At 43.6% G+C, this 102,883-nt stretch overlaps 1 protein-coding gene across 1 annotated transcript; it reads right to left on the bottom strand.

Moving 5' to 3' along the window:
* Positions 1-8,265: 8,265 nt before the first annotated feature.
* On the bottom strand, positions 8,266-75,691 carry LOC310783201 (platelet-derived growth factor receptor beta-like). Its single transcript, XM_083644004.1, has 28 exons — positions 75,647-75,691; positions 74,458-74,543; positions 70,676-70,756; positions 68,377-68,471; positions 65,061-65,256; positions 61,857-62,123; positions 61,443-61,573; positions 61,199-61,280; positions 59,325-59,399; positions 49,646-49,826; positions 48,431-48,546; positions 45,766-45,877; positions 40,284-40,386; positions 39,709-39,817; positions 39,014-39,108; positions 35,479-35,611; positions 35,121-35,225; positions 31,716-31,826; positions 30,503-30,608; positions 29,719-29,840; positions 26,921-27,033; positions 26,344-26,466; positions 23,630-23,741; positions 23,144-23,243; positions 22,671-22,776; positions 16,743-16,884; positions 13,613-13,757; positions 8,266-12,474 (listed from the first exon to the last, which is right to left on the bottom strand). The coding sequence occupies exons 3-28, from the start codon at positions 70,743-70,745 to the stop codon at positions 12,345-12,347; spliced, it is 3,180 nt and encodes a 1,059-aa protein (XP_083500130.1). The 5' UTR covers positions 70,746-70,756; positions 74,458-74,543; positions 75,647-75,691; the 3' UTR covers positions 8,266-12,344.
* Positions 75,692-102,883: the final 27,192 nt, after the last annotated feature.

Raw genomic sequence — 102,883 nt, 5'->3', positions numbered from 1 at the left:
GACCTTTGTGAATGCAAGGCAGCGCCAGCCTAAAGAGCCTCTGGAAGTGTATGCAGCTGAAATCACAAGGCTTGTGCTGGAGGCGTTCCCAAACTATGGCAGACCGGCCATTGCCATGGAACGTTTCAGACGCTTCATAGCTGGGTTGGATCCAGTTATTCAAGCCAAATGTCATGAGCATGGAGCTGCTACATTGGAGGAAGCCTTGTCTATAGCATGCAAGTGGGAGCGTGCTCAGGAAGCGTTGCGGCTTCTTCCCCCACCTGCTCACATGCCAGCCTACACACAAGGTGCAACTTCCTCTGTCCCACAAGGTGAGCCACTCTCTGCTATGGTGTCCACAAAGCATAGCATGTCACAATCAGAACAATCCCCTGACCTTACAAATGTAGTCAAGCAGCTATCAGATGATGTCCGTGCGCTCAGACTGGAAGTTACTCATCTACGCCAGCACCGTGACCAGTCTGCCAATCGCAGTTCTCACTATACAGACTCTTACAGGGGCAGGTCTGACTCATCTGACTCTAGATATGAGCGTGGCAGAGACAGACAACGCTACTCTCCACATGCATCACCTGCACGTTATTCCCCCTCTTCTGCTTCCAACCCTCATGGATCTACCAGGCCAGGTGGGGATTACCCACACCGCAGCTACTCGCCTGGCTATCATGGGAGACACGGATCGCCTGCACGTCCATCTTCTCCACCTCCTCGTCGTGAGTATCATCCTACTGGCAGCCATGATCGCTACTCACACGCCAGCCCAGATCGGAGGCGATACTCCGACAGCTATCCAGACCGCCATGGCTCGCACAGACACTCCAGCTATCCTACACCAGAGCCAGCCAGGTCGCATGGCTCACACAGCACCTACCCTTCACGGGAGAGGCGGCCCATGTCCAGAGAACGTGATCATCATGTGAGCTTTGATGAGGACCATTCCCGTCGGGGAAACGCTTGGTAGCAGGTACTACGGGCCGAGTGTCTGCTACTCCTGAAGATGAGGCCCCACAACCTCGTGACCTGCCCACATCGTATGTATTTGCAGTCATTGAGAACATTGCCACCACAATTTTGATAGACTCAGGTTCAAAAATATCGCTGATCAGTGAAGCCCAGAGAATGTCTATCCCCTCCCTGAGAACAAAGCCCCTTCAAAAGTCTTATTTGTCTGCAACATCAGTGACTGGTGACTATTTAGACACATTAGGCATGCTTTCAATTACCATCAGGTTAGGTGAGGAGATTTTCATTCATAATGTGCATGTAGTTAGGAATGCTACACAGTCAGTGATCTTAGGATTTGACTTTCTTCACAAACATTATGCCATTCTTGATTTGAGTGCAGCCCAGCTGAAAGTAGGGAATCGCTCCATCGTCCCTCTGCTACATGCTACCCAAACTGCTCCCCTCAGTTGCAGCGCTGTCACTTTAGCTCCCATAGTGATCCCTGCTATGTCACAGATGAACATAATAGCTAAAGTCCAGTCCATCACCGGTGAGCCTGAGGATATGTCCAACTACACTGGCATCTTAGAGCCAGGACCCCCTAACTTACCCGGTTTGTTAGTAGCACGCACACTGGCTCCTGTACAAACAGGCATCACTTATGTTAGAGTAATGAACCCCACCAATAGTGATTGCCATGTGCCATGTGACACAAGACTAGGAGATTTTCACTCACTAGGCAGTCAGGAATGGGGAGAATTCTCCATAGAAGAGGTCACAACAGCCACAGTAGCTGAAGTAGGAATCCAATCCCCATGTCAGTCACTGCCCAAAGTTGACCTTAGCCAGTCTGCAGTTAATGATGAACAGCGCCAGCAGTTAGAGGCCTTACTTCTCAGTTACTCTGATGTTTTCAGTGCACATGATCAGGATTATGGTCGCACTAATATAGTCCAACACAGTATCAGAACAGGAGATGCTTCGCCCTGCAGACAACGAGCATATAGGACTTCACCCCCCACTCGAGCTGAGATAGACAGGCAGGTTCAACAGCTCCTTTCTCAAAACATTATTGAAGAGAGTTGTAGCCCTTGGGCTTCCCCTGTCGTTTTAGTAAAGAAAAAAGACGGCACATACCGGTTCTGCATTGATTTCCGAAAATTAAATGCAGTCACCATCAAAGACTCATACCCATTGCCACGTCCTGCAGATGCCCTAGATAGTCTGTCTGGTGCATGCTGGTTCAGTACCATGGACCTCTCAAGCGGGTACTGGCAGGTTGAGCTTGACCCACTCGACAAAGAGAAAACAGCTTTCAGTACTGGAAGTGCGCTGTACCAATTCAACGTCATGCCAATGGGTTTAACAAATGCTCCACCTACATTCCAGAGACTGATGGAGCTCGTGCTCCGTGGCCTTCACTGGAAAGAATGTTTGATCTATCTAGATGATGTTTTGGTGTTCAGCCGCTCCTTCACAGATCACCTGAAAAGCCTTGGAGAAGTCTTCAGCCGCTTCCGCTCAGCTGGCCTTAAGCTGAAAGCCAGGAAGTGTCAGTTTGGATGCTCCCAAGTATCCTTCCTCGGACATGTCGTGTCCAGCCAAGGTCTGCAGCCAGACGCGAGAAACTTGAATAAGGTCAGAGAATGGCCTACACCCAGAACAACCACGGAGGTGAGAGCATTTCATGGATTATGTTCTTACTACCGTAGGTTTGTCAGGAACTTTTCAGCCATTGCTTCTCCACTCAACGCCCTCACCCAGAAGGGTGCCCTCTTCAGATGGACTGGTGAATGTGAGGATGCTTTTCAGTCACTGAAACACGCCCTGACCAATCCCCCAATCGTTGCACATCCCGATTTCACGCAGCCCTTCCTGTTATACACAGATGCTTCACAGGACTGTATTGGATCGGTGCTTGCTCAACGTCATGACAAGAAAGAACGTGTGGTCGCCTATGCAAGCCACACACTCAGCTCGTCTGAGAGGAAATGGTCTACCTATGACCGTGAGCTCTATGCAATCTTTTGGTCTGTGAGACATTTCAAACATTTTCTGTCCGGTACCTCCTTCACAGTCATAACAGACCACAAGCCTCTGCTCAGCCTCAGGAGAAACCCAGTGGATAATGATCCTACAGGAAGACGGAGTCGCTGGGTCCTTGAGTTGGATGTTTATGACTACAACATCATTCATAGAGAAGGAAAACAACATGCAAACGCGGATGCCATGTCCAGACGGCCGAGTACAGAGACGGACACTAAAGCTGTGCAGTGTATCATCACCTCTCACAGTGCCGGTGAAACGGTGCCCTCCTCTGGCAGGAACGAGAATGACGCTTCCACATCAGTCATTCCTGACATCAGCCCCACACTGTCAATTGACTTGGATGAGCTCTGCCGAAAGCAAAGTGCAGATGAATGTCTCAGCAAAGTCATGGCATGGTTGGAGAGAAGCAACCACAGGCCACCACTTGGCCGTTTCAAACACTCTCCCCCTACACTGAGGAAACTCTGGCATGAGTGGCCTAAACTGACACTGCAAAATGGAATACTCTGCCGAAAAGTCAAAACAGGGCCGCACACGTCACCAAGCTTCCAAGTTGTTCTGCCCGAGATTCTCATTCCAACAGCTTTGAAAGGCATGCATGGAGACCAGTTCAGTGGACATTTGAGTGCAGAGCGCACTTTGCAAAGAGCTAGACGCATCTGTTACTGGCCATACATGTCCCGTGACATTCACAAGTTCTGTGTGGAGTGCTTGCCATGTCAATCACGAGGTTCCCCTACCCCACACGAAAGAGCTCCACTACAATCGATTCAAGCGAGCCGACCATTCCAGAAAATCGCAGCAGATATAACAGAGCTACCCATCACGGCACAAGGAAATAGGTACGTGTTAGTGATAATGGACTATTTCACACGCTATGTCAACCTGTTTCCTCTAAAAGATCAACGTGCCACAACAGTCGCTAAATGTATTTTCGAGGACTATATCCGACAGCATGGCATTCCAGAGTCAGTCCACACAGACCAAGGCAGACAGTTTGAGTCAGACCTGATCAAACATCTCTGCAGCTCGCTGGGCATCAAAAAGACTCGGACAACTCCCTACCATGCCCAATCGGATGGTATGGTAGAGAGACTGAATAGGACACTCAAAGACCAACTTGCTAAGTACATGTATCAGAGTGGTGGTGAATGGGACCAGTATTTGCCACAGGTGGAACTCGCATATAATTCCAGCATCCACTCGAGTACTGGATTTTCACCTTTCTTTCTGGCACATGGAAGAGAGCCAAATCTACCAGTGGATATAATGTTGAACTGTGATCCTGGGTTGACGTCTTCTACACCAGGTACACCAGCAGCATATGTTAAGGATCTCACAGTGCGTCTGTCACATGCTTTCAAGGACGCAGCTCAGACATCTGCTACATCCAAACTACACCAGAAGCACCAGTATGACAAAAAGGTGGTGTTTCACCCTCATAAGGCGGGTGATCTTGTGCTCTTGGATGATCCAGCTCAACGGATGCACAAGCTCGCTCCCAGATGGAAGGGGCCATTTGTGGTCCTGCAGAGGATGAGCAGAGATGGCAGCCCTGGTGTGACCTATGAGATCACAGATCCAAGAACTGAACATTCAAGGAAATGGATTGTTCATCACAATAGACTCAAAGTCTACAAGGGGCCCTTGCCGGCCTCACCTGTCAACAGGCCTGTGCCGCCACGAGTTAGTACAGCTCTAACACTGGCCCCTCTCACTGCTTTGTCAGGAGCCCTGCCCTTTCGCCCTCCCACCCCTCCCCATGTACCTACAAGGACTGCACCTGACACTGCTGTGGGTGCCCCACAATGCCGACCACAGCCCCTCTCAGTCCCCCCTGCTGTGCCTCGCCCACCCCCTCCCCCACCCCTTCCCCCTTGCCCTCCTCCCCCGGATGGCACTGTTCCCACTGACTCCAGCGGGGTCCCCTCATCTGCCAATGCACCCCTCCCCTCATCTGCCAACGCACCCCTCCCCTCACCGCTTGCGTCCCGCAGTGGCCGCACGCTTCGACCGAACTCGAAGTACAGGGACTTTGTCACTTAATGGGTGACGTTGTGACTCTGAGACTTTTTCCAACAGTAAAAAAAAAAAAAAAAAAAAAAAAAAAAAAAAACACACTGTTAGAAAGAAAAGAAAACACTGTAAAAAGAACACACACACAAAAAAAGAGATAATGGAAAGAACATAGGAAAATGTTGCACTTGTTTTCTCTGTTGTATTGTGTTATGGTGTTATGTTGCTGAGCATATGTTTAATTGATGGGAGGATATAAAGAAAAATGGTTGGGGATGGTGCCTTATTGCTATGGGTTGTTTTGTGAATTCTGAATGCCTTGCCTTATTGTTGCCTTGAGCATAATGTTTGCCATGTTCTGGTCGGTTTATGGTAGTCTATGCATTCTTGACAGTGATGATTCCTATGCAGTACCTATTGCTTTTGTTTGAAATGTGGCCATTTCTTTTGTAGCAAGGGAAGACTGTAATCTATGTTATTGTGTTGCATTTATTTTGTACGTTTTATGTCTAGTAATTATTAATGCACTTTAATTTGTTATATTGATTATAATGTAGTTGTCGCTGCTACTGTTAATTGTGCTATTATTTCTTATTGGGTCGTAGTGGTTTATGTTAATGATTAATGTTGGTTCCGCCTGGTGTTGTATCCCAGGGGAACGTTGTAGGTGTAGAACAACTCGCAGAGTTCCTGTTGTCAACACACATGTGAAAGCTGAGTTAGCCTGTTAGCTTGCTACTGCCCTTGCCGTTTGGCTATATGTGAAAATAAAAAGAAGTGAACCCAACAGTAACTGTAGCCCGATTGATTGAACCCACAGCCTGAAGCGACGGGGAGCACACGTCCAAAACTTAGGGTTACAATATCATGACATGACAGCTGTCAATCAATCTTCATGGCTAGGAGAACATTCCAAGCAGGCAACATGGCAGACTTTGCTAGCCCATAAATGTCAAATGTAACATAAAAGATAAAACCGTCTTCATTTAATGTCATGCAGGCCCGGCTCTCCCCTTCGGGGAGCGGGAGGCTGTCTGCCCGGAGGGAGCGAGCCGCCTGGTCTTCTGCTCTGCGGCTGGGCGCAGTGAACCAGCCAGCGAGAACGCAGTACATGGTGCTGTATTTACATTATATTGTGTTTGTACTGTTATTGAAACGTGAGCGGCAGGTTTCAGATTTGTCTGGTAAAATAGATTGTTTAGCGGATTGCTGTCTTCCTCCGCTCAGAGGTAGCAGGCAGGGCAGCAGTCGAGTCGCCTCCTCACATTCAGTCAGTCCAGTCCCTCACCCCAGACATGCCCACTTTCCAACGGTCAAATCAAACTCCCCCACACGCTATGTCCGGCCTCTCTACCCTGTTTCGCTCGGAATATGTCATGATAAGGAATCACGGCCCCTATCGTTGCATCGGCGCAGTTTCTAGGCCGAGCGGCAGGCGCAGATCAAAGCAGTGGGCGTGGAAAGGCGCACTTGATATCGTCGTGCTGGCGCTAGATGCAGCCCAAAGCATTACAACCACGCCTTTTAGGCGTAAAATTATGCACCGTCATGCTCATTGGATAAGTGCAATAAACGAATCGCACGCTTGCCTTTTTAGCTCCAATTCCAGTGATCCCGCAAAACCAGACGAAAGCCAAACGCTCTGCCCCCCCCCCCCCCCTCCCTTCATCCAGCCTGTCTGTCTGCATTATAGGCTATTATTCCATATTATTATGCTTCTCAAACCAATCTAACTGCAGTTTCAATACTGCAAGCATGTAAATACGCTACACTATAGCAAGATCAAAGTGAAAATAATGTTCTATGCATCAGCTAGAAAAATATAGCCTATTAGATTGGTGAAAGTTTGTCCAGAAAGATATCATTTTCTCTCGCCTGCTGCAGGAAGGATGATGCACATAAATATACCCTACATTATGTGAAGTCATTGCATAAATGTGTTTTTATTGTAAAACTAAATGTGAAATAGGGCCAAGTTATTGGACGGACATCACAGTATAGCAGATGCCATTAGAAGCGCGTTCCGAAGCGCGTTCCGCTGTTACTTCTCTAAATCACGTTAACTCGACAAGGGGTATATATATGCCCAGGAGGACATATATGTTTCACATAGGGTGGTGTTTTCATTTCGAGGTTTTATTTGGTCCAATATTGAAATGTTGACAATGGCAGGCTGTGTTACCATTACACATTAATTTAGAACTACCTTTTATATCTATTTTGGCTCATTTGGTGGCTATTTAGTAGCGAAATGAAGAAACACAATGCATGCTGGGAACTCAGAGAGAGAGAGAGAGAAGGGTGACAGAGAAGAAGCAGTGAAGGCAAAGAATAGGCCTGCTTTTGAAAAGCGCAAAGCGCTAAATGTAGGCCAGCTCCCAAGATATGACTAGGCTGGTATTTAGCGCCGACACGCCCACTTTGGGACTGCGCCACGCCCATTCGGCCTAAAGCGCATTTGGCAGCCTAAAGCCTATTGCTATCTTGCCGAAACAGGCGCAAGGCACGTTTTTTTGCGGTTAAGGCCCGTAATAGCGCCGATGGCCTGTGGGAGAATAGAGCCCCACATACCCTGGAAATGTAATTTCAGCTCGACTTTAACAGTTTGATATTTTTAAGGCGTGGCCGAGGCCGATTATATTTCTATGTCCCCACAAAAGAAAGAAAGTGGTGATGAAGTGTCAAACTGTTGAAATGGTGACGATGTCATCAGTGATGTCACCTGCGCAGTGACATCATATATTATATATATGGTTCGCACCATTGATATATACAGTAGCTATATATACTGTATATATATACATTATATCCACCTTATTTCTAGCTGCCATGAGGCCTTATGTGAAATATAGGTTCTTCCGGTGTCATCCTCCCAGACCCCTCCCACTGTTGCATTGTTGACGCGGACACAACATAGCCCGTCGACGATGTTTCAAAGCTGCAGGCAGGCGAACCGCGAACGGAGCAAATCACATCCAGCTTGGCCAAAGATCTTGCAGATAAATATCCCGAGTTGTTCAAAGAGCAACAGAAATAGCGGATGTGATAGATAACATTACATTCCCTTAAATAAGTCGTCAAACGAGTGTTGTGACAAGCAACTTTTTTCCCAGCGTGTTTCCCATTATGACTTTGGTTTCTCTTGTTAGTGTGCCGCCAATTTGTTGTTATAGTTGTTATGTTTGGTGTGTTCTATTGTTGTTGTGTCTTGTATCTTTTTTATTAAAAAAAAATGTTGATCACACAAAAAAATCAATGAGAAAATAAACTTTATTTTCTTCATTTGTGGAAAACAGAATGTTTACAGATACATGTTTTTCCTGCTGCAACCTTTATATGCAATCGCCAAGATAATGGTAAATATAGATATTTATTTTGACATCATATACAGACTGACTACATTACTGCTGTGTCCACTTCAAAATGTGTCAGGTCAATGACACTGATCAGATGCAGATCAACAGAGTGCCAAAGTCATGCCCCCCTTGGTTCGTTATACATACGAACCAAGGGATTTCATCTGCCATTTATTTTCCCATAGACATTTGGTAAAATGCTTATAATTACTTGGTCAAACCAAGCGATTCATCATTCAACCATATAACATTAAGCTCGGACCAAATCAAAAACAAAGCAAAACACCAAAAAAATACTAAATAAAATAAAAACATCTTCTTGGTCCAAGTAAAATGTTCTGATTCAGATGAAATCCCTTACTTTGTATGCCTAAACCCGAAAGAGAACGTGAATTTGGCTCTCTATAACATTGATCAGATATCAGATCAATAACAACACAGATGAAGCTCTGTCCACTGTCACATTTTAGTCCAAAATTTGATTTCTCTCTTTTTTTTATATGTATATTTGAGAGTTCTTTTTTAGCTGCTGGTGGAAATAGAGTGCCACCGATATTTTTGTAGACCAACCCAAGATTTAGCATCGCACCAAATCTCAAAGTCAATGGGATTTTTGAATGGGTTTTTGGTTATATAATGGTTATATTATAACCTACCTGAAATAAGCTCACTCTGTGGTTAACAAGTTTATGATATTTAGAGGTCTTGTTCAGTGTGATAGTCTTCACAAATGAGGACCACTTTGATGATTTTAGAAGTGAGAGCTCAGATGATCACAGCACTTCCCACATAGCCCGCCTCTCTCCGCTGCGAGCGGGACTGTAGGTTATATAGGCTATTGATATACAAATTAGCATGTCATCTGGCGACTTTTTCAGCAGACAACTACTCTCCTTGGAAAGTTGACAACACTGGCAGCAGTTATCGAGCGCTGGCAGATTGGACAGTTTCGTGTGCGCAGTTCATAGAAAACTTTGTATTTATTTTACTTTGTAACTAAAGCAATGTAAAATGTAACAAACTACATTACTTGAAACTAAATATACTTAGTAAATGTAAAATTACTGATTTAAAAAATTACTCAAAAAAGTACAAGTACACAAAAAGCTACTAAATTACAGTCATTTGACACATTTTAATTAGTTACTTTCCACCTCTGCCCCCATGTTACCTCCAGCTTGGTCAGACAAGTCGGTGGAGTATGAGTCCTGGTTGCTGCACTAGCGCCACCTTTCAGCTTTCCCGGGGCCCGGGACAAGATGAACTTCACAAAATGTTTAACAAATTATAAAAGTGGTCTTCATTTGTGAAGATTATCTCACTGAACAAAAACTCAAAGTTTCATAAACTTTTGTTAACCACAAGCCTTATTTCAAGGATCTAACCAAGAACCCATTCAAAAATCACATTTCCGCATGTTAGGACAAATTCCTGCGGCACTCTATGAGATCAAAGGAGCAAACGTCAAGCAAACAATAAAACGACTTCACTTCAAACCACAGAAGAGTTCTGTCAGAGGTGAGAGCATGTCCGCTTTACTCCAGTCCCAAGTAACACATCTTAAGGCTCAATTCTAAAGTCAAGTCCCAAGTCTAAATGTGGATCACCAAGTGCAGTCAGAACAAATCAAGAGTCCAGTATAAATTTAAATATCTTAAAGGAACAGTTCAGCCAAAAATGAAAATTCAGTCATTATCAACACCCCCATACTGATGGAAGGACAGGTGAAGTTTTTTAGTCCACAAAGTTTCACAGCAACAGTAGAGTTTCCTAGACAATTGAAGTGTAACAGTAGCTGCACCTGGTATTCCTACCCCCCCATGGCTAACAGTGCAGATTTAAGCTAAAAACAGGGTGTAAAAGACGTCTGCTCAAGTCAACTTGGCATCTCAGGGCTTGTGGAGACTTGGATTATGCTTTATGTTTAGGATAATTGTAGGTTTTGTGGACTAAAAAACTTCACTGGCCCTTCCATCGGCATGGGGGTGAGTAGAATGACTGAATTAAAATGTTTGGGTGAAGTTACGGTTAGGGTCCTTTAAAGAAAACTAAATATCTAGGACTTTTCAATGCAACATGGTTTTAATATGAGTAGGCATCTCGCATGCTCGATTAGCTCACCCGCTGCGTGGCCTAGCCCGCCCTGCAACTCGCCGAGCTGGCCCTGCAGCTCCCGTACGCAGCTCGGCTGCTGCGTGGCCTCGCCTGCTCTATAGATACAGTCGGTCTGTGTGCACACGCCCACAAAATGTTATACGGCTGGTGCACGAGTGGGGTAAAACCCCCCATCTCAATGGGCTGACTCACCAAAGGACGGTGCTGGAGCTCAACACTACAGGATTGGGGATTCTAGAGCAGGTACATATAATAGACGTCTGTTCAGATTTACGTGCGGTGGTTGAATCTCTGATCGTGTCTGCCTGGGCTGGGCTAGCAGCTAAATGCTAACTATGCTGAATGGGGAGAACATCAGAGGGATTTACCCCACCCTGACCACACCCCTGGCCAGCTACCCCAGCATCTATGACGAGACACAGACCGTCTCTATTGGCATGTGCAGCACACAATTGCTCTGCATCACTGATGACATGACAATGATGACATCATCAATGATGGCACAATTGCTTGAGTGACATCACTGATGATGTCACAATGCCTATGACAGCAGTGCCTATGACATCAGTGATGTCATAAGATGATATCGCTCTTATGACATCACTATGACATCATCAGTGGGACAAAAATGGAAACAGAACAGACAGAGATTGCCCACTTGCCCCTTTTATAGATAGATATATAGATAGAGATAGATAGATAAAAAACTTGGTAAGAGCATCATGAGTTTGATTTCTAATCAGTTTCAACTACAATAAATTCAATCATTCCATCCAAATTCAGAAAACAGACAGCTAATATTCAAACCACGGCCCAGCAGTCTGAGTCGTTTGTGTTGTTTGTTGTGCGTGTGGTTTGTGGTGTTTTTATTGGCAGCAGATCGTCTCTCTTGCGGCAGGTTCGTTCCCAAAAGAATTTCCATCATCCGAACAAATTTGACACTTACAAAATGTTTGGCAGCAACCACAGCCATTGAGATACTATAGTAAGAGTTGTGTCATCTCCATTCACTCCAATGCACTTTTTTTTTTTTTTTACCTCGCCATAGTTCCCGGAAGTAAGGTTCTGGATTAAGCAGGGCTGTAGAGTTGGAGCAGAATGGCCCATTTGTGATGTACTTTGAAAGGGCAAGACATTTATTAAAGAATACAATTGTATATTATCACCTTTATTGTGTGCATTCAAAGGCCAACCCTATACTTCCTGGAACTATCCTTGGAACTATAGCTAGAATGGAGCTCATAGCTACGTGAGTCACGTAACGATCAAGCATTTTGGACTTCCCTTGGCGCGACTCTCTCTTCAATGACTCTGGCAGCAACACCATTGAACCACAGGAGAGTTTCTAAAGCCTCGGCTGGATTTTCTGGATTCAAGTGGACTTGAGGATGTTTAGGAGTTCGTAGTTTCCTGTAGTTTTCTGCCTCCTAAAGCGATAATACACAGATACAGAAGCAGAGTAACAGAGTAACTATATGATATGACGGATGGTTTGCTGTTCATCCTGAATAAGACCTTTACCTGACGGCACTCAGCGCAGTGTTGTAGTCAAGTCACTACATCTGAGTCCAAGTCGTGTCTCCAGTCTCCAGTGTGCGAGACCGAGTCCAAGTCCAAGTCACCAATGAAGAGCCCGAGTTGAGTCCGAGTCAAGTCCCCATTACCTGAGTCCGAGTCCGGAGTAATATAGCTATCAATTAATATCTTATGCCAAATTATTATTATTATGGCCTATTACAAAAAAATAAAAAATACAAACAAAAAGTTTATCCAAATAACGATTCACAGGTCCTGAAAACGTGTCCAGGACTCGGACTTGACTACAACACTGGCTCGGTGGGAGTTGAACCCTTGCCCTCTTCACAGGAAGCTCTCCTCTTCTTCGGTGGTGCACGGCGAGCGGGGCGGCTCCTCCTTTTCCTGCCTGGGCTCTGATGTCAGTTCCTGTGCTCCTGATGCATCGTGGGAGTTAGTGTCAGGTGTCTGAGGACTGGAGACAAGACGAGAGGTCAGAGGTCAGACCTGATTTATGTCCACCCCATCCACTATCAATCCTCCATTAATGGAAGTAAATTGCAGAAAACTGTCAATTCTTTTGGATTTCAGTGTACAAACGCCCATTTGTGTGGCGTTGTTTTTGGCTAGGGTCTTGTGGTGTCTATTTCAGACATTGTGACAGTCTATGCCACTGTGTGTGACTTCCAAGTTCGAAAGCTGTTATAGCACCCCCAATTTAATTGATGGCTAACCGGTATTGCAACAACATAAAAAAAAAATTGAGACTTGGAATTATTTGACCTAGGGTTAGGTGGATCATGGATTGAGTTCCCCTTCCCCCTCCCCTGTGAAGCATGTTGACTAGAAAGACACATCTAGGTGCTATATAAATGCAATCAATAATAATAATCAATAATAATAACAGCAGCAACAACAATTATTATTATGATTATTATTATTATGATTATTATTATTATTATTATGATGATTATTATTATTATTCTAATTATTATATGTCACCCTAACCCTAGTCTCGGCTCCCAGACGATAGACTGAGAACTGAGTCTACCCTAACCCTAACCTCCCCCCGCAAGGTGTTCCGGGAAACTTTCGGAACTTCGGAAAATCGTAGGTCAGGGAACCGTGAGTCAGGAAATGGGCTACTACTATGCCACAGCGGTGGTTCCCGCAACCGTGCGGGCGGGAAGGATATATATATTTTTTTATCACATTTTCCCTTAGCGCCTTAACAAATGTATGAGAAGTACCCGGAGATCCCAAGGACGGGTTAGGGCTCAGGTTTGGAGGGTCAAATGTCAGAGGGTCGTTCATAAAACGTCTGCTGGTAATAGAGTGCCAAAGTCACGCCCTCTTTCAGGTTCGGCATGGGTCCCCGAACCCGAGTGAAATGTTCTGTTCTCTCCTGATTCTGAATATAGCTGAATCGCTTGGTTGGACCAAGTAAAACATTTTTTATAAGGAGTTTTCAAAACGTCTATGGAAAAATGAATGAGGAATGAAATATTAGGTCCCATGCCAAACCCAGAAGAAGGAGTGACTTTGCCACTCTATTGGAGCAGCGGTGAAAATGGATTGTAGCAGATCACTGACTCCTGATTGGCTGAGCCTACCTGGGTCTTCCCTGAGTGGCTGCGTCCAGCACAAGGCCACTGGATTCAAGGGTGATGTCACTGATGATGTAAGCACTGTGGGAGGGACCTGCCTCCTCTGGCTCCCCCTCTGATTGGTGAACTCTGACATGAGGGGCGTGGCTTCCTGTAAACAGCAGATTTGAGGACACAAATGAATCCGAACAGACAGGGTGAGGACTTACTGGACTGATGTTTATTGTTTTGAGACTTTTGTTGCACAAAATGTCAGAATCTGTCTATTTTAATAGCCTGGTACACTATAATGATCACGTGACCTTACATTCTGACCACCATTCTGATCACGTGACCTCACATTCTGTTTCCTTCTGCAGATCAGTCTGGCCTCCAACCCGGGGCGGGTGTTTTCAGAAATTACAAAGTCCATGGGCCAATCAGGGACCTGCCTCGTAGTTGACGACATAACCGGCCAATCAGGGCTGGCAAAAAAGTAAGGGCGGCTCCCGAAGCAATGAGTGGTAACGTTAATGTTAGTAGAGTAAACACAGCCATAAGTGCAGGTATTGCAGGAATGTACTCAACAACACCCTTGTACCCCCCTTTTTTTTTTTGCCTGTCGCACCTCATAGGGTCCAGCAGCTGGATATTGATATTGATATTTATTTTTGATATTCATAATTAATCTTTTTTTTTTAAACAAGAACAAGAGTATGCACCAGCCGAGTTTCTCGGAGGGAAAGACATTTTCGACACTCTTCCGAGTATATTTGAATTTGACTGGATCCGCTGATTGGCTGATGGATTAGCTTTGGCAATGCTGATTGGCTGAAGAAGTTCAAGGTAAGTACTCCCACCCACTGAAATCACTGTGGACGGCTGGAAGCCCTAAACCCTAAACCAAATGTGAGATCACGTGATCAGGATGGTTTTAGGTCATTAAATCTATTTGAGCCAATGTGCACCAACTTTAAGCTGCGTCCACTAAGGTTGGGGTGTGGACCATTTAGAACCAACCTTGAATATGGATGGAATATGTGGTCAGCAGACAGAAATCAGTCAGAAATGTTCTGTTGTTCTGTTGTTCTGTAGCTGAATTTGTTTGTCAATTTTCTTTTTTCTAAAAATAAATTGTAGTTTTGTAGTCTTTGGTCGATTTGCGCATCAATTGTTAATTTGAACACAACAGGTTGAATCAGGTCACAAACAGAACTGAGTCTAAATTTCAGATTAGATTGGTTCGATTTATTTTTGTAGCGCCTCTCTTAAAGTTACAAAATGCTTAACTCCTCTTTGTAATTTAGTATAAAATACATAAATTGACACTAAAAAAAACAATAACAACTTGGCCAATATTGCTGTACATGTATTTGCTGGATGTTGAGAAATTCAAGTGTGACATTTGAAAAGATTATGTAAACTTCACTTGACAGTTAGATGGACATTGTGGGCTCTATTGTCCCACTGGCCTTATATTAGCACTTAGCGCCAGGCATAGCTCATATTAGTGGGCATGGACCGGCGCACTGCCTATTCTCGTGCCGGCGCTATACGCAGCCTTAACCATTATAACCACGCCTTTTAAGCATAGAATTATACACAACTGTGCTCATTGGTGAACTGCAGTTACTCAATGACATTCTTCCTTTGGAAGCTCCGATCCACTCGATCCAGTCCGCGGGTTGCGGCTTTATGCTGTCATCTCTGCCAATTTGGATATCTCAGAGCGCATCAGAGATCATAGCCTGAATAAAACGATTCAACCTACAGCCAGGCAAATACAGATCTTCAGCTGATGCGGTCTCCCTGTAGCCTACCGGTGTCAATTCCTGATACCATCCAATTCCATGATCTTTATGTTGTAAACATAACTTTCACAATAGTGAACAAGCACCCCCACTCGGCTCATTCAGGGCAGGTAGTTTTATAACTTGTAGACTACCTGCTGCACAGGCTAAATGATGCACGTAAATATAGCCTACATTATGTAAAGTCATTGCATAAATGTGTTCTTATTGTAAAAGTAAATGTGAAGTAAGCCAAGTCTTATTGGAGCGGACATCACAGTAGGACATCACAGTGGAACTGTGTTAGGCTGTCACTCATCTATATCACGTTAAATTTGCGACGGATATATATGCCACCTGGATTACATATGTTTCACATAGGGTTGTGTTTTGATTTCTATGTTTTATTTTGTCCAATATTGAAATGTTCTAGAATTGCATGTTGTGTTAACATAAACATGATTTCTATCTTATTTCTATCTACCACTTAGCCTATTTAGGCTGATTTGGTGGCTATTTCTTGTCGAAATGTATTAGCATCAATGCATGCTGTGAGATTTCACGTGTGGCTTTGGTAGGGGAGCCGGCGCTCTGAGCTCCCCCCCTCCCTCTTTCATCCCCGTCTGTCTCCATATAGCCTCTTTCATCCCCGTCTGTCTCCATATAGCCTATATTATTCCATATTATGCTCTCAAACAAATCTCATTGAGTTTAAATACAGCAAGCATGTAAATACGCTACACTATAGCAAGATCAAAGGGAAAAGAATGTTCTAAATGCATCGGCTAGAAAAATATAGCCTATCCCTGGATGTCATGATGAGATTAGATTGGTGAAAGTTTGGTCAGAATGATATCGTTTTCTCTCGCTACCTTTTCTTCTCCCCCACTGCACAGATAGGATGATGCAACAGCCTCTGAATGACAGGGGCTCAACAACTTTTTTGTCATCGGTCATTGTGCCTGTCTGACGCGCGAGAGAGACGGAGTGAGAGAGAGACGGGGAGAGAGAGTGAGAGCGGCTATGGCAGGCCGCTGCGTAATTACGCATAGTAATATCCGCGGCACACTGAATAAGGCCTGGTTTTCAAAAGCGCTAATCGCTAAATTAACGCCAGGGGCGAAGATAGCGTTAGGCCGGTATTTAAGGCCGAAATGCCCATTCTGGCCTATTCTGGCACTGTGCCACGCCTCTTCGGCGTAAAGCGCATTTCGGGGCCTAAAACCATGATGTTATCTTCCCGAGGCAGGCGCAAGGTGTGTTTTTTTTTCATTTAACGCCAGTTTTTGCGCCTAAGGCCAGTGGGAAGATAGAGCCCAGTGTATTAGTTTCTCTGTGTAAATGTGTTTTAGGACATGTCACTGTACCATTGCTGTCTGTTTGACTGTCAGTCTCATCGGTGGTGCCGGGCAACCCGGGTTCAGTCTGGTCTGGAGTTAGGCCGCGTTTGGACCGAAGCACAGCCGGATGTTCACCGTTCAGAAACGCCTCTGTCACTTGGAAGTACCGCTGCCCACAGAAGAACCAGAGTCAACAGGCAACATTCAATCCTTACTGCTGCCCACAGAAGAACCAGAGCCAACAGGCAACTTTAAACTTATTGCTCCCCACAGAAGAACCAGAGACAACAGGCAACTTTAACCTTCCTTTACTTGATCAGATTAGATACTTTGAAACGATTAAAGTGTAACTAACCCCAAAACACTTTTTTTCAGCTTTTAACCAATATACAGTATATGACTTTTGGGGTGGTGTGTGAAGAATTCTGGTCAAAATCTCCACATTTGAGACCAAACTGTTACCATTGTACCATTTGTATCATTTTCAGCCGTATAAGTGCCCTCTATGGGTTCAAACCTTCTTTTTGTTTACCCTCAAAAATGCCCAAAATGTGGTCCAACCTGACATCACGATGAACCAAAGACTATAGGATTTCAAGATAGTAACTCCCCTACTCCCCCTGTACCCTTTCCCGGTTCCTCCCAACTCCATGCCTAGTATTCCCATGATGTCACAAGCATTTTCCTACCAATATGGCGCTATAATACACAAAGCTCATTGGCTGTTTGTGTCACTTGATTGTAATCACCTGTTAATTGATTCCAATCACCTGTTATTTTCTTACCAAGATGGCCATGTGGTGATGTAACAGAATACTATCAATAAAAGTCACTATAAATAGAAATAAAAGGATGGAAATTGCATTGTGTTGCTGTAAATCATTCCCAACCTTTTTCATATAGTTCACATTGGGGCAATGGACCCCCATATGATGAGATTTGGGGCTTTATCGTTGCATCGGCCTATAAACTGCGTTTAGTGCCAGGCGCAGCCCAGATTAGTGGGTGTGGACCAGCACACTCGATATTTTGGTGTTGGCGCAACAGGTGGCCTTAACTCATTGAATGCCAATGACGACAGCTGTCGTCAATTCAAATACTGACGTAGAGTGCCAATGACGACGGTTGTCGTCAATTGCGTTTTTTGACGGTGGGACGTGGATCAATCCCTGATACATCTCTGGTACAACTATTGTAGCTATTGGAGGTCTATAACCTATTTTACAGAACCCTTAGGTGGCGACAGTGCTCTCCACATAACAGAAAGGCAAGGAAAAAACAAAGAAGAAGTCGTTATGGAAACGGAAATCGCATCGCATCCGTATGCATCGATATGCTGAAGCACGTTACTGCAGCTGTGCCTGCAGCAGCCAATCTGCTCCCACAATTGAGCCGCTCTGTGTCGGTTGCGACAGCACATCCGCACATCCACACCGTGGAGTTATTATTCTCAACTGGAAGCATCGTTGCCGGTGACAAACACACGCGGAACGCTGTAAAAAAGCTGCACCCTTCACTGTGCGCACAGCAAACTCAGCAGAGAGCCACCACAGACAGGAGGAGGAGTGTGCAGTTGAGGCGAGGCGGGGCGGGGCGGGGCGGGGGGGGGGGGGGGGGGGGGGCACGCAGAGCAGCACGCAACACCCAGACAGACCCAGGCAGCAGGACAGGATTGACAAACGCAAGCCAGAATATCCGATGCCCACCAGCAGCAAATCAAGACCAGCAAGAAGCTGCAACCAGCAGCGCACGCAGGGGCCAGCGCTGCTGGTTGTAGCTAAAAATATTATTCTGCCAAACAAAATTCCCTGGCCTAAACTGTTTTATTGAAGGAAATTATTTTTGAGGTGTGACTACCAGTGTTGGGAGTAACTAGTTACTAAGTAACTAGTTACTGTAACTTAACTACTTTTTTCAGTAACTAGTAATCTAACTAATTACTTTTTCAAATTCAGTAACTCAGTTACAGTTACTAAAATAGTAACTGGGCTAGTTACTAGTTACTTTAGGACATGAAAATAACGGACAACTTCAGAGGATTACCCAGTTTCTGATCCTCAGACCTAGTCCGGGGAAAGAGCTGCAGCCAGAGCCCCAGAGGCTAATGACCTTGATAGGCTATAAGCCTCGCCAATAAGCAAATGTTCAATGCCACACTGTGGCACAGCAACACTAACATAATGTGTGCATTAATAACAATCGAAGCAGACTTTTAAAAGTAACGCAAAAGTTACTTTCCCTAGTAACTAACTACTTTGAAGTAACTGGTAACTTTAAAGTAATTAAATTACCTTTTGAGAGAAGTAACTAGTAACTGTAACTAATTACCAATTTTCAGTAACTTTCCCAACACTGGTGACTACATTAGAAAAGATTAGCTTCAGAGTCAGTGTGTGCTTGAAATGTTTAATTTCACAAAAGGCCAATTATCTCAGCTTCTAGAAAAAAATTGCTCTTTTTGGATGAATCAAGCTATCTTCTCCGGCTCATAACTAAAGAACGGAAAATGGGATCAATAAACTTTTTTTTGCAGATGATAGAATAGAGTCTCATCGTTCTTTGTGCGTGTTCAGTGTTTACATAGTAATATCACACAATATTCTGTGGGCCTCGAGAAATCACTGAAAACGCTCTGAAACTCTGGCACTGGGAGCGTCCGTTCTCCAAAAGTGGCTGGCACTCAATGAGTTAAGCATTATAACCACACCTTTTAAGCGTAAAATTATGCACAATCTGCTCATTGGGGAAGTGCAGTAAACGAATCACAAGCTTCACTTTTAAGCTCCAATTCCACGGAGCAATCCAGTCCGGCTTCAGAAAAGCCGAGGGCTCTGATCTCCCCCCCTCCCTTTTATCCCCTCTGTCTGTCTCCATATTATTATGCTTCTCCAACCAATCTAACTGCAGTTTAAATACTGCAAGCATGTAAATACGCTACACTATAGCAAGATCAAAGTGAAAAGAATGTTCTAAACGCATCAGCTAGAAAAACATAGCCTATCCCTATGTCTTGATGAGATTAGATTGGTGAAAGTTTGTCCAGAATGATATCGTTTTGCTACCTTTTCTTCTCCCCTGCTGCACAGGTAGGATGATGCACATAAATATAGCCTACATTATGTAAAGTCATTGCATAAATGTGTTTTTATTGTAAAACTAAATGTGAAGTATAGGGCCAATTTATTGGAGTGGACATCACAGTAGGACATGACAGTAGAACCGCGTTACACTGTCACTCATCTAAATCACATTAAATCTGCAAGGGATATATATAGCCCCAAGATGACATATATGTTTCACATAGGGTTGTGTTTTGATTTCGATGTTTTATTTGGTCCAATATTGAAATGTTCTACAATTGCAGGTTGTGTTAACATTACACATTATTTAGATCTACCTTTCTATCTATTTCGGCTCATTTGGTTGCTATTTATTATCGAAATGTATTAGCCCAATGCATGCTGGGAGATTTCACATTTGTGGCTTTGGTAGGGAAGCCAGGCAGTGAACATTTGTTTGGGCAGAATGATCTCGTTTTCTCTCGCCTTTTCTTCTCCCCCACTGCACAGGTAGGATGATGCAACAGCCTCTGAATGTCACAGGCTCAAAACTGTCATGTTATAAAAAACTGTCATGTTATTATACTATGTACGGTATAACAACTTCTTTTTTCTATCGGACTTGTGCCTGCCTGAGCGAGGGAGTGAGAGAGAGAGAGAGAGAGAGGGGGACAAACTGAAATCAGCAGAGCACAAGCTGTGCGTGGAATATCCGTGGCGCACTGAATAAGGCCTGGTTTTCAAAAGCGCAAAGCGCTAAATTAACGGCGGGGGGAAGATATCGTTAGGCCAGTATTTAAGGCCGAAACGCCCATTCTGGCCTATTCTGGCACTGCGCCACGCCTGTTTGGCGTACAGCGCATTTCGTGGCCTAAAACCATGTTCCTATCCTCCCGAGGCAGGCGCAAGGCGCGTTTTTTTGCGTTTAAGGCCAGTTTCTGCGCCGTAAGACCTGTGGGAAAATAGAGCCCTTGGTCTCTCAGATGCAAATCTTTTCTTTTTTTATGTAGCCTACAGTACATATGATTTTGTCCAGAATTCCATATAGGTTGAGAGATAACAGAGAATCCTGGAATCCTCTCAAGGACCACTGGTGGTCCCCGGACCCCACATTGAGAACCACTCAACCACTTCATTGTGCAGAGAGAGAGAGAGAAGAGAGGAGGAGGGAGGAGAATGCTGTGTGTGTACAGCCCAGCTGCAACTACTCCGCTCCGCTCTAGTCTTGCACTAAATGAGAGGAAAAATCAGGGGGTGATTGCACCTTTTGACAAGAATCACGAAAAAAACCCAAACGAAAATGAAAAACTGACTTCATAGAGGACAAGTTGGACAAGTTAACGTGTTTACCTCAATGCAGAAATCTCCCATTAGAGCGTGTTCAGAGCGGGGGGTTTGTCCTGCCTCGTATTGTGCTCTGCTGCGGCCGGCTCGCGTCACCAGGCTCTTTTAACGATAGTTACATGGGAGTCAATGGCAGTAAAGTACTTAGCCACTGAATGACCAAATTTATATAACTTTCAACCATTTTGGGCAATGCTGTTTCCATACAGGCCACCAGCGTTGGCTAGTTGTTGATATTTATGATTTTGTAGCTCTCATATAACCTTTTTCTTCTTGCGGTGGGCAAACTGTCATGGCGTCATTTTCCGGTAAAAAAACTTCAGAAGTTTCCTGTCTGAGCACAGCCAAAGAGTATAGTGAGACAAGAGGAGACGTCTTTGCCGCCTTTTCTTGGTTTTTCCCATAGGTTTTTTCAAATCAAGCAGCATGCCGTTTTGTCACATATCTGGGGGGGTAAGTCCCCCTTTAAATGAACGTGAGGTCATCTCATCTACGATTGGCCAGTTATCCACCAAGAAGCGTATTTTCCCTTCTGAGTTTTTAAGTTTATTTTAAATTCAGTCCAGTTTACTTAATTTTGAAACCTCAGCTCTTACATTTTGGGATAAAAAATGTAAATCTTGAAATCTGAGTCTGTTCACCTTTCTGTGGGAATTAAATTATTCTCTCTTCTGTTGTGATCTTAAATAGGGTTGGGTTCAAAAAAATCGATTCTCCGATTTTTTATCGATTTTTATTTTAATCCTCGATTATCGATTCATATGTCCAGAGATCAATTTTTTTAAATAAAAAAATAAATAAACAGGCTAAAATATTATGCTGTGTGTGGTAGTTGAAACATAGTTTCAAGTTGACGTTTATTTATGTTTGTAGTTGAAACAAAAACATAAAAACTGTAGGCTACATGAATGGAAATGTTTGATCATTAATATCTACTTTTAGAAATTATATAGGCTGAAATCAAATGACTGTGCATAATTGTGAAAGTGTCTTTATTGACAGATGAAAAGACTGTTATTTACCCTTTGTCACCACCTGGTGAGTAAATATATGTGTAACTAAAACCATTAAAATTGACAACAGGTCTGCAACTTTTTTTCCCCATGTATCTACTTGGCTGGTTGGGAACCCCTGTGTTACATAACTGGACATGTAATTCAGGGTACAGCTCAAAAAACATTTTGAAACATATTGAAATTGATCGAATCGGAATCGAATCGAATCGAAATTAATCGATTCGCAACCTTGTGAAACGGAATCGAATCGATTCTTGAAATTTGAACCAATACCCAGCTCTAATGGTAACTTCTCCAAGTATGAAAGCACCTTCTTGTAGGTCTCTAAGTATGAAACTCCTCTACTTTCTTGTACTGTAGGTGTTTAAGTAGTACTCTACCTTCTTGTAGGTCAAAGTATGCATGATTGCCATTGCACGCGCTGAAGAAGGGCTGCATGCCCAAAACATCCGTGACTGTGTGGCAATAAAAGTTTTCAATTTGGAATACTGTCCTTCTCCTCTTTTGATAGGTCTTAAAAGTATGAAAGTCTGTACCGTCTTGTAGGTGTCGGTCAGCATGTTGCCGACAGAGACGACCAATGAGGAGAAAGAAGGTCTGGACTCGGATTTTTCTTCCCAGCATTGCTTCATCACCTCGTAGCTGCAGGCATACCCAAAGAAAAGCAGGGAGTTAGCCTGTTTGGCCCGCAGCAGGGTCAACCTGGGCTGGTCCAGGCTAACAGCTTAGTTAGCACTGAAAGACTGAGACATATCTCTCATTTGGACATTGAGAGGCTCCGTGGTGAATGTGGTTCACGTTCTGCAGCATTGATTTGTCAAGGAAACCCATTAACTTTCTTCATCCTAGCCAAACGGCAATGGTTGTAGAAACTCCGCACCTCCAGCCCATCCTGATTGGTTCAAATTTTGAAAGTCCAGGACTACGCTTGTCCATGACATCATCAGCAGTTCATACAGTACATATTGTATGATATACATGGTGTATATAGTGTGGTTGGGTAGCATACATGTTATATGTAGCGTGGTCGGGGCGGGGCATGCGGTACCCTCTCTTCAGAGCAGCGTAAAACTCCTGGTTCAGCGGAAGGTCGGGGTACGGCCTCCCACCTGCAGGGACAAAAAATACAAAAAATAAAAAACCACTGTAGTAACCAATGGAAACTCAAAACCTGAAACATTACAAATACATAAAAAACAGAGCAAGACAGGGGCAAAATAAAGAATAAAGTAGAATAGACAACAATAAAATACTGTTGTAATGTACACTAGAAGATAACAGAATACAAGAGAACAGAACTAAACTGAATTTAGCTTCTAGTCGATTATAGACTAGGGGGTATTATTGTAAGAATTATTTGTTAGTACATTATTCTTTGCTTTTCCTATGTTATTTATTGTCTTATTTTTTATTGTTCACATATTTATTCTATTCTACTTTATGTTTTAATAAAAGCTTTGGTATATTTGGTATCTAGTCAGTGTAGACTGGTTACCCAGAGAGAAGATCTCCCACAGTAAAACTCCATATGACCAGACGTCGCTCTGAATGCTGTAAATGTTCTGGAAGATACTTTCTGGAGCCATCCACTTCATTGGGAGGAAGACCTGCACGCACGCACGCACGCACGCACGCACGCACGCACGCACGCACGCACGCACGCACACACACACACACACACACACACACACACACACACACACACACACACACACACACACACACACACACACACAAATGTAAAACTATATGATCACCCGTAGGGATGTAATACATCATGAGACAGCTAAATCAATACAAAAGTGTGAAGATTGAAAAATCTCGGTGAGATGAAAAATTATTCACAATTTGTTTTAGTTTTTCAGTTTTTCTTTTAAAAAGAAAAGGAAATATGCATTAATTCCAAAGTTTGTGTTTTGCAGTTATACCCAATAAAAACTGATTTTTTTATTTGATGAAGAAAATATGAGGGGAAAAAACAGTATTTTGTGTTTTTGTCTAGGAAATAATTGTCTGCAATCTCCCTTTGATGAAGATAAAATCGTGAAAAAATGGTGAGTTGAGTGTATTGTTATCCCTAATGGCCGTGGCAGTCAGTTGATGAATGTTATGTAAGGGTTAATAATCAACTCGTGCGTTAAACGATTTCAATGGATGGAATGGAGGAGAAGAACAAGTGCATTAAAGTCGTTTAATGCACACCTAGAAGTTGATTATCCTTCTTATACCATGGCCATTTGCCAACAATATAAAATAAAAGCATTTGCGAATTTTTGTTGCAAGTTTTGCAATCAAAATCAAAATTGTTTCACAAGCCATAACTCTGTTCACACAGTAACACCTGGGTAGTCTCTCCCCAGACTCAAATATTGCATTGAATCGCTGCACTCCGCATACTACAATGAGTCTGTGCCACTTTGCAGCCCCGCCTGCTGTTTTGAGGGGGGTGGCAATTGAATGACTGACAGGTCGTAGCACCAATGAGAGAGTGGTTCATTTTCTGTCATTGAGACTAGCACCTGGGAAACTGACTAATACCTGGAACAATCATTACCATCCCGTTAGCTTTTCATGCAATGGAAACTTTCACTGTTCCAGTAAATAGGATACGACCTTGGATACGAGCTGGTATGGCGCAGGGAATCTAGTCCGCTCAGCTCATAGAAGAACCCTTTAATTGACTCAGCTGAGCCAGAAAACTAACATCAATAGTTATGCTGGCAAAAGTCGATGACATTGCATACAGTTGACAAACAGCCGGACTATGGCCCCTATCGTTGCATCGGCCTAGTTTCTACGCCGAGCGCCTGGCGCAGTGGGCGTGGACCAGCGCACTTGATATCTTGGTCTTGGCGCTAGACGCAGCCTAAAGCATTACAACCACGCCTTTTAAGCGTAAAATTATGCACCGTCATGCTCATTGGATGAGTGCAATAAACGAATCGCACGCTTGCCTTTTTAGCTCCAATTCCAGTGGTCCAGCAAAACCAGACAAAACCCAAGCGCTCCCCCCCCCCCCCCCCCCATCCTTCATCCAGTCTGTCTGTCTCCATTATAGGCTATTATTCCATATATTATGCTTCTCAAACCAATCTAACTGCAGTTTAAATACTGCAAGCATGTAAATACCCTACACTATAGCAAGATCAAAGTGAAAAGAATGTTCTAAATGCATCAGCTAGAAAAATATAGCCTATTAGATTGGTGAAAGTTTGTCCAGAAAGATATAATTTTCTCTCGCCTGCTGCAGGAAGGATGATGCACATAAATATACCCTACATTATTTAAAGTCATTGCATAAATGTGTTTTTATTGTAAAACTAAATGTGAAGTAGGGCCAAGTTATTGGAGCGGACATCACAGTATAGCACATGACAGTAGAAGCGCATTCCGAAGCGCGTTCCGCTGAGACTTATCTAAATCACGTTAAATCGACAAGGGATATATATAGGCCCAGGAGGACATATGTTTCACTTAGGGTGGTGTTTTAATTTCGATGTTTTATTTGGTCCAATATTGAAATGTTCTACAATTGCAGGCTGTGTTACCATTACACATTATTTTAGATCGACCTTTTATATCTATTTCGCCTCATTTGGTTGCTATTTAGTAGCGAAATGGAGTACCCAATTGCATGCTGGGACATTCACAGGCAGTGAACTTACAACTGCTATTTCCTATAGGACGTGTGTTGTGTCTGTCTGAGCGAGGGAGTCAGAGAGAGACAGTCGTATTGTGCCTGTCAGACTGAGGAGAGAGGGAGAGAGTGACACAGAGAAGGGTGACAGAGGAGAGAGCCAGAGGGGAGGGAGAGAGCCAGAGGGGAGAGAGCCAGAGGGGAGCGCTCCGCGCAACTTGGCGCACTGAATAGGCCTGGTTTTCAAAAGCGCAAAGCGCTAAATTTACGCCAGGTGGGAAGATAGCAGTACGCCGAGATTTAAGGCCGACACGCCCACTCTGGCCCATTCTGGGACTGCGCCACGCCCATTCGGCCTAAAGCGCATTTGGCAGCGTAAAGCCATATTGATATCTTCCCGAAACAGGCGCAAGGCACGTTTTTTTGCGTTTAAGGCCCGTTTTAGCGCCGAAGGCCTGTGGGAGAATAGGGCCCTATGTGTACGTTGAATGATTCTAATGCATGTCTGCCTGCCAATCAGAAAACAGTATTCACTCAGACCATGGTATAAGAAGTAATCAGAATGAACTGACGTTTCCCTTGGCGACGTAGTCGTGGTCCTTCAGGAGGTCCCGGGCCAGGCCGAAGTCGCAGATCTTCAGCAGCTTTCCCTCAGACACCAACACGTTCCTGGCTGCCAGGTCTCTGTGGACGCACTGCAGGAGACAACAACACCCCGTTAACACAACAATGTCCCGTTAACACAACAACACCCCATTAACACAACAATGCCTCATTAACTCAACCACACCCCGTTAACACAACCACGCCTTGTTAACACAACCAAGCCCCGTTAAGGCAACCACGCCCGTTAACACAAGGCCCCATTAACACAACCACACCCTGTTAACACACAGCAGGACACAACAACACCCTGTTAACACTGCAGGACACAACAACACCCAGTTAACACACTGCAGGACACAACAACACCCCGTTAACACACTGCAGGACACAACAACACCCCGTTAACACACTGCAGGACACAACAACACCCCGTTAACACACTGCAGGACACAACAACACCCAGTTAACACACAGCAGGACACAACAACACCCAGTTAACACACAGCAGGACACAACAACGTCCTGTTAACACACATTACATACGTTTCTGGAGGAGAGGAAGTCCATGGCATGAGCCGCCTGGTAGGAGAAGCCTAGCAGATCCTGCAGACTGAGGAGAGGAGACTCACTGAGGAGCAGCGCCGCCCCCTGCTGGTCTGGAGGAGGAGAGCAACATCACTGCTTCATCTGCTTTCATATCTATCCTCTCTGTTTGGTCCTAATGGACAATTCAATATGATCTGAGCCTCAGGATCAATACAAGCAGGCTAACGTGATCAATATTTTTGATTACGTCTTTTCTGATTTTTCTCAGAATTTCTCAGAATGTTTCTTATTTCTCCCCAATTGTCTAATTTCCACTGCTGTCCCAGGCATTGCTCCACCCCCTTTGCCTATGTGGGGAGAGTTGTAGACTAGCACATGCTTCCTCCGATACATGTGTGCAGTCACCAGCCGCTTCTTCTCACCTGTCAGCAAGGCGTTTCACCGGCAGGACGTAGCACGTGGGAGGATCACGCTATTCCCCCCAGTTCCACCCCTCCCCAAACAGGTGCCCCGAACGACCAGAGGAGGTGCTAGTGCAGCGACCAGGACTCATACCCCACCGGCTTCCCACCCGCAGACACGGCCAATTGCGTCTATATGGACGCCCAACCAAGCCAGAGGTAACACTCAAACCTGCAACCCTCGTGTTGGTAGGAAGGGAATCTATCGCACTATACCTGAACGCCCATGACCAATAAAAATTCAGTGACAACAAAGTCTGACTGAGAACGATGCCGGTGGCTGCTACAATTTAAATAAGTTAAAGGACTTCACTGATCATATGACTAGTTCATTTGCATTTGACAAGAAAGGACAATGCATTCGAGACTGAAATAGACCTACATTTGATAAAAAGATAAACAACATTTCATGGCTTCGCCACAAGGGAGATAGCTGACGTCATCAGGTTGTGGATTGCATCTGCTCAAATCTAGATCTATGAAGGGGCGCACCATGCTTGGAAGATTTGAAGTTATATATTAGTAGCAACTACAGGACCAAGCACTTGCAGGGGGGACGAGGACTCAAGCACCTGCCCCTTTGCTAGCATAAGAATTTCACATGTGCGTACTTGCCTGTGCCGGGCTAATTTTTAAAGCTAGATCGTACTGGTACAGGTACTGATAGCATGTGAAACTAGGTCTAAGGCATCCATTGCTCCCAAGCATGATATGCTAGCTTGTCGGGAAGGAGGGTAAATAATGCTCCAAATTTAGGCAAAATTTTGTTGAGGGAAAAACGGGCATATCTGAATGAGAATGGATTCTATCCCCAAGTCTCCCTTTACAGACATACCCACTTTATGGTAATGGTGGTGTTTTCTTGTAAAAAAAAATTGTTTTGTTTTTGCATGCAGTATAAATATGTTATTTTTGCCTATTCTATTTGAATATTTCCGCATAGTAGGGCCCCTAAACAGCATAAATTGGGTGTGAATGGAAAGCTGAGACTCTTGTGGGTTCAATTAGCCCAATTCATGTGCGATGATGTTAGTCACCATAGTAACCTAGTAGCTGTATAAAATGACCTATTGTGCCCTCTAGGATATTCATGGCCGCATGAAACTTGACAAACACAAACTAGAGATCTAGGGCTTCCAGGGGATGTATGGCATGGGGATGGCCATCATATTTCCATCATAATACACATTTATATACTCACGTATACATTCAAGGAGAATAGACGCCTAATCAAAACACAGTGTCGATTGCAGATTTATGACTAGAAAACTTTGACACAGTTCTGAGCTGCACCTCAAATTAGCCTTCAGGTTCCCAGCTTTCAGATGTGACTAACTGTTGACCTGCTATCTTACCCTAAATTCACCAGTCCCCCCTAAAATAGACACAACTTGGTGTCTGATAGAGAGGGGTGGAGTAGATGAGGTTAAATTAATTATTTTCAAGAATATATGATTGTATTGTTTTCTTCATAGCCTATGTTGAATAATAACTTGATGATATGGCGGGGATAATGACTGTGTGCAAACTAAGCAAAGTAGTGCAAAAACATGTGAACTAAGCACGTATTATTGTGGTACTCAAAAATGATTTCGCAAGTTTTGCAGGTCTCCACGTGTCCCTTTTTAACATTGAGCACGTGCCCCTCTAAAGGTCTCTGCACGGCCCTGTACAGGACAACAAGCGCCGGATCGTGACATTCCCGGCCGGGGGAAAGTCCAGATGGTGAGTGGTTTTATTTTGCCAGCAGCGTGGTATTACGCTCCCATCCTGCCAGACAGCTGGTCTGTTCACTCTCTTTCCTCTCTCTTTTACTGTCCATGTGGTCACTGCAGTAACAGGCTCACTACTATGCTGTTGTGTTTCTGACTCGGTCTGTGGTTGTTTTGAATCATCATCAAAACGTTCAAAATCCTTACGTCTGCGGTGCTAGCTGCGGTGGGGCTGCATGAGCACCGCATGCCGTCAATAATGGCATTCAACCACTAGAACGTGCATGTTCAGGGAGGCTGTACTAGTCAAAATAAAACATTTTCTCAACATTGGTCAAAGTGGTAAGGTGTAATTATTATTACTTTATTATTTATTGTGACATGTAATACATACTGTAATACTACATGTAATAATGTAGTAGCCAAAACAATAATGTGACATGTACTTTTTAGATTGCCGTGGGCCCGTACAGGATGTGTACTTGTTGTAGTACATCTTAGTAATTACACAGAGCTCTGTGCAGGTGTATAATTAATTGTTTCATGTCCTCTTTAAAAAGGTGGTTACAAAGTTAGTAATATAGATTGGATGTAGAGAGAGAGATGTGAAGCGTGCTCTGACCGTGCGGCAAGTATGGTGCCTCATACACCGCGGGTTCGATGTCGGCGTAGCTGAGCTCCTGCATGGCCACGTACTGACCCACCTCCTCCTTACTCATATCCATATAGCCCCCATCACTCTCACTGAGGGGCAAGAGACACAGACACTCAGTATATACTAGAGAGAGGGAGAGAGAGGGAGAGAGAGGGAGGGAGAGAGACTGTGTTTGTGTGTGTGTGTGTGTGTGTGTGTGTGTGTGTGTGTGTGTGTGTGTGTGTGTGTGTGTGTGTGTGTGTGTGTGTGTGTGTGTGTGTGTGTGTGTGTGTGTGTGTGTGTGTTAGCGTGTGTGTGTTAGCGTGTGTGTTGTTTCTTGTAAGAATCGCGATACTATCTTCCATGTTTCTGGATCAATTCACAACTCCCAAGAATCGATTCTTTTTCATTTTTATTTTTTGTATTTACCTTATTTTTCTTGAAGTCACTGAGAACTGAGAAATACTACGATTTTTTTGCAAGTTATTGCAATCAGTTGATACAACTTTTTCAAATAAAACAAACTACATATTGTAATCGTATACACTTTATTCTGCTTTCATGCCATAATTTCAACACTGCCTTTCTTAGCACACAGTGGACTGGAGTAGATCCTGAAATCCCCCTATGTACTCGAGAATCAATTTTGAATTGGGAATCATTTAAAATCTAAAGTTGTTTTTTAATCGAATTGTGAGATAATACCCACAGATTCACACCCCTAGTGTGTGTGTGTGTGTGTGTGTGTGTGTGTGTGTGTGCGCGTGTGGACCTCTTGGGCTGTGTGTCATCACTCTGTAGGAAGGTGTGTTTGTTACGCTGCAAGTAGCCAACCAGGTCACCATGACGACAGGACTCAGTGATCAGGAAGACAGGGCCTGGATGAGAGAGAGAGAGAGAGAGAGAGAGAGAGAGAGAGAGAGAGAGAGAGAGAGAGAGAGGAGAAATGCATAAGTGCACCACAATTAGAACATGGTGCACAGTGGTGCACTCTAGTGGCCGAACTGAGTATCACAACAAGCAATTATGACCCTGAATACTACTACTACTACTACTACTACTACTACTAATAATAATAATAATAATAATAACAACAACAACAACAACAACAACAACAACAACAATCAAAATTGCCAACACTTTTCACTTTTTCACAGATGAAAAATAACAATAGATGGGAACTTTTAGAACCAGATGGAAAATATCACAGTGCACCAAACGACTTTCTCTGTTACACTAACCTGAGGATATTTTAATGACACTTTAACTTTTACTGAAGGACATTTTTACACAGCCACTCTAGGACACTCTAGTACAGTGGTTCTCAAAGTGGGGTCCGGCCAGGGTCCATGAGGGGGTTCCAGGGGTCCCCAGCAAAAAGGGGAATCATTTATTTTCACTATAATTCCATCCATAAGTAACAATGACAGAATGTATGAATTTTTTGGTCATGGGTTTCGTACACTTTCTGTAATAAAACATCTAAAAGGGAAAATTCCATCAGATGGGGGACCCTGGGACAAAATCTTATCACATGGGGGTCCGTGGTCTAATTTGTGTCAGTTTAGGTTTTTAGATTATTTTGGGGCATTTTGCCTTTATTAGACAGGACAGTAGGCAGACAGGAAAGGTGGGGAGAGAGAGGGGATGACATGCGGCAAAGGACCTGGGGTCAGATTCGAGCCCGCATCGGCCACTCGAAGGACCAAGCCTCCCTGGTATACATATGCTACCAGGTGAGCGACGACGTGAGAAGGTTTGAGAACCACTGGTCTAGCACACACACACGCACACACCGTGCGTGCGCACACACAAACGCGCGCGCGCACACACACGCACACACACACGCACACACGCACGCACGCACGCACGCACGCACGCACACACACACACACACACACACACACACACACACACACACACACACACACACACACACACACACACACACACACACACACACACACACACACACACACACGTACCCCCCTGGGTGCAGGCTCCCAGCAGGTTGACAACATTGAGGTGAGGGCCAAGATGAACCAGGATCTTCAGCTCTGACATCAGAGACTGCCCCGCCCCCACACTGCTGCCGGCTGCACACACACACACACACACACACACACACACACACACACACACACACACACACACACACACACACACACACACACACACACACACACACACACACACACACACACACAAACACACAAATGAACAAAGGATCTTCATTTACATTTACATTTGGAGCGATGTTATAAATATTAAGGATTTTTTCTTTTTTCTTTTGCCACCGATCGATATGATAGGGGTTCCCACTTAGGAATGCCATGGCCCACTTTGAAATGTGAATGTGAATCTTCCGGGGCCCACCCAACACTTTGATCACAACTCTGATCTACACACAAGAAGATGACGTATTTATATATTTTTATTTCATTAACAAAGCATGGCATTATAAATCAAGGCAGTAATAATATATTTTGAATAATATGCTTGAAATAGCATATACTACTATAGTAGGGCAGCATTCGGTGGTGTGGCTGGTGACCCACAACTGCTCGTGTTGCTCAAGTTGCTGGAGGAGCCCGAGTTGCCCATGACACCACATTGAGTTGCCCATGACACCACACCACATTGAGTTGCCCATGACACCACACCGCGTGATTTCTAACCCCACATAGGATAAGCAATAACCACGCCCTGTGGCTCCGGGATTGGCCAGGAGCATTGAAGCTTGGGACTAAAGCACCTGGGGTTTTTCATCTTTTAAAATAAAGATGTTTAAAAAACTATTGCTTGTTACATTTTCAGTGCTGTACCTTTTCTCTGGGTAAGAATTGAGCTTGAAATTAACGATATGATACATTATATTATATGAGCTATGAACGTGAACACAACACCGTTTATATTATTGCATGTTTTTGTAGATTGTGTACATTGTGTACATTACAATTATTATGCTTATTAGTGGCCGGGCCAGCGAAGCGGCCAGGCCACTTCTTGTATTTGCCTTTATTTTTTTTATTTTTTTTATTCCTCCCGGGAAGTTCGACTTCCCATGGATGAAAACTAACCAAACTTTGCACAAAGGTCCAGTCCCATGCCAAACGTCTTTGACACAAATTTGGGGCCAATAGTCCTAACGGTGGCACTACAGCGACCGTCTAATGCAACCAGGCCATGCAACCTATGGCCAATTATGAAGTCTAAAGACCGCAAAACTGCAAAAACTGCAAAAACGAATTAAACCCTACTCCTCCCACATTTTTTCTTCAAACGACACCAAACTTCAGTATCTGCATCGTTAGACTGTTCTACACAAAAGTATCAAACCAGATTTTCGATCGGTCAAAAATTGAGCCCACAGTGCATCAAAACGTTGAATTCTGGCCCCGTGTATAGCCTAATTACCTTAATTACCTTTGGCAATTAGGTTGTATTTGTGATGTCATCACTTTTTTGGCACGTAATAACCCCCACAATTTCTGCGCCACATAGACATGTCCGAACTCAAAACATGCGGCTTATTGAGGACAGGTGTGCTATGACTTTTCTAAGGGTTTGGTCAAGCGGTTTGGCACTTCTTTTGAATGGACCCAGACCCGGCCGGGTCCGGGTCGGAACCTCGGGTATTCGGGGGGTCGGGCATACCCGAAGACCTCTAGCTCAAAGCCTTGAGACTTGCCCGGCCACGACCCATTGCTGTGCAGCAGCTATAATTATTATTATTACTATGCTAAGGAAGGTAAGTGACCATAATTCATTTCAATGTCCGCTCAATGTCCGCTCTCAAAATCACTGTCCGTTCTCAAGAGCTATTCAGTTGGTTCATGAAATCGCTGGGCTGCGTGCCCTCCAGTGTTGCTCCTGGCCAATCCCGGCGCCACAGGGCGTGGTTATTGCTTATCCTATGTGGGGTTAGAAATCACGCCACCACACCACATTGAGTTGCCCATGACACCACACCACATCAGACTTCTCAATGTCAGCCCGACGGGTTTGGGTCAGCACAGGCTGAGATTTGATCTTAATTGGCCGGGTAGGCCGGAGCTCGGGCTGGGGAAAAAATATAGCTATATATATTTAGGTCTTTAATACGCTATTTACACAGAGACTGCACAGTGCTCATGTTTGAGTCAAATAATAATTAATTATCTTCTTAATATGTTAAATGTAGTTATTCATTTGTATTAATCATTATCTTTTGTTTGCTGAGCTGCTATGCTGCGCCGCAGCCTATGGCAGGATGCTTAATTCCTTGCGATGGGGGCAGGGAGTTAATGAGGTGACATGAAAGTTACTGTGAGTGAAGGAGACCACCTGACAAAATGGATGCTAAGACAATAAAGAAGAATTTTGACAAAGGGGAATACACCCTGGAGCGTCGGGAAGGAAGGGGGGGGGCCTTCTTCAGGCCAGAAATTGATGTTTGATTTTGTCACGAGTACAGCTGAAGTCCCTCTCATCATCAAGCAGACAGTGACGGAAGCATGTGTCTTCATGTGCGGCAAGGGGAAAATGACAAATGCTGGCAGAAAAAAATACATACTCACAATTCTCTCATGAATTATTGGACTAAATTGGTCGGATTCAATGTAAAAAGCTGATAAAGAAAATGTGTGCTGGTGGAACGAAATGCAACTTCAAAGAGAGCGGCATCACTCAGCGCGGCTCTCAGTACACTGCGTAATTATGCATGCAGCAGCACCGCAGCGGAGATGCAGGAGACATAGCCCGAAAAGGAATAAGCATACCGTTCATAACAACATAGCATGAAAGCTGAAAAACATTAATGGAGTAACACACACACCGTTTCCAGTGTATTTGAGCCGCGCCGACATTAATTGCACACTTTTTATAATGTCCTAGTCTAATAACTGTTTGTTTTGGTCGGGCCGAGTCGGTCTCGGGCTGAGTGCTCTATGTGACAAAGGCGGGCGAGTTGAGCTCGGTCCACGTCTCAAGCGGGTTGGGTTGGGTTGGGTTAGATTTTTCAGGACCGTTGAGAACTCTACACCACAAGTTGCCCATAACACCACACCACGTTAAGTTGTCCATGACACCACACCACATTGGTTCTCTGCTGAGGTTATCAATTGGACAACTCTTGCTCACAGCTCTGCCAGTCAAGCCTGAACTGCCATCGGCAGGGAAGAAAGTTAAAACAAAGTTGATTGAGCACGCAAAGTGCAGAAAGTTTCTGGTTTTCATAAAAAGTCTCAACTTGTATTCTACCATGTATATACTGTAACCGTAAGTTGTACTCACATTATCTGAATATCGGCTTGCTGGCCGATTGATCGGAGCATCCCTAATACATATGCAGAACAATGAGAACAGGCAGACAGACAGGCAGACAAAGAGACAGACAGACAGACACGTACATTTGAGCATCTTCACAGCTGCCTTGGTAGTTGATTGAGAGTGCAGCAGACCGGAGACGGTTGCCTCGACAACACGGCCGAAGGCTCCTGAACCCAACACTTGACCTGGAGAGAGAGAGACAGACAGACAGACAGACAGACAGACAGACAGATACACAGAGACAGACAGAGAGAGTGAGAGACACACAGACAGAGAGTGAGCGAGAGAGACAGGTACAGACAGAGAGAGAGACTACTGTGTTGTCTCTTGATTATGCTTTTACCTAGTCACTAGTAATAATACATTAGGTCCTAGTGTATTACATTGTACTACTGTATGTTTTATTACCTTGTACTACTGTATATTATATTTTATTACCTAGGGCTACATTTTCCCTCGGGACCTCCCAGGCGGAGTTGTACGGCAGCTGGGCGGGGTCAACATAGGTGTACTGCTGTCCGTCAGGACTGACCGACTCGATCACCTTCCAGCGAACTTCATACCGAGGTTTCTGCACAACCACCCACACACACGAGGAAGACGAGGGAGAGGATGACTATTTGGACCTGGGAGTGAGGCTGTAGGTTTGAGCCTTTGTCCCCCACAGAAACATCTTAGCTAGTTAACGTTAGCTGTGTCAGCACCGCACCACACAATCCCACATCTATATTAGGGATGGGCATCGAATTTCGAATTTTCGAATAATCGTTGTTATTATCAAGGTCGACTTTTATTATTGAAATTCGAAATTCGAAAAAAAAAAAAAAAAAAAAAAAAAAAAAAATTTTTTAGTGAAATGTTGCATTGTCTCCCCTGATTCTAAGTATAGTCAAATCGCTTGGTTTGAGCAAGTAAAACAATTTTTATAAGCATTTTAAGCAAGGTTTATGGAAAAATGAATGGCAGATGAAATCCCATGAAGAGGGAGAGGGGGTGACTTTGGCACCCCTTTGGCACTCAGACCTGAGCCTACTAAATATTTAATGAACCACTCATGATTGTCAAAACTGTTTTTTATTTTCGAAAATGTCAATGTCATGTAACATGTTCTTTACTTCAGTGGTGCAATGCTTGTTTGAGCTAAAAATCCACAGCAGAAGCTTTTTATATTAATTAATAAAGCCGTAGACTTAGAATCAGGGGAGACAATGCAACATTTCACTCACAAAAACAAACAAAAAAAAAAACATTTTTTTTTTTTTTACATTTTTTTTTTAATTTTCGAATTTCGAATTAAATTCGAATTTGGCCAGCGAATTTCGAATAGTGTTTTTGCTAGAAATGCCCATCCCTAATCTATATCATGATATTATTGGTTGAAATTGTGTAATCAGTCCCGCCAGTAAATAGTGATTTTGCGATCACAATAATTAATGCAAATTCAACCAATGTCCGCAATATTTGTGGGGGATTGCAATTTTTCTAAATTCCCACGATTTCTCTCCGCAAAAAGGCAAAACAAGTTCCTCAAGTTGAAATTTTTGCCAGTTCCCACAATTTTAAAGCAAAAAATCACATAAAATATTGCAAATAATACATTTTTGAGAAAAGGCGCGGCAAAATCAAGCATTTTGATCGCAACAATCACATAAAAAAAACTCTGCAAAGTCCTGGAGGAACTGGTACATGCTGAGCACACTGTAGATTGTGTTTTGAATGAAGACAAACATGGTTGAAGTTTGATGTAAAAATCAAAATAAATTAGATTTTTGTCATTGTTTTGACATACAGTACATTGTTAAAAAGCCACCTCTGAAGAAAATGGTGAAAATGACATACCCAAACTAAAATGCTTACTGTGGCTGAACCGCTAGGGTTACAGACAACTGCCTGACCTTTTCTGAAAGGTAAGACTTTGTAGGTCCTGTTCCAAGTGTCAGAATGACTCTATGTGTTACTGACCCTGAGTAACACCAGCTCAAACACAGTGGTTGATTCTCGCCTAGAATAAAAAACACTTTTAGAGTGTAAACAGTTACCTATGGTTGTTGTATTTATGGCTAGAAACCCAATGGAGACATAGCCACAGGCCTTACCACATCCCAACTCAAAGAAGATGAAAAAATACCAAAACATGAGTATTTGGCAGTGGTTTTTGTAGGGAGATACCTAGGCGGATTTCCAAAAAGCCATTTGAAAAAGCCAAATAATCTGAAATGTTGTCTTTGTCTTTGTACAAAGATGGCTATAACTTCCGCTGTGTTGATCTGATCCGAAAAAGGAAGACATGGTTCGATGCGCAAGATTCAGCCGATTAATTTGATATGTAGCATGAACAGCATTGATGAATTAACCACCTAATTCATCACATTAATGACAGATGAACGGCAAAAAAATCAGAAACATAACGCCCGTGTTACAGTGCAATGCAAGGGGTTAAATAGATGAACCCTATGACTAGGGATGTGATCTAAAATAATAAAAAAGACATTTCCCAACCAGCTCGATTGTAAAACAAATCTAGGCCAGTGTGTGTGTGTGTGTGTGTGTGTGTGTGTGTGTGTGGGGGGGGGGGGGGGTTGTTAACTTGCTCAGGCCATGGTTCTGTTTTGCCTTCAGAGGAAGATGTTTTTACAGTGATTTGGACTCAGAGGATGATGTTGTTTTTTTACAGTGAAACATCATCATCCAAAAGTGTTGAGCGAGGATGATTGGATTGGGCTTAACTCTCAGGTCAAGCCTGTTGATAATCAGATTTAAAAAACAAGGAACGCCAGCACGCGACGAATGTCCTTTCAGGGGTTTTATTCCGTCATCAAGACCTTACTGATAATCAGATTTAAGCCTTTTAGCAATCTTATGTTTATTGCAGGCCACATGGATCTAATAAACTTGGGTATGTGACATCAGGTTTAATGTGTGTAGTAGACTGTACCATGATGACACCTACTGGATCGCAGGTTATGACGTACGTCTCTCCGTCAATACCAGTCAATCAGCAGTCAATAGAGTACCGCAGGGATGACGTATTTTTGCAGGCTTAACCAGAAATCGCTGGCATGTTGGTTCATGGGGGGGAAAGGCTATGGGATTTTAGAATGGGGAATTTGGTTAAATGCATGAAATAAGGTCTGTGGTTAACAAAAGTTTATTGGAGTGGTAATGCGTGTTCAGCAGGATAATCTTCACAAATGATCCCCACTTTTATAACTTTTTAAACGTTATCTGAAAATTGTGTTTAAGAAAACCTGCATACGTTTGAAGAGTCAAAAACGTGGTCCACATTTGTGAAGATTATAATCAATCCTCACGTCACCAGAGTGCGCAGCTACTCATCAATGTCCGCCACAGTTGTATGTGAGATGTAAAAAAATGAAGCTTAGCAAGAATCGAGCTCTGGCCAATGGCCATACCTGTAGGGGTATTTATGTGTATGGGAAAAAATCCAAAGCGGAGGAGGAGAATTTGGAGCCAGTCATGGCTTGGGAAAAGAGGCCAACTTGTGATGTCGATTTTGCCAAGAGAGCTTGAGGTAACCTATTAGCATCTAGCTACTAGCATTTAGCATGTACTGCCGTAACATTGACGTCAGTGTGTCCTTTCCTGTTTCATGTCTATTGCTTGTTAGTAGACATAGGTCGTAGCAGCAGTCACACTGTGAGATTTTCAGCCTCAAATTCTGACACCGTCAGAATTGGTCCCAGGCTATCTTTGGTCGCAGACTGTGTTTCTTTGAATCTCTCTCACAGTGTGACGCAGGACCTCCATCTTTGTAGCCAGGAGCAAAGATATCACCAGATTTCTCTCACGTTGGTCATCTTTTGTCTGGGACAGCCCAAAATCACACAGTGTGAAGGGGGCTTTAGAGGGACAGTGGACATACGGTGCACAGGGCAACAGGACCAGAAGCTTTAAACCAGCCAACCTTCAGATTCAGGTTCAGGTTAAACTTTATTGGCCCCGAACCACTGACCTTCCTCCAGAGGAGGATGAGGATGATGAGGAAGACGATGGCAATGACAACAAGCACCAAGACTGCCACCAACACAGCAACCTGGGACAAGAGAGCTAGAGGGAGAGGGAAGAGAGGGTGAGAGATACAGAGTAGAGGACAGGCAGACAGAGAGGTGTCTGTTTTCAGTAGTAAGTATAACATGCAGTAGTCATTGGTCGGTGCAGCAGTATAACATGCAGTAGTCATTGGTAGGTGCAGTAGTATAACATGCAGTAGTCATTGGTAGGTGCAGTAGTATAACATGCAGTAGTCATTGGTAGGTGCAGTAGTATAACATGCAGTAGTCATTGGTAGGTGCAGTAGTATAACATGCAGTAGTCATTGGTAGGTGCAGTAGTATAACATGCAGTAGTCATTGGTAGGTGCAGTAGTATAACATGCAGTAGTCATTGGTCGGTGCAGTAGTATAACATGCAGTAGTCATTGGTAGGTGCAGTAGTATAACATGCAGTAGTCATTGGTCGGTGCAGTAGTATAACATGCAGTAGTCATTGGTAGGTGCAGTAGTATAACATGCAGTAGTCATTGGTAGGTGCAGTAGTATAACATGCAGTAGTCATTGGTCGGTGCAGTAGTATAACATGCAGTAGTCATTGGTAGGTGCAGTAGTATAACATGCAGTAGTCATTGGTCGGTGCAGTAGTATAACGTACAGTTGGAGGCCAGTCTCAGGTCCCAGGCTCGGCGTCCTACAGCATTCCGCGCCTCACAGCGAATAGCGGTGAGCGACGTGAAGCTCTGTAGCGACAGCAGGCTGTGCATCTGCAATGCAAACAATGCAAACACAAACACATTCAACACAAACAACACATTCAACTGTTATAGCACAAACAACACATTCAACTGTTATTTTAACAGAAACAACACATTCAACTTGCAGTTTGCATACGAGGAATTTGACTTGCAAGTATGCAACATACTGTAGCAGTCACATCAATAGTAGAAGACAATAACAACAGAAAGACAACAATTTTTTTTTTAAGTGCAGTCCTCTATAGTGACGTATGATGATGGGGGCGGGGAGTAGGGTAGGATCATGTCAGTTGCACATGGGGTGATGAAGTCCTTATTCGTGGGGGTTGTCGGGCCTCATTGAAGAGGTGGATGTCAGTTGGGGTGTGTGTGTGTGTGTGTGTGTGTGTGTGTGTGTGTGTGTGTGTGTTCGCGTGCGTGTGTGTGTGCGTGCGTGCCTGTGTATGTGTGTACCTCTGCCTATGTGTTTGTGTACCTGGCTTACTCCTCGCTCCTGTATGTAGCTGCTGTTCTCCTGCAGAACCACGCCCACCGAGGCAGCTGATAGGCTCTGCCAGCCGCCCGTCACATTACCACACCTACAGGGCAAAACGTTTTTATTTGTATAGCACATTTCATACACAGAGGCAATTCAAAGTGTTTTACATAAAATGGATAAAAAGAAAAGAGCAGTGTTACAAGGTAAAATATAGGGATGAGAAAAAGAGAGAGACACGCACATCCAAACCCAATGTAGGGGCAGGTGCTGAGCTAAACTGGTACAGTGAAACAAAATAATAAAACTGCTCGCACGAGTTCCGCTTACGCCCCCCTGCTTGATGGTGGCTTAATAACCGTGCTCCCGACCTTGTGTACAGAAAACCCACATTAAACAGCCCCTTCTGGTACGACCTCTACACCCACGACTGCGTGGCGACTCAAACTTCAAACACCATCGTGAAGTTTGCAGACGACACAGCAGTCGTGGGGCTGATCTCGGGGGGCGACGAGACGGCCTACAGAGAGGAGGTGAGGGTCCTGGAACAATGGTGCCAGGACAACCACCTCTCTCTGAACGTCTCCAAGACCAAGGAGATCATCGTGGACTACAGGAGAGGGGGGGGCACACACCCCCCAATCACCATCAACGGCACAGTGGTGGAAAGGGTGGACAGCTTCAAGTACCTGGGAGTCAACATCCACCAGGACCTGACCTGGGCCGGCCACACCGCCACTGTTGTCAAAAAGGCCCAACAGCGAATACACGGACTCAGGCGCCTGAAGAAGTTTGGGCTAAGGAAAGAAATCCTCAGGGACTTCTACAGAGGCACCATTGAAAGCCTGCTGACTGGCTGCTTCACCGCCTGGTACGGGAACTGTACCACCATGGACCGCAGGGCGCTACGGAGGGTGAGGCGAGCGGCCCAGCACGTAACAGGAGACGAGTTGCCAGAACTGCACGAACTGTATAACCAGCGGTGCCTCAGGAGGTCCCTGAAGATCATCAAAGACACAAACCATCCCCACAACAGCCTGTTCTCCCGGCTACCCTCAGGGAGGAGATACAGGGTTCCAAAAACACGCACAAATCGCTTGAGGAACAGTTTCTTCCCGCAGGCCACGAGACTCCTAAATATGCACAAATAGTGCAGTAGTCGTACCGCAGTACCGTACTGCAGCTGCTACTATTACGGATGCCTAACGTTTAATTGTAAATTTAAGTGTATGTTTAATAAGGTGCCTAACGTTTAATTGTAAATCTAAGTGTATGTTTAATAAGGTACATGCTATTTGCACATGTATGTATAAAACGTCGAATTTGGAATGTCTGAACACGTCTAACGTATGCACATGACATGTGCACCTATGTGCAATGAATATGCCACTGTCGTATAAGCCACCGACTTGTCTTATTGCTTATAAGATGCCTATTTCTTATTGCCTTATTGCTGTCTTATTGCTTATTGATGCCTATTTCTTATTGCCTATTACTTATTGCTGTTGCCTATTTGTACTATGTCGTAAACGGAGTCCACTGCACAAGAATTTCACACGTGGTACTTGTACCATGGAGTGACAATAAAAATCTTGAATCTTGAATCTTGAATCTTGAATTATTTGTAAGTGGTCTTGGAATTGAATAGAAGCGCAGTTTGTACATTCAAGATATAGCCATGCCACCCCCGAACACGCGACAGAGGAATGATAATACGGGGAAATCTACGCCCGATCTGGAAGATAGCTCGTCCATAGCTAAAGAAGCTAACGAGAAAACAGATGCTGATGCTTGCGGGCTGATGCTCCAACTTTTGGCTGAGGTACAAGGAATGAAAAAGGACATGGGGGAAAGACTGGGCAAAATTGAAGATTCGCTAAAAGGAGTGACAACAACAACAAGAAACAAGAAAGTAACAAGAAAGTATGGGGATGTGAGAAAAGACTGGACGAGGCTGAGCAAAGAGTGAGCAACGTGGAGGATAACGGTGCGTGCTCAGAACGGCTGCTGGCTTACATGATGCGTAAACAACGCCGTTTGGAAGCACACTGTGAAGATAATGAAAACCGCTCGAGGAGGTCTTGAAAACCGTTTGAGGAGGTCCAATCTACAGATTTACGGAGTGAAGGAAGGGTCTGAGGGAGATGAATACATGCTTGAATTCACAGCAAAACTACTGAAAGCGGCTCTCAACCTACCCGAAGAGGACGATCTCAGTATCGAGCGCGCGCACAGGTCACTTGTGTCAAAGCCCACAAACCCCAATATCTCCAGATCGATCGTGGTTAAATTTCTTCACTTTCAAACAAAACAACGGATCCTGTACAAAGGTTGGAACACTAAAGACTTGCAGTTTGCAGGAAGTCGTATTACAGTTGACCATGACTAACGCCGTGCAGCGTAGGCGCAAGGAGTATGGAGAGATAAAGCATCAGCTTAAGGAGCGCAAAATCAAGTTTAGGTCATCCTACCCAGCCGTGTTGAGAGTGGCCTTGGAAGATGGAGAAAAGACCTTCAGCTCTGCATGGGAGGCCGGTACATCTTCACAAATAATTGATACGGGCAACAAAAAACGCAACGCGTTTCAACCGTTGGTTTTCATACATACAGCCAGATGAAAACCAACGGTTGAAAAGCGTTGCGTTTTTTCCATTGCCGTTGCCACCCAGTGACGCGGTTTGTTTACCAAAATGCTGCTCAACTGATCCCTCGTATATGATATTATATGCTTGTGTGCATTAGTGGATGATTGAATGTTGGTATGATTCATGACCGATGTTGACAGACAATTCCCCCCAACGTTGATCACATTCCCAGGGTTGATCTGGCTAGTTAATTGGCTAGCTATGCTACTACCTAGCTGGCAACTCGTCCAGCCTGTCCCTACCCGCGCTATGACCTCCATGGTCGCCCTCTGAGACCCAGGACAGTCCCCTCACACCATCCACCCTCAAGCCCAATTCTACCCCGATTTAGAGGCTCCTTGTGGATGTTGCTACCCAGCTATACTGTAGCTAACATCAGTTTGGCTCGCCTGCCTCGCGGTTTTTATTTTTGAAGGAGTAGGTCTACAAAGTATCCGGTCTGAGTACGTACACCTCGGGTGCATGTGTACGCGTACACTTCCGGGTGTGAGAATGTACAGGGTGGGCGGGGTGATGGGCGCTCCGGCGCTGCAGTTAGATGATATTAATGGCTTGAAGTGCGGCTTCTGGGACAGAAACACAGAGCGTCCCCTCCCCGTAACCATAGCAACTCACTCACTCTGCCTGCCTGAGAGAGCCGCAGCAGCATGCAGGGAAAGCAAGAAGAAATATAGGCTACACAACATGGGCCCCCCTGGCCCCCCCAGTCGTAAAAAAAAGAAAACAAAAAAAAGCTCACCATTGAGCCGCCCCCTCCCTCTGGAATGCCCTCCCCAGTCACATCTGACAGGCCAAAACGCTTTGTCTTTCATACTCATTATGTCATCTTTCCAAAAAAGCCCTTTTCACTGTTGCTTTTGACCTATAATATTTCTCTCTCTCTCCCCCTCTCTCTCATATATTTTAATATTTTCTCTCTTTATTAAAGTTGTTTTATCCTGTATTTGTAAAGGGTCTTTGAGCACGGTCAAAAGCAACAGTGAACAGTGAAGCACTATATAATATACATTACATTACTAAACATACAATAATGAGTATTAATGTTATGTAATTCTACTCATATTCTAATATTTCTTATATTTCCATTCTTATACTTATTAACACATTCACTGCCAGCCTTTTTTCAATACTGTAGTTAGCTTCTGCCAGAGGGTTTTTTTGAGGATTCTGGCTCATTTTACAAGAGCCGAGGATTCTTTTCTGCTTTGACTTTTTGAACACAAAGTTCACAAAAGTACTAATAGAATGTGTGCTTTCTCTGTCTAAAAGAGTTAGTTTGTAGAGTTAGTAGTTATGTAGATATTAGCCGTTGAGTACAGCATGGTTTCAGCGTCTGAAAATTTATTTTGAGATAAATGGCTTTTTGTGAAATTCGATCAAAGTTAGTCACTTTAACCATTCATTTTTGGCATCAGTAAGACCGTCAGACATCTAAACAATAGTTTTGAACAGTAATTTCCTCCATAACAGCAGGAAACACCCCTCTCCCTTCAAACTCCTCCCTCCGTGTGTCTTCTCCTCCTTCCTCCTGGCTCTGCAGCGGGCGTGTCAAGCGCGTTGCTGCTGCTGCTGCTGCTTGCCTGCCTGCGACGCTCCTTGTGCGAGTCAAGATGGGCCGGGGAATGCGTGGGCGATGGGCAGATGTTGATTCTGGCCTTTCTGCGGTGTTTCAAAGTGTGTTTCACCTATAATCTATTATGCAAATCGCTCTCCGCTCTCTGTGCTGCTGCTGCTGGCGCGGCCGCTCGGGCAAGTCTGGATGACTGTAAAATCGCCAAGCAATTTCCTTGAGAATGGCTTCCTCCCGCCGCTGTTTTTTCTTTGCTTTCGCTCGTCTGGGGGGAGCACTGTCAACACTTAGTGGGTCGGTAAAATAGATTATACACATTCAATACCTCCAATAATTGTATAGGAGACGTAAAAGGGATTGATCAACGCCCCACCGTCAAAAAAAAAAATTGATTTTTTTGACGTGTTAACACGTCGTTGGCAGTCAACAGCTGGATTCTGAAAACGTGTTAACACGTCATTGGCAGTGAACGTGTTAAACAATAATTAGAGAGAGACCATGGTGATGCCAGCCTTAAAATGAGATATTCCTCTAAATCTGGCTTCAAACGGGCAAAATTTCAAATGTAAAATGGCCTTTTTTTTTGGCAGAAGTGGCCCCCCCCTGAGCTAAAAGTCAAACTCTGCCTATGCTACACAATATATTATATTGTAGGCTATACCAGCTATATTTTGTAACCTATAGGCTATTTCTGGGTTTCTGCTGTGACACTGTGCTGTCTGTCTTGCCGGCCCGTGTGCTGTCAGTCATGTTTTCACTCTGTGAGCGTATCAATTATGATTTTGTTTTTCACTGCGTGAGAAAATGGATTTGTGGCGTGCAGGTTGTTCCCAATGTTCTGCGTCAGAGTTGGCAGTCCTGGTCGGGATCAGACTTGTAGTGCTGCCAGTCTCCTGGCCAAGACATTAATTTATGGCAGAATGATTGCTTCATCTGACATGGTGACAGCGTGAAAGACACAAAATACTGGGTAGTCTGAGCACAGCATTACCTCAGTTTAAGATCTTACTGCTGCTCATCTGCTGGTCTATCTTACCTCAGTTCTACCTCAGTTCAAGACATCACTGCTGCTCGTCTGCTGGCGTACGTTAACACAAAGGGCCCTTCCTTACAGAATTCCATCACAGCCCTGTCTAAATATTAAACAGGGCTGGGGCCCGTGCACAAAAATTCACTTAAGGGTAAAGTGACACTTACAAGGAAATAAAGAGATAAAATACAAGAAAAACACATTTAAAGAACATCGAGTGTGCGTGCACGCGCATACCTGTGCGTGTTGTGACACGTGTACCAGGTGACGGTCGGGGGCGGAGCGCCCTCACACACACACAACACAGACTGACTTCCTATCTCTGACAGAGATGTGATCCTAGGGGGCGCTGCACACACACACACACACACACACACACACACACACACACACACACACACACACACACACACACACACACACACACACACACACACACACACACACACACTTACTGTATGTATGAGTGTCACAAGAACAAGAGACTGAAAATCTGTAAATTTCAATATATGGGCCTGGGCCTTTATCAGAATCAGAATCAGAATCAGAATCACTTTTATTGCCACAGTATGCAAGTTACATACAAGGAATTTGTCTTAGTGTCTGTATGCAGCGTAGCGGTCACATCAATATACAGAGATAAGAAGTAGGAAGATAACTAAAGACAATCACAAAGTTGCAAGTGCAATCAAATCGAGTAAATATATACAATATGTACATGAGTGGTGAAGTGTTCTGTGGATGATAAATATGAATTTACGTTGAATTTACATGAGATTTACAGACTGAGTTAAATAGACGTTAAATAGGTAGTGGATTTACATGAATTTACAGTCGGAGTTAAATAAGAGTTTACATTGAATGTACATGAAATTTACAGGCTAAGTTAAATAGGCATTAAATGTGCAGGGAATTTACATGAATTTACAGTCCCAGTTAAAGAGGCATTGAATTAGATATGAGTTCCAGTTTTATGGGGGCGGGGGGGGGAGTTCAGGTGAGTTTAGGAGGAGGTAGTGAGTTTGTGTGTGTGTGTGTGTGTGTGTGTGTGGGGGGGGGGGGGGGGGGGGGGTTGTTGGTGAGGTCCTTGGCGGAAGGGGTTTCCGGGCCTTGTTGGTGAGGCTGATGGCGGTTGGGAAGAAGCTGGTCTTATGGCGGGTGGGGGAGTGTCTTAAAGAGTTTGTGGCCAGGGTGGGAGGGGTCAGCCATGATCTTGCGAGACCGCTTCAGTGTCCTGGCTGCATGCAGGTCCTGGAGGGATGGCAGGTTGCATCCGATTATCTTCTCAGCGCAGCGGATGATGCGTTGATGTCTTTGAGAGTGGCAGCAGCATACCAGACGGTGATGGAGGAGGTGAGGATGGACTCAACGATGGAGGTGTAGAAATGCACCATCATGGCCTTTGGCACTTTGAATTTCTTCAGCTGCCGCACAAAGTACATCCTCTGCTGTGCCTTCTTGGTGAGAGCTCTGATGTTCAGCTCCCATTTTAGGTCCTGGCTGATGATGGTCCCCAGGAAGCAGAAGGACTCCACAGTGTTGACTGGGGGGTCACCCAGCTTTGTTCCTCCTGTAATCCACAATCATCTCCATTGTTTTTTGAGCATTTAACACCAGGTTGTTTTGACTGCACCAAGTCACCATGTCAATTTCCTGTCTGTACTCATCTCTGTCTGTGATGAGCCCTATGAGGGTGGTATCATCTGCGAACTTCAGGAGCTTGATGGACTGGTGACTGGAGGTGCAGCTGTTGGTGTACAGACCGAAGAAGTAGGGAGAGAGGACACCGCCCTGGGCAGCGCCGGTGCTGATGGACCGAAAGTGAGTGATGTGCTTACCCAGCCTCACGTGCTGCTTCCTGTCAGTCAGGAAGTCTGTGGTCCATCTGCAGATGGGGTCGGGCACGCCCAGCTGGGAGAGTTTCTCCTGTAGCAGGGCTGGGAGGATTGTGTCAAACGCCGAGCTGAAATCTAGGAACAAGATCCTGGCATATGGTTCCTGCATTGTCTAGGTGTGTGAGGATGTGGTGGAGGGCCATGTTTATTGCATCATCTACAGACCTGTTGGCTCTGTAGGCAAACTGTAGGGGGTCCAGGAGTGGGTCTGTGATGGATTTGAGGTAGGACAGGACAATGCGCTCAAAGGACTTCATGACCACAGAGGTCAGGGCGATGGGTCTGTAGTCTTTAAGTGCCGAGGGCCTTGCCTTTTTTGGGAGGGGGATTATGGTTGAGGTTTTGAAGCATGCTGGTACGTGGCAGGTCTTCAGTGAGGAGTTAAGATAGTTTATTTAGCTCAGCAGCAGAGTAGGCCTTTCTTGGAAGCAGAGCAAAGCCTTTATTTCTAATTCCCTCTGTTTGATAAGCACCAAACCTCCTTGTTTTCTGATCTGAATCTGTTGGGGTTTGTTAGGTAAAAATTATTTAGTTACTGCAATGCATTACGATAATTACGGTAATTGAGGATGAGCCATCTTGTGACATACTGCCATCTTGTTACATACTGCCATCTTGTGGCTCTTGTACGTTACTACAAATTACACTGACATTATATAACAGGCACTGAGTTTAGCGGTATCCAACGTTGTTTTATGCTTTGTTTCCTTCCACAGCCTTTATTTGTTCATGTCGACTGCACCCCCGGGCATTATCGGATATCGGATTGAATTGACTACCGACCACTATTAGAGAAAATACAGTAGGCTATGTGACAGGGACTGGTGTTTTGGGTAACAAGAAGTAAACCAGGGTCATTTTTCAGTTTTTTACAGATTCTGAAAGTGCAGATTTTATGCTTTCAAATGATGTGTCATACATTGAAATCTGAAAAGTTGAAGAAGATATCTTTATTTGAATGTTGATACTGCTAAAAGCAACATTCAGAGAAAATCACCCAGTCTGACCTGTGACCTCCAGGTTGAAGACAACCTCTTTGATGTCGTCATCATTGGAAACGGTTGCCGTGTAATTTCCTCTCTGTTCCATCTGAACTCGAACCAGCGTCAGTGTGCTCACATACCTGGGGATGGATCAATCAATCAACCATGCAATCAACCAATTAACCAACCAACCAACCAACCAACCAACCAACCAACCAATCAACCTACCAACCAACTAACCAATCAACCAGCCAACCAACCAACCAACCAACCAATCAACCTACCAACCAACTAACCAATCAACCAGCCAACCAACCAACCAACCAACCAACCAATCAACCTACCAACCAATCAACCTACCAACCAACTAACCAATCAACCAGCCAACCAACAACCAAGTAAATCACTCATGGGCGATTGTATAGGCTTTGCAACCAGGGGGTGCAAGATGAGACACCAATGCATAACCCACTAGGAGGATCTGGGGGGGCTGTGCCCTCCCGCGAAGACAATTCTGTACATTTTAAAGTAAAATACATCAATCTGTTGCACCTTGAGAGCAAAATGAAGAGGCTAGATCTATGAAGAACTATACACACATCACATTAATATCCTCTTCACTATGCTGTGGCTTTACAATGATGAAAATAAATGATTGTCTCCTTATTCTGCATACAATGTTTCTCAACCACTGGAACGTGGCCCACTGGGCCGCAGAGCGCCATCTAGTGGGCCGCGGATGACCTCTCATCACAAGATAACAGAATGAATGCCTATCATTTATTTGGGAAGGTGGTCCTCAGAATTATTTCAACAATCAGAAGTGTGCCTTGAACTACAAAAGGTCAAAAATCCCACCAAAATACTACATTAAGAGACCAAGACCTTGGGGAACACCATAGCAAAATTCATGCTGTGAGAGGTCAAGGCATCCCTTTTAAAATGGCCATTCAAGTTTTTACCTCCTCAAAATTTAGCCCAATGTTTGAGCGTTATTTAGCCGACTTCCCGACAAGCTAGCATGACATGGTTGGTACCAATAGATGCCTTAGAGGTCTTCTGGGTTCATATGATACCAGTCTCTTCACTCTAACCTTAACCTGCTACAGCCTCTGAAAAATGGCAATGTCGGCCGCAGACGTCCGTTTACTTATATAAATTTCATCTAACCACTAGAGGGTGCAACTGCACCCCCTGTACCCCCAGTAAAATCATCAGTGCAGTCACTGAAACATCTACCTGCTGCCCATCAGGTGCGTTGTGTTGACGATGGTGGTTTCCGTGGCGAGGGTGTGGTTGCCCCGCCCCCACAGCACAGTGGGGGGAGGGAGAGCGTCGATCTCCAGGCTGAACTCCACCGTGTGATGGAGGAGAGACGACATGTCACGTGACACAGGTTGCACACGCACATAACCATGCTCTGAGAGAGAGAGACAGGGAGAGAGAGAGAGGCAGGAAGGGAGACAGGGAGTGAGACAGACAGGGAGACAAGGAGTGAGACAGACACGGAGTAGTCTCTTAGAACAGACGAGTTGGCTTCCGCAATTTTCAAATGCTTCCGCCATACCGTCTGTAATTCGTGGGGGAGAAGCATGCGCCAACCGGAATGGGAAGCAGAAAGGCGGGTCTTCTGCTCATTAGTCCAATCAGAATCCAGAAAGGCAGGTCTTCCGCTCATTAGTCCAAACAGAATCCAATATGCCGCATTTTTCGTGGACACACCAGGGAAAAAGGAATTTTGATTGTAGATGCTACGGTTCAAAAGTTATGGACCAAAACGTAAAGAGGTTTGTTATAACGCCACCTAGTGGTCAACAAGTGTATTTTTTCCACCCATAGTAAAAGGTGACTCTGTGAACCTACCTACCAAGTTCGCTAGCGGCAGGTCTTATGGTTTCTGAGTGGGACCAAATTGGCTTCCAAGTTGGCTTGCAAATTGGGTGGACAAACCCTGTTTGTCTGCGTGCGCTGGCCAACAAAAAGAAGAGTCACGTGAGTGTGGCATTTAAGGCCATCTGCAATCTGTCGCTACAAAATAAATAAACTGGGTGTGTATTACTCATTGGCTGTGTTCGAATACCTCTTCTTGCCTACTGTCTACTCTTTCTCAACGTGTATATACTGTATACTAACTACTAAATATGAAATTATGTATGCTGTTTACACTACAGTATACAGCATGGTCCCAGAATGCATTTCGCACCAGCTCGGGAGAGTCCAGAATTCAGCAACATGGCCGCCGAGCAGGGCTGAAAAGCAGGCTGAAAGCTGTTATTCTTTAGCTCTACAAATGTTAATATGGTACATTATGAACGTTTAAAAATTATAAGTCGACAAACGTATTCAATGTAGAGTCCCATAATTATGTCAGTTTATCAAAATAACGCCTGCTTTTTTTATGTTAACTCGGCACCAGCGACCCGCGGCTACCCAGACTACTCAGCCGACGCCAAGCCGACTCGGAGCACCTCAGCCAGTGGACAACACTGGTGGACAACACACTGTACAAATATCACATTTACAAAAAAAATCGCCTGGCAACCGCCTGACAACGCGTGAATTGACTTCATTCATAGGTCAATTGATCAAAAATGACGCCTCCTTCTTTCTGCTGCACCACTATTGGTTTTCGGAGACTTGAAAGAGCATTTGAAACAAAACAAGCTGCCCCATTCTGCATTGCTCTTCTGTACAGTCGCCTGTGTCCAGAAGGTCAGACTCCTATCGCCAAGCCATGCCTCGGATTAATAATGATGGTCTCATCAGACGACAAAGAGCTCGTCGTCGACTGTTGTACATTCAGATGTACACCATGGTGTTTGTATTCCCCCAGAAGTAAGTGGGATATTATCTAGCTAATGTTACTTCAGCTAATGTTAGTTTCGTTCAGCTCACTAGCTCAGACAGCATAATAATGTGATGTTAACACGTTCACTGCCATTGACGAGTTATCTCGGCTTACAGAATCCAACGGTTTACTGCCAATGACGAGTTATCTCGGCTTAAATTTTTTTTTTTTTTTTTTGACGGTGGGACGTGGATCAACGCTCCCCACGTCTCCTATAAAAATATTGGAGTCAGCGAATGTGTACAACCCATTCCACGGACCCACTAAGTGGCGACAGTGCTCTCCACACTAGGAAAAGCAGAGCCAAAACTGTAGGGTAACGCGCGAGGAAACCATTCTCTACTGTAAATCTAATCTACTGGATTGGCGAAAACGCTTTCACTTTCGCGCATTATCGCGCTGGGAGCTGGCGGTGGGGGATTCCAAAAATAGACTGGGTGGAAAACACACTTTGAAACACGCAGCATAAAGCCTAGAATCGCACAAAGCTTCATCAAAGCTCTCAAACCCAAGAAACAAGTGAGCCCTATCCACACTCGCTGCCAGGGAGGGAGGCTGCTCAAACTCGCAGCAGCAGCAGCAGCAGAACACTCGCTTGTGACAAACGCAGGCTGAAAGCCACCAGACACGCCCACGGAGGGAGGAGTTTGAAGGAGAGGGCGTTCAGAACTATATTGTTTAGATGTCTGATCTCTCACTGATGCCAAAAATAAATGGTTAAAGTGACTGTTCTGCCTGTTTGATTGAATTTCACAAAACTGCGATTATCTCAGCTTTCACTCTCAGACGCTGAAACCATGCTGTACTCAACGGCTAATATCTACATAACTACTAACAAACTAACTCTTTTAGACAGAGAAAGCACACATTCTATTAGTACTTTTGTGAACTTTGTGTTCACAAAGTCCAAGCAGAAAATAATCCTCGGCTCTTGTAAAATGAGCCAGAATCCTCAAAAAAACCCTCTTGGACAGGGATGGTTGTGTGGGAGCTGTGTTCCTCGATCTTAAGAGGGCATTCGACACCGTCAACCACAGTGTGCTCCTCTCTAAATTGTCCAGCTTCAATTTTTCTGCTGAGGCCATTAAATGGGTCGAATCATATTTGTCTCACCGGGAGCAGTGCACTGTGGTTGGCGGTGTCAGCTCCCCTTACCTGAGCTGTCCAGTAGGGGTCCCCCAAGGGTCAATTTTGGGCCCAATTTTCTTTTCCCTGTACATTAATGATCTTCCAGATTACTGTTTTAATGTAGATGTCCAGCTTTATGCTGACGACACAGTTATTTTCACAAGGGCTAAAAACCCAGTGGAGGCGGCACGTGTCCTATCTTCAGCTCTCTCTCATATTCAGGCATGGCTAACTAAATCTTGTCTCGTGCTGAATGCAAAAAAAACTGTTTGTATGTTCTTTTCTAAAAAAAACATTGCACCTTCGCGCTCCAATGTTTTCCTGGGGTCAGAGGAATTATCAGTAGTTAACGAGTTTAAATACTTAGGCGTGATGCTGGACTCCAATTTAACGTTCAGCAATCACATTAAAATGATCTCCAAAAAAATTAAATTCCACCTGTATAATTTCAGACAAATAATTCAATTCAATTTCAATTCAATTTATTTAAAGTGTAAAATCACCATCCAAGATGGTCTCGAAACACTTTACAGTTGAGGAAAACAACAACAATGGAAGAAAACATGATAGTACAGTGACCTATACATGATAATAAAAGTCACATCAAGAGAAGTAAATAGTACAATACAATACATTATCAAACAATGTCATAAACTTGTGAGAACATATAAGTCTTGAGTTTGGCTTTGAAGATATTTATGGAGCCAGCCTCCCTAATTGATCGGGGGAGCTGGTTCCAGAGATATGGAGCACGATAGGAAAAAGCTCTACCTCCTGCCGATTTTGTATTAATTTTCGGGACAGTAAGATAGTTACCATCCTGTGAGCGGAGGGGGCGCGTGGGGGCATATGGGATGATTAGCTCAGCTAGGTATGGGGGTGCAAGCCCGTGAACAGCTTTATAGGCTAACAAAAGTACCTTAAAATCTGATCTGGTCTGAATGGGGAGCCAATGGAGACGGATTAGGACCGGAGTTATATGATCAAACTTCCGCGTTTTGGTTAGAATTCTGGCAGCTGCATTCTGTATAAGTTGCAGCCTTTTAGTACTGTAAAGTGGCAAGCCAGAAAATAGGACATTACAATAATCCAATCTCGATGAAACAAAGGCGTGTATCAGGGTTTCAGCATCTGAGAGACTTAGAAAGGAACGGATTTTTGATATATTACGAAGATGAAAAAAAGATGTTTTAGTAATAGCTGCAATATGAGGCTGAAATGATAAGTGAGAATCAAAGATCACTCCAAGGTTTTTCACAGTGGAGCTTTCGCGGACAATACATCCATTTATATTGACAACTACATTTAGGTCCTTGTGCTTAGTGGGTCTAATGACTAATAGCTCTGTTTTAGCATCATTTAACAGCAGAAAGTTTGAACACATCCAGTTTTTTATATCGGACACGCATGCCTCTAAATTTAGAAGGTGGGAGAGATCATTCGGTTTTACTGGTACATATAGCTGACTATCGTCGGCGTAGCAGTGGAAATTTACACCATATTTTTGAATAATCGCACCAAGGGGAAGCATATATATGAAAAAGAGAATAGGGCCAAGGACCGATCCCTGGGGTACACCAGACAAAACATGAGAAAAGTCAGACAGAGAGTTGTTGTACCTGACACGTTGAGTTCTATTTGATAGATACGAGTGAAACCATGAGAGCACTGTCCCCTTAATACCAATGTGCTTCTCGAGGCGGTCTAAAAGTATGCTATGGTCAACAGTGTCAAATGCTGCGCTTAAGTCAAGAAGCAGCAGCAGGGATGTCATGTTGGAGTCAACAGTGATTAGTAGATCATTTACTACTCTGGTCAGGGCCGTTTCGGTAGAATGACGAGATCGAAAACCAGATTGAAATTTCTCGAAAAGGTTGTTATTGGACAGGTAGGCTGTGAGCTGTTCAGCAACAGCTCTTTCGAGTAGTTTTGACATAAAAGGAAGGTTGGAAATAGGTCTGTAGTTGTCCAAAATTTGTGGGTCGCTGTTGGGTTTTTTAAGTAACGGTTTAACAATGGCAGTTTTGAAAGCTAGTGGGACAGAGCCCGAAGAAAGTGACCTATTCATAATATTAAGAATAGGACCCTTTAAAACAGGAAAAAGTTCCTTAAAAAGCGTAGATGGAATAGGGTCTAACATACAAGTTGTGGGTTTTGAAGCATTTACCAAGCTGGTAAAGGCCTCAGGGGAAACTATTTCAAACTGGGAAAGAGTGCAGGTGGTTCCGGACACGGTGTCTGAAGTGAAAAAAGAGTTTGAGTGTAAGCTGGAAATTTTACTTCTAATTGAACCAATCTTATTTGTAAAGAAAATGAGGAAATCGTCAGCCTTGAAAGAGGAGCTGTTGACAGGGGTATTCTGTGTAAGTTTGGCAACAGTGTCAAATAGAAAACGTGGATTGTTTTTATTTACAGTGATCAATTGGGAGAAATGTGATGTCCTAGCAGCTGAAAGTGCATGTTTATATTTCTTAAAACTTTCGGACCAGGCAGAGCGAGAGCTCGCCTGTTTCGTTATACGCCACCTGCGCTCGAGTTTCCTACACCTCTGTTTGAGTGCACGGATGTCATCGGAAAACCATGGCGTTGATTTTATCCGGGTTTGTTTCCTGGTTATAAGAGGGGCGACAGAGTCAAGTGAGTTCTGTAGAGCACTATTTACATTATCAATGAGCTTATCAAGGTCGGTGGGAAATACAATACAGGAATCAAGCATGCCAGGTAAACACTCAGTCATTGTGGTCTTAGCAATGCTGTCAATACGACGGTAAGTATATGTGTCAGACTCTGAACACTTCATTGGAAGAAAGGAGGAAACATTGAAAAAGACACAGGAGTGATCTGAAACTGGGACCTCTACAACAGATGACACATCAGCACCAATGCCCTTTGTAAAAATTAGGTCCAGTGTATTTCCACAATTGTGAGTAGCATTTTTAACATGTTGGGTAAAATCTAGGCTAGAAACAAGGTCCATAAATTCCATTGCTCGAGAATCTGAGCAGTCATTGACATGTAGGTTAAAATCACCAAGTAGAATCACTCTGTCGTATTTGAGAAGAGCCATTGCTAGTAATTCAGAAAGCTCTGGTAAAAAATTTGGAATGTGCTTTGGGGGGAGCTAAATAAGGAGCTGTCTGTCCACAGACGCTGCGTTTTTATTTTTACACTCAATGATCCTTTCGCATCTGAATTATTGTATAACTAGCTGGTCGCTGACAGGAGTAACCATCCTCAAACCAGCCGAACTACTTTATAAAAAAGCCCTGAAAATACTAGATAAAAAACCCTTTTCTCATCACCACTGCCATGTCATACGTAAATATGGCATGCTAAGTTTTGAGAACTTTAGAAATTTCACCTCTGCCTGTCTAATATACAAAGTTCTACATGGACTGGCGCCGCCTCCTCTTGCTGACTTTATCAAATATCGTGCGACCGCCAACTCGACCCGTGTCACCCGGGCCATTACGAACAAGGTCTGTGAGGTCCCCTTTAGAAAAACTTCATTTAGTCAGAAGACCCTATCCTTCATGGGAAGCACTCTCTGGAATAATCTACCTCCCTCGATTAGAGAATGCCCGAGTCTCGCCACCTTCAAAGGCCAGTTGAAAATATGGCTCAGATCAAACCAACAATGTGATCACAATTAACATACTTAACAGATCATTTGCCATGTTTTGCAGCATGCTCTGTGTGTTTTATTTATTTTATTTATTTTAGGTTTCACTAACCTTTTATACTATTAATTTTTTTTGGTACTATTAATTGTGTGCTTTAATCATTTTTGGTTTTACTAACTTTCTGTACTTTTAATCTTTGTTGTATTATTAATTTTTCTTTCGCTTTCATGATTACATCAACCTGCCATGGGACTACAGGTGGAAACTAGCCCTTGGGCTACAACCTGGCATATTTACTGTACGGCTGTACTGTTCATTAATGTGTAAAGTCCCATTCTTTAAATAAATGAATCTGAATCTGAATCTGAACCTCTGGCAGAACCTACCTACAGTAAAAAAAAAAAAGGCTGGCAGTGAATGTGTTAAGTTGGGGAGAAATCTCTACCATCAGAACACTGACAGACTCATGACTACATTAAGTCATATTTAAGGCATCCTCGACCTCATGGCCAGTATGTTTGATCATCGATAGATATGTATAATTAAACAATACAGTACTCCTAAATCCTAATAATAATCATAATAATAGTCAGTGAATAGTAATTTGATAAAAACAAGAATAAACAGTCAAATAATTTCATAAATATCATTGCAGGTTGCAAGAGGGCCATACAACAGGCTAAATCCCCATGTTCCCCTGTTGCGGCTGTACTTTGGGCAGGGAGACCTTCGGAAGGACTTCCGACTGTCCAGGCCAACCCTGCAGAACCTCATCCACCTACTGCAGGGGGAGACTGTGACCGACCATGGGTGGGGGAAGGCAATGGAGGTCCTGGTCTTCTGCTACTGGCTAGCTAGTGCCACAGCTTACTTACAGGGTCGTGTCAGAGGCGTTTGATGTCCCCCGCACCACTGTCCATGACATGGTGCACCGGGTCAGCAGGGGCATCCAGGCCATATTTAGGAGGGTCATCCGCTTCGCCACCTTGGATGAGCTGGAGGAGATTGGGGCTGGATTCCAGAGGCTGTCTGGTTCCCCAGCATTCAGCCGCGTGGCAGGGAGTATTGATGGGTGCCACATGCGCATCGTCCCACCTGGACAGCTTGCAGCGGATTATTTTAATAGGAAACTGTTCCACTCCATCCAGTTTCAGGCGGTGTGTGACCACAAAGGGCGGTTCCTAGACGCCTTTGTTGGCTTCCCTGGGTGTGTGCATGACGCCAGGGTCCTCAAGAACAGCCCTCTGTATTTGCACCAGCTCTTCCCACCTCCTGGATGGTACCTCATCGGTGACGGAGGGTACCCATGCTTGGCACAACCAATCTGCCTGATGACCCCATTCCGTGAACCTGTCCGGAATGCTGTTGAGGCAAGATACAACAGAAGTCTGTCCAGGGCAAGGTGTGTAGTGGAGAGGGCGTTTGGCGTCCTGAAGACCAGGTGGCGCTCCATCGTCCTGAAGGCGCTGGAGGTGAAGGTGGATTTTGCCTCAGAGGTGATCATTGCCTGTCTCTTCCTCCACAACCTCTGCATCAGCAATGGGGACATTTTGGAGCCAGGGGAAAATAGTGATGATGAAGATGGTGATGATGGTGAAGAGGCGGATGAGCCAGTCCAGAGGTCTGGGGACACACCGAGAGGCAGGCTTGCAGCTGCGGTGTCTGCGCCGGTGGAGCAGATCCCTGTCCTGCAGGAACACGACTACCTTTGAGGGCAGAGGAAGATGGAGGACAAAGGGCAGCGGAAGGCATCTGGTGGACAGCAATGAGTTGTTTATGTAAAAACAAAAAAAAACAAAAATCTTCCAGTCTACATCCTAGGGATTACTGCTGTATTTTTATTTATTTTTCCAGTCTACATCCATAGGGAATACTGCTTGTTTTGCCACTACAGTCTAATCCCACAATGATCACGGCTTTAACAAGTGTCACAGGCTGTGTAAACAGTGTAAAGTGGGCTCTCTGTAACTTGATCCCTAGGTCTGTCTGTCTCAGGTGTAATAATCCCACAACGATCACGGCTTTAACAAGCATCACAGTGTAAAGTGGGCTCTAAGCGTCAGGGGCAGTTGCCCCCTCAGATTAAAAAAAAAATTTTTTTTAGGGGGACCAAATTTTAAGGGGGACAAAATGTCCCCATGTCCCCCTTGTTCCGGCGCCAGTGTCTTACACAGCCTATGTGCTGTAATGCAGTGCTGCAGTTTCTATTTTTCCGGTGTTTCTTTTTTCTATGTTTGAGACAGGCAAATGTCTCAAACATAGGCTGATATCACAGGATGTTCTGAAGAGTACATGGCTATATAATTTGTTAAGATTTGATCATAAAAAATATATGCCATATTCTGTTGTTAAAATTTTATATTTTTTAAAGATAATTTTATTTCAAATTGTTTTATTTATTTACTTTTAATACATTTTATATTTTAATATATTTCATCTGTCTGTAATACCGTGAAACCGTGGTAGTTTTGTCCAAGGTTAACATACCGTCAAAAACTCACCGGCTCATCCCTAGATACCATTTGTTTATTATATTGCACTCATAATCGTAAATCGCAATATTGTCCACAATAATCGCAAATCGCACCTTTTCCCCAAATCGTGCAGCACTATTTTCCAACCAACAAGAATTTCTGTAAATAATATTTGGGTTAAAACTTCAAAATATATTGATCACATTTACACTAATCCTATAGATATGTGCTCCTGCCTCTGTCCCAGTTGGCTTCAGTGACTGTCTCCAGGAGAACAAAACTACCTAGGGCCAGTCCCAAAATTGCAATTACAAGATCATATAAGAAATTTAATGAAAAGGATTTTCTTAATTAACTAAATAATATTCAATGGGATGATGTATGCGCTATTGATGATGCTGAGATCTATTTAAATTTATTTATGTATTATTTTATGAAAATTGTTAACAATCATGCCCCGTTGAAGAAATTAACAGTTAAAGCCAAATGTGCGCCATGGATAGACATCTCATTGAAGAACTTGATGTCTCAAAGGGAGTACGAGTACATTCTATTTGTGTATTTTATCTTATGTGATACATGTCTTTTGTGTATTCTATTTCATTGTCTGTTATGTAATATGAATGTAATATTATTATCTCTGTGTTATTATTGTCTTGGACCCCAGGAAGACTAGCGGTCTGTGTCAGCTAATGGGGATCCGTTTTAATAAACAAATAAACATGAATAAAGTGTAAAAAAAAAAGTCAAATAATGTATGAATGTATGTATTCATTATGAATCATTTATCATTATGATTGACCTGCATATTAAATAAAACAGTCAACAGTAATGTGTGTTCTCACCCAGAACAGTTACAGTGACGTTTTCCACCACAGTCTGACCCTGCACCGTGTCCTGCACCGCACACACATACACACCTGCACAAAACACACACTGCATTAACACACACACACACTTGCACAAAACACACTGCATTAACACACACACACACACACACACACACACACACACACACACACACACACACACACACACACACACACACACATACAGTTGTTTCTCATGTTGTTTGGCCACTTTGCTGCAGTAGGCTACTGCTGCACTGCAGTGGCAGCAGCAGTGTGGTGGTGAGGGGGGGGGGGGCTTTTGTAAGAACAAAGAAAATATTTAAATAAGAAAAGCCCCCACACAGCATACTGCAGCAGTACCTTGGAGCCCCAGCAGTAAAGTGGGCAAACTAAAATTTGACTAATAACTGTACACACACATAGACACTGCGGAGCGCATCACAGTTGGAAAGCCACGCCCACCGATGGGGAAACTGGATCGCTAGTTCACAGGCCTCAAAAGAGGCCGTCGGGAGGAAATCTGATCAGATATGGACAGTCTGACAAGGTTATTTCTGTTTTCAAGTACACAAATCTGTCAAAGAATTATTTCAGCAAATTGCCTCTGTCAGACAATGGCCTCCATCAGTGTCCTTACATTAATGTTACTCCAATAAAGCTGGATAATAAATGATCACAGTGGCCTGACGTGAAATACTCTGAGATTTACCAGTAACGTTACTTGATTCAATCACCAGGTAAGATAATATATATTGATATTTAATCATTTATAATTCATAATATTAAAAATCTGAAATAAAGCTACAAATACAGCATGCTTTTCAGCCTGGTTTGAGTGACTGACGTGGCATTGCTGTTAAAGTGAATTGATGCGAAGTTAACGATCATATCATTAGATAACAAGTCAGTGAGATTTACTTTTGTACCCTGTGTAGACTACTGGCAGTCAATACAGAGCAAAAATATCCTGAGACAGATCACACAACGCAACTCATCTGTTTTAGAGAGGAACTGGCTAGATCCACATTTTTCTTCTCAACGGCTTCCTTGTTTTGCTCAGGAGTACAAAAACTTTAATTGGTGTTTTTTTTTACATGTGATGTCTGCGCAGCCCACCACACAACAGATTTTAGCCATGTTTAATTCAAAGAAAATGACACTGGTGTATAGAAGTGAATGGAGAGCTTTGCCCTATGATGGGCGTGGCCTATTTCAAGCCGTGTCTCTATTGGAACGTGTCTTTGACAAGATCAGATCGGTCGGCTGAAACCAGCTGTTCTTGTAATACTGTCTTTATTGTCAAATCAAACTCAGTACTGTTGATTGTTTTCTATTTTCCATCTTGTACAGTGCAAATAAAAACACTGCATGAATGCTTTGCCGATTTTCAACCCACTTCGTATCATTACAATGTCGGTAATATAAGCATATGGACAGTGTTTACCTTCTCTATGTTTCCTGAGTGGAGAAATCCCTGTTTGTCTGCTTGCAGAAACTCCACCCCCGCCAGCTGGTATGGGTCATTTAACGCTCGATAAGGCTCTCGATGCGATTCTCCCTGCATGCGCGCATACAGAAAAATATAAAAATAAACTGTAGTTTGAACAGCCACACTCGAGCAGAACATCGGTTCACTTCCGTCTCCAAATGAAAATGCATCATTTGAAGACGGAAGTGCCTGGAATCAAATGCAGAGCTCTCGGTGCAGAAAACATGAAGAGGAGGTAAATACTGTCCATCTGCCTATAATACCAACATAGTAATGATACAAAGTGGATTGAAAAGCAGGCAAAGCCTTCCGTTAATACTGGAACTAAATGGGGGGGAACAAACAAAAAAACAAAAGGTCATTAAAGTCAGCGATGTACCAGAGTCTGCCGGTGTTGCTATGGAGATGTTGACAAAAGAACGGATCTGATTGGGCAGGAAATCTGTCAGCGGCTCAAATTCCTGCAAAAATGGACGACAATCACATTAAAGGAGGATTCCACTAAAATGAGTCAAAGTGTCTGTCTGTCCTTATAACGCAATGTGTGACATAATAGTATTCACTAGGCAGGCAGACAAGACAGACAGACAGACAGACAGACAGACAGAGAGACAGGTAGGTACCTGTCTGCGGGGGAAGTCCCAGTTGAAGAAGACCATTTCAGCATCTTTAACAGTGCAGTTAACGGTCAAAACTTCACCCTGCCGCAGCAAACGGCCAGACACCGACATCTCCACCTCCATCACCTTAGGAACTGACAGAAAGACAGACACACAGACAGACATTGTGAGGACTTGCATTTTTCCAAATTTCCGCAATTTCTCAGCAAAAACAACAAAACAGGTTCTTCAACTTGTAATTTTTTCCACTTCCGGCAATTTTACCACAAAAATCACATAAAACTTCACAAATTGCATCACAATTCCCCTGCAAAATCAAACATTTTTTGATCGCAACAATAAATAATAAAAATATAAAAACCTGGAGGGACTGTCTAATAATCTCCTGTAACAAGCATAACATTATGTTATACTCACCTATGATGCTGAAGACATAAAAGACCTGTGACTCTCTCTCCTCTCCATCTCGGGCGGCCAAGCACACGTACGAGGTGTCGCTGAGACGAGCCGTGAAGCCGCGCCCTGGCCGGTACATGGCCCCGCCCACCGGCACCCTTCGCGGCCCCGTCCTCTCGTACAGCGTCACGTTGAGCCGTGGGTCGGAAACCACGCAGGGGATGGTGCCCTCCTCCCCCTCCTTCATCACCACGCCAGGGCCCACAGGGACAAACCATTCATCAGGACCTGGAAGGAGGAGGGCGCAGGGGGGGCTGTTCTTTATATACATTGAGAGCTAAAGTCACGCCCACTCCCAGGTTAGGCATATGAACAAATCTGCCATTCTTTTTTCCAAAGACATTTGATAAAATGCTTATAAAAATTGTTTTATGTGGTCAAACCAAGCGACTCAGCTATAGAATCAGGGGAGGCCATAGAACATTTCACTCGGACCGAAACCTAAAAACAGAACATAATACACACACACATTTTTTTTTTTTTTTAATATGCAGATGGCACGGCGCTGGTAGGGTTTTTGAAACCAGATAATTATTCCATGGAGAGTTTTAAAAACGAAATAGAAGGTTTTATGAAGTGGTGCTCTGACCACTTCCTAGAGGTCAATGTCAAGAAGACCAAAGAGTTGGTCATAGACCAGTAAAAACAAGAAAGAAGTCCCCCCCTTCGTGATCAATAGCCAGTCACTTGAACGGGTGTCCACCTATAAATATCTGGGTGTTGAAATTGATGACTGCCTGAAGTTTAATGAATGCGCACAGAACAAATCCAAGAAACTACAACAGAGGTTGTTTTTTCTTAGGAAACTGAATCATTTTAGAGTAGACCGTCGCATTCTTCAGATGTTCTATAAAGCAGTGTTACAGAGTGTTCTGTCTTTTGGCCTAATCTGCACCTTTGGTAACATGCGTGTCCAAGATCATGTCAAATTACAGCGCTTGATCAAGACAGCAAGCAGGATCATTGGGGTTGATCAGGTGTCTCCAGCACAGCTGTACGATGACCTTATTAAAAAAAAAGGCTGATCAGATCCTAGATGATCCTACCCACCCCCTCCACCTGAAATTCCTCAGGAGCAGCAGGTCAAACGGCAGAATTCTGCAGAGAAAAATCAGAACAACCAGGTACAGTAAATCTTTCGTGCCAACGGCAATCAGATCGCTAAACAAGAAATAATTGATCAAACTGTGTATATTGTTTGGACTGTATATACTGTATTGGATATTGTATGCTACTGTGTGTAATCTCTAAAAGTCTCTGCACCTTTAATGTGCTCACTGCACTCCCAGAATGCACTTTGCACTTGCACTTGTAACTTTTAAACCTATGTAGGATATTGTTGTACTTTTATATTTTTGATATTGCGTGCGTGTGTATGTGTGTGGCTATGTGTATGTGTATATGGTGTGTACAGTGTGTACACGACATGTACTGCAACAGACGTGTATGACTACCACCTGAGTTTCCCCTTGTGGGATAATAAAGTTGACCTTGTACCTTGTACCTTGCACACACACACGCACGTACGCACGCACAAAAATGTCGACGTGATCTAATCTGTGTTTCACAATAATCTATGTCGACTTGTCTTGCAAAGGTATTCCACGAAAAAATTTAAAAGAATTACACGATGGTTAAAAATTAAACAAGACAACTTGGGCCAATAATTTAAGTCAATTCTGACCCTTGCTTTGGGAAACAAGTCCCCACACAGTCCAACTGGGACATTTCACATGTGGATTCACATCTGTCCCAATCCGACCATCAATGGTCAATGCCGATTACTTAGCACATGACATCTACTGTATGAGTCGGATTATCAATTGAACAGGGAAATTGCATGCAGGTGTGCACACAGTCACTGCATAAGTTAGCTGTTTTTTGTTTTGTTAATCCTTATAGGCATCCTCACGCACAGTTTGATACATGAGACCCCTGGAAACATCTAAGTGGCAGCCATGATAAGAGCTGTTAGAATTCTAAGGAAAGGAACTTAAATACTTCCTTTCTTATCTCATTTAGCATAGGAAAGGACATAATGCCGTCCCACAATTCCTTGCAGCAGCAAGGTGACACACCATCCGGCCGTTCACAAAAACGATCATGATGTGAGTTACCGTTGTTAAGCTAACTTGTTCATGTGCTTATATGTTTCAAACTCTCAACAATATGTTAAACGCATAGGCAGTTGTTGAGGTTTTAAAAGTGGTGGAATCGGTGTAAGGTGACAGCTGGTTAGCTTAGCATCAGCCAGCTATTATTCACCACCGCCGTAGCATAATTCTTTTTTTTTTTTTCTTTTTATGTTTTTTTCCCGATTTTTTTATCCCATTTTTATCCCCCGTTTAGTGCTCATTTGAATTACTCAATCCTGGTTGCTACTCCATCCTCTGCCGATCTGGGGAGAGCCGAGACTGATTCCATGCATCCTCCGAGACATGGGCAGTCAAGTCAGCCGCTTCTTTTCACCTGCCCGAGGAAGCTTCACCGGTAGGACATAGCACGTGGGAGGTTCACGCTATTCCAACCAGTTCCCCTCCCTCTGAACAGGCGCCCTTAACGATCAGAGGAGGAACCATATAAGCAACCAGGATGTTGCATGTTTTTGTGAAGGGGGTTCCTATATGAAGGAGACCCCCGGGAGGCACGGGGAGAACATGCAAACTCCACACAGAAAGGCCATTTTGCCGACCCCCACCCGGGTGGTGGGCACTAGAGGACATGCGGACGGGCACGCATTCCCCCAGTGCTCACATCGGCCCAGGTGGGAATCGAACCCACGACCTTCGAGCTGTGAGGCGATAGTGCTTACCACTGCACCACCGTACCTCCCTTCCGTAGCATAATTCTGTAGGGTAGTGTCAGTGCAGTGGGATTCTCTTTTGGGATGAAATGTTTACCAGTTTAATGATAAACTGTGATAAAATTCACGACAGTTATATTACCATTTCCAATTTTAATTATCATTAAAACTGTGTTACCATGATTACCATGATTATAGCTCTTTGAAAAAAAATAAAGTCCATCATCAAACAAAGTTAGCAACAGTCCAAGACGCAGGCTGCAGCAGACCGGAGAGGAAACTGAGACTTCTGATGGAACAAACAATTCCAAATCGAGGTGCCTTGCTGAAGGGCACCTGGTCTGTTGGAGTTATGCAGTCACCTTGTCCAGGTACGAAGACGTCCAGCTCTCTGGTCTGGTCCGAGCCCGCCTCCTCACAGACGTATTTCCCAGACTGCCTCCAGGTGACGTTGTGGAGCTGCAGGATGCTGCTGGAGCCCTGGTTCTCCACCACAATGCCCTCCAGAGGAGCCTCCTGAGGCAGCTGCCATGACACCTGAGCCCAGCCCGAGCACACCTGGAGAGACACACAGATACCTGTCTGTCTGACACCTGAGCCCAGCCCGAGAGACACACAGATACCTGTCTGTCTGACACCTGAGCCCAGCCTGAGCACACCTGGAGAGACACACAGGTACCTGTCTAACACCTGAGCCCAGCCCAGCCCAAACAACAAACTATGGTGAAGCCATTGATTTTGGTTTGGTTTATTTAACAAAATTCAAATACAGAGGTAAATAAATGACATTGTCAGGGATAGCACAATAAAGTCCAGGACTAAGCCTTGGTTGGTTCACACCGGGCGCTATTCAGAAGCAGAGCTGAAGCTGCGCTGAACAGAAGCTGAGTGTCACGCTAAACCAAAAAATAAAGGAATTGTCCGCACACTGATTAGCAGCTCCCGTTTTTATTTGCGCTCAAGGTTGGCAAGCTTTCGACCCTATTGGGTCTTCATCAGGCAAATGAATGAGAGCAGTTACAGAAGAGAATAAATAGGCCTGTGCGTATGAGACGTCACCAGGTACAATCAAGGGCAAGTCATCACAGCCGGGCGGGGGATATAATAATTAATAATAATGGTAAAACTAATAGGAAGAAGACAACAATATTACATATCAAAATAGATAAACAATTTAAGTAGGCCTAGAAAATACAATGCAAATATAGCCTAAGGGACTGTTCGTTATTTATGAGAGGGGGGGTATGGTGCAGAAAGGGGGAGGGGTATCAAATATTTTTTTGAGTACTGGGGAGGGACTTGTGTTTTTTATTTTGGCTTTAGGGAGGGTTATACAACATTAATTTTTTGTATTTTGTATATATTTTAAATGCGTTTTTTCGTTCCAAAATTCGTGTTTACTCCCCTATTTATATCTATGGTTTACCTGTATGGTGACTGGACTTGGTATCTCCCATTCCTTCCTTTCACGTAAACCGCTGCTCCTATGCACTGTGTACAGGCCCTCACTCGGTCCTGCTGTTTGCTTGGTGCATTGACTGGAAACGTTTATCATCGCTTTATATTGTTTCAGAGCTGGAATTGTTGACACATTATGCAGTTGGCTAGGCTCAGGGCCGGTTCGTACATATAGGCGACCGCCTAGGGCGGCACTTGGAGGGGCGGCAAATTGTGCGCCTTCACTTGCAGCTCTCCAAATATTCTCCAGCGCTCTGCCTCTTCCATTCACCGCCCGCCCTACTATGCCTCTGATTGGCTTACCCTGATATTCTTACCCTAACCCAACCAATCATCACTCCTCATGCCTAAACAAGCACTACTACTAGCCAATCAGAGGCAGAGGAGGGCGGGTCATCATGTCTTCTCCATCCCGCTTGAATGAGGAAAAGGGACATACCGGTAGCCTACAAGTAGACTAATTTACATCATTAACTTTGGGTTAAGGTATAGCATAGGCCATGTGCTCATATGTGTGTACCAGTATTAGTGTAATCAGTAAATTAGCGCGATATTTCTAACGTTGTTTCTGGGTTCCAAAACAATCTGTTTCCCTGTGCAGTGCGCAGTGCGCACTTTGCCTGCCCATTCATTGGAGAGACCAAAATTCCAAGATACAATATCTGAAGTTTCTCAAAGTTGAAACTACCTCTGCAGTAGTAGCCTACAATGAAACAAGACAGACTTAATGGACTGGCAACAATCTCCATATAAAATGAACTGGCAGAGGATGATATAGAGGATGATTGGATTTATTTAAAGACCTTTGCTGATGCAGCCCCGCTGGTGTCCACTTCTGAAAGGTAAACAAGCTTTATTTGCCAACAGCTCCTAACAACAACTCGCCTTTGTTAAGTTGTGAATCTGCTGATGATATAGGCTATAGGCTAAATACATTGTGAGTCTTATATTACTGTGCTTGCGCCGCCGTGCGCACATTCCGTGTTTTATGCACATGAGAAAGTGGTAGATAAGAGAGATTTGCATAGTTTGAGGGTCTGAAAAATGTGATTATTTGGAAAATAATCACACGCACAGTTTTCCTACTTTAATTGTCACGCTAAACCAGTCACACAAGAAGCACTCTATTTTCCTCAGTGCCTCACTCGGCGCTGCCTTACCCCGCCCACAACTTGTATTGACTTCATGCCTGGCAGCTCGGGTTCAGCGTGCTGCACGCTTGGAAAATAAAACAGGAGCCTGCACTATCGCTTCAGCGTGGCGTGGCGTGCGGCTGGTGTGAACGGTCTCGCCTGTTAACAAGAACGCCGAAATGAAACTGCATGGCTTCAGCGTGACTTTAGCGTGGCTTTGGCGTATGGTGTGAACGAGGGCTTCATCATGGTCCCGTGTGGGCCATCAGTCCAACCCCGCTCACAAGGTGTTGACAATCATTAGAGGAAGAGGCAGGCGACTTACATTACAACAGTAACATATCTCTAATTAACACACCAATCTATTAGTATGTACAAATATGTTAGACAAAGTCAGATAAATATCCACGGCACAGACAAGCCATTGCTTTGTGGTGGTTTGTAACACTCAGGGCAGACCGCAGCATGGCCTGTTTGTTTGGGGTTGATGCGTCTGTATGTGTGCTGGTGCCAGTGCCACAAGTGACAAAGGTGCTAGCTGAAACGTTCACTTCCAACCGGACAGCCTCCATGACCCAATCACAATCAGTGCGTCGGGTACACATTATTCCAATCATCGCCCCAAGAGATAACCCCGCCCACTACTATAACAAGCGATAACCCCGCCCACTACTGTAACAAGAGATAACTCCACCCACTACTATAACAAGAGATAACCCCGCCCCCTACTATAACAAGAGATAACCCCGCCCACTACTATAACAAGAGATAACCTCGCCCACTACTATAGACCAGGAAATGACATTATCTTACTCATCAGTTTTACAGACATTTTGCCTGGCCACGCCCCATTCATAAACAATGAGATTTGTTTGTCCCGCACCGGTTGTTAGCAACCCAGGTGGTGCCATTCACACTTAAATCAACCCGCGACAGGGTCTGGTAATGCAGGTTAACCCTTTCAGACAAAAAAATCAACCTGGGAATACACACACACACACACACACACACACACACACACACACACACACACACAGACACACATGATATACTGGCGGTAGTACTGTATTTAGTAGTATTTGCTCACCACAGTGAAGGAGGAGTTTGAGTTGAGCAGAACCTCAGAGGCTGAAGGGTTCAACTCCAAAGCAATGCCTCCATCTGGACAGACCAGGAACAACACTACACACAGACAGGCAGACAAACAAACGTTAACACTTCTAGTCAAAACCTCACTCTTAAATTTCAGTTTCTAGATGAAAAGCAGAGAAAAAACCCAGCCAATCAGACCCGCCCACTCCTGTAGACACACCCACTACTCGGCCCTCGGTGTTAAAATTTTATATGTTTTCGAAACCGCCTACTAGCAGTGTATACTGATTTGGCCAAAATGTACAGTAGCATGTAGAATGCAGTATGCAAACAAAAGCAAAATCTGCAGTAGCCTATGCCAAAAATACCAGGATTACTGATTCAGAAAAAATCTCATCCGACCAGTCTACCTTGGCTACTGTGTCCCACAATGCAAAGCGCCAGTACAGTCACAACAACCGCCCAGTCACTTTAGCGGTGGTTAGCCAATAGCCATTAGCCATTAGCCGTGCTATTGTTTACTTCCACTTTCCAAACCTGGAAACCAGCTAATCATACTGCAAATGAAATCCATTTAACAGTTTCATCCTGCATACTACTATGAAACGCAGTATGCAGTATGTACTGGTGTTTGTCAGTATTATGCAGAGATGCTCACAAGTAATTTTTTGTAAGTGCAAGTCAAGTTTCAAGTCTTTGGGCTAGAGTCCAAGTCACATCTTAAGTCTTTGAACTAGAGTCCACGTCAAGTCTCAAGTCTTTGGTCACAAGTCCAAGTCAGGTTTCAAGTCTGTTGTGGATGAGCGTTATCTGCTGCCATCCGGTCTGCTTAACACTGCATGCATGTGGTTTGGGTCAAGTGGCACAAATCAGATTTGTTGTTGTTCAGACTTATAAAATAAATCTTGATACAATCTGGATAGGTCAAAAATAGGTCAAAGAATGGATTTGGCCTGCCAGTCTGAACGGGGCCTAAGGAATTCAATGCATGTACTGTATTATCCTCACTGCTCTAGCTATTAGCATACACTATCAGCATTGTAGTAGTAGACATTTCCTTAATGCACCAAAAAAAGTATTATTGTTCACAAGTCCCAAATCTCGAGCCTGAGTCAACTCTCAAGTCTTTTAAGGACGAGTCTCAAGTCAAGTCTCAAGTCACTGAATGTGTGGCCCTCAATGTGAAAAAATGCAATTTCATGATCTTTTGTAATGTTAATAAATATTAGAACTAGCTCAAATTTTTATCAATAATGCTGAAATTGAATTAGTTCAGCATACTAAATTTCTAGGGGTTATTATAGATAGCGGGTTGAAGTGGTCTTATATTGACCTTTGTCTCAAAAAGATCTGCGAAAATGCTTGGCATATTGAGGAAGGTCTGTCCTTTAATTCACTCCTCAGCTCATTTAACCTTATATTATAGTTTTCTGTTCCCATTCATTAATTACTGTAACATTGTCTGGGCGGCAACTTATCCTACATATCTCAACAAATTATGCATCATACAGAAGAAATATCTAAGATTTATATCTCATTCTAATAGATACGCTCCTTCGGGACCCCTCTTTAAAAAATATAATATACTACCCATTGACAAAGTGAATGTTTATCAAACATGCTTATTCTTACACAAGTTTATACAGTATATAGGAAACATGATCTTCCAGTCACCCTTCAGTATTTGTTCATTCCCACCACAAATGTCCATACATATCAAACAAGACACAGCAACAACAATCTACTCTTACCGCGCACACAGACTTCAAGGCACCAATTCAACATTACTTTTAGAGGTCCTAAGCTTTGGAGTAAATTAAGCCTACCGCTAAGATCAATGTCCTCTTATTCTGCTTTCAAAAAGCACCTGAAGAAACATCTACTGTCCTCCTGATCCCTGTACTCATCCTTCTCTGACAGATTTTGACAACTTTTTTCTAACAGACTTTGTTTTCCTCTTAGCCTTCATGTTTTTGCCTCAGATGCAAATTACCTTGTTTTTCCTGCTTTGCTGATTTAACATGTAGTTTTTTGTGTTGTTTTGTTGAGTGTTTAGCCTGCATGTCATGAAATTGATATGGGGTAGGTGTGGAGCTCTGTACAAGCCTGCAAAGGCTTCGTTCCCACCTTGCACAGATTTGTACCTTAATTTGTGCTCAACAAATAAACTAAACTAAACTCGAGTCCAAGTCTGCATCTCTAGTAGTATGTAGTTGGCTGTTCCGAATACAGCCTGTCTGTGTCTCTGGCTCTCATGTCAGGGTTTCTCTTCAGTCGGAGGAACCATTACCCACCCAGCAGGAAGTGGAGCAGAGGCAGACTTCGTGTTTCTTCTCTGACAGGTGCCGTCATGGCCGCGGTCATGGCCGCTGCTTCTGAACAACACATACAGGGGAGAGTTAAAGGGATACTCCACTTTTTTGGAAGTTTAGCTCATTTGCCACACCATAACCAAGATACACCATGCCTTACCGGCACTGTCCGCTCAGTTTACAGTGAGCTACAGTCGTGAAGTTAGTAATTAAAAAGAGGTAGCCGGCACTACTTTCTAAACATGGCCGCCGACCTCTTTTCCTCCCAAAAAGACAGATTATGTGCATTTTGGATTAACATTTCATCGTGTGGTGAGTACCCGAAGCACAACATGTATTTTGGTGCCATGAGATGTGTGTTTTGGCAGATTTTTAACAGCTGTACCATTAGCCTCCATTCTATGGTGATAATTACTAACTTCACGACTGTAGCTCACTGTTAACTGAGCAGACAGTGCCGGTAAGGCATGGTGTATCTTGGTTATGTGGGGGGGATGTGGCAAATGAGCTAAACTTCCAAAAAAGTGGAGTATCCCTTTAACGGGATTAGAAATTTTCTCACTAACAAGTAGTGTAACAAATTATTATTTCAATATCAGCAATAATTAGAGCAATCAAAAAAGTAATGACTTGAGTTATTATGCGCAGTAAATGGTAAATGGTAAATGGCCTGCATTTATATAGCGCTTTTATCCAAAGTGCTTTACAGTCAGTAGGTACATTCATCCATTCACACACCGATGGTGGCAGGTTACCACGCAGGGTGCTGCCACACCATCAGGAGCAATTTGGGGTTCAGTGTCTTGCCCAAGGACGCTTCGACATGCGGACTGGAGGAGCCGGGAATCGAACCACCGACCTCTTTTATCCAAAGTGATTAGTGGACGACCCGCTCTACCTCCTGAGCTACAGCCGCCCCGCGCAGTCATACCGCCACCTACTGGCAATGAGAACCGTCATCCAATCAACTTCAAACTTGGCAGGTGCGCTTGCGGGGACTCAATAAAGTGGAGTCTCGAATTTTGTGCAATTTGACCAATCACAACACGGCTTTCACGTATTGTATCTTGAGAATCGTTTGTCCATTCTACAGTACCTCAAACTTGGGGGGTTCACTGCTGGAGACCCGGGCAGAGTGCAGTGCTGAGTTTTGTGCAATTCAGACGTAAATAGTCATAGCACCACCTACTGGCAACACAAAAAATGGCTTATCTCGAGAACGTTAATCCGATCTACATGAAACTTGCCGTGTGCGCTGCTGGGGACCCGAGCATGTGCAGTATTGAAGTCCATGCAATTTGACCAATTGGGGGGAGCGGTACAAGCAGGGGGAGGATGGTGGTGAAGATTAGGAGAGCATGATGTGCTCATGAAAGAGGGGAAGGGGAGGGATGGGAACTGCCCTAGTGAAATAATAATACAAACTTACGAGACATTGTAATTTCAGAAGCAAATACATTGCAGGAGCTACTTTCCTGACAAAACCCCACGGCATCTAACGTTACTTCCATCAACAAAACAAAATGCTCATTGGCGACAAGAAGAACGACTGCTACGAATGTGTATTTGATGACTTAACAGGGCTAGCCAGTACCAATGCCTATACCAGTCATTGTACTAAGCTAACTAGCAGGAGGGGCAGGTTGCTACAATTCTACTGCACGCACAGAGAAGTGAAGGGCATCTATCTTCTTGTCTTACTATCGGGAATAATTATGCAAATAGGCGAATCTCCCAAAATGTTGCCATGTTCCTTTAAAGACAACAGATTGACATGGCTAGCTTACTCTGTCTCAGGTCTCTGTCTGGTGCTGTTTTGTGTTCAGCGTCAATCAGACAGAGAAACATGTCTTCTTACACTGTAACCATGGTTACGAACATCATTGGTATTAAGCTCTGCCATTGGTGCCATTAGAAACCCCCCACCCATTCCGTTTCCGCTATCTGTGGGTTTTCAAAGTATGTGACGCTACGTGAAACAACAACCACAAGAGGATTTAGTCATTTGGTTCCAACAAAGGCCCCCCGCCCCCGACGCTATTTCGAAAGGACCCCGTCGATGGGCTTAGCCAAGACACCTGATTGGTTTAGACTTTAGTTAGTTATTGGTTTACTTTAGTTTTGGTTTACACTGCAAACACGGCAGTGTATTTTCCCATATCAAAATGAGAGTAGTTTGAGACAGACTCTCTGGATCTTGATCTGATCAAGAGAGACTAGTTTATTATGTACAGTATGTTTACTAATTCCTGTGCTTTATACTGCAGCAGCTACAGTATACATACTGCAAGTTAACTATAATAACTCTCTCTCTCTCTCTCTCTCTCCCCTGCCAAAATCTGGAATCAATTAGTGTTCAGGCCACACGGAAAAAGAGAAAAGGTAGAGAGAGGGACAGAGAGGGAGAAAGAGAGAGACAGAGAGGGTGAGTCAGAGACAGAAAATGATGGAGACAGAGTATTTTTCTTCTGTTAATTCTTTTTTTAAATACTAATGGTTCAACCAGACGTTAACACATTCCTGTGTGTGTGTGTGTGTGTGTGTGTGTGTGTGTGTGTGTGTGTGCGTGTGTGTGTGTTTTCCACAGGGGATTTTTCCAGAGAGGTGGCCAGTCAGCCAATCAGAGCATGTCTCTGGGGAACTCAGCCAATGAGACAGGGTTATTCAGTGAGGAAGGAATGCCAGTCGACCAACGAAAAAGAAGAAAAAAAATAAACAGGAAAGTACTTCCTTTTGGGAAGAAACGCATGCACACATAGGCATACACACACACACACACACACACACACACACACACACACACACACACACACACACACACACAGACACACACCACTCTCTCTTTCTCTCTCTCACAGACATACTCTCTCTTTCTCTCTCTCTCTCTCTCTCTCTCTCACACACACACACACGCACGCACGCACGCACGCACGCACACACACACAGCAGCCAGTCTCTGCTTGGTAAACAACATGTAAATTAATGTTACTGGAAATAAAAGAGGGACTGTGTGTGTGTGTGTGTGTGTGTGTGTGTGTGTGTGTGTCCACAGTGGAAATGTACTGGGTCACTTCAACAAAATCACGCAAACTATCAGAGCAGCTGACAACATTTGAAAGCTAACTGCTAATGAGCTAACTGCTAATTAGCTAAACAGCTAATTAGCTAAACCACTAATGAGCTAAATAACAAGCTAACAGCTAATGAGCTAAACAGCTAAAAGCTAATGGCCCAACAGTTAGCAAGCTAGCAGCAGACTAGATCAGAGCCATTCTCACTCTCAGACCAGTCCGGAGACTCCACTGCTCTGCCTCAGTCTCCAGGAGAAACTACATTCAGAGAGATGTGTTGATGTTGTCACTACTGAGTCGCTAGTTAAAGCTTTTATGTTGCCATGGGCCATTTTATAATAATCCCTAATAAGCGAGTTGGCTAGCTAATGTAGCAAACAAACCCATTAGGAAGCAAACCAACGTGGGGATAAAGTAGTTTAATAATAAAGTGGTGATAGGGCCTACTGTAGATATAATTCCATGACTGGATACTACTTTGTTTCCAATCATAAGTTCACCAAAGCTATGGTTATGAATATAATTCCTGACCGGGATACTAATACTTCATTTCTCCAAAGCTAGCTATCAGCTAACGCGTCGTACAACGAGGCTCAGCTTGGGTTGACAGCGACAGTGCTCTGCCGCATGCGCGACTCAGATCTCCCAGCGGCTCAGATCAAGTAGTGACAGACGTCTCTCTCTCTCTCTTACCTGTCTGTCCGTCACTCCTTCATGTTGAAGATATAATTGTCTCTTCTTTTGTCACTTCCTGCTTGATCCAGAATCCAGACAGACAGCTGCAATCACAATCAGTGACCTTTGCCGTTTGAGTGTCAGAGAAAACCACCAGAACTCGCAATTAAAGTCACAAGTCAATTAAAGTTACAAGTAAAAGTTAATTAAAGCAGTTTGTCAAGTAAATATCAAGTCAAGCACTTTGTCAAACAATGTAAACTAAAGGTAGTTAATGTGACTAAATGCAAAGTTACAGTCTGTCAAGCCTCTGTCAAGTCAATGAATAAGTGCTCTTCATTTGTGAAGATTATCTTGCTGAACACGAAGTTCACCGTTTCATAAACTTTTGTTAACCCCAGACCTTATTTCAGGCATTTAACCAAAAGTACCCCTACAAAAATCCCATTGACTTTGAGATGGGGGAACCACGAAGTGCATAACTTCTGCGTTGGCCTAAAATAATAATAATAACTAAAAACAGTCATAGTCTCTGGCCAGATGTTACAATAGATTTTCCTAAAGAACAAAACAAAAAGAGGTGAATATGATGCAAGCAGCAACTGGTGATAAAACTGACATGTCTACTACACAGCTACTAGACACCATTCACATGCCTGTTACATGTGAAGTCCATGTACATGTTGCTCACTGAGAAACATTCCTAATACAAGACGTCAATATTGATCAATACCGGGCGCCCAGCTAGTGCAGTGGTAGATTCCCTGCCTACAAAGGGTCCCAAGTTCGAGCCCCCGTGTTACCTCCTGCTTGGTCAGACATTCCTACAGAGACAATTGGCCGTGTGCGGCTGGGAAGCCGGCGGGGTATGAGTACTGGTCACTGCACTAGTGCCTCCTCTGGTCGGTCAGGGCACAGCGTGATCCCCCCACGCGCTACGTCCTGCCGGTGAAACTCTTTGCTGTCAGGTCAAAAGAAGCGGCTGGCGACTATACATGTATCGGAGGAAGCATGTGCTAGTCTGCAACTCCCCAGATAAGCAGAGGGGGTGGAGCAACGACTTGGACAGCACAGGGAATTGGCCGAGTACAATTGGGGAGAAGATGGAACGGCCCGGGAAAAAAACGTGATAAAAAAAGCGACAGAAAAACATCAATACTAATCAATAGGCTGACTGGTCAATATTATAAATTCAGTAAAGTCCTACCAGAGGTTAGCTGTTGCTGTAGTTCTCCTCTCCTCTTCCTCTCTCCTCCGCTCAGAACGACAGACTGACCTCATTCCAGAGGGAAAACCAATGGAAACTAAAAAAGAGAGAGAGAGAGAGACATGGAGGCACTATGAGAGTGTGAGAGAGAGAGAGAGAGAGAGAGAGAGAGAGAGAGAGTCTGAGCTTTACGGGGAGGGAAAAAATATGGTTAGTCACTTTGGTAAAATGAGAGAGCAAGAAAGAGACATAGAGTCCCTATGGGAGAGAGAGAGAGAGAGAGAGAGAGAGAGCCAACGTCTGTTTTCAATCTGTCTTTATGTCATTCGCCCCCCTCCCCTCGCCAGCAGGATGTGAATGAGAATCCAACACACACACACGCGCGGTCACGCAGGCACACACACATATTTTTGTGAGTTTTCCCCTTGTTTTTAATGTTTTGGAGGGAGAGGTTAAAATAATAAGGTGTGTGTGTGTGTGTGTGTGTGTGTGTGTGTGTGTGTGTGTGTGTGTGTGTGTGTGCGCGCGTGTGCGCGTGTTTGTGTGTGTGTTTGTGCGTGTATGTGTGTGTGTGTGCACACGCGTGTGTGTGTGTGTGCGTGCGTGCATGTGTTACCATTAGCATTCCAGTATTTGGCAGCATAGCTGATTAAATAAAGTGGAGGGGGTGATGAAGATGTATATCTGCAGAGAGAGGGAGAGATACATAGAGAAAGAGAGAGACAGAGAGAGAGAGCAGTAGAGAGACATTAACTGCAGTGATTGATAAGATCAGTTGATCAACAAAGCAGTAAAACCTTCAGTCAGCTTCAAACCAACTGCAGCTGCTCCCAAACCAGTTCCACTAGTCTAACCAGTTTAAGAATTCTACACAGTCTAACCAGTTCCACCAGTCTAACTAACAAGTCTAACCAGTTCCATCAGACAGTCTAACCTCCAACAGTATAACCAGTTCCACCAGTCTAACCAGACTAACCAGTCTAGCAGGTTCCACCAGTCTAACCAGTCTAATACCTCTACCCAGTCTAACAGTTTCGCTTCCAGTATCGCTCAACGCTGATTTTGGACGCTATCGCTCGTAAAAAGTATAAACACCTAGGCGATAGGAGAACGCATCGCAGAGGCGCGGAGCAGGATGTGTTGTGATATTTTCACATGGATTGATGGACAGACAGAGAAGCTGCCAGTCAAGGTATAACGTTACCATTTTAATTGCAACATTACAAAACTGTCCATCTGCTTGCTAACATGCTGTATGATTATCCATTCTAACGATGTGGTAGCTGTTACTTACCGTCTGTGTTGAGAATGTCCGCTTTCCAGGCATTTGCCTTTTTAACAGCATTTATACTCTGCCCGGTCGTTAGCCCAAAGGCACGGGAACCGTGCCTTTGGGCTAGCTAACGGCTTCAGAAACTGCAGTAGGAGAGAAACAAATTATGGTTGTCATGACAATGAAGCTAACGATGGGGTCAAAGTTGAATCCAGATTAAGTCTTGACGATGGTTCATCACAACGATGGGATATTGCCCGTTGCTGGAAGTATAAACATTTGTCGTTATCACCGACGATGGAATGTGATCATGGTCGGTCGCAACGACCATAAATCGCTGGACTCTAACCAGTCTAACCAGTTCCACCAGTCTAACCATTTCCAGCAGTCTAACCATTTCCACCAGTCTAACCAGTGCCACCAGTCTAACAAGTCTAACCAATTCCACCAGTCTAACCTTCACTAGACTCAGCTCTCAGTCTTAATCCGTTTCACTACTTTAAGACTGAGATTATTATTATTTAAATATTTTCATAACGTTAGGTGGTGCTGTTGGAAGCCTTGCATCGGAGAACCAATCATGAGTGTTGTGGGCGGGCCTGCTTTCTGGGGGCAGTGACGCTCATGCAGAACCGGTGTCTCGCAAAACAAAACATGTGAATTGAATACTCAGCGGTAAAATCTCAAAACGGCTTCGCAGTCACCGATGAAAACTCCTTCCAAGTTTGTTGATGTCTGTCGCGTTTGTGGAGAAACATATTTATCGCTCAGGAACAAACACAATCTTTTAACAGGACGAGATTCATCCGTCCGTCCAGACTACGGACGATAATGGCGAGCGCACGCCAATTCCGGAAGAGAAATATATTTAAATAAACCACAGCTATAAATTTTGTTTGAAGCATATCAGCTTCATGCACTGTGTTAGGACTATGATAAATGGCATTCCCGCTACCAAATAAAATTCAAATAAGAAAGATAGGCGTGACTAGTGCCGTTCTTTCAAGACGGGCTGAATGAACCGAATTTGGAACATTAAATTCCCAGAAGTTTGGTGGTTAGGTGGCGCTGTTGGCGCCGCTCACCAAACGTCTGGAAACCGAGACTAAACCTTCACAGACCAACAGCCTTCCCACTTCGGCGTGAAAACTGCGGGGAGGGGCTTACAGTACAACCAAACCAAGCGCTCACCCGTGCATCCTGTTAAGGGTCACAAACTCAGCAGTGAGACTCGGGTCTTACACAGAATTGCAATTTTGTATTTTGATGGCGTGTGTCGACATGTCAGCGTCTTCCTGGTGTGGAAAAAGCGCTGCCTGGGGTGCTTTTTGTGAGGAGCAAAGTGGATGATAACGTCTGCTGCTGCAGCTCACTAACGGCCAGCGTCTCCATCATGGCAGTTGGTTTGCTTGAGAAAAGCGGTTCACTTTCCGCTGGCAACTATTTGTGTTTGTTACACTATAAAAAAAACAGCACCAGGACGTAAACAAACTGCCATTTGAGGGGTTAGGAATGAAATGTTGGTATGATGAGGGCTGAACCTACTAAAACAACACCCATTCCACACATTCTAGGGTACACAAGTTGTAGCTACCCAACAAGAAATGTAGGCAGTGTAGGCTACTTTACCAGGGCACAAGAGGGAGTAGTCGACGTGTAGAAGAGAGAAGTGTAGCCTAACAAATACAGACCTTATTCGCTAACCCCGAACGACGCCATATTGTTGACATACCGTCCTGCAGCTGACAACTATAGTAATGGCCTTATTGTCGTTTCTGTTCCATTACAAAATAGCGATAGTGATGACAGCAAAAAAAAAACTGAGTTGTTGTTTGTATGCTGCCGTTAATGCCTGTAATAATAAACAAAAGAAAAAACGAGGTGAACAGACTTTGCTGTAATTGCTGTCATTACTACAGCCATGCCTAACGCAGGTCACCATCCGAACACAATTGGAACGATACAGGTAACCAGGGACGTGCACAGAACATTAGAGGGGCAGGGGCTCAAATTCATAAAAGGGCAGTACAGCCGAAATTTGAGGCAATTTGAAGGCCAATTTAGGGGTATAACTCATTTTAAATATTCCGATTTTAACCAGATTTAGAGGAATATCTCATTTTAGGATGAGACTTGTCACGGAAAAATAACTCCATAACTGAATAATATTAGTAGGTTATATAAAAGTTGCATGCTGTTGCAATACTGTTGTGAAATCATTTAAGCATCAATATGTATTTGCTCCTTTTCTCCTTTAGGTTGTTGTACTACAACAGATAGCAACACAGGCAGAAACATTGAACGATACTGAGTGAGGCTTGTAATATACCATGCATTTTAACCATAATTCTAAAAAGCAAGACAGAAGATTTAGATAAGGTGTATTAGAATTTTTTTTATTTTTTGCGGATTCAACAACACAACATCTCTTTCCAATAGTGTAAAGTAAAAAATATTTTCAAGAGCAACAATTCTGCATTTGTTCCCTATATTTTGGTTATTTATTTATTGGGTGGTTTATTTATTTATGTATTTATTTATTCATTCATTTTTGGGTTCATTTTTGGGTTGGTGCCTTCAGGGGCAGTTTAGAAAAACACTGCTCCATGCAGAGGCCTATTACAAATGGTGCATTCAAGGCCAAGAGAGCTCGGAAAAGGCATTTCTCTTTGAATGCTGCCTTCAGTGACGGCATGGAAAGGGCAATTTCCATACAAAGCACCATTAGAAATGCATTCATGGTCAGGAAAGGGCACTTTTTATTTTATTTTTTAATGTGTCTGAGCTGTTTGTTTTGTTCATGTGTTGTTGGAATGAAAATTAAAAATGTATTATAATTATAAAAAAAAAAAAAAAAAAAAAAAAAAAGGCACTTTTTACAGACTGAAAAAAAGGCAGGGGCTCAAGCCCCCTTTCATGTCTATGTGTGCACGTGCCTGCAGGTAACGCTAAGAGCTGCAGCGCTATGTCGAGAACATGGTGGCGGTGGGTGTGCCCGTACGTGAGTGACGTCAATCGAATAAGGTATAGGCTTAATTAGTGCTACAGAAGGCCGTCTGATCATGCGGGATCCGACAAAAATAGAACAGGTGTGTCATTTTTCCGTACCGCATGTATCGCCCATCAATTAACATGGGCGGGAGTCGCAGCCGTAACGCATCTTCTAAGAGTTGGAAAAGATTCAAGTCCTCCCCCTGGGTTAATTGCTTTTGGTGCTTCTTTAAAAGCCCTCCATGTCGACTGTTATACTAAAAGCCCTCCATGTCGACTGTTTTACTAAAAACCCTCCATGTTGACTTGTAGGCTGTTTTACTAAAAGCCCTCCATGTTGACTTGTAGGCTGTTTTACTGAAAGCCCTCCATGTCAACTTGTAGGCTGTTTTACTAAAAGCCCTCCATGTCAACTTGTAGGCTGTTTTACTAAAAACCCTCCATGTTGACTTGTAGGCTGTTTTACTAAAAGCCCTCCATGTTGACTTGTAGGCTGTTTTACTGAAAGCCCTCCATGTCAACTTGTAGGCTGTTTTACTAAAAGCCCTCCATGTCAACTTGTAGGCTGTTTTACTAAAAACCCTCCATGTTGACTTGTAGGCTGTTTTACTAAAAGCCCTCCATGTTGACTTGTAGGCTGTTTTACTGAAAGCCCTCCATGTCAACTTGTAGGCTGTTTTACTAAAAGCCCTCCATGTTGACTTGTAGGCTGTTTTACTAAAAGCCCTCCATGTTGACTTGTAGGCTGTTTTACTAAAAGCCCTCCATGTCAACTTGTAGCCTGTCTTACTAAAAGCCCTCCATGTCAACTTGTAGGCTGTTTTACTAAAAGCCCTCCATGTCGACTTGTAGGCTGTTTTACTAAAAGCCCTCCATGTCAACTTGTAGGCTGTTTTACTAAAAGCCCTCCATGTCGACTTGTAGACTGTCTTACTAAAAGCCCTCCATGTCGACTTGTAGGCTGTTTTACTGAAAGCCCTCCATGTTGACTTGTAGGCTGTTTTACTGAAAGCCCTCCATGTCAACTTGTAGCCTGTCTTACTAAAAGCCCTCCATGTCAACTTGTAGCCTGTTTTACTAAAAGCCCTCCATGTCGACTTGTAGGCTGTTTTACTAAAATCCCTCCATGTTGACTTGTAGGCTGTTTTACTAAAAGCCCTCCATGTTGACTTGTAGACTGTTATACTAAAAGCCCTCCATGTCAACTTGTAGCCTGTCTTACTAAAAGCCCTCCATGTCAACTTGTAGCCTGTTTTACTAAAAGCCCTCCATGTCGACTTGTAGGCTGTTTTACTAAAATCCCTCCATGTTGACTTGTAGGCTGTTTTACTAAAAGCCCTCCATGTTGACTTGTAGGCTGTTATACTAAAAGCCCTCCATGTTGACTTGTAGACTGTTATACTAAAAGCCCTCCATGTTGACTTGTAGGCTGTTTTACTAAAAGCCCTCCATGTTGACTTGTAGGCTGTTTTACTAAAAGCCCTCCATGTTGACTTGTAGACTGTTATACTAAAAGCCCTCGCATGTCGACTTGTAGACTGTCTTACTAAAAGCCCTCCATGTTGACGTGTAGGCTGTTATACTAAAAGCCCTCGCATGTCGACTTGTAGACTGTCTTACTAAAAGCCCTCCATGTCGACTTGTAGGCTGTTTTACTAAAAGCCCTCCATGTCGACTTGTAGACTGTCTTACTAAAAGCCCTCCATGTCGACTTGTAGGCTGTTTTACTAAAATCCCTCCATGTTGACTTGTAGGCTGTTTTACTAAAAGCCCTCGCATGTCGACTTGTAGGCTGTTTTACTTAAAGCCCTCCATGTCGACTTGTAGACTGTCTTACTAAAAGCCCTCCATGTTGACGTGTAGGCTGTTATACTAAAAGCCCTCCATGTTGACTTGTAGGCTGTTATACTAAAAGCCCTCCATGTTGACTTGTAGGCTGTTATACTAAAAGCCCTCCATGTCGACTTGTAGACTGTCTTACTAAAAGCCCTCCATGTCGACTTGTAGGCTGTTTTACTAAAAGCCCTCCATGTCGACTTGTAGGCTGTTATACTAAAAGCCCTCCATGTCGACTTGTAGGCTGTTTTACTAAAAGCCCTCCATGTTGACTTGTAGGCTGTTTTACTAAAAGCCCTCCATGTTGACTTGTAGACTGTCTTACTAAAAGCCCTCCATGTCGACTTGTAGGCTGTTTTACTAAAAGCCCTCGCATGTCGACTTGTAGACTGTCTTACTAAAAGCCCTCCATGTCAACTTGTAGACTGTCTTACTAAAAGCCCTCCATGTCGACTTGTAGGCTGTTTTACTAAAATCCCTCCATGTTGACTTGTAGGCTGTTTTACTAAAAGCCCTCGCATGTCGACTTGTAGGCTGTTTTACTTAAAGCCCTCCATGTCGACTTGTAGACTGTCTTACTAAAAGCCCTCCATGTTGATGTGTAGGCTGTTATACTAAAAGCCCTCCATGTCGACTTGTAGGCTGTTATACTAAAAGCCCTCCATGTTGACTTGTAGGCTGTTATACTAAAAGCCCTCCATGTCGACTTGTAGACTGTCTTACTAAAAGCCCTCCATGTCGACTGTTTTCTTAAAAGCCCTCCATGTTGACTTGTAGACTGTTTTACTAAAATCCCTCCATGTTGACTTGTAGGCTGTTATACTAAAAGCCCTCCATGTTGACTTGTAGGCTGTTTTACTAAAAGCCCTCCATGTTGACTTGTAGGCTGTTATACTAAAAGCCCTCCATGTCGACTTGTAGGCTGTTATACTAAAAGCCCTCCATGTCGACTTGTAGACTGTCTTACTAAAAGCCCTCCATGTCGACTGTTTTCCTAAAAGCCCTCCATGTTGACTTGTAGGCTGTTATACTAAAAGCCCTCCATGTCGACTTGTAGACTGTCTTACTAAAAGCCCTCCATGTCGACTGTTTTCCTAAAAGCCCTCCATGTTGACTTGTAGACTGTTTTCCTAAAAGCCCTCCATGTTGACTTGTAGGCTGTTATACTAAAAGCCCTCGCATGTCGACTTGTAGACTGTTATACTAAAAGCCCTCCATGTCGACTTGTAGACTGTCTTACTAAAAGCCCTCCATGTCGACTTGTAGACTGTCTTACTAAAAGCCCTCCATGTTGACTTGTAGACTGTTTTACTAAAAGCCCTCCATGTTGACTTGTAGACTGTCTTACTAAAAGCCCTCCATGTCGACTTGTAGACTGTCTTACTAAAAGCCCTCCATGTTGACTTGTAGACTGTTTTACTAAAAGCCCTCCATGTCGACTTGTAGGCTGTTTTACTAAAATCCCTCCATGTTGACTTGTAGACTGTTTTACTAAAAGCCCTCCATGTTGACTTGTAGGCTGTTATACTAAAAGCCCTCCATGTTGCCTTGTAGGCTGTTATACTAAAAGCCCTCTATGTCGACTGTTATACTAAAAGCCCTCCATGTTGACTTGTAGACTGTTTTACTAAAAGCCCTCCATGTTGACTTGTAGGCTGTTATACTAAAAGCCCTCCATGTTGACTTGTAGACTGTTTTACTAAAAGCCCTCCATGTTGACTTGTAGGCTGTTATACTAAAAGCCCTCCATGTCAACTTGTAGACTGTCTTACTAAAAGCCCTCCATGTCGACTTGTAGACTGTCTTACTAAAAGCCCTCCATGTCGACTTGTAGGCTGTTTTACTAAAATCCCTCCATGTTGACTTGTAGACTGTTTTACTAAAAGCCCTCCATGTTGACTTGTAGGCTGTTATACTAAAAGCCCTCCATGTTGACTTGTAGGCTGTTATACTAAAAGCCCTCTATGTCGACTGTTATACTAAAAGCCCTCCATGTTGACTTGTAGACTGTTTTACTAAAAGCCCTCCATGTTGACTTGTAGGCTCTTATACTAAAAGCCCTCCATGTTGACTTGTAGGCTGTTATACTAAAAGCCCTCCATGTCGACTTGTAGACTGTCTTACTAAAAGCCCTCCATGTCGACTTGTAGACTGTCTTACTAAAAGCCCTCCATGTCGACTTGTAGACTGTCTTACTAAAAGCCCTCCATGTCGACTTGTAGGCTGTTATACTAAAAGCCCTCCATGTCGACTTGTAGACTGTCTTACTAAAAGCCCTCCATGTCGACTTGTAGACTGTCTTACTAAAAGCCCTCCATGTCGACTTGTAGGCTGTTATACTAAAAGCCCTCCATGTCGACTTGTAGACTGTCTTACTAAAAGCCCTCCATGTCGACTTGTAGGCTGTTATACTAAAAGCCCTCCATGTCGACTTGTAGGCTGCAGAACAGAGGGATCATTCTCACATTTAGCCTACAAGTTGCGAGGCCTTTCCCCCCCACAAGCCAAAACATCTCGGGGCAGTATGAAACCTCCCCGGACTCGATATTGGTAGCATAGCATCCCTACCCAAACCTACGCCCATGGTTGATATGAGTAAAGCAGGGAGGGCCCTTTCTATGGACCTTTTCAGGGGCCCAGCCATTGCTGTGGGCAGGCCTGCCTCCGTGACTCGACTCCGAAGAATGAATGGATGGGCTTTCGTGTTTTTGCGTGAAACAAATAACTAAAATAAAGGTCTAAACTAGAAAACAATATTAATCAGCTCCCATTGCGTGATGTTGTTTTTGTCCATGGTCTCGTGGTGTGGATTTCAGATGTGGGAGTTCTATCAGACTACCCTGTGTGTTAAAATGTGATGCCAACACCAAACCTCAGGATTTGAGGAGCTGTGAGAGGGAACGGTTTGGTGTGTGTGTGTGTGCGTGCGTGCGCTTGCATGCGTGTGTATGTGTGTAGTAGGTCAGTTCTGCAAACTGTCAACTCAACAGAATATCAACATCTGGGATATTATGGGATGTTTAAAACCATGTGTGTGTGTGTGTGTGTGTGTGTGTGTGTGTGTGTGTGTGTGTGTGTGTGTGTGTGTGTGTGTGTGTGTGTGTGTGTGTGTGTGTGTGTCCGGACGTTGGAGGTTGACTCAACACACATAGAGCCTCTTTCAGAGAGAGAGAGAGAGAGAGGGCAATGTAGAGAGAGAATGAGAGAAAGGGAGTTTGAGAGACAAACAGAGAGAGAGAGAGAGAGAGAGAGAGAGAGAGAGAGAGAGAGAGGAACAGAGAGAGATGGAAAGACAGAAAAAGTGAGAGGAAGTGAAGTGAATTTTAAAAACTTTCCAGAATCAGAATCACTTTTATTGCCACAATATGCTAGATTACATATGAGGAATTTGTCTTAGTGTAAGTATGCAGGTCATATCAATAAAAGAACATATGACAAAAATCACAAAATTGCAGGTGCAGTCCAATACATGATACAATAATATACATGAATAAGTAGGCATTACATACACAGGGCATTCCAATACATGATACAATATACATGTAAGTTAATTGTACAAAGTCAACATAAATTCATGTTTATCATCCACAGAACACTTCACCACTCATGTACATATTGTATATATTTACTTGATTTGATTGCACTTGCAACTTTGTGATTGTCTTTAGTTATCTTCCTACTTCTTATCTCTGTATATTGATGTGACCCCTACGCTGCATACAGACACTAAGACAAATTCCTCGTATGTAACTTGCATACTGTGGCAATAAAAGTGATTCTGATTCTGATTCTGATTCTGATGAATAAGTAGGCATTACATACACAGGGCAGTCCAATACATGATACTATATAAGTAGGCATTACATACACAGGGCAGTCCAATACATGATACAATATATACATGAATAAGTACTGTAGGCATTACATACACAGGGCAGTCCAATACATGATACAATATATACATAAATAAGTACTGTAGGCATTACATACACAGGGCAGTCCAATACATGATACAACATGAATAAGTAGGCATTACATAGGAATTACATAGGAACCACTGTAAGTGGTGTAATAGAATATGGTATCAGTGACCATTTTATAATTTTTTGCTCAAGGAAAGTCAGAAGGCCCCCTGTAAATGCCCACAATTCATTTAAAGGAAGAAGCCTCAGAAACTACAACATTGATAACTTCAATGATCTGCTTAAATCTACAGATTGGTCCAACGTAACTGATAGCCGGGATGTAGACACAGCCTGGAACCAATTCCAAAGCAGCTTCCTCCAGGCATTGGATAATGTAGCCCCCAGCAAAGAGGTTAGAATAAAGCAAAGATCTCAGCCCTGGATGAGCTCCGAAATCCTTGACACCATCAAACTCAGAGATCAAACACTGAGTGATTTTAAAAGAGGCAACGCTTCCGACCTTTTCACGGAGTACAAATCCCTGAGAAATAAAGTACAAAAAATGGTTCTCGAGGCCAAGAAACACCATTTTAAACTAAAAATAGAGAAACATAAAAATAACTCAAAAAAATTATGGTCAACCCTGAAGCCCCTAGGGATGAAGGAAAAGGCTAAAAAGAAGGGAAATAAGATCGGCCTAAATATAAATGGAGCTATTAGCTCTGATGAAGCTATGGTGGCTGACAGCTTTAACGAGTTCTTCACCACCATAGCCAACAACCTGGTCCAACAACTCCCCACTGGTACAGGGGAGTTTGGGGAACCACACGTGGTTAACTACTATGAGTCTAGGGGAATAGTTGAGGGGCTGTTCTCCTTTACTCATATAACGGATGCGACCACTTTTAAACTTCTTAAGGACCTAGATCCGATTAAAGCTACTGGTCTAGATGCCATTCCAGCGAAGTTCTTAAAGGATGCGGCAGAAGTGATTACACCATATGTAACACACATTATCAACCTGTCAATATCACAATCTGTAATCCCAAACGAGACCAAAAAAGCCAAGGTAACTGCTCTTTACAAAAAGGGCAGCAAGGTAGACCGAAGCAATTACAGGCCTGTGTCTATTCTTTGTATACTTAGCAAAATCCTGGAGAAGGTATTATATGAACAGATCTTGACCTATGTAAATCGATGTAACATTCTTTTTGACTTTCAATCTGGTTTTCGGCAGTCCCATTCTACAGAGACGTGCCTGGTCTACTTAACCGACTTCATTAAAAGGGAAATAGATTGTGGAAAATACTGTGGTATGGCAATGCTCGACCTGCAAAAGGCATTCGACACGGTAAACCACCGCATATTGCTGTATAAATTAAAAGCTATGGGATTTAGCAAAGAGGCCCTGGTGCTTATAAAAGCATACCTTACGGGTAGGACACAAGTGGTGGCAGTAGGGGGCACTCTATCAGAACCCAAGGTCCTTACTTGCGGGGTCCCCCAGGGCAGCATAATCGGGCCTTTATTATTTCTACTGTATATAAACGACATGGAAGCTGCATGTACTTGTCCTCTATTTCTGTACGCTGATGATTCCGCTCTGCTGGTAACTGGAGACTCCCTGGAAGCAGTCAGAACATCTCTGAGCGATCAGCTACAAAAAGTAAGCAGCTGGCTATGTGATAACAAACTGTCTCTGCACATTGGAAAGTCTGAATGTATTGTTTTTGGTTCACAGTTTAAACTAAGGAACAAACCCAGTCTCTCGGTAGAATGTAAGGGTGTCATTTTACAGGATAAGGATTGTGTAACGTATCTAGGAAGTCAACTTGATCAGTGTATGAAGAGTGAAGCTATGGCCCTCTCCGTCATGGGTAAAATTCATGCAAAGACTAAATATTTAGCAAGAATATCCAAGTTCCTGGATACGAAGACAATGAGGACTTTAGCTACGTCCTTAATTCAATGCCACTATGATTACACCTGTCTATACTGGTACAGTGGCATAACAAAAAAATCAAAAGACAAACTCCAAAAAGCCCAAAACAAACTCATGAGGGTCATCCTTGGCCTTAGCCCAAGAACGCACATTGGCCCATCCCACTTTAAAGAGTTGAATTGGCTCCCAGTTGAAAACAGAGTCCAACAGCTGAAACTTGTCATGGTTTATAAAATATTACATGACCGGTGCCCCAATTACTTCAACAAGTACTTCCAATATGTCCGGGACATCCATAGTCGGAACACAAGAGCCAGTGTAGCAGATCTGAAATTGCCCAATTTGAAGAGCAAAATAGGAAGAAGCACGTTCCTCTATTCTGGGGGGGAAGAGTGGAACAAAATCCCCAACGAAATCAGGCTAGCAAAGTCCCTGAATGGTTTTAAAAACCATTTGAAAAAATTCTTGATGAGTAAACTAGGATAAAATACGAGTAGAGTCCCCCGTTGTTTTATGGTATGTGCTTTAATTTCTAGTTCCTTTTATTGTTTTATTGTTTTATTGTCTTATTGTTTCTATCGTTGTTTTATGGTATGGTTGTTTTAATCAAGTTTCGTTTATCCCTTGTCTGAGTTGTATTGTTTTATCTGATACTCTTATGTTACTGTATGTCATGTTTTTAAAGATCAGGGACCATGATGGAAATAAGTGTACACACTTTTCATGTTATCCCTTGGATATATATGTCTGCATTATCCAAAATAAAATTAATTCATTCATTCATTCATTCAATTAACAGTCCAAGTTAAATAGGCATTAAATAGGAATTTACAGTCCAAACGGTGCACGATTTAGTTAACAAGAGTAATCTAATGGAGTAAAAAGTTCTGGGAGAAGACACAGCCATATACTTTAATGTAACAAGTTTTTGCATCTAGAGCCATTGTGCAGTTTCTTCTTTTATCATTACCCTGGTATTTCCCCCTTACATTAAAGAGGACATGATGATATATGTCTCTAGTAGTTAATTTGCATTTCACCTCAGACAAGACATGCAGCTTTCAAGTCTGAAATACCTAGATTAAAGATAAATAACATTTCACCTTTTTGCCAATGAGGGTGCTGCTATGATGTCAAGGTTGAGTACAGGTACAGTTAGTAGAGTAGTTTACACTCTACAAAGTACAATCTGCATTCTAATGATGCACTGCATTTTGCTGTCCCACAGCCATCCACTGAGTCCAGAAAGATCACATGCATCTAAGCCCTGGTCTGGGAACCTCCTTCAGAAGGATGCCAATTGCTCTCATTCTCCTAAGTGATTTTAAAGGCTGCTCATTTCAAGAATCAGTAGCTCTCCCATTCTATTGTGCTTCTTCTCCTGTTCTGTGTCCGTCTGCTGTTTTCTAAGCGGGAGACTGGCGCAGGCGGGAGAGGAGTCTTCCTACGCCCACCCGCTCTTTCCCTTCTTTATACTACTATAGGTCACGCTAAATGGATGTTATATAATGTGATACAGTTGTTGTACTTACTGTATGTTTTCTTTTCTTTTTTCAATATTTTATTTTCAACTTTTTTTTACTACAACACATGAACAAGACAAACAAATAGGCTCAGACACAAGAAATAAAAATAAGGAAAAAAAACACACATAATATTGTCGACATTCGGCATTACGTCACGCTACCAGTCACATATGGTGCTTGGTTTGTAGAAGATATTATGCCGGGGATTCCATGCAAGGGGTCCATGAGAAACCAGCCAGGTGAGTCGGGTCCATGAGAAACCAGCCAGGTGACTCGGGTCCATGAGAAACCAGCCAGGTGAGTCGGGTCCATGAGAAACCAGCCAGGTGAGTCACCCGTTGCCCCCAACTTCAGCGAGATAGGCCAGAGAAGGCCATAAACTTCGCAAGTGAGTTGGTCCTCAGGAACCTAAGTCTCTCCATCCGTATAACAGAGGTCATATCCGTCAGCCACAATTGAAACGAGGGTGAAGAGGGGGACTTCCATTCCTTCAGGATTAGTTTCTTGGCAACAGTTGTCCCCTGTGTCAGATACTGTTGCACAGCTGTAGGGAAGTTCAGAGAAGACTCCGAGCAGCCAAAGATGGCGAGTTCTGTCTCCGGCTGAAGGGTTATTTTGTAGGCCTTAGAATACCAGTCAAATATTATGGCCCAGAATCCAGTCAGTGAAGGGCATATGGGATTACATTTATATCAGAAGTCGAGAGCTCAATCAAACATAAGCACGAGCGTATTATATTGTTTCACACGCGCAAATACATACTCACACTCGCGCAATCTTACATCCCGCGTGCACAAAAACTGCACCGAGGGCGAGCAGAGAAAAGCACAACGCGAGGTAAGAACGTTACCGCGTGTATTTAGCACCAGCGAGCGCGCAGACTGCTGTTGCTCGCCCTCCCTCTCTCTTTCTCCTCTCTCGTGTTGAGTTCTGCGTGCTCGCGTTGGGACTTTTGACAATTGTGGGCGGAAACCAAGGCAGGCCTCTGGCCCTCTTATGATTGGCCACTTTCAGACTTGTCTTGTTGACCACCCCCCCCATTAAAAAAACTAAACTTTATTGCACCAAGGAGCCTTACACTGGTATCCAGAATACTTTGGGTATTAGGCTACCAGTTTAATCAAAATGTTCACAATCACAAACATGCCAGGGGGATTAATGGTTGATAATAATGACGACAAAAATAAAGAAAATAAATTGTTATCTTGTAAACACAGACATCCTCCGGCCTTGATGACAGCTTCCATCACAGACAGGAAGCTCGGAGAGTCTTATCTTTATAGTCTTATAAAGTTTCTTAAGCGCTACAGTTTCTAATTCATACAGTAGGCTACAGTAGTTAGAAAGCATTTAGATATGTATTCTGTATGAACTCATCTAAAGTGACTATCTATGCCTTAAAAAGCATACCAATTAGATTGAAAGGCTAGCAATACCTGAAGTACCATTCCAACAGTAGCCTACCTCCTCAAAACCTAAAAATAGAGTATTCCCCTTTTTTGCTGGGGACCCCTATAACTCCCTCAATGACTCCCTGGGAGCCTCCTGACCCCAATTTGAGAACCACTGCCCTAACAAATAAAATTGGGATCAACAAATCTGTGTTGCAGATCCCAGTAATGTGACCATCACCATGCCAACGGTTAAGGGCAGTTTGTAGTAAAGCAATTTATGATAGTTGCCACTTGCAATGTTCATATTCTGTCGTCATTCCAGCAGGTTAATATACATCCAGCGACAGGTGATGTGTCATCGTTGCATTGTCTGATAAAAAAAAGTTAGTTAAATGAACAGACAAGACAACGTTAGGCTGCTGCATTGACTCATCATAGGAACAATTTATTTGTATTTTTATACATGAGAGCCATTAGAAATTACAATTCACCCTTCGCTAAGTCCTGCTCCCTTGGTTAGTTGCTATGGAAGGCAAGCCACACAAAATGCCGTTCACAACAATATGAGGTGAGAGACATTCCCAAATAAATAATGGCCAATTTCTAGAGTAATAGCTACAAATATCGGACAGAAGTAGACAGAAAGGAGTACAATATGCTTGTGAGAGCTACAGTATCACACAATATAATTTGTTGGCTAGACAGTACTGTGAATGAAGACAAGAGATCATTAAACTTGAAGGAATAGCTATCTGCAATATAGCTACAAGATGTTCGTCTCGATGTACAACACGTGTGAAATTCTTGAGCTGTTTTGTGTTCATCATCTGATTTATCCGTAGTCAGACATATTGTTGTGTCAAGTGTTATACAGGGGAAATTATCTGATGAACCGATCTTTGCAGCTCTGTGTTGATTAGCTAATGTTTCTGTGGCATTTTGATTAATGTTACGATTTAATTCCTTTTGGAACAAATTATGGTTCAACAGATTAAATCTAACTGAAGCATAGCATAGCATTTACTGCATGATATGTTGTAATGGCAGTTGGATCAAAAATTGCAGTTTTAATGGGACATTTTTGTTCTCTTAAATGTCTGAGTGTTTCAAAATTAAAATAAAAAATACATGCCCTTGATAATATATATATATACTGTATATAATGTTAATTATTTTGTAGATGGGTAACACTTAGAAATGGCTCAGGGCCCACGGGTCCTTGAAACTTTTTGAATTTGAGGGAGAGAAAATCAAGGCCTTGAAAGTTTTTGACAATTAGACATGGGTCATTTGCTGAATTTATATTGTATATTTTGTGCAAGAATATAAATTGAGGTTCTTAAAAAAAATTACTTGATGTTAGTCAATAGGTCACAGTTGAGAACTATATGCCATGTTGTTGGCGGGTCCAAAGTCCTTGAATTTGATGTTGCAGTAGGCTATAGAAGAACGAAGAAGCAGTTTATAATTGTTACCCATCTACATGCTGTGCAACGTGAGTGTCCCACTTTTTGAAAATTAAATAGTGCACAATTGAAATGTGATATTGTGAGGAATTGAGGATATGGCAGTGCTGTGTATGACACGTGACTTGACTGGGGCAATGGCTACAGAGAATTTTGATTTACTGTGAATGCTCACCAAAACAAAGTTGAACAAAACTTAACAAATCATCAAACACCTGACAAAGCAGCTTCCACATATTCACGACATAGGAGGTAAAGGTGTCAGCGTCCGCATCATTTTGCTCAATCAGCAACTAAACCTCTGCTAGCTGGTGTTCGTTCAATGGACCGTCAAATTCAGGGACCACCAGCACACCATGTCAGCTGCAACGTCACCATCTTCTCCAGTCAGCTGCAACGTCAACGCCCCAGTCGATGTCCGGCTCGTGAATATCCTGACAGTTAACAAGACAGTAAAATACCACTTTTAGTCATCATTCCATATTTATAGCATATCATGTGATGTAATCAGTTCTTCCAAAAGGTTTTGGCTTTCAGCATTAGATGAATATATCAAGCTATGTTTTTTATGCAATGAACAGAGTGCAATGGACTATATTAACATTTTCATCAATTATTGTTTTTTTTACCAGTTGAAGATGCATGTTACACTGCCTAGAACAGAGGTGCCCAAATTCCTTTCTATGAAGGGCCCAAAAATTATCTGGATGGCCAAAAATAAAAGTTGTGTGAAATTACATTACATTAGATAGATTATATTTTATTTCATACATCATGTATACTTAATATTTTTCAATATTAATATAATTCATTCAACATCATGTAATCACTGTTACAGGCTAAATTAAGTGGTATGACAAAAACATCCATCAGAATGCAATATGTTGTTCCAAATATAGCTTATGTATCTAACGTTATACAGCAGGTAAACCAGTCATGTTGTCTAGCAAACTTTTCAGACCAAGTATCAAACCAAATTTCCAAAGTACCACTTACCACTGCGGCTACCAACTTTTACCCCCATAAAGAATAATTGATTTAACCATGCAATAGCATCAGAAAGGCTAAACGGTAGTAGGCTATTGTTGCGAGTCAGACCCCAAATAACCAACACATAAACAGATGCATGTAAACATCTTATTTGCTGATAGGCAATGGGAAGAAATCTGATTGAAACAAACACCAACACTTAACATTAGCTAGTTGTTTAACGTTAAGTTAGGTTAGCCGCTTGGAAGCGAGTTGGTACGTTAGCTGAACTTATAGCTACAGAACCAGACTGATAACTTTTCTCTGAAACACGCTGTGATGGAGGAGGCATCACAGTGAGTACATACAATCCTGAGTACATACAATCCTGAATTGCTGAGCGGGCTGTCTCAAGCCAGCAATATCAGTATAAACTTAGACTTGACCTAATAATATGGCATCAGTCGACCCAGTAGCTTAGATAGAAAATCTAATAGCTGGTGAATAAACTTAGTCCTGAACTGCTGAGCGGGCTATCACAAGCCAGCAGTATCAGTATAAACTTAGACTTGACCTAATTTAATAATATGGCATCAGTCAACCCAGTAGCTTAGATAGAAAATCTAATAGCTGGTGAATAAACTTAGTCCTGAACTGCTGAGCGGGCTATCACAAGCCAGCACTATCAGTATAAACTTAGACTTGACCTAATTTAATAATATGGCATCAGTCGACCCAGTAGCTTAGATAGAAAATCTAATAGCTGGTGAATAAACTTAGTCCTGAACTGCTGAGCGGGCTATCACAAGCCAGCACTATCAGTATAAACTTAGACTTGACCTAATTTAATAATATGGCATCAGTCGACCCAGTAGCTTAGATAGAAAATCTAATAGCTGGTGAATAAACTTAGTCGTGAACTGCTGAGCGGGCTATCACAAGCCAGCAGTATCAGTCTAAACTTAGACCTATGGACTACCTAGACCTGAATTAGCAGTATAGTATTAGTCATCCTAGTATGGACAGAATGGATAGAATATCTATAATATCCGCTGAAAAACCTAGTCCTGAACTGCTGAGCGGGCTGTCTCAAGCCAGCAGTATCAGTATAAATCTAGACTTGACTTTGTAATATAGTATCAATTGTCCCAGCACTATCGACAGGAAATGATTAGCTGCCAAACTTGTGCTTGATGGTTGCCTCAAGCCAGCTATATCAATATAAATTTTGACTTGACCTAATTTTATTGTTGTCTATAGAGTTAGTTCCACCTCTGCGCAGATTCCTCCGCCCTCTTCTCTCTCTCCCCCTCAGGTGTCCTTCATTGGCCTGACATACACCCCCGCCGCTGCAGCCCTAGGTCCGGCCATCATCGTCCCAGCCACCTGTCGTCACTCTAGGCCATCTACCCACTACTCCTTCTCCTGTCTGACACCCTGACACCCCGGGCTCATCATCACCACCGACCCCTATCCTCATCATCCTGGTCACCTGTCGTCACTCCGGCACCTACGTATTACTCCTTCACCTGCCTGCCCAAGGGAGGGGGGGGGGGGGGGGGGCCTCATCATCACCTCCGACTCCTATCCTCCCCTCCCCTCCTAAATGGTAAATGGCCTGCATTTATATAGCGCTTTTATCCAAAGCGCTTTACAATAGGTAGGTAGTCTACATTCACCCATTCATACACCGATGGCGGCAGGCTGCCATGCAGGGTGCCTACACACCATCGGGAGCAAGGAGGGTTAAGTGTCTTGCCCAACCGCCAGCCCTTGCGTCATTGGCCGACCCGCTCTACCTCCTGAGCTAAAGCCGCCCCCTCCTCTTAATCAATGTCACCAACGCGGACTCATGGATTCCTCAGATCATCCTCATGGAACTCCCAATCTTGTTACCCCTTTTTTCACCTAGCTAATTAGCTAGTATTCTCTGAACCTACGAACACTTAAAGATTACACTTTCTATTTCTTTTTGGACTCTACTTTTTACATTTTCAACTCTCTTCCCTGATCTTAGGATAATTTAAAAACTACATTTTTGTATCCCTTTTGTTGGACTCCTTTTTACATTTTCAATTTTCTGTTCTTTTGTAAATTTTATTTCCATATTAAACCATTTACAGAGTTTCATTATCTGAAACTCTGTAAATGGTTTAGCCCGGCATCTCTCGGCCTGTCTCGGAGGGGAGTCCCCGGATGGGGTCCATAGCTGGACCCCTACAGTACAACGACCTCACAAGGTTCCTCCTCAGCTAAGTCACTGAGGCAATCCATGTGGTGGATTGCCACCATATGGTGGAAAGGTTTTCTTGTGTTCACTGGGGGTGAGGGGGTACTGCTGTGTCCCGGCCTGGCCTTCTCTCCCACGCCTTATGTGTGTGGGGGCGGGGGGCATCGGTGCTCTCCATCACTGGTCGAGGGTTGCCGGTTGGTTTAGAATAGCTTAGGTAGGCGATAGATTAGCTACAGCCTAACTATAGGCTGACCTGTTATAGTGTTCAGGCAAAGATCAGACTGGAGCAGAATAGGACAGGCCAGACTAGGCTGTAGATTAGCTAGATCCCCTATGTCCCAGTTAGCTCTGGTTAATGTCTAGAGTAGTCAGTTTGTCTGATCTTCTCCCCCTTCCCCCCGCTCCTTCCCATCTTCTCCCTTCCTGTTCTCTCCTCTCCCACATTTCCCATTCCACTCCCCCCTTCTCTCTTTCCATGCTCTTTCCTCCCCCACATCCCACCGCTCTCCCCCCTCCCTTCTCCTGCTCTCTCCTCTTTCTCCCCTCCTCTGCTCCTTCTCCCCAATTTTTCCCCATTCCCTGCCACTTCCTGCTCTCCCCTCTCTCACATCCCCCCTGCTCTCCCTCCCCTGCACCCTCCCACCTCTCCTTCTCTGTTCTCTCCTCCCCCACATTTCGCATTTTCTCCCCATCTCCTCCCTCTCCCTGCCCTCTCCTCCCCCACATCCCCCTGCTCTCCCTCCCTCCTCCACTCTCCTGCTCTCTCTTCTTCCCCCCTTCCCCCACTACTCTAAAGCATAGTACACATTCTACTCCAAAGCATGGCACCCATTCTATCCCCTCCAATATTCCGCCACTATTTAAAGCATGGCACCCATTCTTCCCTAAAGCGAGGCACCCATAAGCTCTATATGTGAACATGTGTTTATTTGGCAAAGGGACTCACTACTAAAGGCTTGCAGCCAATTAAATTAGGCATAGTTTGGTTGCTAAGAAATCGACATATGTCCGTTTGCAAGATGTGTGTCTATATTTCTCTATCATATAATTGTTCGATGTGTTATTATTACTACTGTCATTTGTTAATGTTGTGTCAGCCCTCCTTTCCCTGTTCTCTCCATATAGTCTCCCATACTCCTCTTTACTCCCATACTCTTCCATATGCTCTCTCCTCTCCCACATTTCCCATTCTCTCCCCAGCTCCTCCCTCCCCCTGCTCTCTTCTCCCCCACACACCCCCCGCTCCCCCCCTTTCCCCTCTCCTGCTCTCTCCTCTTGCTACTTCCCCACCTCCTATACCCTCCAACATTTCCCATTCCCTCCCCATCCCATCACTCTCTCACATTCCCCCTGCTCTCCTCCCTTCTCCTGCTCTCTCCTCTGCTCTATCCTTCATTTCTATATTTTCTATATTTCTCTATCAATTGTTCAAAATGTTATCTTTATTCTGTATATTCTTGCTACTGTTGTGTCAGCTAGAATTAGCTAGACATATTTTCTGTGAAGCCCTCTGAGACATGCTTGTGAATTAGGGCTAGGCTATATAAATAAACTTGACTTGACTTGACTTGACTTGACAGTTAGTATAACCTTACATATAGAAAATGAACATAACAAGCAACCAACCTGGCTTGCATCAGCCAGTTATAGAGCTAAAATAACGTTAGCTAACTTATCCGAGAGCAGAGATATGGCTAACGTTAGCTAAGCTAACGTTAACGTTAGCTACATTAAGTTAGCAGTTTTCAACAGCTAGCCTAATGTTAGTTGCATGCAAACCAATATGCAATGTTAAAACTACCTAACATCATCTCGCAAATATAATTTTGTTCACTTAGCGTACCCCATGAATGCTGCTCCAGCTCCCTCTTCAATCGGTTGCTCTCTGACCATATTATGCTCAGACTCTCCGAGCTTCCTGTCTGTGATGGAAGCTGTCATCAAGGCCGGAGGAGGTCCGTGTTTACAAGATAACAATTTATTTTCTTTATTTTTGTCGTCATTATTATCAACCATTAATCCCCCTGGCATGTTTGTGATTGTGAACATTTTGATTAAACTGGTAGCCTAATACCCAAAGTATTCTGGATACCAGTGTAAGGCTCCTTCGTGCAATAAAGTTTAGTTTTTTTAAGGGGGGGGTGGTCAACAAGACAAGTCTGAAAGTGGCCAATCATAAGAGGGCCAGAGGCCTGCCTTGGTTTCCGCCCACAATTGTCAAAAATCAAAACAACCACAAGCCAATGCTATGAGTGAGCTTGTTAGAATTCAAAATCCCTTCTACCAACACTCCATTACTGTATGAAGTCCGGACCGTGCCTGGTAAATCAGGGCAGGGTATTTACCGGTTTTACTCTTCTAGACATGAGGCATCTTTGTTTCTATAGCCTACATGGGCAAATGTTCAGTGTTTTTGGCTGAGTAGAGCGGGGGGATGGGCTTACGTGTGTTGCACAGTGCTGCTGCCTGCTGCACAGAGAGACAGAGCGCAGAAAGGAACAGAATATAGGCTTCAATTCTCTGCTCTGGATCTAAATAAATGTTTTAATGCATTTATAGTATACTCTTTATAGCTCTATAGTCTATATTTATTCCAATGTTCTCATTAAAAGATCGACTTTGCAGCGGGAATATGCCTATTTGTTTGGCATTCAACAGACACCTCATTCTGGGCGAGCTTGGACGCATCGTTATTGAAACACAGACAACATCCACGCTCCTATCTGCATTTGCGGACACAAATATGAGCCAATACTTCTTCGACATTGCCTTGATGAGAAAACAATGCAGCTTAAAACGTGCGGGCATTCGGTAATAAACTCATGACAGTGGAGAGAGGAGTGTGAGCGCCGCATGCAGCTTCTCTCTCTCCCTCCTATTGTCCTATCCTATCACAATTCTCAAACAAATTAAAACATGTCGGATTTAGTGTTATAAAATCAGCAGAAACAGATTTTAAAAGATCAGAACGAAAATGTGTTGCTGTTGAACGAATTGCCACTTTAAAGAGCGCACATCACTCACCCGCCCACGTCCATGGAGAGAGGAGTGTGTGGCTTCTCTCATCTCCCACCTGGCTGTCCTGATCAAAGCATCCTACTAAATGCACACAATGTCACCCAATGTAATGCAGTAACATCTCCTTGTTGCATTTTCAAATTGGCAGATGGGGGGGGAAAGAAACGATTCAACTTTTACTTGTTTACTCACCAATTTGGCTCTCTTCCAAATAATCCAGCCACGTAACTACTTCCATTCATGAAATTAAATTGCACGGGGACATTAACACATTCACTGCCAGCCTTTTTTTTTTTACTGTAGGTAGGTTCTGCCAGAGGGTTTTTTTGAGGATTCTGGCTCATTTTACAAGAGCCGAGGATTATTTTCTGCTTGGACTTTGTGAACACAAACTTCACAAAAGTACTAATAGAATGTGTGCTTTCTCTGTCTAAAAGAGTTAGTTTGTAGAGTTAGTAGTTATGTAGATATTAGCCGTTGAGTACAGCATGGTTTCAGCGTCTGAGAGTGAAAGCTGAGGTAATCGCAGTTTTGTGAAATTCAATCAAACAGGCAGAACAGTCACTTTAACCATTTATTTTTGGCATCAGTGAGAGATCAGACATCTAAACAATATAGTTCTGAACGCCCTCTCCTTCAAACTCCTCCCTCCGTGGGCGTGTCTGGTGGCTTTCAGCAGCTTTTGTCACAAGCGAGTGTTCTGCTGCTGCTGCTGCTGCTGCTGCTGCTGCTGCGAGTTTGAGCAGCCTCCCTCCCTGGCAGCGAGTGTGGATAGGGCTCACTTGTTTCTTGGGTTTGAGAGCTTTGATGAAGCTTTGTGCGATTCTAGGCTTTATGCTGCGTGTTTCAAAGTGTGTTTTCCACCCAGTCTATTTTTGGAATCCCCCACCGCCAGCTCCCAGCGCGATAATGCGCGAAAGTGAAAGCGTTTTCGCCAATCCATTTTACAGTAGAGAATGGTTTCCTCGCGCGTTACCCTACAGTTTTGGCTCTGCTTTTCCTAGTGTGGAGAGCACTGTCGCCACTTAGTGGGTCCGTGGAATGGGTTGTACACATTCGCTGACTCCAATATTTTTATAGGAGACGTGGGGAGCGTTGATCCACGTCCCACTGTCAAAAAAAAAAAAAAAAAAAATTTAAGCCGAGATAACTCGTCATTGGCAGTGAACCGTTGGATTCTGTAAGCCGAGATAACTCATCAATGGCAGTGAACGTGTTAATGATTTGTAAAAGTGCCATTTACATGTAACCACCCGCCCGCTCACGGCGGAACATGGAGCTACAGCCGCTCTGCCAGCAATGCGAACCTAAATACTAGGGGCTCGCGTGGTAATGTTCCGCGCTCGCAAGCACGCTCTTAGCGGATAATTGTTTCTAAACATGCAGGCCGACCGGCTAGCATCTGGCTATGTTCAAGAATTCACTGCATGTTTAGAAATGGCTCTAGTGATGTCATCAAGCAGTGCTCGAGTTGGCAAAAAGCTAAAATGTTCTTCATCATTCTAGCAAATCGAGGTAAATTTCAGACTTGAAAGCCGTGTCCTGTCTTGTCTGAGGTGAAATGCAAATGAACTAGAGTCATATGATCAAATGTGTCATGTCCTCTTTAAAGCCACATTATGTACAGTAGTTTTTTTCTATTTTGGGAGAACTGTTCCCCGACAGTTAGATGCTAATAATGGTACACTTCCCTGTCATATGCTGGCCGCAGCTAAAAATGCAACAGTCATGTCTGATGTCAAGGAGATAGTTTATGTGATAAATACCAGCATGCTTTTTCTATGGACTAGTAGGCCACATGTGAATGGAATATTTGAGTTCTGAAATGCATCTCAGAATTCTCAGAATAAAGAATTCTGAGTTTAAAGTCAGAATTCTTTCCCTTTCATTTTGAGAAAGCACCCGATTTTAAGGTTTTAGGTAATTTGGAATTAGAATAAGATGAACATACTATTTTATTTACCTTTTATTATTACCCACCTACAAATGTAGCTTCTGGGGCCATATTGATCATTCAGTGTTCCTTTTTAGCATACGTCATGACCTACATTTACCCTGTAATCTAGAGGTGCTGTGGCTTGGGAAAGAGGGACAGACAGACAGAGAGAGAGAGAGAGAGAGAGACACACACACACACACACACACACACACACACACACACACACACACACACACACACACACTCACACACACACACACACACACACACACACACACACACACACACACACACACACACACACACACACACACACACACACACACACACACACACACACACACACAGAGAGAGGCAGAGAGAGAGGGGCAGAGAGAGAGAGAGAAAGCAATACTAGAGAAAACAAAGAGAGGTCACGTTTTAGTGTGAGATTGAAAAGAGACTACAACATGGTGTAATCCCTTTGGCTAGAGTTGCTGACAGGGGATAACCCTTTAACAACGACAACCCCCCCCCCCCCCCCCCCATCCGTCTCCCTCTCCTGTCCCGCCCTCCATCTTTCTCCATCCCCGACTAACTGACTGACTGGCAGGACTGTTACTATGCCCCTAAAGATACCTGCTTCCTCTCACAAACAGGCCAGCAGCAGCAGCAGCAGCAGCGCCTAAACCAGCACTAAGGACCAGTAAATCCTTGAATCACTCTTCATTTGATCTTCACAGAAGCAGTACGCAGGACCAGACAAAGACGAAAGGTCAGTGGATTTGTGTGTGATGGGACACATACCATGCTTCCACTTGGGATGAAGGCCCACTTGGTGTCATCGTGGATGTGTGGTTGTTGGCGGCCATGTTTGTGTGGTATGAAGTGGATAACCTTTGTCTGGGAGGCTATTATTATGTGACATTTTACAATTGTCCAGACTGCCATTGGCTCACATAGTGATACCCAGTATTTTGTGATATGTAAACAAGTGTTACTATGAAACTGACAAGCATGTGCTCAATGTCAGTGGCCTGCATGTTTTTACATTATCTTCTACTCATCACTTTCTACTGCATAAATATAAATAAAACATAGTAGCTGTTCCCATATCAGAAGAATGGCAAAAAATCTACAGTACTCTCTTCTGGATGCCAAAGGTACCGGCATTTTAATTAGAATACACAAAGTATAGTAATTTTTTAGGCCTATAGATGTTTTGCTACATAAGCAACCAACATATTTTCAGGTGTTCTTCCAGTCATTGATGCAACCTCACAGTATTTAAACAGAGTGTATATTTGTACCTGCAGGTACAAATAGACATCTCGTAACGGCTAGGCTATTTACACCCTATGGAGGTAGTGCACTGCAGCAATGCCGACACACACTACATCAATGTATCTGTAAAATAGTTGATCTTCAGCAGCGGTTGCAAGCATTTTTTTGTGATTAAGGGGCCCTTTACACGAGGACAGTTTCTGAAAGAAACGACACAATAGCGTTTCCTTCACACCTTTTCCTTCACACCTTCTCCCTGTTTACATGAGCGCTGTTGAATTTTTAAAACGCCGTAATGTACATGCCAGGTCGCTAGGTGGCAGTGTGATCACCTTATTCTTTGCCCATACAAGGACGCTTACTGCATGACGTAATTTCGCTTTAAACGCGGAAGTAGAGTACACTTTCCGCAGTCATTTAGACTTGCCAAAAAGCTTTTTTCAAGCTAAAAAACCCCCAAACTGTTAAAGTTTTAATATTTGTTGGGTGAGAATGTAACATATATGTGACCAGTTTATCAGAATAACGCCTATTGGAAATCTTTAACGAGCAGCGAGGACCGGGAGCGCTGACTGTGGTCTGTCACCACTGCTACTGGCAGTGAGAAAACACTGTCGACTGCTTTTGTAACTAACGTTAAATGCCGACCGGGTACAGCCATCGGCTCCTCGCAGCAGTAACGCTATGAACATACAACTGAAGTTGGCCGCAGTGTAGCTTCTGAGTGTTGCCAAACTTCATTCATACTGACATTTTATTTGGTTGCCAACTCGCGCACGGCATCGCGTGTGTCGCCTGTGCAGGCACGTCAGAGTTTCTGAAATGTGCCGTTCCAAAGTGATTACATGGAGCGCTCAGCGGGGAGCGTCACCAAGAATTTCACTCTGGAGGGTGGTTTTAAAATGTGTCGTTTCCTAAGCGCGAATTCGCCGTCGCCGTCTTAACGGGAGGCACTAACGATACAATAATTCCCCGTTTCCATAGGAAACCATCCTCGTGTAAAGTGCCCCTAAATGACTCAATAATTAACTTTGCGAGACAAACGTGAATTTGTTGTGAACTTTCCTCTGGATATGCGAGACTAACCTTAATTGATGATTTAAGGTAACGTTTGGGCGCTCAAGACTTTTGATAAGTGTCACTCCACACTCAGTGGAGGGTAAACGCATGTAAACATTGTTTATGCACCTTTTTCAATACAACATAGCTCACCTGAATAAGATCATTTATGCACAAGCCGACTGTGCGCCCTGCGCCGTGCTCCCCAGGGAGAGCGAGCCAGTGAGGTCGGTGTCTTTCTCAAGCTGCCTCTCCGACCAAGGCAGCCAGAACCCGCTCCTCGGACACTATACACCCGCCTGCCCCTCAAACAACTACCCAGACTGAGGCTAGCTGTGTGTCTGACTGAGGTACCATAATATCAGAAGTAAGACTGAGGTACAATAATATCAGAAGTAAATCAATACAGTTTGAATGCAGTAG

This window comes from Poromitra crassiceps (assembly GCF_964638095.1).
Source record: "Poromitra crassiceps genome assembly, chromosome: 1".
Classification (NCBI taxonomy): Eukaryota; Metazoa; Chordata; class Actinopteri; order Beryciformes; family Melamphaidae; genus Poromitra; species Poromitra crassiceps.
This window is presented reverse-complemented; position numbering and strand designations above follow the sequence as displayed.

What these genes read in the sequence shown, in the direction of transcription:
- LOC310783201 (XM_083644004.1), bottom strand. Translation starts at nt 70,745, where the DNA reads ATGACCGCGGCCATGACGGCACCTGTCAGAGAAGAAACACGAAGTCTG. An exon ending in CGTCACTGTAACTGTTCTGG is followed by an intron (nt 49,827 to 59,324) that starts GTGAGAACACAC and finishes TCTCTCTCTCAG; the next exon opens with AGCATGGTTATGTGCGTGTG. An exon ending in CAGTCAAACAGACAGCAATG is followed by an intron (nt 13,758 to 16,742) that starts GTACAGTGACAT and finishes TGCTGTTTACAG; the next exon opens with GAAGCCACGCCCCTCATGTC.